At 36.7% G+C, this 144,179-nt stretch overlaps 6 protein-coding genes and 1 pseudogene across 10 annotated transcripts; 1 reads left to right on the top strand and 6 right to left on the bottom strand.

Annotated features, from left to right (window-relative positions):
• Nucleotides 1–22,474: 22,474 nt before the first annotated feature.
• Nucleotides 22,475–35,823, bottom strand: LOC110893026 (annotated as a pseudogene).
• Nucleotides 35,824–49,957: 14,134 nt separating this feature from the next.
• Nucleotides 49,958–55,670, top strand: LOC110895215 (C2 domain-containing protein At1g53590). Its single transcript, XM_022142493.2, has 11 exons — nucleotides 49,958–50,342; nucleotides 50,426–50,500; nucleotides 50,955–51,098; nucleotides 52,605–52,700; nucleotides 52,794–52,925; nucleotides 53,010–53,162; nucleotides 53,261–53,302; nucleotides 53,605–53,653; nucleotides 53,755–53,847; nucleotides 53,924–54,107; nucleotides 54,627–55,670. The coding sequence occupies exons 1-11, from the start codon at nucleotides 50,217–50,219 to the stop codon at nucleotides 55,453–55,455; spliced, it is 1,923 nt and encodes a 640-aa protein (XP_021998185.1). The 5' UTR covers nucleotides 49,958–50,216; the 3' UTR covers nucleotides 55,456–55,670.
• LOC110895214 (putative callose synthase 8) lies at nucleotides 55,633–67,756 on the bottom strand. Of its 2 annotated transcripts, XM_022142492.2 has the most exons (38): nucleotides 67,435–67,756; nucleotides 67,014–67,114; nucleotides 66,758–66,879; nucleotides 66,609–66,690; nucleotides 66,227–66,328; nucleotides 65,855–65,974; nucleotides 65,691–65,783; nucleotides 65,522–65,613; nucleotides 65,302–65,428; nucleotides 64,623–64,760; nucleotides 64,458–64,534; nucleotides 64,203–64,356; nucleotides 63,635–63,778; nucleotides 63,439–63,556; nucleotides 62,988–63,316; nucleotides 62,845–62,897; nucleotides 62,691–62,751; nucleotides 62,529–62,610; nucleotides 62,406–62,455; nucleotides 62,237–62,323; nucleotides 62,023–62,157; nucleotides 61,855–61,952; nucleotides 61,667–61,751; nucleotides 61,434–61,594; nucleotides 61,216–61,339; nucleotides 61,048–61,142; nucleotides 60,826–60,970; nucleotides 60,590–60,741; nucleotides 60,282–60,388; nucleotides 60,088–60,207; nucleotides 59,789–59,857; nucleotides 59,430–59,707; nucleotides 59,206–59,325; nucleotides 59,014–59,126; nucleotides 58,838–58,921; nucleotides 56,858–58,049; nucleotides 56,093–56,278; nucleotides 55,633–56,000 (listed from the first exon to the last, which is right to left on the bottom strand). In XM_022142492.2, exons 1-38 carry the CDS (start codon nucleotides 67,658–67,660, stop codon nucleotides 55,770–55,772), a joined length of 5,853 nt encoding a protein of 1,950 aa, XP_021998184.1. In that variant the 5' UTR covers nucleotides 67,661–67,756; the 3' UTR covers nucleotides 55,633–55,769. The 2 variants fall into 2 exon arrangements, with proteins under 2 accessions (XP_021998184.1, XP_035836986.1); XM_035981093.1 differs by lacking the exons at nucleotides 55,633–56,000; nucleotides 56,093–56,278 and having other exon boundaries at nucleotides 57,166–57,456; nucleotides 57,536–58,049.
• A 21,554-nt stretch (nucleotides 67,757–89,310) lies between these two features.
• LOC110893028 (chorion class high-cysteine HCB protein 13-like) lies at nucleotides 89,311–91,804 on the bottom strand. The gene is made up of 3 exons (XM_022140150.2): nucleotides 91,681–91,804; nucleotides 91,418–91,533; nucleotides 89,311–89,709 (listed from the first exon to the last, which is right to left on the bottom strand). The coding sequence occupies exons 1-3, from the start codon at nucleotides 91,802–91,804 to the stop codon at nucleotides 89,311–89,313; spliced, it is 639 nt and encodes a 212-aa protein (XP_021995842.2).
• Nucleotides 91,805–102,228: 10,424 nt separating this feature from the next.
• Nucleotides 102,229–102,549, bottom strand: LOC110893029 (dachshund homolog 1-like). The gene has a single exon (XM_022140151.1). It carries the CDS (start codon nucleotides 102,547–102,549, stop codon nucleotides 102,229–102,231), a length of 321 nt encoding a protein of 106 aa, XP_021995843.1.
• Nucleotides 102,550–103,904: 1,355 nt separating this feature from the next.
• Nucleotides 103,905–104,267, bottom strand: LOC118485057 (zinc finger protein ZIC 2-like). The gene has a single exon (XM_035981288.1). The coding sequence runs from the start codon at nucleotides 104,265–104,267 to the stop codon at nucleotides 103,905–103,907; it is 363 nt and encodes a 120-aa protein (XP_035837181.1).
• Nucleotides 104,268–105,713: 1,446 nt separating this feature from the next.
• On the bottom strand, nucleotides 105,714–114,845 carry LOC110895217 (ubiquitin carboxyl-terminal hydrolase 15). 4 transcript variants are annotated; one of them, XM_022142496.2, is made up of 14 exons: nucleotides 114,529–114,724; nucleotides 113,675–114,067; nucleotides 112,510–112,894; nucleotides 112,144–112,432; nucleotides 111,920–112,059; nucleotides 111,347–111,435; nucleotides 111,118–111,203; nucleotides 110,876–111,032; nucleotides 110,676–110,799; nucleotides 110,442–110,599; nucleotides 110,255–110,339; nucleotides 109,542–109,754; nucleotides 109,403–109,464; nucleotides 105,714–105,917 (listed from the first exon to the last, which is right to left on the bottom strand). In XM_022142496.2, the coding sequence occupies exons 2-14, from the start codon at nucleotides 113,968–113,970 to the stop codon at nucleotides 105,878–105,880; spliced, it is 2,124 nt and encodes a 707-aa protein (XP_021998188.1). In that variant the 5' UTR covers nucleotides 113,971–114,067; nucleotides 114,529–114,724; the 3' UTR covers nucleotides 105,714–105,877. The 4 variants fall into 4 exon arrangements, with proteins under 4 accessions (XP_021998188.1, XP_021998187.1, XP_021998186.1 ...); XM_022142495.2 differs by lacking the exons at nucleotides 105,714–105,917; nucleotides 114,529–114,724 and adding exons at nucleotides 106,028–106,728; nucleotides 114,738–114,845; XM_022142494.2 differs by lacking the exon at nucleotides 105,714–105,917 and adding an exon at nucleotides 106,028–106,728 and having other exon boundaries at nucleotides 114,529–114,720.
• Between the last annotated feature and the right edge of the window lie 29,334 nt (nucleotides 114,846–144,179).

Here is a 144,179-nt window from a genome sequence, read left to right on the forward strand (position 1 = left end):
ATTACTATTATTATTATTAGATAATAATAACCCGCGACGAGAGAAACGCACTGTTTAACTGGTAGCTCGAACTAGCGTAATTAATGTAACACACACGTATGTATATATTAACCATTATAATTATTCATGATTAAAAACCAAGCGGTTGGGCTTAGTTTGGCACATAAGGAATGCGGAACCTTACACACGGGCCCGAGCCCCAAGCCCACTTGAAAACCTACACTATATAAAGATTTTATCATGCTATCCCTTCAAGTTTTTGAGAAAACTCTTAACACTATATCCAGCCGCACCACACAAACACTCCCTCTGCTCTTCCCTCTCTTCACCGGTCACCGGAGAACATCCGGTTCTGACCGTAAATCCGACCACACACACCTCAAATCCTACCTGCAAACCCTCATCACCCCTGCCTCCTTTCCATTCGGAGCAACTCCAGCGGCATGTTCGGTTACTGGCTCCTCCGACGAGAACAAAGAGAGAGAATGAGATGATGGAGGGAAAGAAGGGGGCCGGTGGCGACAGTAGCTTGGTGATATGGTGGTTCCGTCGACTATGTTTCTCCGACGACGGTACACGGTGGCGGTGCGACAACGGAGGACATGCGACAACGGTCTTTATTCCTTCCCGACAAGTTTTTACGGTTATGAGGATGATGGCGTGACGGCAGTAGCGGTGGTGGTGCTACTGTTTTGGTCTCGGGCCTCAGTTCAAACGACATCAGCGAAGGGGGGGGACCTCATGGAAGTTCAACCCACACAATTGATTCTAAAAAAAAAACACTCGGTTAGTGAATGTTTTCTTAAAACTGTTTTGTACTCCTTTGTGCTACTTGACTCTATATCTGTGATAGATGGAATGAAAGATAGTTGGAATGAACTACAGTGTGTATTGTGCCAACAATCTAAATTGGGAATTAATTCATTTATGGAATAATGGATGGGGTACAAACTGTTATATGGATTTGTGGTTTTGGTCGATGGTTTGTCTGAGATTGTGACTTTTGATTTTAAAAATCAAAGTTTACATATGTTCTGTTTGTTAAAATCTACACATTGGTCTTAACATCGATTTTAGCATTAGACCTTAAATTAGTTTTCTCAACTAGATAATGCATAAACTTAGAATTAGGTAATGTCTGGACTTATTAACAAATGTTAATTAAATACCTTATGGTAAACCAACAGTTAATGCATTTGTTAATGTTGATATGATTACTTATTTAAACGTATTATAGGTTACGTGTATATGGAATATGTAGATACTTTGAAGTAAATTTAAGATACATATTATGGTTGCAATGATATTGATTGGCTTACTTGATTTGGGATTCCAGTATAGATCTCTCGGCCATAAAGATTTATTTGATGGTATGATATTAACATTGGTACTGATTTGGTTAAACCGCACACCCACTTGGGCCGTACCAGATGTTGAGCCACCATCTTATTGGGCCGTACACCCAATGATGGACCGCACACTATGCCCGCACACTCCTATGACTCACAAGCATGACCGCACACTCCTATGACTCACAAGCATGACCGCACACTTGTCAAGTGGTCGCACACTTCTGTGTGGACCGCACACTGACAAGTAGGCCGCACACTCTTAAAAGCCCATGACTTTATATAAACCACACACATATACTATACATTTAAATTATGATAAGCCATGATAATAATTGCAAACATGTATACATGTTAGGATAACGTGCAATAACTACAATTTGAAACAGTATGTGTTAGATACGTGTAATTAATACATGATGTTACTTGCATACGAACCTAATAAATATTAATAACCATAATAGGGTATGGTTGACCTATGTAACACAAGTAAATTATCTGCCGAGCAAAACAAAGGTGAGTTCACTACACTTTTCTAAGCATGCGTCCCGGTGGTTTGGGACATCTGGTAAACGTTTCTAAAGGGAACACTGGGTAAACTGTTTATTTGGGATGTTGGTTATTGAACACAGTATAAATCATGTAAGACCCCATACATCTACCGTGTTGCTGAAGAAGCAACGAGGTATTTAGTTGATAGCGCTATTAGGTTTGGCACCCTCACACCGGGCCGAAAGGACGGGCGTGAACTAATTACCTGGACCTCATGACCAATGCCTAGTTAGAGGCATTGGGGTTGGGCATTCACATCGTGTACATATAAGACCCCTTACATCTATTCAAGGTTGTTTGATACCTTGACATCATGACCAATGCCTAGTTGGAGGCATTGGGGTTGGGCATTCACATCTAGTCGCCGCATACGGTAATCGAGTTAATAACAACATCAAATCTAATCGTTGAACTGTTTTATACACATATTTGGTAACTAAACTCGGTAACAAAACTTTGAACTCACCGGCGTCGTCTGACACACTTGTCTGCATGCTTGCAGGTCGTTAGAATTTGGGACATGGACTTGCTATCTGGGAGTGCTGGAGTGGTCATGGATCGAGGCTCATGGATTAACATATATCTTATACATCGGTTTTGAACATTTATTATGAAACAGTTGTTAAACGATTTACTATATGCTTCCGCTACACAACTCTTTTGATTTAATCTTATGACTGACATTCACTATTGGTAATTAATGACATGTTTTATTTAAATATATATCATTGGTTCAATGTGATTGGTGGCTCGAACTCTGATGCGTCACACATTCCGCGGTGTTCCCGCATTTTGGGGGTTGTGACAATAACACCATTTATATCGTTCGTATCTACACACTTAACCTTTTTTATCCGCAATGTCTCAACGTACACTATATACGCAATATTTATTATTCATATCTACACCTATGTTCATACGTTTATGCTTGTACTTATACACATACTACTTACACGTTTATGTTTATGCTCATACATACATGCGTATTCATACTTAAACTTATGCTCATACTTTCATCTATACTCATGATTCATACATCCGTACCTATACGCGAGGGTAATCCAAGAGATTTGCTTGCGTGGGTCCCCTACATACTTAAGCATGGACTTGCTTACATACTACATTCTTACATGTGCACATTCTAATTTTTTATGTGTACCCGAATTCATACACAACTAGTACAAGCTGTGCAGATCATGCGACGATCAAAATAATCGCGGGTGCACACGGGATTATAGTGATAGGCGTATGAGAACCATAGAGTGTGCTACTGCGTATGGTAAGACACGGAACGTAACATGACACCGAAGACGAAACGGGCGTAACATGGTCAAAACATGGTGGATATGCCGCTGGTACTTCCTATATATAAGTGTTTTCACCATGTTACCAAACTTTCGTAAAACGTGCCATGAGAAATTCAGTGTTTTACAGACCTCTTAGACCTAATACAAACTTTAAATAACTCACAAACGCATTATATCCGATTATCCATGACGAGACTTCATCTTTAACACGCTACTTTCGTCTATCTAATACTTATATCATTCATATACTTGCATTCATTTAGTGTCAATTGTGTCACACCCCGACCACGTTAAAACAACAAACCGTGGCGGAAACGTCGGGGAGTGTTGTAACAGAATTATTGTTTCACAACCATGGTAACCAAATGTTTTGTTTTATTGAATTATTATGCAATGTACATTGTCTTTAAATCAAAACAAACAAACTACATATTGTTATGACTGTTTTTAAGTCACTAAGGCCTCGTCCAGGTCCTATGTGACACAAACTTCCTAGCAAGCATCATCAAGCAATATCACCTGAAACATATGTAAAAAGTAAAGTCAGCAAAGAAATTGCTGGCGAGTACATAGGTTTTGTGGGAGTATTGGATTCATGGCTCGTTTATATGTTGCAGTACCTCGTTAGACTACAAAAGTCAAAAAATACAAACCTCGTTTTGAAAAGTGTATTGCAACATAATTAACCAACTCAAATCAAATTGGTTATAGTTTATAAAATCTCGTAGCCATGAGTCTTAACCCAAAAAAACATTTGTTTTAGTAAAATAATTTGGAAACACCTCGTAAAAGCTCGTTAATAAAACTCGTATGGTTTATATCGTTTCGAAAAACCTCGTTGTGTGATATCGTTTCAAATCGTTTTCCCAAGTGCACTAAATAATGACACGCAATGTAATATGATAGAATCACTTATATATAAGAAGTACCAGCGGCGTATCTACCATGATTCTATCATACTACACCCATCCCATTATTTAATCACTACCCAAAGCCAATCGTTTAATTCGTTTATCTCGTTTCAAATCGTGTATCTCGTTTCAAATCGTTTAACTCGACCCAAAATCGTATTCGTTTTAATAGTGAAAAATACTTTTGGTCGTCTCGTTAACAACATTCAAACCTTCGTGACTCGTTTAACTCGTTTCTCGTTTCGTATTAACAAACCACCAAAGGGTAAGTTAACAATCATCAGGTTCGGTCGTTACCTACATAACCCCCACACATAACCATGGGTGTAGTCTGATAACGGGATTTGTCAGATCCTATGGTACCATAACCTAATACTGGTCGGCTTGATCAGAGCTAATGAATGTCATTTGTTATGTAATAACAACCAACAAGTCTTGTTCACCTTATTGAAATCGTTATTAGTTTTGTATAAACCATCTTAATCGTTTTTGAAATCATCGTTTAAACCTTGAAAATCGTTTTGCACATATGTTTCACCCCAAAACAATTGAAAACAATAAAATAGGGGAACTATGTACTCACTTGAGATTGTAGGGTATCCTTGATTTTGTGAACTATCGATGCACGAGCAATCAAGGGATCAAGTGGTACCTAGTATCGGATTGCTAGAGAAATAAATCGACACCTAAATCGGGAGATAGGATAGAATGAGGTTCTATAAATCAAATGAGTAATTGAACTCATATGGTATGATTTAATAGGCCCTACATTCTGATTGGAAAGCCTACCTAAGTGCTTTTGACCCGTTTCGACACATTATGGTAACATAAGCTACTATAAGGCGTCGTTAGCGCATAACTATGTTCGGACGGTAATCTATGTGCTATGCCAAGTCTTACATGCCCAATTATCCCTAAACATGTTACTAAATCAGATTACAAGTCAAAAATATGTTCACATAGTCAAATTACGAATTTTAGCTTCAAAAGGGCATTTTGGTCATTTCCTATGGGCATACAAGCTAACTAGCAAATGACTAACCGATCCTACGTGATCATAAGGTATAACCTCAGTGGTTATTCCCTATGCAACTATGATCACTAACTAAGCTTGGTCGGATCCAAAGATCGACCAAACGGGTCGGGTTCGGAAGTATAAGCGGTTGTTTAGACCGCTTATCTTACGACCCTAAACAAGCACAAACTAATAGTGTCGAGTTAGACATGTCAAAACATGTCTAACCTACTGATTTGGTATCAAAACAAAGTGTTTTGATACCCTAAAGTAGTTCCGTTGCAAAATGCGTGCTAAAACGCATTTTGACCGAAACTTTGACTCGACACTACAACTAGATAACGTGGTAATCAGCGGTTATAATCGCGAAGGATTATAACTATCGTGATTACAATCACGTGTCAAAGTTCAATTGAACTTTGACTTGACCAATTGATGGTCAAAACCGAAAGTCAAACTGTTGGCCAAACTGTTTGACTTTCTGCACTACATAAGGAAAAAGCAACTAAAAGAATGAAAGAAGGCTCACCCAAGTCCTTGCTATCTTTTCTACAAAGAAGACAAGTCCCAAATGCTTGAGAGAGAGCTCCAAAGCAGATTGAAGAGAAGAGAAATGAGAATGAGCAATGAAATGAGAAGTTTGGATGGCTATTTATACTTGTGGTGAGTTAATAGGATCATCACAAGTGTTTTGCTTGGTCATTAAGCATTAATCCTAGCCTTACATGTGTTACAAGCTGATTAGAAGCCTTGGTGAACACACAAACTTGCCCACCACACAAAGAAATTGCACAAACAGCCCCTGAATTTGCAAACTGTTGCTGAAAATGAACATTCTGTCCAGATGAGGCACTCGCGTAGCGCTAGGGCATAGGCCTTAGGGCTCGCGCTACGCTAGCATGTATCAGGTTCAGCAAAGTTTCAAAATTGACAGAAATGGTCCCTGCACGTGTTTAAAGCCTTTTTCGATGCGTTTAAACCCCGTTAACCTCATTTCAAGGCTCTAAAATGAAGTTAAAGCATAGGGGACCTGAAATATGCTCGAAAACATCTCGGATGTCGGTTCGTTTGGTCGTATGATCGCGTTGTTCGGTTAATTACGACGGAAGTCGTAACGAACGCAAAATCGATCCAAATTAAGCGACGAATGGAATTTTTGCATGGCGATCACTAAAATAAAAATATTTTAGTGTGTACAAAAATTTTGGATGTCCAGATGTGTCCAGAACGTAAGATACGCGCGAAAATGCAAACTTACGCCGTTTTTGACACTTTTAGTCCCTGTAAGATCATATAAGCATGTTTTCGCACACCGAACCTATCAAAGATTATTTCTAAGCCATTTTTAGGTTATATATGGTATGTTTAACTTATGATCAAGTTTTGGACTGTTCGACACCATACGAATCGGTATAGTTTCGCAGTTTGACACAAATAGTCCCTGCGATCGAATAAACTTGATTTCGGCATACCAAACCATCCAAAACTTATTTCTAAGTTATGTAAAGGTTATTTAAGGTATGTTAAGCCTATGTCACTATTCCGGAGTGTTTGTTGCATTAAACTGGTTATATTTACGCATCAGATCGCGTATAACCTTCCAGAAAGCGATTTAGAGCTTGAATTCGAACGAGAATTGATATGTGTAAACGATACACATATTTATACAAATTCCAAGTATGAAATACAATATTTCATTGATTTGGTATTTGTTCGATGGTCTTGTAGGCACAGATGTCACAGTCTCCCCTACTTCAGGAAATTTCGTCCCGAAATTTAATCAGAGGAAACTTGTGAGAGCTCGAAACATGAAGTCGGAAAGATAAGACAATACTGGTTGGGTTCTGAACTTCTAGTAACTTTAATAACATTATGCTTGCTGTGTAAGAGGGACACTTATATACAAGTATATGAAGTGTCATTGGTGCGTCCACCGTACCTCATTACATCGTTCACATTCCGTCATTGTTGCCACTATCAGTTCTTACACATGATAAATCTTACTGTGGTTTCTGTGCACTGAATTTCATAATTATGTACGCGTCCATAATTACGTAATTCCTTGCATAGTCCCCGTAGTGTATTTGATAATGTGTAGGGAAGAACCAAATGAATGACCCTGTGATGAGCGTGACCAGACCATCATTGAGTCCTGTAGATCAATAAATGATCTTTTAAAACAGACTACCTAGAAGTCTTTCCAGCTATATCACATTTCATTCCTGACCAGATGTTGAATCAATCTTTAACTAGACCACTCAAGGGGTCTTTTTCGAAAAATGAAATGGCACTTATATAATCCAAGGGTCTTAACTACCACGTAGAAGCCCATTAAGGATTTAAGGTAGTACCTCTGAATATCCTACTATGAATCCCTCATATAAAGATATGGGAGATTCTATGAGGATTTCAAAAACAAATCGGATCGCACAAAACACAAAGGAGAACACATAAACACATAATCACAAAATCGCAAAATTGATTAATTCGACCTTTAATTTGTTATCTTTGGACCAGGGTATTTAAAGTACGCCAGGAATCCAATCCGTGGATTTCATTTGGCACTTTAAATATTTCCAAAAGTTTAACCATGAAGATAGGAAGATCTTAGTAGGAATTCGGTTCTTGATGGTAAGCTTATCAAGCTTACGATAATAGATACACATACATAAAGATCCATCTTTCATTTTCACAAAGAGGGCAGGAGCTCCCCAAGGTGAAAAAGCTCGGACAGATGAATCCTTTTCTCAAATAACAATGGGTTTTTAAAAGAAATGAGCGTTTAAGGTTCTAGGGGAGATCACAAGTGATCATAGGATCGACAGAACCACACGAGCAGTTTGTCTTTGTGTTGACATCACAAAGTTGCATCAAACATTCACACAATTGCAGTAGTTTAAATAAAACCACAAATTTTATTTATATAACAACCGCATTGTCTTTAAATGTTAAAAGATAACAACCAGAGGGATTCTAAGATACTAATTGTTCATTGCCACATCATCGATTGCCTCATTGATGTTAAACACTCGCCCACGAGCGGGATTTACATTCGCGTTTGCGTTGACATTCGGATTGACATTCGCATTCGCATTCGCGTTTACCAATCTTGGGCAATTGTTGCGGAAATGACCCATTTCTCCGCAATTGAAACACGAACCAGGTGGGAATCTTGCAGCATTCCCTTGAGCTTGTGCTGGAACCTGGGCAGCCTGATTTTGACCAAAATGACAAGTATTGGCCAAATGCCCAAGCCTACCACACGTAGCACACTGTTTACAGGCCTGTTGGGCAACATGGTGACCATTACATCGAGTGCAGTGAGGTGCAGTACCAGCATATGCTTTCTTTGCAGGAGGTTGAGTCGGTGGGTTCTGAGCGTTCTGAGCAGTTTGATTGGTGACAGCGAAGTTTTGGGAAGCCTTGCGCTTCCTTGACTTCTTCGATGCCTCATCCTGCTTCTCACCCTTACCCTTTTCAGAATCGGTTGACTTCTTTTTATCACCCTTGCGGGTGAGTTTACCCTTCCTGACTTGAGATTCAGTCAGGGTAGCAGACAACTCGATCGCTTGACGAACGGTAGTAGGATTAACGCCAGTCAGGATGTCCTGAATGGAGTCGGGTAAACCATCGATATACCTCTCGATTGCCTTATCCAATGGGGTAACCATCGTGGGACACAACAAACTAAGCTCCTCAAATCGATCCGTATAAGCACGGTGTTCTCCCCCGACTTGTTTCAAATCGTCAAATTCTCGTTCCAACACTCGAATCTCGTGTCGGGGACAGAACTCTCTCATCATGAGAGCTCGGAGCTCTTCCCAAGTTTGTGCTAGTGCCACTTCAGCACCCCTATCACGCATTACTCCGTTCCACCATGTAAGAGCTCGCTTCTCAAATACGCTTGAAGCAAACTCAACTTTGCGAGCATTCGGACATTGCACATGTCTGAATGTGCTCTCGATACTCTCAAACCATTGCAGGAGTGCGGTTGCTCCTTGTGACCCAGAAAACTTAAGCGGCTTCGCAGAATTGAAATTCTTGAAATTACACGGTGCATTGTTGTTGTTATTATTGTTATTGTATAGCTCGTGGATTTGGGTCACAATGCCTGGAAGCACAGCAGCCATTTGTTGAGAGACAAGGGCTGCGAGTTCCTCAGCAGTATAAGTTCGAGCATCGGGTTGAGTATTGCATCGTGGAGGCATTGTCTAAAAAGGAAACATGGGAAACGTGTGAGGTTGACAATTGGAGGAACAAAAGAGGTATTGAAAATATCGACACCACACAAGGAAGGCGATCATTTGTTCGTTACCTTGAACAAACAAACGACACGCAGTGACAAATCAAAGTAAATAGGTTAAAATAATGTATCGCGAAGACATGCTCGCCTATAAGTGAACACTCACCCCAAGAGTTCCCAGGTAAGAGTGACTGGTCCGATAATGCGGATTTGTACGAACACTCTAGCCTTAGACAGAAAACTCAGGGTACAGGCATTCACTCTTCCAGTTTGCACGTGTTCACATTATTTAAACCCAAACTTTGACGAGATTTTGAAAACTCGAAAGGCACAAAGCCAAAGATGAATCAGACTGGAAGGGTTCAAAACCTTATAATAGAAGGTTCAAAACCTAGTAATCAATCATCTAAGGATAGATGATTAATTTTCGAAGCGGATTCGTTATTGTGTTCTTGTTGTGGTTATCACCTAAGGATAGGTGACGGTATTGTTTTAAAATTTCTAAACACAAGTAAACTTGTGTTAGGGTCCTAAAGTTATAGTCTAGGTCAAAGCAATGCTAATAACCTAATTCCCTATAACCATTGGCTCTGATACCAACTCTTCTGTCACACCCCGACCACGTTAAAACAACAAACCGTGGCGGAAACGTCGGGGAGTGTTGTAACAGAATTATTGTTTCACAACCATGGTAACCAAATGTTTTGTTTTATTGAATTATTATGCAATGTACATTGTCTTTAAATCAAAACAAACAAACTACATATTGTTATGACTGTTTTTAAGTCACTAAGGCCTCGTCCAGGTCCTATGTGACACAAACTTCCTAGCAAGCATCATCAAGCAATATCACCTGAAACATATGTAAAAAGTAAAGTCAGCAAAGAAATTGCTGGCGAGTACATAGGTTTTGTGGGAGTATTGGATTCATGGCTCGTTTATATGTTGCAGTACCTCGTTAGACTACAAAAGTCAAAAAATACAAACCTCGTTTTGAAAAGTGTATTGCAACATAATTAACCAACTCAAATCAAATTGGTTATAGTTTATAAAATCTCGTAGCCATGAGTCTTAACCCAAAAAACATTTGTTTTAGTAAAATAATTTGGAAACACCTCGTAAAAGCTCGTTAATAAAACTCGTATGGTTTATATCGTTTCGAAAAACCTCGTTGTGTGATATCGTTTCAAATCGTTTTCCCAAGTGCACTAAATAATGACACGCAATGTAATATGATAGAATCACTTATATATAAGAAGTACCAGCGGCGTATCTACCATGATTCTATCATACTACACCCATCCCATTATTTAATCACTACCCAAAGCCAATCGTTTAATTCGTTTATCTCGTTTCAAATCGTGTATCTCGTTTCAAATCGTTTAACTCGACCCAAAATCGTATTCGTTTTAATAGTGAAAAATACTTTTGGTCGTCTCGTTAACAACATTCAAACCTTCGTGACTCGTTTAACTCGTTTCTCGTTTCGTATTAACAAACCACCAAAGGGTAAGTTAACAATCATCAGGTTCGGTCGTTACCTACATAACCCCCACACATAACCATGGGTGTAGTCTGATAACGGGATTTGTCAGATCCTATGGTACCATAACCTAATACTGGTCGGCTTGATCAGAGCTAATGAATGTCATTTGTTATGTAATAACAACCAACAAGTCTTGTTCACCTTATTGAAATCGTTATTAGTTTTGTATAAACCATCTTAATCGTTTTTGAAATCATCGTTTAAACCTTGAAAATCGTTTTGCACATATGTTTCACCCCAAAACAATTGAAAACAATAAAATAGGGGAACTATGTACTCACTTGAGATTGTAGGGTATCCTTGATTTTGTGAACTATCGATGCACGAGCAATCAAGGGATCAAGTGGTACCTAGTATCGGATTGCTAGAGAAATAAATCGACACCTAAATCGGGAGATAGGATAGAATGAGGTTCTATAAATCAAATGAGTAATTGAACTCATATGGTATGATTTAATAGGCCCTACATTCTGATTGGAAAGCCTACCTAAGTGCTTTTGACCCGTTTCGACACATTATGGTAACATAAGCTACTATAAGGCGTCGTTAGCGCATAACTATGTTCGGACGGTAATCTATGTGCTATGCCAAGTCTTACATGCCCAATTATCCCTAAACATGTTACTAAATCAGATTACAAGTCAAAAATATGTTCACATAGTCAAATTACGAATTTTAGCTTCAAAAGGGCATTTTGGTCATTTCCTATGGGCATACAAGCTAACTAGCAAATGACTAACCGATCCTACGTGATCATAAGGTATAACCTCAGTGGTTATTCCCTATGCAACTATGATCACTAACTAAGCTTGGTCGGATCCAAAGATCGACCAAACGGGTCGGGTTCGGAAGTATAAGCGGTTGTTTAGACCGCTTATCTTACGACCCTAAACAAGCACAAACTAATAGTGTCGAGTTAGACATGTCAAAACATGTCTAACCTACTGATTTGGTATCAAAACAAAGTGTTTTGATACCCTAAAGTAGTTCCGTTGCAAAATGCGTGCTAAAACGCATTTTGACCGAAACTTTGACTCGACACTACAACTAGATAACGTGGTAATCAGCGGTTATAATCGCGAAGGATTATAACTATCGTGATTACAATCACGTGTCAAAGTTCAATTGAACTTTGACTTGACCAATTGATGGTCAAAACCGAAAGTCAAACTGTTGGCCAAACTGTTTGACTTTCTGCACTACATAAGGAAAAAGCAACTAAAAGAATGAAAGAAGGCTCACCCAAGTCCTTGCTATCTTTTCTACAAAGAAGACAAGTCCCAAATGCTTGAGAGAGAGCTCCAAAGCAGATTGAAGAGAAGAGAAATGAGAATGAGCAATGAAATGAGAAGTTTGGATGGCTATTTATACTTGTGGTGAGTTAATAGGATCATCACAAGTGTTTTGCTTGGTCATTAAGCATTAATCCTAGCCTTACATGTGTTACAAGCTGATTAGAAGCCTTGGTGAACACACAAACTTGCCCACCACACAAAGAAATTGCACAAACAGCCCCTGAATTTGCAAACTGTTGCTGAAAATGAACATTCTGTCCAGATGAGGCACTCGCGTAGCGCTAGGGCATAGGCCTTAGGGCTCGCGCTACGCTAGCATGTATCAGGTTCAGCAAAGTTTCAAAATTGACAGAAATGGTCCCTGCACGTGTTTAAAGCCTTTTTCGATGCGTTTAAACCCCGTTAACCTCATTTCAAGGCTCTAAAATGAAGTTAAAGCATAGGGGACCTGAAATATGCTCGAAAACATCTCGGATTTCGGTTCGTTTGGTCGTATGATCGCGTTGTTCGGTTAATTACGACGGAAGTCGTAACGAACGCAAAATCGATCCAAATTAAGCGACGAATGGAATTTTTGCATGGCGATCACTAAAATAAAAATATTTTAGTGTGTACAAAAATTTTGGATGTCCAGATGTGTCCAGAACGTAAGATACGCGCGAAAATGCAAACTTACGCCGTTTTTGACACTTTTAGTCCCTGTAAGATCATATAAGCATGTTTTCGCACACCGAACCTATCAAAGATTATTTCTAAGCCATTTTTAGGTTATATATGGTATGTTTAACTTATGATCAAGTTCTGGACTGTTCGACACCATACGAATCGGTATAGTTTCGCAGTTTGACACAAATAGTCCCTGCGATCGAATAAACTTGATTTCGGCATACCAAACCATCCAAAACTTATTTCTAAGTTATGTAAAGGTTATTTAAGGTATGTTAAGCCTATGTCACTATTCCGGAGTGTTTGTTGCATTAAACTGGTTATATTTACGCATCAGATCGCGTATAACCTTCCAGAAAGCGATTTAGAGCTTGAATTCGAACGAGAATTGATATGTGTAAACGATACACATATTTATACAAATTCCAAGTATGAAATACAATATTTCATTGATTTGGTATTTGTTCGATGGTCTTGTAGGCACAGATGTCACAAATTGTTCACCCCATACTCCTATTATTCTCCTATTTCCTTCCTTTCATACGAACCTCGTTCACAATCAAGCTCGTTTAAGCATTCAAATCCTAACTTATCTTACTACCCTTAGAACTTTCTAATTTTTTTAGCCATTTTAAATCGTTTTACCTATACCTGTTTACCCCTGCTTAAGCCTCAAACCCATTTCGGCTCGACAAATCATTTTACAAACTTATCTTTATCTTCCCAAAATCTCGTACTTTTCAAAACGTTTCAAAATCTCAAGTCTCGAACTGTTACCAAAACTCTTTAAATCTACCTCTTAAATAAATTTCGGGACGAAATTTCCTAAAGGAGGGGAGACTGTAACGCCCTGCTTTTTCATACTTTTCATAATTAGAAAGCTCGCCTTGTAATGCTATTTTCGGAAATCTTGTATTATTGTAGTCGTCTTTTCGTTGTAAAATCCGAGACTTGGATCATAAATAAAATTCGTATTTCTTTAAATTCACCATCTACATATTCATACATGTTCATACGTTCGAATTCATTGTACATCGAATCCTTATTTGTAATTCATACTTATACGATACTTATTCACGATGCATGTCCATGTCTGTCCTTAAATTGTTGATACCTAAAAACCCCTAATAATATGCTTATTTATACAACGGTTAATCATCTAATATGTGACATATACTTGTCACTTACAAACATGCTACATACTTGTACATTACACTTTTTACCTAGTTAAATCATGTTTTATTTCATATTTCACCTTGTTACAAGTTAGGGGAAACATTGTTGCATATTATTACACAACTTAATTAACAAAATTACTCATTATAATGTTTTAAAAAAATAAAGAAATATGGCAGCCCCAATTCAGCAAAATTCAGCCCTATATAGTTGGGTTTTGTGGGCTAGTTTCAAGGTGTAACCCCTTCTAAACACTTCCAAAGCCCAACCCATTGAAACCCTAATCCTTCCCCCTATAAATAACACTTATAACCAGCCTCCCTACCACTTTTGCAACACTAAAAACTCTCAAAACATCCTCCAAACCGTAGCTGAAAGCAAGGGTTCGAGCAGATTGACACCCCTTCACGAAAATGAGCATAACTCACTCAATTCTTATCCGACTCACACGATTCTTTTTCCTACTACTTTGTATTGACCTTATCTACGTTTCCATGGGTTTTTCACAGTAAATAAGTCCCTGGAATGTCCCCAAATAGGCTCCAAAGTGGGCTGTTCATTTATGTTTTTATCTAAACTTTGTTAAACTCATCCAACTTGTGTCTAACACATCTCACACCTATGTCCTAATGCTTACAACCTCACTTATGGTTGGTTAAGCTTAAAAACAAGGTTGAGACACTATAAATCAGAGGTTAAAACCTCAAATACTTTCTGTTTTGTTAGGGTATTTAACCCACAAATCATGTCAAGCTTAGATCTTGATGAATGAGTGATTATGGAACAACTTGGGTTGTCCTACATACAATCCTCACATGATTTGATGATTTCTCTATAGTTAGGTTGTTTATGTTATTGTGCTAAACCTAGTTCGTGACCCTCCTTGGTTGTTTTTACATCAAGTGAAGTGGTGAACATTCAAGGGGTTCCTAAATGGAAGCATGTTCTTCCTACTCCATACATGACATCTATGATAACACGAGGTGCCTAAATGAATATCCTAATCTTCTACCTCCTACTTGAATTATTGGACTAAATAATATGTAGTACTTAACCTAGATATATATATACACTCATTCGAACCTTTGATGTTGAACTTATGTTTATATGTTAAAGTAGTAGAACATCACCTAAGACCTAAACCTTGTTGTGATTCTTATGGGTGTTCAACTCATGAAAACATTATCATAACCCTTGTGGTTACCAAGTGTCATACAAGTGTTAAGTGTTGAAGATGATTATTTTCACATGCTATTCTCATATCTTACTTTTATGTTGTTTTAAATACCGAATCTCGACTCTAAGCATACTTGAACTTTAACCCTACACATTCAATCTTCTAACCTCATCAACTCGTCAATAATTGGATAATTGGAAAGCATATGCAAACTTTGTGAGTATACTCGTATTCCCCCTTTTTACTTTTATCACTTTTGGGGTGTAACATGTTTTATCTATCAACAAACTTACACATGAACATTTTGCTTAAACACATGAACATTCCTATAACATGCTTGTATACGTGATGGCTTGATGCTTTAAACTTGGATTTATCTAATGTGTTGAATTTATCATTAACTTCGTACGAGCCAAACCGTGACATATGTAGCGCTATAGGATTAACGACCCGCCTCTTTATCTTCGGTAATGTCATGAGCATATTGCGTTTCCTTGGTTTGATATGTTAGACACATACCATATTTAAATGTTCATCTTGAATCACATGCTTGCTATGAGGAATTGTTTAAAACTTACTTTTGCTATGTATGTATCAAACTTGTATACTCGCCTTTGCTTTTGCATTGAATTATTTTAAACATGTTACAGGTTGATGAGGATGATGCTAAGAAAAGAAGTAGCGTTGATGCCTAGATACACATATAATAGATTGAAATGGTTACGAAAATGAAACCACAGGGACTGAAATTGTTACGAAAGTGAAACCACTGGGACTGAAATCGCAATTTTTAAACTAATGGACTGAAATAGTGATTTTTGACAAACCACAGGGACGAAAACAGTAATTAACTCTTTTTATTCTTCTTCAATTCTTCAGTGCCTTGTCCTTCAATAGCCGGGATGAACATTTCCTAAAAATCGAAATACCAACAACTGGTAAACAGTAAACGCCACGAATACACCTCAACGCACAATTTATTGTAATTGGAATAATACAGTTTAAGAAGAGATATAGAAATTACCCAGTGAAGATCAGTATAAGCAGGTTCATCAATATACAGTCACAACCATTTACCCTCTTCTTCTGAGATAAACAAAAAGTGCATACTCAAGTTAAACATGATGAAACCATTTTTGTTTACTTAAACTTGGTATCTTAATGCCGTTTTGCAGGTTAAAAGTGAAGATTACCGGTCAGACGAAGATCAACAATCAGCTTCCATCCATGAGCAGCTTTTCTAAGAGTAATCTTGAGCAACTCTTTTCTACCCATCATAGGCCTTGTTGTAAACTTTTCGAAGGCCTGCAAACTGTGACAACCCTCACAAATCCAGGTATCCGTACAAATTTAATTAATGCTTAATTACTGTGCTTGATTTCAATTATGAATAAACTGCTTTCTGTTTTATGACACATACATACTCATGCATCATACTTTATTACTGTCACTTCATTTATTACACACAAACAATAGTGACAAACTTGATGCACAAAGCACAGTTAGCACAGTGAGCGGATAACCCAGTAAACATGCTGACATTGCCAGCACTAGACAGACATTGTCTCTGAGGCCAGTATGAGCCGGGAATAGATTACTACACTAGTAAGGAGTGTAGGGAGGTGAGGACCATAGAACTGTGTCACTAGGTGATAGTTATAGTGACCGGAAGTGCCTAAAATACACTTTAATTACAAAATTCTGCACTACATACAAAAATTCAGCTTTTAACATAACTAGTAAAGTGCAAAAACTTGGTAAAATAGTCCTAGACACTTTCCAAAGTGTCGGGAATTTAATGTGTCACTAAAAATAATATAAACGACACTTTACAGCTTTACTTAACACTTTAACGGATCAATGTCTAACCGAACAACCGGACTTTACCCGGAACATAAAAATAATGCCAAATACATTGTTTTTACGTATCCGAGCTAGTTAGGGTCCCCGAACACCCTAACACCCCTTATATTGCACTACACACTTAACACTAAACCATTGGATTTCAACTAATTAGTAACTTAACCATTACACCACCCAACCCTTACCCCCCCCCCTCTAGTCGACGGTCACCTTAGGGTGACCCACACTTCTCGTTGTTTGATTATTTTATTGTTTCATGTTGGATATCTAGTTAACATATTATATGTTGGACAATATGAAGGAATGGATTATAAATATATACCATAGTCCATCATTCTCTTTCATCTAAACAACATCAACCAACTCCTTCCTCTCCTCCTACCACCACTCACGGCCGCCCCCTCTCCACCACACCACCACCACTTCCAAACCTTGTTCACTCATTTTTCATACATCCATAGAAGCAAGGAGTCCCACAAACAAGCCCGGTGCTTTCAAAAGTGCAAGAACCGCTCTAGATTTCTTTTATCCACCACATTTACATCTTGTTTCTTCCCTAGCCTTGAGCTAGTAGTAAGTGTTTCTAAACATCATTTTGATCTTGTTTATGGTGGTTAATAGGTGATTTAATGGTTAAAAATTAAGAACACTAAAGAACATAACTTAAAGTCTTGAACATAAGATGAATAAGTCGGATAAAGAGAAGTTATGTGTGTAAATCTTGTAGATCTTGTATAGTTGTGAATATTTGATGTTGTTTGTTACTAAAAGTGGGATGGATGATCATCTAGACATACTAGATCATGTTCAAGAACATGAACTAGTAGTATGTTAGTGTTAGAAATGTGAAAGGTGATGAAACCATCCACCATGAACTTGAAGCTTGAATAAACATAATTTTTCTTGTAAAATGAAGTGGTAAACTTGTGGATCTAAAGATCTACAAGTGGTTTTTCGGAAGAACCAAGCGGAAAATACTAGTTTTGGTTGAAACCCGGATATTTTATGAAAGAAGCACCTTTACGGTCACTAAACAAGTGTGTAAACACTTGTGTAACAAGAAATTTAACAAAGAAACATTTTTATAAATCTTGACTAGAAGTTGTGTGACTTCAAATTCTTTAAAAATGAAGTTTACAAGAAACTAAACTTATTTTTAGAAATAACAAAACCTACTACATGTGTTGGTGATTTACTACATATTTTTACAAAACCTTCAAGTTCATGAGTTTATGATTTATTCATATTTTGTCTAGTTTGATGAATAAATATTGTATATTGTTGATTGGTAAATTGTTTGGTTGATTTTAACAAAAGAAAATGATATGCTAAAAGCATGGACACCTCCATTTACAGAGGAAACTCTGGCGAAATTTTTCCAGAAATATAACACTTAGAAATATATTTTCTATCAAATATTTACAAATCTATTTTTAACTTGATTTTCAAAAATAAACTTCGCCATGATTTTTATTACAAAAATTACAAAGTACCGGAGGTGGATTTTCGTAAATAAAACTTGCTAAATATATATTTTGAATATATATTTTATAGTAAAACGCTTGTGTGATTATGTGATTATTATGTGAACTAGATATATATATTCTTTTTAGGGTAAAAATAATATAACTTGAAATATCATGAAAATACGACTTCCAAAATAATATCAACGCGCTCACAAAATAAATATTTAAGTTATACAAGTATCGTAATACAACGCGGACTTTAAAAATGTAACTTATGTATTTTTCGGAAAAATACTCTATTTAAAATATTTTTGGTGAAATATTATTTTGGGAAAAACTTAAGGAATAAAATATAATATTTTTGAGAAAATATATATATTTTGGGATTAAAACATTTTAGACAAAGTAATTAAAAATATATTTTTCAAGTGAGACTTAAAAATATATTTTCGGAATTATAAAGCACACATGTATTAATACCCCCATCCTTGGGAATGAATATACTTATTAAATAATTAAGAAGTGTAAATACGAAATAGTTGTCTAACTATTTCCCAAAAATGTTAAACCTTAAGCCAAGGCACGACCGTCCGTCTAATAGAAGTTAGTACGTGTAGGTCGTCACGCAGCAGGTTGATTTGGGACCGACTATTTCGAGACGCACTTCTGTGAGTTCATGTCCCCCCTTTCTCTTAACTGTTTTCAGTTTTATAACTTCGGGGGTGAAATACATGTTACATTTATTTGGAACATTTTTATACATGGTATGGCTAGCTTAAGGAGGGTTAGGACGTACAGATCATGTGAGTGGTGGGTACAACGCTTAAAGCCATTAATCCTCGTAGTTGGGACCGAGGGACACAAGAGTGATAGATCTATTTGGGTGTAGCGAGCCCACACCCGTGAGGTCGGGGAGGCCCATAGTGGTGACTGTGTCTTACAGCCGAGCCCCGGTACAAATTTGCTAGGTTTGAGTTTTCCTGCATCACTTCACACATACCAGTGGCTTTGCAAACCAGTGGTGATCTCTTTTTCCTTAATTGCTACATACCAGGAACATTTTTGGGACGTACTTTAACGATTTACAAACATACTCACTTTTACATGAACTCGCTCAACTTTTGTTGATTTTTCAAATTACATCTGGCAAGGTATGCTATGTCGTCAAGCTGCGTAGGAGGAATGATGTCATCCGAGTTTAGGGATTGTGACTTTTGCCTGGACGAGTCACAAGTCTTAAACTGTGTTTTTAATTCATGTCTTATGGTTGTCTCGTATGAACAAGATTTTATTATGTCATGTTGTAATTCCGTTGCATGTGTCGACTTTTGAAAACAATGTTGACGTATTTTATTTTTAAAACTTGAATTAATGGATGATCATCATGGTTTTACTTTCATATAGCTTTTTTGTGGTTAAGCTATGGTATTAAGAAGTCACACCAAATAAACCCACGCTTCCGCAAAGCCAGGGTGTGACACAAACAATAAGACAAAATGTAAATACACATATAGAGAAGGTATATATGCAGAACAATATATATATAGCGAGAACACACGGAACAGAATGAATCATTCGTTTTTTGATCATAAATACCCTAAGTATAAGCGATTAGGCTAAGCCGGTCACTCAAAAATCACCAAGTTAGTCCATTAGTTTAAAACTTATGATTTCAGTCCCTGTGGTTTCACTTTTGTAACCATTTTAGTCCACCTCGTAACCATTTTAGTCCACCTCGTAACCATTTCAGTCCCTTTACTTAACAAAATAATAGATTGAAATGGTTACAAAAATGAAACCACAGGGAGTGAAATTGTTACAAAGGTGAAACCACAAGGATTGAAATCGCAATTTTTAAAGCAATGGACTGAAATAGTGATTTTTGACAAACCACATGGACGAAAACAGTAATTAACTCTTTTTATTTTGTTTTGCCTCTTTTTTGTAACATCTTTTTATTAATTCAAGGTTCATATTCTTCATTATCTCATCCCGAGCATCCGTAATCTCATCAGCAGACATATTTTCCAACCGAGCACGATTCTCAGCATCAATCTCATTCCATACTTGTAGAACCCTGTTCTATACCTGCAGCTACATGAACAGGTTTGGAAGTTCTGTTCTTCGACTTGATGGTTGATGTCACATCATTGCCAAAATCACTTTGAACATCAACAACAACAACCACTATTTTATGCTTATGGCTATTCACTACTTTTGACTTTTTGCTATTCAACCCCATTTCAACACCATGTGATTTTGCATTACCATCATATTTATGTTCCTTCTAGTTATGAAGCCGACATTGTCATCATCATTCAGGATCTCTTTTAATGGGATTAGCCTCAGCTGTAGCCTAATCAAAGTACGTAAAATCCTTATCTAAAGCAAGTGATTTGTTAAATTGTTTCAGTTGCCTGCAAAAATTAAGGTTTAAAATAATCAGAAAAAAGTTAATCCTATAAACTGATTGTAATGACTAATCACTTATTTACCTAATCTAGGGTTAGCTTTTAAACAATCTAAGGGGTGTTTCGGCAGCTCTAACATCATAATACTCTCCTCCTTATGATGTCATTTATGCAATGTTTAGTAGGTGATGATACTGAGCCATCTTTGTGGGATCTAATGTTTGGTTTGACCCGACCCTAGCCAATTTGTATCACCCGTAATCCAACCCCCCATTAAAAAAAAATTGTGTGACTTAGGTTCTCCAATCGTGAGAAAAAAACTCATTTAATACTATTCCATTCAATGCATATATCATGGGAGATGACCAATATCCCCATATCCACCAACTCTTGACATCATCAACAGGGAAAAAAAACAAATGCAGATAACAGCTTCAATTGTGTTATCCATAAATTATATAATAATATATCATAAAACAACTTACCTATAGTAATTTTAACATATATGCAGTCTAATATCCTAAAAACGTACTACTTCGTCACAATATTTATCAATCAATTGAAACCCACTCGCTATAAGTTGACCAATACAATGCCATTACGCCATCTGTCAATAACAAACAAATATGTAATAAAAGGAGATCTACCTTATGACACTAAAGTTACCCTGCCCCAAGTCACAATGATGTGTGGCCTGCATTAGACAGTTGAGGTAACATGGTCTGCTTCCACTGCCTATAAATTTTTCCTGCTTCTGCTGCAGTTAATAATTCTTGTCCACGAACCAAGATTTCTAGAATTCTTGACTCTATAAAAAACACAGAAGAAATGTTGTACCTGCTAAATAAGTTATTAAGATTATATATTTTTGGTTAAAAATATTATTCACAAAACATATAAAGATGAAATGTTGGGTTCTAAGAGGAGATTCACCTAAACCTATGTTGAATGTCCACTACGGATGGCGGCTAAGATTGATGCGCCACAATTTATCATATCCGTTTCTCATACGCTTTCTTTCTTGAGCTAACTAATTTATCAACAACCCCATAATCAATAGCTTCTTGGGCCTGAAAATACTAACGCCGCATAATGATAATCGAATAATATCAATATTTGAATCAAGAATAAAAGATATATTTAAAAATAAATAGCATACCTGATGAATCTGGATGTAAGGCACGATATCCTTTAGACCAAAATCAGTTACTGGGAAAAGTAAAGAAAATCAATTTCTTTGGCATAAAAAATTGGGTTTTTCTAACTCTATAAATTTATTAAAACACCCGTATAGAGAAGATTTGAGTATAACATGACATAGAAATATAGAAAAACTAAAATATCATACATGATCTTACAAAATAAAATGATTTTTATTATCATTAAACATGGATAACTTTATTTATCATTCAATCAAGATAATCAAGTTACAAACATCAGAAAACACAATAAAAATTTACTAAGAATTTCAAGCGCACCTAAAGAAGGCCAAATGCATTACAAAACTTGTTTTGATTGAGTTGGAGTCAAAATGGGCAGTGACAGAATATGGTATCTTGATTGTGTTAGAGTAGGACTGTGAACAACAAACTCATCTGTTTGGGGATCAAATATTGCGGTTATTTCTAGACCTTGCACATTGGATACATGACCAAGTTCAATTTGTGCATAACAACAAATAATTTGCATTTTTTGAGCCAATAGCAACCATTTCTTTTTCACTTCTTCAATTCTTCAGTGCCTTGTCCTTCAATAGCCGGGATGAACATTTCCTAAAAATCGAACTACCAACAACCGGTAAACAGTAAACGCCACTAATACACCACAACGCACAATCTATTCTAATTGGAATAATACAGTTTAAGAAGAGATATAGAAATTACCCAGTGAAGATCAGTGTAAGCAGGTTCATCAATATACAGTCACAACCATTTACCCTCTTCTTCTGAGATAAACAAAAAGTGCATACTCAAGTCAAACATGATGAAACCATGTTTGTTTACTTAAATTTGGTATCTTAATGCCGTTTTGCAGGTTAAAAGTGAAGATTACCGGTCAGACGAAGATCAACAATCAGCTTCCATCCATGAGCAGCTTTTCTAAGAGTAATCTTGAGCAACTCTTTTCTACCCATCATAGGCCTTGTTGTAAACCTTTCGAAGGCCTGCAAACAATAAGAAAAATGTAAATACACATATAGAGAAGGTATATATGCAGAACAATATATATATTGAGTCAAGCAGTTAATATCACTGAGTAATCTCTTATATTCTTTTTTCTTTGAGTGAACTTTTTGTATATAGCTATATTATTCTTCTTTGCTTGTCTCATAAGAACTGCAAGAGATTATAACTTATATACATATGATAACTATACGTTATGCACTCAAATTCTAAACTCACTTTCACCTCAAGGTTCCAGTTTCCTTTCGTTCATTCTCTCGTTTTTAAGAGCTACAATCTTATTTTAAGCCGGATAAAAACTATTTCAAAATTTCATATCCATGACACGAACCACTAGATTGTGCGGCGCGTTGATGTATGTCTATAGTTTATTATGCTATCAGGCCATGTTAGTCAATGTTGAGTAACAAAAGATGGTTTATGAACACACATAAATAATACATATTCCATAAAAAGTTAAGTATATACCAAAGGTTAAACAGCAAGTTCAATGGGAGGTTTACACATATGTTCTAGTTCCAAAACTTCAGTCGAACTGTAAACTTGGAATTTTAAACTGTAAACTAAGGTTTGAACTGTATAAACCTCAAGAAGGCTGATTTCAACCAGATGCTCCTTGTTACATTAAAAGTTTACATATTATTAAAAGAGTATGTACATATACTACTTCCATAATCAAATTTGTAACAAATTAGTGAGTGGCTTGTATTTTATGTATCGAATTAGCCTCACATTACAAAAAAGAAGAGTTGCGTGCATCGTGAAAGATAATTTGCATCCAATAAATCAGTAATGATTTTTTACAATAAATAAAAGAAATGGTGTTTTCGATACCGAACCAAACTGAGAACTTAACACATAATCGGTTCAGTTGTTTTTTTGAAGCGCCTTAATTTGAGACAGCTAGCTAGAAGCCGAACTGAATTTCGTTTTTTTTTTCTACATCAGCACGATCCACACGAACCCTTCAACAACATCCCCCACACATTAATTAATCAATCATAATATCTAAAATAAATCAACCAAAATTGTTAGTGCATTACGTCTATTGACTTCGTCTTGTATCATGTATTAGAATAGGATAGAATAGGATATCCAGTGCACGAGGTTCGAGAAACGAAATTGAGAATTTAAGGATGTAGTTTCGCTCATATGGACATGTCCATATAAGCGAAACCATAACAACAGTTTCGCTCATATGGACTGTCCATATAAGCGAAACCCTGTGTAGTATATATAGGTGCTTTGTTGATTCATTTGGCATCGCGACCTTCGGAAGTGTAACGAAGTGCTGCCAAAATCTGTCCAGGTTGTAAACGTTGTTAAATGCAATATAAGTGACAGATATTAGAGTATCAAGCTGTTTACGCGTCTAGTTCTCTGATACCGCCTTTGAACTGGATTTAAAGCTCTTCTAATCGACTCAGTCGGGTCAAACAACGATCCTACAAAAATACAAATACAAATAATTAAAAAACATAAAATCGATCAATAAACATACCTAATTTTTAATAAAAATACGAATAACCAGTCGGAAGAATCGGGGCCTTATTCAAACTTTGTTTTGAACAAACTGGAGTGGTGCTCGGCGTTGAGAAGATGATCGGTTGAGATTTCTTCTTCCGCGACCACATACCAGAAACCTGTAACTGGAGGCGACGATCAATGGAGGACAAAAAAATTGGGATTAGATTAACAAAATACATAGAATAAATGGTGTTCAAACAAAATTAATTATCAATTTATTTTGTTTATGATCCATAAAATGCTTCAAACAAAAAAGACAAAGTATCGTTCTCATTATATATGTAGATCTTGAGGAAGATGACATAAGCACAGATGGGTAAATGTTGATTGATCATAACATGTTTCAATCATAGATCGAACAATAGTAACATCAATAGAAAGTTTAATCACAGAATTTAAAACCCTAATTGGGTATCATTTAGGGGATTTAGAGGATACTACTGGCTGCGATTACACCATAGAACAAAACTTACCAGGTACAGAGATCAGATCTAGGGTTCTTTCAATTGGGAGGCAAAGGATGAAAGGAAAGACTGGATTTAGGGTTTTCGATTGTAACAACCCTCAATCAAATGTGAGAATCAAAAAGTAACTCCGATTCAATAGGGATTGATTGATTTAGCGAGTGAAGACAAAAGAACGAAGTCCGCTTCTATGCTTTTGGCGCTCAAAGGTTTTCATGAGGAAGTATAAGAATGCCACTAGCAAGTAATGGTTTAAACAAATGCCATGTGGCATAAGTTGGTTTTGCTTTATTAGAAGTAGTAGATAACAAGATCAAATGCGGAAGCTTCATTATCATGTGTTCGGTTATTGTTAGACGCTTGATCTTCATCCGGAAAGCCGATATCATTCACCTATAATCAAAACCAATGCAAACGTTAGTTTTGAAAATTTTATAGCAAGTTTTATCAAGTTCGTTGAGTCAAATAAACAAAATAACAAAATCTGCGGATTTTACCCCCGTCGCACGCCGCGACGGTAACACCCCTTGGCTGTCGCGCGACGCCAAGACCCAATTTCGACAGAATGTTGTTTCTTGGTTGCTGCAGATGCCCAGCTATGAGTTTTTAACCAAAACTCAACTTCCAAATGCCATAACTTTTATTCGACTTATCCGATTTGCTTAATTCTTTTTCCTACGCGTCCGTAATTTAAATACGGATCCGTTTACCATCTTAGTTCACATAAAATCCGATTTATAAGTTAATGGCTTATAAATCATTTTTATAATTATTCGACCCGTTTGGTTTTTATGTTACCCTACATGTTTATACCAATAGTCACTACATGTTTTACCCAATCTCGGGCTTGTCAAACCTTAGCGTTTTCTCTCCCATCACAAAGTTTATGTAGGCGTTTACATTCACCGATTCATTTGTATCTATCCAAGCATTTAACCCATAATTTACTTCTTAGTCTATTTTGACCCGTTTAGGGGACTTTTGAGCATTTAAACATTAAACTCGCTCCTTTCACTTTGCACCTTTTATTCCTATACTAAACAACTAATTTTATTCCACCACAACATTTTTGTGGTGGATTTAACATAAGGAACCCATAATCCCAATTTCTACCTTTCGGTTAGTCATCTTACGCATAAGACCCGTTTTTAGACGTTCGACCCATGAATGTCATTACCTATAATTAAATTTTTTTATACATATCAAGGACTACATAATCATAATACAAGTTCCTAAACAACCTCTAAGGGTCGTTTGCCCGATTTACCCACCAAGGGTTTTTTGGTCAATTTTATGTCCTTCATTTTACGGCGAAGGACCATCACTATCTATTTGACCAAAATTATACTTTTAACTATAAATTCATTTAGGCGTACCTGGCTCGGGTCAACGTATATACCCGATTTATACCTTGCTTTTATTTGCCGCTACTTTATAGCGACGCACTTATCCACCTCCGGTTCACTCCTGTGAACATACGACTTGACAAGCAACGTTAGTCAATATTGTCAAATGGTTTTATCATCACCATTTGACCCGTTTGGCCTATATGACCAAACATTCACATTTATAACTAAGCATGGTTTTTAACTACCCATTCACACGTCCGACCCATTTCGGATTTTACTATATTTATTTCTTTTCCTTACATTTTTAACCAATTTTGGCTTACGCCGTGGGTATTCGTTTAATCTCTACTTACATTTAGTCATCATGTGACTAAATTACCCTTTTTATCCCTTTTTCCCTTACTAGTTACACTACAAGGAAATTTTAAGAAAATTTATAAATTCTTAGTCAATTCATGACTAAACTACCATTTTGCCTCTTTTCACCATTAACCTTGGTTTTGATCGTTTTTATTCGTTCCGACTCATTTTGGTTCAAGTCGGAACCCATTTTTCAAACATAATCCATTGTTGTATTCATCGCCTATAAAACAACTACGTATACTACATATGAGTGTAAGCTTTTCTTACCTTGCATCCGATTTTGCTCTCTTTCCGCGCATTCGATCCGTTTGACCTGCTTCTTTACCAAGCCTCCACCTAGCTTGTCGAGCGTCAAACTATTATCATAATCCGTAAGACGATTAGATTACTCATCATTACTTATGACTATTTCATTTTACGGATTTCATGCCGAAACTACTATTCGACTTCATCATTGGTTAGTTTGTGTAACAACTCTCATTAAAATTTATAATTAGAATGATAATTAGTCAATAAGGAAACCCTAATTGAGACACCCAAGTAATTCTGCACTAACCCTAAAAATTTTCAGGACAATCGGAATTAGGATCAGGGCCCCTAAAACTCAGGGGGATAAAACCCTAATTGATAATTATCTTTAAATTGCGTTGTCTAAACTAAGAATTTTCGAAATAGTTGATTCATCAAGCCTATACCACTGACTAGGCTACTCTACAAATTAGACCGAACCCTTACGGACCGTAAGGGTTATGGTTTACGGTCCGTAAGCGAGGCTATTTTCTGGCTATAAATAGCCGACCTTGGGACTTGAATTTGGAAATGAAAACGACGTAAAATTTCTGTCTGTACGTTGAGTTACAGTCGTTATACTACAATTAAACACACACTGCTTTCGAATTGCTGCCACAAAACAGGGTAATCACTCGATCGCTATTACAATTCATTTTCCGAGATCAATATATCCAAAGAATGTTTAAGTGCCGCCCACATTGGGTTATACTTTGTCATTCGTCGTTAAATCGATGAATGTTTAAGTATTGCACTTTGTCGTTCATTGTGAGAATTTGATTTCGTGAGTTATCGTGACTGCTGTATTGATCACTAACCCAGTTTTGTGTGCATTATTATTGAAATTAGGTTAACCAGGCTAAATCATATTCTGTCCGTGTTAAATCTGCAATGTGAGTCATTCTCTTTTTATCAACTGTTTTACAATACTCCAAATTATTTTCAAAGTTATAATTACAGTGATTAAGTTTATGTAATCACCAAATTACAGCCAGTATGTGGGGTATTGTGCACATTACTACAGTTTTAATCACATTAGGTGGGCGAACCTAAAATTAAGTGATATACGTCATTCATTGGGGCAGCCAATGGTGATATGACCACAGTCACAGATCCGGTCGAGTGACAAATACTGTGGGTAGTTGGTAGATAATAAACATATGTAAAAACTCTTAATACTGTGAATTATAACAAATGTGTCGTTTTCAGTAAACTGAATGATTCACTCAGTATTTCCCCGCTGACAAAACCTTTTTCAAACATGTTTCAGGTGATCTACTGTAATTCAGGAAAAGTGCCAGGGAGCATTTCAAGCTTAAGATAGTGGCTCAGTATAAAATAAAGAAATATGTTTTAAAATAAAGATTTATCAGAAAAATCTTATTATTGTAAATTATCGGGGTTTTATCCCGAGTTGTGAAATAAAATAATCGGGAAAAGTTTTTAGCTTTATAACGATCCTAATGTTAAAATTCCGCTGCTAAAATCACATAAATAAATATCACGGGATTTCTGTTCCGCGGCTCCTGAAACGGGTCAAACCGGGTCGGGGCCCGTGACAGAAATAAGGTGGTATCAGAGCCACTGGGTTAAGCTAATTAAGTATTTAAAAGATACTTAATTTTTCCTGATTACTATTATGTGATTATGTGTTTTATTAAACTGACTATTTGTTAGTTACAGTATGGGTAAGCAAAAGTTGCAAGATATCTATCTTAAATTAGATAGGTCAGTTTACGAAGAGGGAAGTTCATCCAAAACTAAATTTTCAAAACTCCCTACAATCCCTGAAGAAGGAATATTTGTGCGAAAAGCACAATATGAGAAACCGCTTTCTCCTAGAAAAAGGAGTATGATTATTAAGAAAAGTAAAGAGCAAATCCGGGAAAAGAGAATTAAAAAGGAAACCCAGGAGTTAATCAATAAATCACCTTGGGAAGACAAGCTAGATGAGAAATGGGCAAATTTGTATATGCTAGCTACAGTAGCAGAACATGCAAATCTTTAAATACCCTAAATCTAGTAATAGCATTTCCCAGTAAATAAATAAATAAATCTAAGTGTGTTCTTTCCTGTTATTTTGTACAAATAGTGTGCAATAAAACTTCGATGTTTATTTGTTAAACTTTGTTCCAAAGTTTTAACTTAGCATTTTGTGCATTTTTGCATATATGCTACACAGCATGAGCGAGATATCTGAAGCTTTTCAGAACCTCAATCTTTACCCGGTGAATATAGAAGTTTCCCAAGAGTTTACTGGATACTTTGCTGATGTGGACCAACCTGTAGAATTCCATGCTCCACCTTTGACAAAGCCAAAACGAAAGAAAAAGAAGAATTACGTGTGGGGACATCGTATACGTAGGAAAAAGCCAGCTCCAAAACTTCCTAAAATAAACAATCCTTTAGAAATAGCAAAAGAAACTGGTAAACAGCCGGAGATGGAAATTGAAGTTAAGAAAGATTCTAGGCAAATGGAGATACAGTTTGAGGAATATTCTCAAGAAATAGAAATGGAAGTAGGGCAAGGTTCTAGACCAACTCAGGTAGAAATCGGAGAGAGCTCCAACCAAAGCCAAAGAATAACTTTTCAGGAAGAGATAGATATCCTATTGGCAAACTGTGAGACTATTCAGCCTGTCAATACGAATATTTTTACCTATCCTATCGAAAATCCAATCCCTATGAATTTTGCACCAGCAAACCCAGAACCAATAGTACACTCCCAACCTGTAGAAATGGAAGAATGGTGGACGAATGATTGGCAATTTCAAAGTATTGTCAACGACCCTTATTCCTTCCTTCCGCAATTCGATCCAGAACCACTACCTAATCCACCAATGAGCACTGAGAATATGGCTGAACTTCGCCATTTCGGTGAAGAGTTGATGGATGCAGGGAATAGAATCAGGGAGATAGGGGGACAGACTGCCTGGAAGTATGACGAAAGGGAACTTCGTTTTTAGGATGACAAGTGACGAGGGATAGGAGGATGGTAAAACTATAGTTGTGTAATAGTAAAAGTAAATATTGAAATTAGTATGTAACATAACGAATAAAACGTTGTAAAATATTGGTGTGTATTGATGCATACTATAATCAATATAAAATGGAATCGAGAAATCGATAGTTTTGACTTTACGTGCATTGTGAATTGTCTGATTGTTTGTGTATAAATTGCTAGTTATCAAATACTAATAAAAATTGTTATATATTATCAGATGGCAAATAGTGGTAATGAACCGGTAAATGAAGTTAATCAGTCGGAACAACATCCAGGGGATCAATATATGACTAGACAAGATATTGAAAATATTGTTGCTCAAGGGATAGCCAATTAGGGCCGTTCAAATCGCTCGCCGCTCGTCGCTCGCTCGACGCTCGTTCGAAAACTGCTCCGAAAATGCTCGTTCGATTTGTCGCTCGGTTGCAAACGAGCCGCTCTGCTTGGTTCGGTTTGTAAACGAGCCAAGCATGAGCAAAGGTCCGCTCGGCTCGGTTCGGCTCGAATTATCATTTTAATTAGTATACATATACATATACCTATACACATACATATATAAACATGTATATACACACACATATATATATATACACAAGTATAAATTAAACATAATACATACACACCTATATATGTATACACACTTAGACATACATATATACTTAAACATAAATTAAATTGATAGTTTTATATGTACCACTCTATTAGATTTTGGTAAACGATATACAAATTTACAACTATATCTATACGTACTAGCCCAACCACGCCAATAAAAAAATTAATATTAAAACTAAAAGTTAAACCCTAAACCGATAAAAGATAGTTTGTTCATCGCCTCAATGTTTCATGTCGTTACCCTAAGTCGATCATTTCCTGCTCTCAACGTAATTGTTTGTGCAATATGATCATCGCCTCGTTGGCCACAACATTGTTATTAATAAGAAAAATAGTGTGCTATTAAATGTGCATATTTTTAAAGACATAAAAACTTGAGACCCAACATTGTCAATTTCTCTCTCAGCAAATTTAAATCGGGCAACACGATTGTCCAAATCGCTCGAATTTCGCTCGGCGCTCGCTCGAAATTTTTATTGCTCGAAAAATGCTCGATTGATTTGAGGCTCGGTTTTAAATGAGCCGCTCTGCTCGGTTCGGTTTGTAAACAAGCCAAGCACGAGCAAAGGTCTGCTCGGTTCGACTCGGCTCGTGAACAGCCCTATAGCCAATGCTATTCCAGCATTCGTTGCTGCTGTAAAAAGTCCAATCGAACCGCAGCAAATCATTCCTAGTAAACATACTATTGAGGATAACTTCAGTAATAGTATAAACGGGGGCAATAATCATACTACTCATGATAATGAATCCCAGCACACGCCCTCCCTAAGAAACAGAAAGCTGCAACACCTGGTTGCACTTTCAAAGAATTCCTTGCTTGTAAACCCACTGAATTTGCAGGCAATGAAGGGGCAACTGCATCACTGCGTTGGTTAGAGAAAACCGAAGCAGTAATTGCAATAAGTAAGTGTGCCAAAGATGATCAAGTCATGTACGCATCAAATCTGTTTAAAGAAGGAGCACTTGAATGGTGGAACACTATGTTACAAGCTAAAGGAAGAAATATGGCTTATGCTATAACTTGGGAAGAATTTAAGAATCTCGTAGAAAGAAAATTCTGTCCTGAGTATGAAAAGGAACAAATGGCAAATAAGTTCCTAACTCGTCGGATGTTAGGTGTGGATTGTCGTGGTTATACTTCGACATTCTACTCAGTGACAAAAATGACAATTTACTCTAGATTATTTATAATAACTTATAAAACTTAATTGTTTTATAAATCTAGAAACATAGACTTGTTTAGTTTTTATGAACATTTGGATATCAATTTTAATAAAAATGATATTTTTAAAAAGTTTTTTTTTAATCTAACGTTATATTATATATTCTATAGACAACGTGTACATCAACTGTTTTCAAATTCAATATCAGCCACTAGATCAATCTTAAGTAAATTTCATCCGTTTAAACTAAAAAAAATAATTGTAAAAGTGAAAGTTTATAGTAGTTTAGCATTCTCTCCTTATTTCTAGCTAATACACAAACGTGTTATCATATGGAACATAAGCATTAATAGGAAGTAATTAAGAAGTTACGTGTTATAGATATATTATACCACAATTAGAAAGTATAACTTTCTTTATCTTCTTGATAAATAATCATACGCACCAACTTTACTTAAAGTGGCAAATATCATAGGTTAATGGAAACGAAAGTTGTAAAGCAAATCCAAAATCTGGAAGTGTTTGCCGACACGTGAAGCTCCAAAGTCCCACTTAGGTACGTCATTAACATCTTGAATTATACATTTGTTGACCTTTGACTTTTTACCGTTGATAAGATATTCTATACATTATTAAATAAATAACATCATGAGTTTACTGTAACTTATGTTAAATCAGAGCTACAGTAACATAACAAGTTTTTTTTTTTTTCCTTTCAATATAGTGAAGGAATTTGACTATAAAAATTTGGAAGAGAATAGAGCCACAAAAGCACATATGAGCATATGTAGAGTAGGGTTTTATTGATATGACTTTCTACAAGTATATTATAGTATATTACATAATATTATATTCTGTTAAAAAAATGTTATTGGCTAGGTTGCTTATTGTTCTCCACGAAATATTGTAACATGTTTTTTTTTTAATTTTCTAAATATTAAATTCATTGAATAGTTACTATTACTAAAAGATAAATATTAAATTCATTGAATACTTACTAAAAGATATTATATGCGAAGGCAGCCGATGAAATATGGAACATGTTTTTTCTTAACTTTTATAAATATTATTAACTGATTAAATTCATTGAATAATTACTTAAGGATATTATATGCAAAGGCAACCGATTAAGTATAGGTAAATTATGGTCTTGAAATTGTTAGTCTATAGCTTATTCAAACAATTTTCTCTGGTCTTGAAATTGTTAGCCGATAGTCTATTCAAACAATATTTTTCTCTGATAAAACTTGATTCGTTAATAAAAAAGTATTATATTGAAAACACAGATTTGATTAGTTTTTGGTTATCCATATTCCGCTATAAATTTTGTTAACAATTGAGTTACACACAAGTGTCCGACTTTATATTTTTGGGTTTATTTATTACTGTAGCGAGTGCTGGTATCGTAACAAAGCAAACAAATACTGACCAAGCTCCCACCGCATAGCGCGGAGGAATCCCACTAGTATTTTATTATTTCAAAAACCAATTTTCAAACACATTGAACATAAGATAAGACAAATTACATTTTACGTCAACTTTCAACAAAATTTCAGGCGTTGTTCTTTAACTAACGAAATTATAACGGATGACCCTTATGTTTTAATTTCTTTACAGATTGTGTCCTTTACGTTTTTATTTCTTTACAGCGGATGTCTTTTATTTTTGTAATCCTTTTAGGGAGAAAGGACAGCGCCTGTAAACAAAATTAGAACATAAAGAGCATCCGCTGTAATTTCGTTAGTTAAAAAACAACACATAAAATTTTACTGAAACTTAAAGGATGTAAAATGCAATTTACCCTTAAAGTTATCCCTATAAAAACTATTATATGTTAGCAGAAATAAAATAAAATATGTATATATGTTAAAAATTTCATTTTTATATGTAAAATTTAGTTTTAACCTAATATTTTTAGAGCTTTTACTTATTATAAACACAAGTAGAAGTTGTTTTATTAAAAAATAAAAAAAATAAAAACAGTCTAAAAATGGTAATTTTTTTATAAATTATTTTTTTATCTGAACAGCTTCTACACAGATTTATATAAAAAAGCTCCAAAGAAAACATGTGAAAATGAGTTTTTTTTTTCTATTTAAAAATGATTTTTACATGTAAAACTACCATTTTCTTTATTCTAATAATATAATATATAACTTATAAAATCCTTAATACATTGTTGTTAACTTATTTATTCTTATCTACATTTTCAATAAAAGTTTATTCAAATTGAGTGGATCAAATATAAATATTCTTTGTTCCCTTCATTGACGAACTGAATTGATACCATCCAAACAACTTTAGTGCTATCAGAATTACAAACGGAGGTATATTTGCAATAATGTATATATATATATATATATATATATATATATATATTTATATCGTAAGCTACATCGAGTGTCGGTGTGTTTACAAGCCGAATTGATATTGTCTCAACAATATGGGTATCACGTCGATTTCAACCAAACAACGTTTGTACCAATAATGGTACTATCAAAACTGTTACCGATATTCATTCTTATGATTATTAACCGACGTAAAACACATGTTGATATCCTTGTTGGCATATTATGACTTTATATGTCAATGCCATATCGATACCATAATTAATTAATCCGATAATAACAAACTTCCATCACCATTTCTTAGGTTTGACCTAATCATCATCTATGCTTATGCTCAAGCAATTAATACCCATACAAGAAAATGCTTTTAAAATCAACATCAAGTATCATCCTTTGTTTCCAGGCTATAGCATCGCTACACTATATTACCTTCTCCATCACAATTTTTTTTTATAATATTTTATTTATTATTATATTTAATTTTTCTCTAATAACTTGTATTTGTTAACTTAAAAAATACAAAGCTATGTTTGATTTTTTTGGTCAACATTCTGATATAAGTTTTACCGAAAATAAAGTTCTATTTAAAATAAAGTATTTTTCGGTACTGTACCGAATCGAACCACTACCGACCGAACAAGATCGATATCGGTATTTGTATTCAATTTTATTGTTGGTGCCGATTTCATCCATATCATAAACAATATTTACACGTGCTTGCATTCATAACTTTGACGGAATATACTTATATAATTCGAGTACTCAACAACAATAAAGACTAGATATTTAACTTTTCTTGTATTTCACATTATGTTTACATATTTTTTTTTATGACCAACTGGTCAAAATTTGTTAATGTTATTTGAATATACAAATTATGAAAATGGTTTGAAAAACTGAGTAGTATTCAAATTAAAAGCTTTTTGTATTAGCGAAATATAATTACGTACTCCGATTACCCGACGACAATGAAAAATGTGTTGGCCCAGACGGTTCAAACAATCATATCAACAAACACGAATATGATCAACAAACACGAACACAAGATAATGGGGGGACAAACCCACGACTCTTTCTTATTCAATCAAACGAACATACGAACTTACAAGGAAAAGGGACAAATAAAAACAATAACCTAGACTCATATTTATAGTACTACTAAACTTGCTCTCCAAGACACTAAACCTTTCCTAAACCAATTACTAAACTTTCTCTCCAAGACATTAAATCTTTCCTAAACCAATTACAATATAATTACCTAAAATAAACCAAACTTTAATAAAAGATAATTATATCAATCTTCACTTTGGCCCTTCAACTTTCAACTCATACGAGTTTTAGGATTAACTTTCAACATTCCCCCTTAATCCAAAAACTCGACTCAAACTTTCTTGACTTTGTACCGCCAAGGTCTTGAATCCCAAATAGCACTCTCAACTCTTCAATTTTTATTATTGTTCCGTCTTTACTCTTTCTTTTTATTTGTTTGTAACAAACCTGTTTAACAGGTTCTTCACGCTCATCATTCAAACCTTCAACATTCATCTTAGTTCCAACTTTATTGAACACTTTCTTTTATTGAACTTTTTATCTTCACATATTAGTTGTATCACTTTTTCAATTGATAAATTCTTTTTCCTCGCTTTTGTTTTCTTTTCTTTCTTTGCTTATCCAAACATTCTTGGTCATGTGATTTTAACCCAAAACTCGTAGTTGGGTTAGCCTTTCTTTCTTTATCAGACCCTGTTGGGCTTTTCTTTCTGACTACTCTTCTGAATTTTTCATTTGGTTCTAATTTTTTTCAACAGATGCTCGACTGTTGACTTTCACATATGGTTCTACATGTGCAGATTTCTTAGCGGCATCCTTCCTGACATACGGTACTAGATCTTTTCTCTCATTATCATGATCAGTAGCAGGTTTCTTGCTTCGCTGCTGCTCACTGATCTTTACAAATTCTTTATCTTCAAGGTTGTTTAAGTTAGGAAAACATACCTGAAGATTCTTCTTCTTCTTCTTCTTCTTCTTTCAAAACAAGTCTTTCATTTTCTTTATTCAATCTTTCCTTTTCTTTTCTTTCCAAAACAGCTTGTAAACGCTTCTTCTTTCTCTGCAGCTTCCTGAGCTTCTTTCTTACAAGCCTGCTCTTCTTGAACAATTGCATTCAATCTTTCTTTCTCAGCGATGTTATCCAATCTTTCTTTCTCAGCGGCTTCTTAAGCTGCTTTTTCCTGTTCGTCTTTTCGTACATGATCGATTCCAAGAAATCGAATCTTCAAGGTACGCCATAGTTCCTTAGCATTCATGAGTATGCCTACCTGTACCAAGATGTCGTCCGGCAGAGTTTGACATATATACCCCAATGTTGTGTACATCTTCCTTTCATCTACAACTATGTCGACTGTAGGTTCAATAACGTCCCAGAAGCCATAGTTTTTCAGAAATTCCTCCATCTTGGTCGACCATACTTTGTAGTTCGATTTTGTTAATACCGGTAGTCCCCCAATCACCATCGTGTCTTTTCTATCTTTCGTTTCTTTTCTCGTTTGTTATTTTCAATTAGAATTGATACCCCGTTCCCGAAACCAATCTTTAATAACCAAACACTTTAAAAATTGTTACATTTCTTTCTTTCTTACTTTCTTTCTTTCAATTCATCTTTCTTTCTTTCTTTCTTTCAATTCATCAAGAACAACATTCTTGATTACCTACTCGACCTGAAAAACCGGTTGCTACGTTTTTCTTTTGAACTTACTACTAACTATAATACAACAACCATGGTTGCTGCAATCAAATTTTGCTTTTGATTTTTTTTTCTATACCTAAACCAGATTTGAACTCAAACAAAATACCTTGCAACCAAGGCCACTAAAAAGGATATTTGATTATTTTCCTTGTTCTCTAGCGGCAACAACATAAAAATTCTACTTTCTTTTTTTTCTTTTGGTCTGATATTTTTTCTATACCTAAACCAGATTTGAACTCGAACAAAATACCTTGCAACCAAGGCCACTAAAAAGGATATTTGATTATTTTCCTTGTTCTCTAGCGGCAACAACATAAAAATTCTACTTTCTTTTTTTTTCTTTTGGTCTGATACGAGTTCCAAAGAATGCAACAACCTTTATTTTTTAATAGGGTGTTGCACCCGCGCTTCGCGGCGGGGCGACCTGATTTTTTATCCGAAACAAAAGTATGTCGATACGTGTCTTACAAAAAGTATTTAGAAAACGTAAACATGTATATAAGCAAAGTAAACTAATGGGGAATCAAATTTATTAAGTTGAGGAACTAAATATGTATATTAGGAAAGCTAGAGTAGAAGGACATCAAAGTTAAAGTAGAGGGAATAAACATGTATATTAGCAAAGTTAATTAATGAGGAATAAAGTTTATTAAGTAGAGGGACTAAACATGTATATTATGATAGTTATAATAGAAGGACTAAACACGTAAATTAGGTAGAGGGACTAAACATGTATATTAGCAAAGTTAACTAATGAGGAATAAAGTTTATTAAGTAGAGGGACTAAACATGTATATTATGATAATTATAATAGAAGGACTAAACACGTAAATTAGAAAAGTTAAGGGTTAAAAGCGAAAAATTATTTTGACCACTCATAAGAGGACAAATGGCTATGTCGGAGTGGTCAGCCGACATAACCTTTTAAATGTATATAGAATGTAAATAAAACATGCGATATATCATATGATTTTTTGATATACCTGCCGACTTCCTTAATTGCAGTCGGCGAGACAAAACAAGGATAAAGCTGGGATAATTTTTTCTTCAATCGATGGCCGGGTTATGGATGTGTACGACTAACCTCCAATCGTCTACTTCTTCTCTTTCTATCGTGTTCTTTCGTGCCGTGTAACGAGCCGTAGCTCTGATACCAATTGTTGGCCCAGACGGTTCAAACAGTCGTATCAACAAACACGAATATGATCAACAAACACGAACACGAGATATTGGGGGGACATACCCACGACTCTTTCTTATTCAATCGTACGAACTTACAAGGAAATGGGACACATAAAAACAATAACCTAGACCCCTATTTATAGTACTACTAAACTTGCTCTTCAAGACACTAAACTTTTCCTAAACCAATTACTAAACTTTCTCTCCAGGACATTAAATCTTTCCTAAACCAATTACAATATAATTACCTAAAATAAATCGAACTTTAATAAAAGATAACTATATCAATCTTCACTTTGGCCCTTCAACTTTCAACTCATACGAGTTTTAGGATTAACTTTCAACAAAATGGTTATTCAAAACCGAAGTTGTATTAAAAATAATATAGTTTTTTAGCTTAACTAGGGATAAACATTCTTTTTCAATGAATATCAATACCGTATTGTACCGAATCGTTACCGGACGAATAACATTAGTATTATAGCAGTAATCATTTTTTATGTTTTTCAGTTTAGATACGAATCAGTATCTGTACTTTAACACTATCGGTAAACAAGTAAATTTTATATGTAGTAAACACGAGGGAAAAATATTTAGTTTACTTATTATCGCACGTATTTGTAGTAACTATAATATATTGTATAAAGGTCATCTCTAAGGGTGTGCTTCTAGAAAATGTCTAATCTACACGATCAATATATGTGTAACATAGGGCATGTTTGGCTAAGCTTTTCCAACCAACTTATTGATTTATTGACTTAATCAAAAAGCCAATAAAGAGTTTTAGTGTTTGCAAACATAAAAGTTCTTTTTAAAATGACTTTTTGAAAAGAAAGAAAAGGAGTTTTTGAGAAGTTAACATGTTGTGACTTCTTGATCAACTTATAACTTTTCAAACATCAAATTACCAAATTACCCCTTATTTTAACACCCATATATGAAAGAATGTCCCTTTTAGTCATTTTACATCAATAAGCTAAGCCAAACACTTTTTTAAAAAAAAAAACAACTTATTGACTTATTGGCTTTTCCCACCCCATAAGCTAATCCAAACACATTTTTTAAAAACTCTTTTTCAAAAAGTCATAAGTCAATAAGTCCTTTTCTTAAAAGTCCTTTTTAACTTAAATAACCTTAGCCAAACATGCCCATAATATTACCCTTTCGGAAGGCTAGTCATTTTGAAAAATTATATTGCAGGTACAAATTTACTGATGACGAATAATCGCTTATAGTATAGTATGTTTGTGTACTATATATATCATGTAAAAAAGATACACGTGTAAAAGTTTATACACAAATTTACAGTCAACACAATATAACTATAAAATAAGACTTAAAAGTTAAACAATGTTATCATAGGTTAATGTGAATGAAGGTTAATGTGAATGAAAGTTGTAAAGCAAATTCAAAGGGGTTTGCCGACAGTGAACGTCCAAAGTCCCTTAAATTATGCATTTGTGGAGTTCTGTGGTTAAATAAGAGATTTTGTCACCGTCCGTTATATTTAATTAGCTAAAAAATGTTAACATAATTGAACCTATAATATTGAAATAAGTTTAAAAAATCTAAAAGCAACACGACTAAAAAATTTCAAATAAAAAATTAATGACACGCCAACCCGTCAAATTCAAATAAAAAATTTCAAATGACATGCCAGCCCGTAACCTGTCAACTCAACATGATTACCACCCCTACCTGAGACCATACTTAATTAGATTGTGAAGTTTAAATGTCTTATAACCCAAAATACATCTTATATGTACTTTTAACTAGGGGGTGGCAAAATCAACCCATACATTCAACTTTGGTTAGGATGGGTATTATTTTTGTAGTAGATGGGTTAAGTTGGATTAACAAGAATTGTTAAATGGGTCAAGATGGGTAACTTTAAAAAATAATAAAATAACATGTGGGTCAAGATGAATTTTCTGGGTAAACTAAACCTTAGAAGTCTAAAACTGCGCATTCTTCTTTTTATCATCTCCCACGCCCAAATCACCCACATCACCACCATCCTACAACCTCCATTCCACCGCTTCTGCTCCGACCATCGCCCAAATAAGCAAAACGGGGTTTCAGTATCTGTGGGTTCGATCGAGGTGGATGCGGTGACGGAGGCGGAGCTGAAGGAGAACGGGTTCAGGAGCACGCAGAGGACGAAGCTGGTGTACACGATCGGACCGGCGACATGTGGGTTCGAGCAGCTGGAGGCGTTGGCTGTTGGTACCCGTACGGTTCGGTAATAAGGCAGTTCCAGTTATACTTCTAGCAAATAAAACTAGGGTTCCTGCGAAGCTCTGTTGAACCGATCAAGGCTTGCATGTCTTAGATCTATGTTGAGTAAACATAAATCGATGTTCTATAGAGAAATTGAAGTTCAGCACACCAGGTAGGGTTGTTCAAAAAGCTCGCTCGGATTTAGCTCGGAAAAAGCTCGCTCGATATGGCTCGGTTTGAAAGTGAGCCGAGCTGGCTCGGCTCGGCTCGGTTAGAAAGTGAGCCTAGCTTGGCTCGTGACGAGCCAAATTGGCTCGGTTTGGCTCGTTTGGTAGCTCGGCTCGGATTAGCTCGAATTATTTTATTTATAATATATTTTATTTTTATATACATCTAATATATACAAAAAAGTGATTATTATTTACATGTATTTAGGCTTGTAGTTTGATATCTATGACATATTTAAAGGTTGATTGCCGTGTTAATAAACAAATATTGTATTTACTTGAAATATAAAACTTATTTTGTGTTGTTGAACGTGATTTTGACTTGTAATGTATTAGGTTGAACTTATTTTGAATATGTTTTTTTTTTTGAAATTTTGAATAATATTTTAGAATACTGAATTTTAAGAGCTATGTATTAATTTTTATTTTTAAAATCGAGTCAAACCAAGCCGAGCCGAGCCAGCTCGGTTTAAAACCAAACTCGAGTTTAGATTTTCAGCTCGGTTTCAAATCCGACCCAAACCGAGCCAGCTTGGTTTATAATCAAGTCAAACCCGAGCTTGGCCTAACTCAGCTCGACTCGGCTCATAAATAACCCTAACACCAGGTGTTCACTTTAATGCTCATTTCAGATTTACATTTGAATTGATAACTATGACTCCCTTTTATTGGTATATTCCATCAAATCTGCATTCCAACTTAATGATACTAGTTGCATTCTCATTTGAATTTGTGTGGCATTTAATTTAAAAACTATAAATTAGGAACAATTAGTTGTTTTATATGGTTGTAATATACGGATGAGGAGTTTTTCAAATTTTTTTTTTACATTTTTCACTTTTAACCCCTTCAACTTTTTTAGTTTTAACCATAAGCTTTTCAACAAGTCAATTTAACCTCAACACTTTTTAATTTTCAACTTTGGTCTCCAATACTTTTCATTTTTCACAAGTTTTTCATTTCACACTTTGTTCTAAATTTTGCGAGTCAACACGCAGCAACGTACATGTGAAGTTCAACGTTTTTGTGTCTGTTTTTTCCCGTTTGACAGGCCAATCGCAATGCATCTATTTTAATCCGTTTGACAAGTTTGTCGCAACGCGCGAATCTTAGATCGGCTTAGTTAATCTTTTATTCATTTTACGTTTCTGTCTAATTTCATCGCATTAACACGCCGCAACGGGCGTGCGTGGTTTAACAATTTTACGTATGTTTTTGTTCGGTGTTATTTTTTACCCTTTAATTATTTTATTTTTACAAGCTCTTCTGATGTTGGTGTTCGCTGGCAATGTTTGGCATTAGTGCTACTTGGCACAATTTTACAAACGTTATTGACCTATTAAGTTTTGTACTAATAATTTGTTTTGAGTTTACCGTTATACCTCCTCTACTTAAGAAAAACTATTTTTTTCACATGCATATTATTATGTACGTGCCGGTATAAATTCGATATGCTCTACGCGTCGACATAAACTTTTTCTGGAAACGAGTCAGGTCAAATATAATACGTTTTCGTTTAAAAAAAACATTTTTATGTGCATATTTTTATGTAAGTTTCGGTTTAATTTGAGTTGGTGTATGTTTCGACGTAATTTTTTTGGAAAACGAGTTAGGTGATATTTTGTAAATTTTGTTTGTAACCGAGTGGAGTCAAATTGTGGTTTTCTTTTTTTCCATTTATACTAAAGCTCTAATTCATCTCTTTTGGTTATACGTGTCATCTTTTCCGTTATACCCGCTACATTTTCTATGTATGAATCAGCTCACATATAATACGTTATGATTGTACGATATATTTGATTTACTTTATGTTTGATCCAATTACAATTCTTATATAGGTAATTACAATGCTTATATAGGTTACGTTAAGTTCAATCGGATATATCGAAACGTGTGTTTTCGTACGGTTAACGCATAACATAACGTTTGGACTAATCCATTTGATGTTTACGATGTTCCGCGCCGCAACACGCGCGGATGTTATTCCTAGTTTTGCTTTAATTTGTAAGCACTAACTCACATATTACATCTCAACATAACAACTGGGACTGCCTTATTACACTTTCAAATGAAAGGGGACAATTATTTTGTAATTGCCTTCTTGTTTTTTTTATTGTTTGTGCTTGATGGTATCAGTATGGTTTGGTACCGGTATCTGGTACCAAATGAAGTTCATCGTGACGTACAATCCTTAAAAATGCACTGAAGTTTTTTTTTAATTTTTTGTTTTTTTAATTTTTAATTTTTTTTTGATTTTTTTAACTTGTTTTAGTTTTTTTATTTTTTAAGTTTTTTTATTTTTTTATTTTTTTGATTTTTTATATTTATTTATATTTTTAGGCTATCATGCCCAAATCCATCTTGACAAAAACCCATCCTAACATAAACTCATCCTAACCCATTTTTTAATAAACTCATCCTAATTCATACTCATCTAAACCTATTACCCAAACCTACCTAACCCCCTAGTTTGAAGTTTAGGGCATTTGCAACAACCTCTACAATCACCAAAAAAGGGTGAAAGTGACTCCAATATATTCATCGGGCATTTGCAACAACCTCTACAATCACCAAAAAAGGGTGAAAGTGACTCCAATATATTCATCCTTCCGCCTAAAATATCTTATTGAACAGGTATATATATTTTAACTAATTGTTTTAATTATTTTAACAATTTTTTATTCATTATTTAATTTGATTTTTTATAGATAACTTGCGTACATTATTTAAAAAAAATCTAACTCTGTAATTACGTTATTTTTTCAACATTGCGATATAAATTTTATTGAAAATGAATATCAACTCGTTATCTTATCAAACCAAACCGAAACCGATGATGAATTGTAATTTATTATTTTAAAGTATTTACTTATTGTTTAATAATAATATTCTACGCATAAATTAAGTTAATTTTCTAATAACTTGCGTTCATGTTTATTTTTTTCAACATCGCGAAATAAATTTTATTGAAAACGGATACTATGTCGTTGTCATACCAAACCGAATCGAAACTGACCGTACACCATCTATATTAGTACTGTTACTTATTTTTATTGTTTTTGCTTTCGATAAACGGACAACGTATCGCTACCATACCGTACTGAACCAAACCACACAAAGTAATTTATTATATTTAAGTATTTACTTTTTAATAATAACTAGGAATAAAACCCGCGCGCGTTGCAGTGCGGGCACATCGCAAATATTGAATGGATTAGTCCAAATGTTATGTAATGCGTTAACTATATGAAAACGCACGTTTCGAAGTTTCTGACTGAACACAATGTGACCTATATAAGCATTGCGATTGGATCGAAATGTAAAGTAAATTGAGATTAACAATCATAACGTATTATATGTGACCCAACTCATACATAGAAAACATCAATGGGCATAAAGGAACCGACACGTGTAAGGGGGGTAGGGGCGCATCACTAGTGATGGAATTTTATCACTCACAACATCTAATCAAGTTCCGTCACATCATCGAGCTTCATTCCATCACTAGTGATGGATTTTACTAGGGATGCCCATCACAAGTGATGGTTTTTTTTTTTTTTTTAAATATAAATTAACAATAAAACAATAAAATTATAGATTATTAATTCCATTTAAATAAATCCTATTTTAGCCTCTTAAAATTCCATCACAAGTATTTCTTCTTTTTTCTTTGGATTCAGCCATTTCCACCAATTTAGCCTCTTTAAATTCGGTGATGGACTCCGCCACTGCTTCTTCCTCTACTTGACGAATCACCACTTTTCTTGCAGCGCGGCCTTGTGGGTGTATCATCTTGATCGGGTTCATCATCGGGTTGATCGTTCAAATTCATTTCAGGCATGTTACCGGACTCGGAAGTAGTGTAGTCCCGGACTCGAAAGTTTTCGATCTTTTGGGACCTCCTTTTCTCCTTGGAGCTGTCGGCCCATCCATGTCGACCAACGCAACCGGTACCCACTTCGGATGATGTCTCGTAACCTCCCATGCCGCCATGTGTGGAAAAGTTTTATGCTTGTATGTCCGGCAATAGTCTTCTAAGGCGTTTTTTATGATAGTTGCCTCGTTCACTCCGCTTTATGGATTTTGGGTCTACAAAAAATACAAAAAAAATTATTTTATAAAACAAGATAAAAAACAGTAATCTGTTTTATAAAAATAAAAAAAAAGTTTTATGTTTTAAAGAAATAAAAAAACAGTTTGCTGTTTTTAAAAAATAAAAAAAAAATTGTTTTCTGTTTAAAAAAAATAAAAAAAAACAGTTTTTTGTTTTATAAAATTTAAAAAACAGTTTTTTCTTTTATAAAATAAAAAAACAGTTTTCTGTATTATAAAATAAAAAAACATTTTTCTGTTTTATAAAATAAAAAAAACTGTTTTCTGTTTAAAAAAAAGTTTTCTGTTTTATAAAATTCAAAAAAAACAGTTTTCTGTTTTAAAAAATAAAAATAAAACATCTAGAGATAAGTTAAAAAAAACGTACCAACTGAATGAAGCAAGCGTTAAATTTATTCATTTTTCAGTTCAAATCTCCCCACTTCGAAGTCATTTGATCCATGTTTCGTTCGGTCGAACCAGGAAGTTTGGCAAAATGAGATATAACTCTTCTACAAAACAAGTCTCTTTTTTGTTCATTCGAATGTTTTTTTTTTTTCGGAGATGTGCAAGTATGCCTTGATCAAGGCGACCTCCTCCTCGCTCCTCCAAGCTCTCCGAGCGGATGTTGTGGGACGATTTCAACTTCTTCTTCTTCGTCCTCCTTCTTCTTCGTCCTCCTTCTTCCTCCTTCCTCCTCCTTCCTCTTCCTCCTTCCTCTTCCTCCTCCTCCTCCTCCTCCTCCTCCTCCTCCTCCTCCTCCTTCTTCTTCTTCTTCTTGAACCAGTTCACTATCGTCATCATCATCAAGTTGTTGTTGTGGTTCAAGGTATGCACGGGCGAATTGGTGGATGAGATTGTTATCTTCTAGTCGGTCGAGGTTGTAATGGTGGGTTTTAAACGGTTGTGTTTGAAATTGTTGAGGTTGAAATGCTGGAAAGAAAGGTTGGTTTTGATACGGTTGGGTTTGAAATGGTGGAAATTGTTAGGTTTAAAATGGTTGGTTGAGAAACGGTTGGGTTTGAAATGGTGGGATTTGGTCGGGTTCGTCTTACAACCAAAACTCGCCGGCTCGCCATGATTAGCTCGAACCTTTGGTCGTATGGGTTTTTTCTTCGAACCCGAACCTCGTTTTCTGGAACCTTCCATTTTGGGTTGCATTGAATTTTTTTTTTGTAGTTTGAAAGATTGTATTTTTTTTTTTGTGTTGGAATGATTGTATTATTTGATATTTTAACGAATTGTATTGTGAGTATATATATAGCAAAATCATACAAACGGTCATATACATCAAACCAACGTTCATTTCAACGGTACAAAAATAGAAAATCAACGCGTGATGACGAGCACGCGTCATCTATTCCATGTGTGGAACAAGGCTGGTGGCGGCGGTGTTTAACGATCATCAACGCGTGTATAAGAGGCCATCACGCGGCGCCCCGACCCCCCTCCCCTAATTAAAAGCGATTAATTGAACTTTTGAAAAAAGGGGGATAGGGACAATTTGACATCACTCGATTCGAAACAAAATTTATGGAACATACATAAAAAGACGAAAACATATTATATTTGACCCGACTCGTTTTCCAAAAAAGTTTACGTTTTACGTAGACCAACTCGTTTTTATACCATAACGTAGATAAAACATGCACTTCAAAATGGTTTTTTAAACGAAAACATATTACAACTACATATTATATCTGACCTGACTCGTTTCCAGAAAAGGTTTACGTCAAAACGTAGAGGAAATCGAATTTATACTGACATGCACATAATAATATGCATGTTAAATTTAGTCTTTTAATTAAAGGATATATATAGGCAAACTCAAAAATATTATTAGTAAAACACTAAATAGATTAAAAACGTTCGTAAAACCGTGCCAAGTAGCACCAATGTCACATCATTGTCAGCGACTACCAACAACGGAAAAACTCGTAAAAGTAAAATAAATAAAAAGGACAAAATAACACCAGACGAAAAGCAGACGTAAGATCGTTGAACTACGCACGCCCATTGCGGCATGTTAATGCGATGAAATTAGAGCGAAACGTAAAAACGTAGAAAAGAATATATAAGTCGATCTAGGACCAGCGCGTTGTGACGAATCTGTCAAACGATGAAAGATATATGTTTTGCGATGAGCCTATCAAAATCAAAAGGGGAAAACATAGACAAAAAAACGTTGAACCCCACACGCATGTTGTTGTGTGTTAACTCGCAAAACTTAGAACGAAATGTAAAACGAAAAAACTTGCGAAAGATGAAAAGTATGGGGGACCACAGTTGAAAATAAAAAAATGTTGGGGTTAAATTGTAAAAACTGAAAAACTTTAAGTTAAAAGTTAAAAATCAAAGGGGTTAAAATGCAAAAAATGAAATTCTTTGATTAGAAATGAATTTCTTTTTTTTTTTTTTTTGAAAATTTCCCAATGATACAACACCATTAAGCAACAACTTGTTGCTAATTTATAATATGGAAATATATATTATTCATTGATCAGTTGGATTTTTTCCTAATAACTTGTGTTCTATGTTTTTTTCAACATTGCGATATAAATCTTATTGAAAACGACTATTTAGTGTCGCTTTTGTACCAAACCGAAATCGACCAAACAACATATATATTGGTACCGATATTTATTTTTATTGTTTTTGTTTTCGATAAACTGACACCATATTGCTAACATACCATACCGAACGAAACGAACAACATCGGTACATATACCTATATTGACTTTTATGGTTTCCTGTTTGATGGTGGATACCGTGCCGTTATTGTAGTGAATCGAACCGAAACCGACTGAACAACATCTGTATTGATACTGCTCTTTATTTTTATTGTTTTTGCTTTTAATAAACTGACACCGTATCGCTATTGTACCATACCAAACAACATCAGTACCGATACTTGTATTCATTTTTTTGGTTTCGGTTTCCATAAATTTTCATTTATATAACTTTGTCAGCGATGATAAATGAATATCAGTATCAATAGCGTGACGATCTAAACCTATCCATGCCCATGGAACGACATCAACACCAGTACCATGTTCGTTTTTATTGGTTTTGCTATGTGTAAAAAACACGTTGATTTTTATACCGAGTGCATATTTCGTACTGACACTGTAACTAACCGATCCGATATCGAATGCTTGTGGTAACGTACCGGCCCAACGTACAGGTAAATACCCTATATTTTATTATATTATATTATATTATATTATATTATATTTAATTATTTATTTATTATACATTATTTTATTATTATTATTATTATACATATGATTTTAAAGCTATGATGAATAGTAAATTCACTTAAATTCATTTTTTAGAGTATTTAGTTATTTTAAAATAATATTAATTATGGTTGTTGTCTTTATTAATGCCATCAAATTGGTTTTTTTTAAAGGAAAATTTCATTCAAACAAACTCAAAAGGTCCTCAAAACAAGGACCTACGAGCAAACAAACGAAACAACATCAATCCAAGGGATACAAACACCAATTTTTCCAATCTACATATTTGTTAATGTCTGAGATTTATTTAAACGAACTAATAACATAAAAGTAAATATACATATGATTTTAAAGCTACGATGAATAGTGAATTCACTTAAATTTATTTTCTAGAGTATTTAATTATTTTAAAATAATATTAGTTATTGTTGTTGTCTCTAATTAATGCCATCAAATTGCTTAATGTCTGATGTATTTAATTAAAATATACATATTTGTTGAATTGAGATTTATTTAAACGAACTAATAGCATAAAATTAAATAAGTGTAGAGTGTTTTTTAGTCGTAACCTAATGAGTGTTGATATCGTATCGGTATCGTGACTAATTGATCTAATTCAAACAAAACATTGGCACCGTTATTGGTATTATTCAAACCGGTATATGTATCAGTTATATACACTTTATCCGATTTAATTTCTATTTAATTTGATTTTTCTCTAATAACATGCATTTGTTAACTTTTTTAACTTGTATACGCAATTTTGTTTACTTTTTTTTTTCTCGACATTTCGATATAGTTTTGTATTCAAAATAGAGTGTTTTTGTTGCATCGTAAACTATACACGTCCAGGTATCGTATGGTACCGTGATGAACCGAACCGATTCCAATCGAACAACATCGGAACCAGTATCGGCACTGAAATGATCGAAAGTGGTACCCGTAATTGTTTTTATGGTTTTCAATCAAAATTTATAATCAAAATAAAGTTTCTTTTCTTTTTTGTATCGTAAGTTATACAAATGTAGGTATTGTAGAGTACCGTGTTGAACCGCGTTGATTCCACGCGAACAACATGAGTACCGACATCGATATTGAAATAATCATAAGTGATACCTATAATTGTTTTTATGGTTTTCAATCGATGTAAAACACGTGTCAAAGTCCTTTTGGGCATATTAAGACCCTTATATTTTGTTTTCTTTTTTCGATTGCTACAGTAAGGGCAAATAGTGTAACGAACCAAATCGATACTCACCGAATTCCCGCCGCATATCGCGGGGGAATTCCATTATTATTATTATTATTATTAGTTTATATAAAAAGAGAGAAGAAATGAATAGGGAAAAATGAATTTTAAAAATATTATATATAGTATCTAAGCTTTAATTTCAACCCTTGTTGTATTTTAAAATAACATATGTCAATAACTCTTTTAGTAAACTTTAATATAAAAAAATTGAATACGCTATTCTGCATAACTTGTCTTTTTTGATATTCTGGCTTACAATTTGTTGACAACCAGATTGCATTCAAAACGGAGTGTTTATTTGATAATGTAGATTATACGAGTGTGGGTACCTTGACGAACTTGGCTAATTACGAGTGAACAACGTTGGTACCCATATTAATAGTGGTATTCATGTATATTAATTTTGATCGATGTAAAACACATGTCAATATTTTTTTAGACATATCGGTATCATAACAAACCGAATCGACGCCGGTGAAATCTTCGCTGTGTAACACGAAGAAATCCCACTAGTATATATAATATACGTATATGTTTATATTTATATATACAAACACGGCAATACCAAAGGATTAGCTTTTTCGTAACGAGATGAAACATGCAATAATTAAAGTACAAAAATAACACGTGTAACAGCAGCCATTACAAATGGACAGAAAGACAGAAAAGCTGTGAAAAGAATCCACTACGATGCCACCACCTCAATCATGTGGGTATTACACCCGTATAACACGTCTAAGACCCTTAACTGCCACCCTCCGGTCAAAGTCCACCTTACCTCGTATATTATATACATCCAACTCATTTAAATTCAGATGCTCTTGATGGTTCTTTTTTGTTTTTGGAGCTTTAGATGAAGTGGGTCAGCTTCAAGTTCTCAAATTTCTTCATCTTTATGGTGGGATTTGACCAAGATATCTTGTAGTTGTTGGTGATCGAGAACAAGAAAGATCAAAAGTCAACATTTTGATACCTGGTCAATGGATATAACAGAGGTTTCAATCATTCATCATGTGGGCATTGTGTTGTTGGTGATATGGTTGATCTCTTCTTTCAGTTCTTGTCACCCTTTAGTTTACTTCATATCTTTGATCTATCTTTATTTGGTAAGCAAGAGTTTTGTTGATTATACATATACATATCCATGTATGTATATAGCTGTGTTTTTGATTGTGTGTTTTTGTTGAAGGTTCATGAGAATTTTGCAGAAAGATTCAGGAGGAAGGTGAGATTTGAAGAAAGAAGACAAGCCAATCAAAAAAGGGTGAATCTTTTCAACTTGGTCTTGTTAATTTTGCATCAATTTCTTTAATTTAGTGAATTGTTGTTAGATGCTTATAGATTCTTTATCTTTTTGATGTTCTTTTTCATAATCATCATACTCATACAGTAAATCCCACCAATAGCAAAGCTAAGGTAGGGTCTAAGGGTAAGATGTAGACAGCCTTACCTATACCCGTAGGAATAGAGAGGCTGTTTCCAATGAGACTCCGGCTCGATGTTTTGACTTTCTTTTTGATGTTCTTTATTTGTGCTTCAATTCCTAGTTTATTCATTGTGATCAAGTTGAATAATAATTGAATCTCGAAAACTTTTGTTTTGATGTTCTTTATTTGTGCTACGATTGGTAGTTTATTCATTGTGATCAAGTTGAATTATTATCGAATCTTTAGCTCGAAATAATTGAAATTTAATCAACCACTTTTGGTTCTTTTTAGGTGTTATCGGATTCTGAATCGGTACGGTGGTTGAACCATTTGATAGAAAATATTTGGCCTATATGTATGGAAAATATTGTCTCACAGAAAATGCTCCTCCCGATTTTACCTTGGTTCTTAGAGAAGTATAAACCGTGGACCGTGGTATGAATTGCATCTTTTATACTTTCTTTTTTATGTTATTCATAGGCTTTGAATCTCAATTTAGTTGGATGCTGCATCAGATACTTGATATAGATTGGTTATATGAAAATATGCCTTTGGTTGGGTTGGGTTGGGTTGGGTTGGGTTGGGTTGGGTTGTACCATGGTAATAGATGTGTTCTAACTAACTATGATTAAACATCTATTTTATAGAGACACTAGACATATTTAAAGTTACAGGTTAAAAGTCATTTTTGTCTAAAGTAGTATACTTCCCCACCTAATACATAGTGGATTCAAAGAAATTCCTGATTTCACACGACGTTGAAAAGAGACTTAAAAGGATATTGGTGGGCCACCTGTTGGCTGGCTAGTGTAAGTTGCGCTTCACTTGGTCCCACTTGTTAGCAGGGTATTGATGGGCCCCACGAGTTTTCACTTATGGTTTCTCATGGTCACAAAAAAAATACATAAAAGTCCGAAATATTTAGTGTTCTCATAAGCATGGGCGAAGCTTTTAAGGGGCGGCCGACCCCCCGAACTTTTCGTTCTGTAGTGGAGATTATGTAGTTTTCATATAGAAATTTTTGGGTATACGTTTTCGACCCCCCGGTTTTATAGAATTTTTAGGTCCGGTAACACGACGCAACGTTCGTGTGTGGTTCAACGAATTTACGTTTTGTTTTACGCTTCATTCTTAATTTTACGAGTTAAAATGACGCAACGTGTGTGTGTGATTAAACGTTTTTATGTCGTCATTTTTCCTGTTTGATAGGTTTGTCGCCACGCGGGGGTCCTAAATTTACTTAGTTATTATTTTCTATGTTTTATATTTCGATCTAATTTCTTTGCATTAACACGTCGCAACTTCAGTGTTGGTGGTCGTTGGCGGTGTTGTCGCATTGATGCTATTTGTCACGATTTTACTCCCCCATTGCAACGCGAGGAGGGGGCGGGCTTAATACTAGTTATCTTGAACTTGCATTAACTCTCCAACAAAGTCTTACTACAGAGAGGTTATTATGAGAGAGTGTACTTCAAAACTATTAATATTTGGGGAATTGGTCTGTAATAATCTCACCTAAACCTTATTGGCCATTAATAATCTCACCTCAGAATATTCCCCCCACCAGTCCCACCTTTCACCTATTTTCCCTACAATGGTCCCCCGTTAAAAAAACTTAACGGAGTTAAGTTATTTTCCAAATTATAAACAGATTTTTTAGGGCTTTTGATCAGAACGACGATACGAGTCCATTGATGTAAAACTTACTTCGAAATGGTGCTCCAAGTGACTTAATTTTGGTTAATTGAAAATTTAAACACCCGAATTGAAGCGTCGTTTTCATCGTTTGGAGCAACCCGACCCCCCCCCCCCCGGTCGGAAATCTCAAGCTTCGCCACTGCTCATAAGAATTCTTTCCTTGGTTAATCAATGTATGGAGCAATATAGAGATCAAATTGTGAAGTTGCTACTCGTAATCTTTGAATGTAACGATGTATGCAGAAAGAAGCTATGGTTCAGAAATTATATATGGGAAGATCACCGCCTATGATTACGGAAATGAGGGTTTGTCATAAATCCACGGGCGATGATCATTTGGTAAATTAACTTGTCTTGATCATGGGGTTGTCTTGTAGTATACATATATATTATTAGTGATTTCTAATTTTTTTTTTAATATTATATGTTAAGGTTTTGGAACTGGGATTAAATTTTAAAACAGCTGATGACATGAGTGCAATATTAGCTGTGAAACTTACAAAAAGATTGGGTTTCGGTATGTGGGCTAAAATGCATTTGACAGGAATGCATGTTGAAGGAAAGGTCTGTTGTTTTCACCAACCTTTCGTTAATAATTATTATTTGCGAGGTTAATAATATAATTTGTGATATTTCAAATTCGATTAGGTACTGGTAGGAATAAAGTTTCTCCCAAAATGGCCATTTCTCGGACGTTTGAGGGTGTGTTTTGTTGAACCACCCTACTTTCAGATGACCGTAAAACCGATATTTTCTCGTGGTCTTGATGTTACCGAAGTTCCCGGGATTGCAGGATGGTTGGTTAGTACTCGGTTTCTACATCGATTGTAATTACACACACACAAACGTGAACACACTCGATCTAATACATGTTTAATATGAATTTTCCACTTGATTAGGATAAGCTTCTGACAGTTGCGTTGGAGGAGACACTAGTTGAGGTAACGCGTTCGTTCGTTGCAGGTTGAGTAGCGGGTCAAAACGGGTTCAGGATGAAATGGGTCACGTAGCGGGTTGACCTGCCAAATATCTTTTTGTCTTCTTCTTAGTTTATGTATCGTTAATGAAGAAAATACGATTACAGTAACTTTATTACAAGAATCTTAAAAAAACAATTTATGAGACCACTAGCATTAGAATACACTTTGGGCGACTTTCAACCCGTTTGACCCGTTTTTGTCCCGTTAAATCTATATATGACCCGGTTGACGTTTATAGATTGACACATTCACTGTTTTTGCAGCCTAATATGTTGGTGGTGGATGTCGAGAAATTTGTTTCACCAGAACCAGGTATAACATGTTTTTACCACTCGGAAATTACCATTAAATTGTCCATGTTACATATTTTATTGTAGGTTTTGAACTCATATTTTTATGTGTGTTACATTTAGAAACATGGTTTTCGGTTGATGTGAAAGAACCAGTTGGTCACGCCTTAGTGGAAATCGTGGAAGGATCAGATATGAAACCATCCGACATGAACGGTAAGTTTACTTCAAAACGCGCATTAATTTTCCAAACCGTTTAGTGAACATGCGGGCTAACCGAACCGCTTTCCAGGGTTGGCTGATCCTTACATAAAAGGACAGCTTGGTACGTTTCGGTTTAAGACCAAGACACAGAAGAAAACATTATCTCCAAAATGGTATGAAGAGTTCAAGATTCCGATTGCATCATGGGATTCACCTAATCTTCTTGAAATCGGAGTCCGTGATAAAGATCACCTTTACGACGACACCCTTGGGTTTGTTTCTATTCCTTATTCTTAGATCGTTACTGTGTACTCATGATATATACCATGGTTGTAAAAATCCCGACTAGCATCCGATTAGTCGTTGATTAATCGCTGGTCACCGAGTAATTTCATCTAATTGGCCAATTAATCGCTAGACGGTTAACGGCAGCCCTAGGCAGTCTAAGCGGCCAAAAATCGGCGGTTCTGGACAAATTCCGGTCAATTACCGACCAAATTTCGGCCATTTTCCAGTCAAACCTTGTAAATTTCGGTGATTAATCTTGTCTACTTAAAAAATGAGTGGACGAGAGGTTAAAACTTGTCTTACTAAAAAATCACACATAAAAATGCGTGCTAATATATATAAAACTAAAGATTACATATAAAAATCCCAATCCGATTAATCCCTGTTGATCCCGATTAATCGCTAGTCAGTGCCCCACTCGCCGACTAGCGCCTACCGATTATTACAACATTGCTATATACAAACTCATGTTCATTTGAATGAATTATACGAATTTCATGCAGTGATTGCTGCGTAAAGATTAATGATATTAGAGACGGTGAGAGACACGACATGTGGTTGCCTCTTCAGAACATTAAAATGGGAAGACTGCATCTTGCGGTTAAAGTTATCGAAGCCGAAGTAAAGGTATTTGAACAACATTACGATGACAACGCATCAAAGAGTGAGTTCAAGAAAGAAGACGTTGCGGATAAATCGCCTGAAAATTCTAAAAAAGTTTCGGCTGATCATTTTGAACCGATTGACGTCGAAGGGCAAAGAGAAACCGGCATATGGATTCACCACCCAGGTGCGGATGTAGCGCAAGTTTGGGAGCCGAGAAAAGGGAAGAACAGGGTGCGTAAAGATGGTGATTCGGTGACTAGTAGAGTCAGGTCTGAACGACCGCAAAATGATTCAAGCAGCACAGACGAAAGTCTAGAGGGTAGCAAACCGAAATCAAGAAACATGGTTAAGAGGGGGCTCCATAAGGTTGGGTCACTGTTTCATAAAAGCCCGAGACCCGATAACGATAAAGATAAATCAGGAAGTCTTAAGAGAACTGTTGACGGAGATTGCCATTCTCCACATGAAAACGTTACAGCTGTTAACAAGAAGGGGATTGCGGTGAAGTTGGTAATGGAAGATAACCCTCTATCACCGAGTCCAGAGCCTATGGTTCCTGTGAACTTAACCGGTGAAGTCAATGTAAATGATCCAGACAGCTTTAGAATGAACGGTGTGGATTCAAATGCAGTAGATAAAGCCGACGTAGATGATTCCAGAACGGGTCAGGACCCGTCTTTACAGTTCACTGGGGATCAAGTAATATCTTCTCGTTCACCTAAATAACGGGGTCTGTTCTTTAGCCGTGGATGAAAGTTTTATGTCACGTGTGTGTAAATAGGCATGGTTCACCTTTTTATGAAGGTGAATGCGTGTGGAATAGTAAACCGATATCCTTTGTTTTAAATGGACCGAGATATGTAAATGAAAAGAATTTTTGATTGTTTGTTCAATACGAAGTTCGGATTTTGAAATAAAGAGTTTCATTGGTTCCTGTAATATACTTATGACTTAAACCACAAAAAATGGTTTTTATGTGCACTACACTAGTTATATGGAATATGTACACAGAATTTTGAATGCAGGAAAAAGCTATATGCCTATATGTGTTTCTTTTTGGATTTAAGAATCGGTTTAATCTGCAATCTCCTACTGAAAGCTGGGTTGAACAGAAACTGTGTCTGAAAAGTTTCAACAATCGGAAGCCATGCCAAACAAGCGATCGGCGTGAAAAGAATGACGCCCATTCCATAATCATACGCTTGCGCAAAAAGCCGCGTGAACTTCCAGAGAACCGTGCCTTGAATCAACGGCCTGAACGCTTGTCCAACCTGAAATCGAGAAATCTAGTTTGTTTAGATTCGAGAAATCAAATGTACAAGATGTTTGTTTCAGCCGTTAGATCGGAGTCGTGACAGCTTACAAGTATGAGGCCCCAGCCGGTGGGTAGAAAGGCGAGACAGCAGACGATCAAATCGGTTACGGATAATTGACAGATGTATGAAAGAGTGATTATGGTTGCTATTACAGACAGGAAAAGAGAAGCTTTGAATAGCCTGAAGGAAAGCTGATGATTATCACTGAGATAGTTCCTGCCCACATTTACAACCTGCATCAAACCGCTTCGAGGGGTCAAATTAAAACATGTTAAACGGATCAAAAGCCGTCCAAAGCATATCTTTAATGCATTAAACCTCCTAAATCGTTGGTTTTTTACAAGAAAATCATTGTTTTAAAAAAAAAAAACCACTATTTTAGAAATAATATAACTTATTTTAATCATATTTGATTCATTTTTTATAGAAACTAGTGGGTTACCACCCTCGCTCTGCAGCGGGTTCGAAACGTAGATAAAAACAAGCAAAGATCTAAATAGTAACTATAGTAAAGTGTAAGGGTAAATAATGAAATTTAAAACAAAAAAGGAAAACTTTATTAAAGTTGAGAGGCTAAACATGTCATTATTAAAGTTGAGGGGATAAGTATGTCATTACCGAAGTTGAGGGGCCAAAGTTGGTTGATGTTGACAAAACAACATTTTAACTATACATAGAATATTAAAAAAATAGATAATAGATGTGTTTTGGGTCATGCCAACTTGACCCGCATAAAAATTACCCGTGTTGACCCATAACCCAACTTGTTTGACCCGTCCCTTTTGCCGCCTCATTAGAACAACGAAATATACCTTGATCAAAACAAGAATCATGACGATAACAACCCAAGAGAGGACATAAACCGCAACCGTTTTATTTGTGCCAGCAATATCAAGATGATAGACAAGGCCATATTGGTAGATAAAAAACCGCAAAGAAAGAAGTATCTCAATGAGCCGAGAGCCCCAGCCCGAATGACGTAGGTGTTCTTGTTCATCGTACCACCAAGACTGCCAGCTCTTGTCTTGCTGAATCCCGATACCACCCTGTTGTTTTATCCATTTGTTCCAATCTTTCCAGTCATCAACGATCTTACTCCAGTCAAAACCCGAAGGATTAAACAAAAATGGAGCGAACAACCAAGTCAACGATAAGAACCAAATGGCACATGTGATGAGAACATAAGTCATGTGGTTTTTATATGCCCGCCTGATGATATCGTGAACGATTAGAAGCAAAAGTAACTCGAATCCTTTCATGAAATGACTTCGTGAGTATAATCTATAGTTTTCAGTAAAACTCGCGTGGAACACCACAACTTTTCTCCCTGTGGGTCGGTATTTGGCGCCACCATGCAGTATGGTTCGACCGAAATAATGGGTCTTTGTACCCAGTGAGAATGTGAAGAAAACTGCAGCAAAATGTAGCTGCATGAGAACAAAATCTTTTAGCGCGTTGAGAAACCCTTTTTCGAGTGCTATTTCCATTACCATTGGTAGCCCTGTTAATAACCCGAGCTGAATAAACGACTGTGATGCTAATGCTGTCTCTATCGACTGTATGTTGTGCACTTTCGCCTCGAGAAGTAACGCTTTTTCTAAACCACTTAGTACGAGGTAAAGCTGCCCGTATAAAAACACGTAGATTCCCATCACTGATATCAGGCTGCTGAAGTAGAAACCAACTGTTGTGAAGTAACAAGAAAGCATGCGGAAAAAGTCAAAGCGGCGGCCGAGCCTGTAGATGTCACGGCTAAGAATCTGTTCACTGTTTCCGTTTGCTACCTTGGCTTCAAACTTTGAGATCTGATTCAGGCTTACGTCACGACCTTTACCAACTTGTATATACTCGTGGTATGTAATATGTCCTCGTCTCAATGTAGTATTATATCCTGCAAAAATGTCTTCACTTAAGTTAATAGTCTTTGAAGCTTTGCTTATGCCGCCTCTTGTTAGGTGAAAGATTCTGTCGAAAAGATCTGGATGCCCATAATGGAACCGAATCCTGTTTGATGAGGAAATCACAAATGATTCAGCAAGTTTCAAAATGTCCCAGGCTGCTGGCCTAGGGCTGTAAACGAACTGAATGTTCAATCAGAAGACCGTTCCTTTATGCTTGTTCCTTTAATAAACGAACAAACACGAACAAGAAATATTGTTCGATAAGTTAAACAAACGAACATGAACAGAGATGAAGTTCGTCCGTTTATGTCCGTAAACGTTCGATAATGTGTTCATTTATGTTCGTTCGTTTTATTTTCATTTGTGTTTGTTCATTTAAAGGTTTCTTTATGTTATTTTTCTATTTTATTGATTTTAGTTTTTAAAAATTTGAAACTAAAGTTACACTATTACGCCTCCGCTAATATCACTCATCTGACCATTTCAATTTTAGTTTGTGTTGAAGCTTGACAAACTTCTTAATTTTTATGTTATTTATGTTTATGATAAGTATATCAACTATGTTTGGATAGTTATATTAAGTACTTATCTATTTTGGTGGGTTCTTCGTAATCTTTCAATCATTCTGATAAAAAAATGCAGATATAACGTTTGTTTGTGTTTATTTACGTTCATGAACATTTGTTTTTGCGTTCGGTAAGTGTTCATAAACATGATTATTTCCTTAATGAACAAACACGGACAACAAATCTTGTTTGGTAAGCGTTCGTGAACTGTTCATGAACATGTTCATTCCTTAATGAACGAACATGTTCATGTTCGTTCTGTTCGTTTACAAGCCTAGGCGGGCTAGTGCTAAAATGAGCCCGTTGTTATGAGAAAAGGCGAAACCTGAGCGGGTTGGCTAGAAGCCGTTGACCAATGGTGACAAAACTAGACTCCTGGTAAGACATGAACCATGCTAAACAAGAAACACTGGAAAGAATAGTTGAATAAAGATTAAAGACCATACAAGACTTTAAGAATAAAAAGAGCAAAGTTTTGACTTTATGAAAGTCAAAACAAACCTTCCGGTGAATATGTGTTCCCTTAAACCAAGTATTTTAGGACGCTTTCCGAGTCGTGGAAGAAATTCTTGTAGGAGATTTCTCATTTTAATTGCCTCTTCCAGATAGTTATCCTGTAAGCATGTGTTATCAGTTGACTTTCATGAAAGTCAAAGTTGATGATCTAGATTGAAAACTATTAGCATAGCATACTTGATTCATATCAATTGCTTGTAGCGCTTCACCACGAGTAAAGATTATAGCATGATTTTGATTCTCGGGTTTTCCTTCTCCAATATTCGGTGAGCCCGGAAGCTTCACACGATATATCTCCTGTAAACACATTAACAATGACCATTCAAGATTATTTTTTTAGAAAAGATGTTAGTAAATAACTAAATATCCGTTGGTGTTGGAAAATTTTGTTATTCTCGTACCTGGTCGAAACCATTGACTGCTTTGACTAATACAGAAAAATAAATTTTTCTGGTTACATCGTTTGGATCATCCCTTTCTTCAACGTAAGCTACGCGTAACGAAGGATATCTTATCATAAGTTCAAGGATTTCTTGTGCCTGAGGGTCGCCAGACGTTTTCTGTGTCCCAAACATCTGACAAGAGACGACATGTGTGAACTTCAAGTCAGCTAGTGCATCAAGCTGAGCGGATAATGTATCATTCCCCCTCTCAATTGCATCGTAGCCTTGAAGAATATCTGAAAATGACCATGAACACGAAGAGATCAAATGTATGTTTGATAGGTACATTTTAGTGTTTAATCTTGAATTTAACTAACCATCATCTTCAGCCATGTCAAGAAATGCTTGCAGCTTTAAGGCTTTGTGATAGTACATCATTCCACGGACTGTTAAGAAAATAAGATTTTCAAGCTAACGTACATATAACGGTTTGTTTTGGCGCATTTAGATAGCAGCATGTCAAATTGCGTTGTATTTTGTTTTAAACGGTCAAATAAAAAAAGTATATTTTAGAAGAAAAAGATGAAAAAGTGTTTGCAGGTCGACCCAACCCAACTCAACCTAGCCAGGCCCGCTTGCCCACCCATTATAACATCTCTAGTTTCTTGCAACTCACCGGTCCTGCTTAGAGTCTGTGCACGAAACGAAGCCCAATCTCGCAGCTGCTCCTTGCCATGAGGATCTAGATCCTCTAGGTTTTCAACCCCCATTCTTTCCAAGAAGTGTACCAAGTCATCTAAAAAAAGACAAAAATATTGTAAATAGATAGGTAAAATAGCTATATATATATAGATCTTCAACCACGTGTACCTGGAAATATATTCTTCATGTAAAGGTCGATGGAACAATTATCATCGCTTGCATACAGCTCCTTTGTTGAGAATTTAACTTCTTCCATTAGATGTGGAGTTAAAACACTATGATCATAACATTAACTAACGTCTGTTAGTGTCAAGGACCAAAGGTGTTACGAGTAGGCAAATAGTGAGGACCTAACCCGTAATTTCCAAAAACTTGATACCAAAACCATGTAAATTTTTTCCACTTCTTTTTTGGTATTGATTTATCAAATAATATCTAGTCAACATGCTTATGGTAAATTTGTGAAGAATGCAAACCTGAAAGACAACATGTTGCGCACTTTGGGGGCTCGGGGTATATCCATGAATAGGGAAGTTGCAAAAAAGGATAACCGCATACGTGCGTCAAGGTTTGAAGGTATGTCCATTGCTGTATCTTTGACAGTAAGCAGCAAAAGGAAACGCTTTATCTACACAGTCCAAATTCACACTAGTTAGTTTTTTTAAACATTTAGTATCATATGTTGTCTAGAGACAGACATTGAAGAGAAAACCTTCTCATTAATAGAATCACTATCTGGCAACGGGAAATGGATAGAATGCCTTGATGCAAATAGTTGTGGGTCGGGCTCAACGTCATCAAAATATGTCTTTAAACATCCATCGGTTTGTTGGTAACCGTTGACTGCCTCCACAGTTCTGTAATCAAATTTTCAAATCAAATGGATTCTAAATATAAACCGATCAATCAAGAGAGAACAACGCCATATGCAAACCTGGATCCGTTTCTCATCATTTCAGTTGTGACGATTTCAAGAATATCTTGCAGCACTTTCACAACTTTAGTATAATGTTCCTCGTTGCCTTCAACCTAAAGAATACGTAAACTTACAAATGGGCACTCAAGGAAGTAAAAAATATGAGTTACAGGAGTCGAGATTTACCAGAAGTTCAACCAAATCAATGCATTTAGTATGTAGAGCAAGAAGCTCACTTAGATTGAAATCTTTAACAAAGGTTGATCTCCTAATGCTTTCTTCGATCTCATCTACTATCCCGGATATGACTCTGAAGAAGATTGTAATCTTAAGCCACCATTTACTTAATAATATTTTCAATAAGAAAATCAAGAATTAAAGACTCGGGTAAATGGTAATGGTACCTTCTCTCAAGATCTCCGACAACTAGTATATCAAGAATGTATTTCAGTGAATCGTAACACTCTTGTACGGTGATAGACATGTACACATCTCTTCTTATTCTTTTAAAAAGACTTGCATCTTCACCCACAAAGTCCTTTGCAATACTTAAGGCCAATGGCAACTATAAACAGAAAGATGAATAATGAGTTTCAAATGAGGATTTTGTGAACGGTTATTGAAAACCGAAATGTACCTGATGTGCTAGGAGGAAAACAGGCCATCGAACGAGGCCAGAAAGTAATTCGGATGATAACGGCATCTTCATCAACTCAACCTCTCTGTTCATATATTTTTGAAAAAAAAAATGTTTCTTAACATGCATAGTTCTAGTTGAAAAAGAAAAAATTTAAATGAAGACAACTAACAATAAATGTAATTAACCTATTACTTATGAGATCCTCCTCCCGGAAGCTTTTGATAATTTCATTCCATACGACGGTAAACTTAACTAGACCGTTCCTCATTTGCTTCTCAGACACCTAGAAAGAGCGAATTAGACACACGTATGAAGCACTAGAATAATGAGGTAAAGAAAGATATAATATGTACCTTTTGAAACATCTCTTTCAAGAATGATTTCCTGTTTAGATGTTTATCAGTTTTCGTAGGATGTGGGATAAGAGAATTCATGAAGGCCAAAGGTAAATCTTGAAATCTATCCCTCATCATACCTAGTGTGCGAATCTAGACACAAAACGCGTGTTGAATTGTTTCAAAAAATGAAACAGAATCATAGAGTCATCCAACAAGATTTATAACTTACCTCTCCAAGATGATGCAAGATTCCATAGAGTCCTCCAAAGATAGCACAGAAAATAGAATACCAAATCTGGGTGTCCATGAAATAAACCTAAAACAACATATATCGCGTTAAAAACTTAAAACATCATATTATGAGAGATATGCATGATGGTGTTCTTAAAGAAACTCACCATAATGACTGGAGCCCAAATGGCAGCAATTGCACCAGCATTGTTCTTCACTGGTTTAGAATAAAATTTGTAAGATAAATGCAAACCGAACCATATATCGATGTAGAGCAAAAATAAGTTTACCTCTTGGGAAAAGCTCACGCCAGTCATACTTTGAAATCCCAATTCGCATAATTTCTCGTGTTGGTTGTATGAGTGGTTTTATCTAATGGTGACATTTGGTAGTTAGAACTTTATAAGCTAGATTAATACTACAAATATGGTTCAAAAGGGTGAAAGACTCACCTCAAAGGTGTAGCTAAATGCCAATTTGCTTAACAACAACAATACCCAGAATAAACTGTACCTGAAAAAACCGCCATAAAACACATATAAGATCACATTTTTCCTGAAGTATAATATTAAATAAGCTTGTAAAGTTCAAGTGTTTAGAATGTACTTCAAAAGGGAGTATTGTGACTCTTGCATTCCGCGTCCCACGTATAATCTAGGCTAAATATTAAATACCCATGAAGAAGTCAGAACATATTCTAATCTAGAAGACTTGATAGTTCATGTGACACATTTTTAAGTCAATATTACCTGAGTCCACCAAGATAAAAGTGAAGATATCCTGGAATTTGAGGTCTCGATGTATCTTCCAATTGCGGGAACCGAAAAAAGGATCATATTGACGGCATTCGACATCAAGTAGAATGCAACGACAAGCATATACGATGAATAACACCACTCTCCAAACCAGCTTCCATAATTTGGTGAATTACAAGTGTACTTTCTTCTAGTTTTGGAATAAAATATAGGCAACATGATGGTCCATATCATTGCAATGACCACCTTCAACGCATGTTTTCGGGTTCTAGTGTTGTCCATTGTCGATCTAGCCTTCCATGTGAATACAATATCAAGAACAGCTGCAAGTATTAAGAAGGATATGAGTAAAACGAAACGGTCACAACCCTGCGAGCGGAATACCAAAAAGGTGCAAACTTTATCATCTTTATGAGAGAGTACCAAAGTTAAAGTAGCACAAGACCTTGAACTAGTTTAAGAACTGCTGATGTGATGAAGATGCTCATAATATCTTCGAGTATGGGTGTATCAAACATTTGTAATGGCGATTCGAGATCATGACATGCCATAATTATCATTGCCTGAGAAAGAAATGTAGACTTGAAAAAGAAAGTACATTTTTAATCGATGGTAACACGTTTTGGAAGCATTTGATTCACCTGTAAAGATAGAATAAGAAACGCCCACATTCTATCAAAGCTTCTGAAAACATGCCAAAATGAGCGGAATTCTACAAAGTTTGTTTTTCCCAACCATGTTTGCTCCTTTTTTTCTTCCACGTTAGACTCATCGTCTTCTTTGAGCTATCAAAAACACAATCATTGAACGTATTGATGATCTAAAGTGAGATATGTTAAGCTCAAGCATGAAAGGAGGTCTAAGCATCATAACATTATAATTATCATGATAATTACAGGTGGCAAGATGGGTGCGTTGGGTAATGGGTCAAAACAAGTATATTTTAGTATGGGTCGCAACGGTTCCGACTTCCGAGCTGGGTTGTTTTTACCGCAATATAAAAATGCTTGAATTGTGATTACTAAAACAATATCACTACAATAATAATGTAAATTGTGTAAGAAAAATGTTAAGAGGTTGCATGCATTAATAATAGACTTCAGGCGAGTTCCAACCCATTTGACCCATTATAACATTTAACTAGTTTTTATCGGTTTGAGATAAAAACAACGTAAAACGAGCCATTCTAATGCTAAATAATAATGTTACCTGCACTTCTTCATCATTATTTTCTTTTCTTTTGTCTGTCTTAAGTTTATCTGAGCCTTTATTTTTTTTGCTTTTAGTATCCTCAGGGGACTGTACATAAAAGTAGTCATGTTTCGTATCCATAGGCCAGCCTAGTTGGAAACATTCAGGAGACCTAATGATACAAAACAAACAAGTTTCACCGTAATATGTAAACATCGCAACTTCAATCATAACTTTTAGAAAAATACATAAAAAAATTAAAAAAAAAAATACCAGAAGAACTCATTCAAATCGTCGTAGTTTCTCCATGTTGAATAATCAGTCATCCCATTTTGGTTTTTCAAAGCTTCCTTCAGTAACATGATAAAAAAATCAGAAACTAGACTGACAAACGAAAAACAGAAAGTAAAAATAATGAATGTTTTTAGGCTGAAATACCTTCTGAATAACATTATATATTGGGGTGACAACGTCATTAAGAAAAGCTTCGGGACCTCCACCATATGCTGGCATGAAACTTTCACCGGCAGATAGAATGGTAGCTCCCATTAACATGCTATGCAAGTCATGTGCCATCTACGAAACGAAAAATGCAATCATGATGGCATGAAATGAGAGGTTACCGAATTACGGATTGACGTAGAGGTGGCAAAATGGGTGGGTCAGGTAGGTTGGAAACAGGTCTGGGTTGAAAAGAGTCGTTTTTAAGTATGGGTCATGTGAAGTTGACCCATAACTTTTTATGTCCATATCAAGAAAAATACCTAAAAATATTTTAGATGTTGTATGTATCCTAAACCAGACTTTGGGTGACGTTCAACTTGTTCCCCCTTTTAGCAATTTTTGTTATTTGACCACTGGCGAAGCTTTATTGGGGCCGGGGATGCCCCGGCCCCCGCCAATTCTTCGCTCGTAGTGTTAATTTTAGTGTAAAGTATTAGATCTTTAAGAGTGCGGCCCCACCAATTTGGATTTTGGGAGTCCGGCCCCCACTGAGTTTTCGTTCAAGCTCCACCACTGTATTTGACCCGTTTGAGATAAAATACAACCCAGATCTACCCATTCATAAGTAAATGAAGTTGACACTTGTAAATGACATAAATAATGTGGAACCTACATGATGAAAAATATAAGCAAGACATTCTGGCATGAACCGTAAATTAGCAGCCTCGCCCCATATAAGAAGATAGAGTCCTATATACAAAAGTTTATATTGTTGTGCTTCTGGTTCTGAAAATGGCAACCTGCATTAATTATCAAACAATAACCACCATTAAATAAATTTTGTAATATTCAAGAAAAAAAAAATATATATACATGAGTAGAATCTCTATGACCTTATGCTGTTTTTCTTCTCTAAGAATTTGCACCATTCCGTATAATTCTTGAAGAATTTCTTCATCAGGTCGTCTAAAGCGCCGTCTGCTAACTGCGATTTCAAAAAGTTAACAAATGCATATAAAAAAAATAAACAAGACGATTAAGCTTATTATAACTTTCGTGCACCTTAGATGTATTAGTTGGTTTATTACTCCTTCTAATATGGACATTTGCAAGAAGTAGAATCAAATGCTCCCTCTGGTTAGCAACATTTCCTTGCTGAAATTAAAAGGTATTATTTATTAACAATATTTGAGAGTGATGAATTTTATGAAATGATGAAAACCTACCTGAAACCGAAAACAATGCTGGAGCCAGTCAAACAGGTCAAAATGAGGCGCGTGTTTGGTGAATTCTTCAATGAAAGGTATACCCTCAACGTTACGAACAGCAGCAATTGCAGCTTTAATCTGTAGCAGTTAATCAGGTGGTTGGATTGATTGATTTAACAACAAAAGAGTTGGCTAAAAAGGAAGCGAGTCAAACGGGTCAAATGTTACCGAAATGTATACTTTTTAATGCGTTGAACCTCCTTAATCAGTTTTTTTAATCAATTTGACCCACTAACTATTTATAGATAACCAAAATATTTTTAGGTCAATCCAACCCGACCCGTTTGACTTGTAACAAAATCATAGAAGTTGAATCTTTTAACATCAGACCTCTGGTAGTTGCATTATTGCATGATGAACGCCTCCTTGATAAAGGGGAAGAATGTTATAATCATAGAATTCAGATCTTTTAACATCATTATCAGCATGGGCCTATCACATAACACAATCCAAATCATGAATTAATAATTGCAGGGGCGGAACCAGAGGGGGGTCAAGAGGGTCCCTCGGACAAAGAAATTTTTAAGATTTTTATATGTACAATATGAGATTTTTCTCGGAAAAAACATGTATTAGACTCTCTAGTTGTAGCAGGTAGAAAAGAGAGTCTTATGATGACCCCCTGACAAAGAAGTTCTGGTTCCGCCACTGAATAATTGAATATATAATACTTTTATTGGAATTCAGACAACATAAAACAAATACAAGTTACCTGTGTACCAGCAGCCTTAGAAAGTGTATTCAACACTTCATATAATACATCAACGATCTGCCGAGCTCTATTCAAAGAGTCCCTGTAAGATATTTATTTGTTAGCATAAAGAACATGAAAAACACATGGTGTTATGCATGATTGATTACCTGTTCCCCAAACCACTTTCTCCACCATGTTTCAATATATATTCTTTGTATTTACGATAAACACGCCTGACTTCACGTACATCACTTTTTTCCTTCCTTTTTCTGTAAGTAACTTCTTCATCCTATCGTTCTCAGGTGCCAAAAGACGATTAGAAACTTAACGTCCAAGAAAGCTATGAACTTACGATGAAATACGAAATATTTTTTTTTTTTTTTACTATGACATATTTTGTTTTTATTCGGGTTTCGGATTCACCTGTTCAAGTCTCTGAAGAAGAGCAGTCTTGAATTGTCGAACTCCACGCCCACTCGAATTACGATCCAAGTCATGTGCAACTACAAAAGCATGAAACCGGCCTGCAGCTCCAAGAACCCGATAAGGAAGTTATTTTAAACACAAATCACAAATTTGGGACTCAAGATCAAGAAAACACATCACAACTTCATTTACTCAAAAGAAATCTATAAAAAAATACAATATTCATGCTAACTAATCCAATAATTGAGAATATTCATAGAGGTATGTTTTCAAGAATCATCAAACTCCACCAACTTATTCTTTTTTTAAAGAAACAGAATCTTGGGCAAGTGAACACACAAGAATCATTAATTAGTTGGTATCGACAAAACATACAAGAATCTTGGTCAACTTATTAGAAGCAGAAAAGAAGGCTTACATAAACAAGCAACACGAGGCTCTTGGGCATCGATCAGATTGGCGACACGAAGGAACCTTTGAATTTCTGATTTCAAAGTGACAGGCAGTTTCTCAGAATCAAATGGCTCAGGAACATAATCACGCCCAGAAGTAATCGTGTAAAACGGTTTCGTCTCATTGTTATTATTTTGATTAGTATTGCTGGTGCTTGCAATGCTGGGCTCTACCACCACAATTTCTGCCATTGTTGAACATGAACCAAGCTTGTAGAACAAGAAAAATAAATGTGTGTGTGTGTGTGTAAGGGGGGGGGGGGGGTTGGGACAGAGAGGAGAGTAGAATATGAAGAGGATCTTGTATGCAGTATATACATGATTTGTTAATGTGATGTACACTTTATGGAGAAAGATGGTGGCTTACTTTTTGATTAATTAGTGGTTAGTGGTGGTGTGATCTTTTTTGCTTTTGCTTTCTTTGATGTTTGTGTGGGTTTGCTTTTGTGAGGATTATGCAGTGAAAAAGAAGCATGGGAAGAAAGGTTTCCATTATTGTTCATTGTTGCTGTAAAACAAATAAATTGAGTGTGTGTGTGTTAGTGTGTAAACAGTGTGTGTTTAGATGTTGTGTCCTTTGATGTTTCCAAGATGTGTTTATGTTGTTATTGTCTGCAAAAGTGTTTAAGGGAATAAGGGTCATCATTGGAGTTCATATCATATAAATCCTTGAACAAGGACAGTTTCTTTATACTTTTGTTACAAAAGTTATTAAATTTATAACAATATATCATAGTGTTTCACAAATTAGATGGTAAAAAGTTTAAGCTTTTAACCCCTCTCTTGAGTTTAGGCCCGGTTACTTTTGTGCGCATTTCATACATACATTAACACATCATATGGTCATACGAGTTTGTTTCTTGAGGCTCGTGACGCCTTCTAACATATTTCTCTAGGTGTTACAGCTCGAGTCCAAGATCAAGAATGCTAGATAAGGTGCGACTCAACTATGCATAACCCGTAGAAATTTATAGTAACATGTTCCATTTGACATCTTTTATTTTTGCTTTTCTTAGTTTAACAAGTAAAATGGTTCATTTAAAAAACTTACAAGTGACAATATATTTACAACAAAGATAAACATAAATAAGTAGATCAATCTTTTAAATTATTCAATGACATGATTTTTTTATGATAAAAAAAAGTTTGGCTCAGATCTTTTCATATATATAACTTTTATTATGTTATAATATAGTGATTATTACAAGATTAACAACTTCGTTAATTTTGAGTATGATAAGATTAGGTAAGTGCTCAAAAGCAATGCAGTCATGAAACATGAAGGTTTCTGCTTTTGAAGTTTTTAGGTGTTTGCTTTAAACAAAGAAACAAATAATTGCAACTTAGTCCTTTATTTTCGCAGCAATTTCTTTCTATATTAAATAAATAAAAACTCAAAAAACATGAAAACTACGAGGCTAAGTAATGCAAAAAAGATGAAATGCCAAATGGTCAATCTCACATGTATTTTAACTTTGTCAAAAGCCTTCTTCCTTACCTTTTTCTCCCTTTCCTTTACTTAATGTGGTCTTGTTTCCAATAGACGTGTATTTATCACTAATCACATTATTTCATTTTTTAAACATGGAAAGTAAAGTCAAATTTAATTAATTATTAATGGATTTCTTATACAGGTGAGTTGATCACAAAACACTTTGCAAAAACAGAAAAGAATAAACCTAAAATCTTGTTTAATTTTTGTTAATGATTCATATTAGAAAAGAAAATTAATGAATATGTTATGTACATAAAAAAAACCATTAAACTAATATATGTACATATTTTCTTTTTTAACTTGAAAATTTTAACTATACATGTGTAGCTGATATCACTTACACGTATTTTGCACATATATAAGTTCTATAAAAAAAAAAAAAAAAAATCATTGTTTTCGTGTATCAAGAGAGATGTAATTTTGTATTTCTATCAATTTTTATATTTTAATTTTTTTAAGATCAAAAAGTAATGATTTGTTTTATTTTTCTTGTTCATTAAAAAAAATCGTATTATGTCTGTGACACTCCCCTATTTATGCATACCAATGCAACTTAAACAAATATGACATGTTATAAATAAGGCACATATATTAGAGGTGATAGTTCCAACTAGTTTATCTAAAAAATAGTTAATAACTTGTATTTGTTTTGGATTGAAAGTGTGTTTAAAGTCTATTTAAATATTATGAGGCGTTTGGTTCACACTTCACAGTTTCTTTTTAGATTGAAAAGGGATCTAAGGAAGTAGTTGGAATGGGATCTAGAATTAATTTAAAAAAAAAATTGAAATCCATCAAAGAAATTAGAATTTGTGATATTTGGGCTTGGTTAATAAAATAATTATGTTAGGTTCCTATAGTTGTGAAAAGTTGAAATATGGTTGTTGTGGTGTGTGTGGGGGGAGGGGGTAATGACGGAATTCGGGTTTCATGGATGTGGTCATGGCGGTGATAGTAGTGGCATCGTTAGTGTTGGGTGGCAATGGAAGGAGCGAATGCAGGGTGGTAGGGGTCATTTAACAATATGGAGGGAGTGGAAGATTTAACTGCCTTCAGTTGAATTTCTTTCTTACATTTCAATTTCTTCGATTTCTATAAAATAAGGAATGAAGTTCATATTCTAAGGCTATTGAACTCCCATGAATCATATGCCCTCTTAAGAGTTTCCTAATTCATGTTATGATAGATTGATTATTATTGTTAAGGTTAACGTAACATATGAAAAATACAGTAGAAAGAGATTGCAACAGGTACGAAAGTAAAAATAATTCAAACACTAAACCGAGGTAAAAGAGTAAAACGATGAGGTTAATGTAAAAAACGGAAAATTAGTAACAAGGGTGTGAATTTATGACATGGCACGAATCTAACACGAAACTTTCGAGCTTGAGTTAAGGTTAAACGAATTCATGCTAGTTGCAATTCAAACTTGCAAACCATTTAGCTATTCAGGTATTGTTTGTGATTAGTAGTTTTTTAATAAATTCTCTTTAGCGTAAATTATGGCGATATTTAAAATGTTTTGGCACTCAATAGTTTTATCTGTTTCTATTTGTTATGTCATCATTTATCTATTATTTTGTTAAAATTATAAATGTGTGTTTGGTTCACATAAATGGAATTAAAACACAAATTTTAATTTTTTATGTGTTTGGCTTGTGAAACTTGTTGGAATTGAAACCTAAATTTTAGCTTCCCACAAAATCCTTTCAAAATGTAAAGGAGTTCAACTAAGTTTATTGGAATCGTCGACCACTCACCTCACACCTTACCACCTCAACCACCCACCCCGACAACCAGCCAACAATCCACCCAACCACCCCTACCTCTGCTACCCACCCCATCTATTGTCACTACCCTACCTACCCCAACCCTTGAGGTCATGCAAAAAACCAAACAACGTGGATAGCTTTGGTAAGTAAATTATTGTATCCGTAAGGAGCATGTGGTTAGAAGTGACATATTTTATTTGATTACAAAAATAAGAATTCAAAGATTCTATTGATGATGAATTGCATCTAAACTAAGAAACCAGAAGCACAACTAGCACAAAAACAAGATATTAGAAACATACAATCACTACCGGGGTTTCAAGGTTTAATCAATCGCGTAAGCTTGTAATTTCACTTTTACATAGACATAATTTATACACCTTTCGTATTAACCAAGAAAATTAAGATCAATCAACAAAAATAAACATTTACTAGATCAAGAGTATGTGCATATTAAATTTCAAACAAGCAATAAAATACAATCTTAGAAGTGATGATTAAAACCCTAACCCGGTTGTGATTACAAGGAAAAAAAGGGAATAGGGAACCATAAACAAGAGAAATAAACAATTGTATATAAAGTAATTGATATTTAGAGTTAATTCTCCCTTTTTAGTTGTGGTCCGTACTCCGTCCCTGTCTATCTCGATCTGCGCCATGCGCCCATGCTACTTGTTTCTCCCTACAATCGGCAGTGCATTTTCCTTTCAATTCCTTTGGTTCTTTTGTGGCTCATTGGATTTGGAAGTGCATAGTGGGCTAAGTGCCAAAATAAAATTAAAAAATGGATAATCAGCCCATTTTAAATTATTTAAAACCAAGCCCATATAAGTTTATAATTTGTTGACCCAAACAAAGAGCTGATCTCTGATATCATCTTTATATTTGAGTATTAGACCACCCATAGTGGGGTTTTTGGGCGTTTTTCCCCAAAAAAGCGCCCCTTAACGCCGCCTCAGAAAATTGTGGGGGGGGGGGGGGGGAGGGGAGGGGGGAGGCGTGGTTTAAAGAAGGGCATTATTTGCTTGTCCAATAAGAAGCTTCCAAATATTATTAGTTTGTTTTATTTTTTTAAAAGATAATAATTGGGTAATCATTGATGGGGCATTATCCCACTACACCCATATATGAAAAACGCCTTATAATGCCTCTTTGCTGACTGGGATAACACGTGTCGCACAACGCCCATAAATAGAGGCATTATTCATGTGTACCACTACACATGGTCTTATTGTTGAGTATATGAATATCATTGGTATATGTTGCTTTGCTTGTTTTAGTTCATTTTTAACCTATAAGGCAAATTGGAAAATAATAATCCCATCTTTCAGAAATTGGCCGATAATAATCCCAAGTCAGTTATTAGCCAATAATAATCCGACCTCGTCCAACTTTTTTGTAAAATAGTCCGCCGTTAAAATAAGCTTAACGGAGTTAAGTGTTTTTCCGAATTACAAACCGATGTTTTAGGGCTTTTGATCAGAACGAGGATACGAGTCGATTGATGTAAAACTTACCTCGAAATACTGCCCCCAACCCACGAAAACGGTGCTTGAATTCGGGTGTTTAACTTCCAATTAACAAAATTTAAGCCATTTCGAACACAATTTCGAGGTAAGTTTTACATCAATCGACTCATATCCTCGTTCTGATCAAAAGCCCTAAAACATCGGTTTGTGATTCGGAAAAACACTTAACTCCGTTAAGCTTAGTTTAACGGCAGACTATTTTACAAAAAAATTGGACAAGGTCGGATTATTATTGGCTAATAACTGACTTGGGATTATTATCGGCCAATTTCAGAAAGATGGGATTATTGTTTTCCAATTTGCCATAAAATAATATATTTATAAAGGCATTTCTCAAATAATTAACATGCATATGCAAATAAGTATACATAAAATGCACCGATCACCCACCATCCACCCCGCCCGCCCACTCTGCCGCAATCATTGCCACATGTCTGCCATTGTTGTTACCGCTTTCCAACTACCACCACCCGTTAGTTTCTGACCTACTACCCACCCACTCCAACTGTTGTCGTTGACCCACCAGCTCAGCCCAACCCACCCTCCCCCGATCGTCGTTGCGTATCTCTGACGGGGTGCAGGGCACCTTGTGAGGCAGTGTTTGGGGCGGGGTCGACAGTGGTCGAGATTAGTGGCGGCGGTAAGGGTGGGTGTTGGGGCGGTAACTGTAACGACTGGAAGGTAGTTGTGATGACAGTGCTAAGGCGGTCGAGGGTGGGGCAGCGTCTTCGGCGGTGATGGTGACCGATAGGTGGTTGTGGTGACGGAATGAAAAGTTAAAACAAACCATAACATCACCTTATAGAGAGATGGTAGTTAGAAACCTACACGTTTCATTTCCCACACGAACCATACGAAGAAGCTATCGTCACCCTTTAATACTTACCAGTTTTATGAGGTTTGTAGGTTGACTGCGAAGTTGTACGAGGGAATTGTGATTGATACGCAAATGACAGTTAACGAACTTGCAAGTAGGTGTGTAAAGTTGATGGAGTTTACATTATAGAGACCGATTCGAGATAGTCAATCTCTCAATAAACTCGTTGAATGGGATAGGCTCCAAAAACAAGATTTGAGATAGAGAACTTCTGGACTAATTTTTCTGATCTTTTTCATAAGCAAAAATGCCTTGTACAGACTCAATAAAAAGCAAATCAATAAATCAACTACTCACTACTCAAAGTGACCCATTACTTCCTAAATGTAAACAACAAGCTACCAACACTATTTTGACTAGGGCTGTTCATGAGCCGAGCCGAGCCGAGCCAGGCCAAGCTCGGGCTCGGCTCGATTATAAACCGAGCTGGCTCGGCTCGGCTCGGATTTGAAACCGAGCTGAAAATCTAAGCTCGGGCTCGGCTTGGTTTTAAACCGAGCTAGCTCGGCTCGGCTTGGTTTGGCTCGATTTTATAAAAAAAACTAATATATACCTTTTAAAATTTAATAGCCTAAAATATTATTCAATAATTTAAAAGAATATATTCAAAATAAGTTCAACCTAATATAATTCAAACCAAAATCAAGTTTAACAACGCAAAATAAGTTTTAATTTCAATAAAATACAATATTAGTTCATTAGTATGGTAATCAATCTTCAAATATGCCATAAATATCAAATGACAAACCTATATACATGTAAATAATAATCAGTTTTTTGTAATATATTATAATGTATATAAAATTAAAACTTATTATAAGTAAAATAATTCGAGCTAAACCGAGCCGAGATACAAAGCGGGCCGAACCGAGCCAGCTCGGCTCGTTACGAGCCGAGCCGAGCTAGGCTCACTTTCTAACCGAGCCGAGCCGGCTCGGCTCAGTTTTAAACCGAGCCAAATCGAGCGAGCTTTTTCCGAGCTAAATCCGAGCGAGCTTCGAGCGAGCTCCGAGCCGCGAGCTTTTTGAACAGCCCTAATTTTGACCAATACTAAATAAATAACAATACTTAATAATAAAAAGCCCATGTATCACGTCCACATCCCCATCATCGGGTTACAAGTCTCGATACTCTGACCTAGGGCTATTTATGAGCCGAGTTGAGCTCGAGCAGCTTTGTCACACCCCAACCGATGGCAGAATCATCGGGGCATGGCACTGAGCGAAACAGATTGTCTAGAAGTCTACATAACAATTATTATTACTATTCAATTTATATAATACGTCCCATACCGTACCTTAAATAGTAAACAAATTATTACAGATAACATCAAGTCAAATATTCTGTTCCGACAACTCAGATTTAAATATAAAAATTGTTCAAATGCTTCTAGAGACTCGATCTGCAAGATCTACAGACAACTATGCTCTAGACGCTTATTCTAAGCTCGCCTTCCTAACAGATAAGCATCCTAATTGCCTGTCAGATACGCTAAAATAAAGTCAATACATAAAATGTAAAGGTGAGCATACAAGTTTGATAATAGCATATAGAGTTCGAAATAGTTTACGCATAACCAGCACATACACAGAGGAAAACGAAGTATGTTAATTATCGACATGGATCTATCGATACCAATGACTGCGGATTGACTGCCCGAGGCAGTTCGCAATACATGATTACCACCGTAATCCATGCAAGTAATTGTCCTTAACAACCCCCGTGTGAACGGGTGCTGAGTCCAAACTATAGTACTATCATCGTTAAGGCAGGTAGATAGCATTCCACTTGTAAACATAACAACAAGCATTCATTTAGTCAAGTAATACATGCGGTAAAGGTTAGCACTTGAAATAATTGAGTAGTGTGTTCGATTATGATTTAGAATAAGGAACGTATGTAACACCCAAAAGTGCTAAAAGCAAAAAGGGATCGAGTATACTCACACTGATTGATGGATTGAAGGGAGAACTTGAGAGTAGGGTTAGCCTGAATAGTTCGATAGCATAACGATAAGCAACGCGTAAAACGTAAACAAGTGTTGGTGGGTCGGACAGCCTGGTCGATCGAACGGTAGGTCCGATCGGACGGCTTGATCGTTCGGTTAACCAGTCCGTTCGGACAGTCTGTCCGGTCGGTCAGTAGGCCGATCGGATGGATTGTTCGAGTGGCTTGTTTCTTCCTTTGAGAAGGATGTGTTTGTGTACGATGGCTTGACCTTTTGAGGTTTTCGTTGTAGTATTAGAAAACATTGAAGTATCCTTACCTTTCAGGTCGATCGATCGAACGGACCGTTCGATCGGCCGGCTTAACCGATCGGTTAGGTACTTAAACAACAAGTTCTTATCAGGGTGTCACCTGGTCGGACGGCTCGACCGATCGGGTGGCACTCCAACATGTTGAACAAGTTGAAAATCGATTAAGTGTTGAAGCATATTATCTCATGATCCGAAGAGTAATTCAAATCAGACCGTAGTCCGATCGAACAGCACTTCGTTCAATACTAGACTTCATGAATTTGTCAAAGTATGGGGCCATGTGCTACCCGATCGGTCACACCCCAACCGATGGCGGAATCATCGGGGCATGGCACTGAGCGAAACAGATTGTCCAGAAGTTTCCATAACAACTATCATCACTATTTAGTTTAAATAACACGTCCCATACCGTGTCCCAAATAATAAAACAAATTATTACAGATAACAACCAGTCAAATATTACTCCCTCCGTCCCATTTTAAGTGTCCACCTTTTACTTTTCAAGTCTTTGTCTTTCAACTTTGACCGTCGATATTTTTTTGTGTGTTACGTAACACTTGATATAAAATATATGAATGAATTGGATTTTAAATCTACTTTACAATGACATAAATTTTAACAACTACTATATAACATAAACAAAGATATTTACGATCAAAATTGAAAGAAAAAGACTTGAAAAGTCAAAGGTGGACACTTAAAATGGGACGGAGAGAGTATGTTCCGACAACTCAGATTTAAATGAAAACAAATAAATATTGTTTGTTTGTTCTAAAGACCCCTATTCTGTTGACTTCAGACAACTATTTGTTGGGGGGGGGGGGGGGGCTCTAGACCTTTATTCTAGCCTCGCTTTCCTAGCAAGCAAACATCTTAAACACCTGCCACATACGTTAAAATAAAGTCAATACATAAAATGTAAAGGTGAGCATACAAGTTTGATAATAGCATATACAGTTCGAAATAGTTTACGCATAACCAGCACGTACACAGAGGAAAACGAAGCATGTTAATTATCGACATGGATCTATCAATACCAACGACTGCGGGTTGACTGTCCGAGACAGTTCGCAATACATGATTACCACCTAATCCATGCAAGTAATTGTCCTTAACAACCCCCGTGTGAACGGGTGCTGAGTCCAAACTATAGTACTACGTCGTTAAGGCAGGTAGACAGCATTCCACGTGTAAACACAATCAACAGGCATTCATTTAGTCACGTAATACATGCATATTGGTTAGCGTTCAAATAGTTTGAGTAGTGTGATCGATTGTGTGTTGATATGAGTAACGTATGTAACACCCAAAAGTGCTAAAAGCAAAAAGGGATCGAGTATACTCATAGCGATTGATTGATGGATTGAAGGGAGCGCTTGAGAGTAGGGTTAGCCTGAACAGTTCGGACTTTCACGATAGGGATGCGCGAGTGCCTGAGTTGCTTGGTTTGGCGATCCATGATTTCGACAGGATTTTCCACGAAGTGTAGCGTTTCGTTGACCTGAAGATCGTCAAGAGGTACAATCAGAGCATGATCAGCTAGGCATTTTCGGAGGTTTGACACATGGAAAGTCGGGTGGACGTTACTAAGTTCCTCCGGTAGTTCGAGTTTGTAGGCGACTTTGCCGATCCTTTCCAGAATCTTAAAAGGTCCAACATATCGAGGCGCTAGCTTCCCTTTCTTGCCGAATCTGACCACACCCTTCCAAGGTGATACCTTTAGGAGTACGTAGTCGCCAACGTCAAATTCAAGGGGCTTGTGTCTTCTATCGGCGTAACTTTTCTGTCTATCCCTGGCTTTCGACAAGTTGTCTCGAATCTGGAGGATTTTGTCAGTCGTTTCTTGTAGTAAGTCGGGAGCGGTTAGTTGCGAATGACTTATCTCGTGCCATACAATAGGCGATCGACATCTTCTTCCATATAGAGCCTTGAATGGTGCCATTTGTATGCTGGCATGATAGCTGTTGTTGTACGAGAATTCAACTAACGGTAGGTATTTGTTCCAACTACCACCGAAGTCTATGACACACGCGCGGAGCATGTCTTCAAGAGTACGGATCGTTCTTTCAGTCTGTCCGTCGGTTTGAGGATGGAATGCAGTACTCAGGTTAAACGACGTACCAAGGGCCACTTGAAACGTTTCCCACAATCGCGAAGTAAACCGAGCATCACGGTCTGAAATGATGTCACGAGGCGTACCATGATTACAAATGATCTCGTCGGTGTAGATTCGGGCTAGTCGTTCCACCTTGTAGTCTTCCCGTATTGGCAAAAAGTGGGCTATTTGGTCAGACGACCAACTATAACCCAAATGCTGTCGTGACCTGATGGCGTGGGCGGAAGTTTGGTTATGAAATCCATAGCTATACTCCCCCACTTCCATATGGGGATTGGAGGTTGCTCGAGTAAGCCAGAAGGTCGCTGATGTTCAGCCTTAACTCTCGCACAAGTCAGGCAACTTCCAACATAGAGAGCAATATCCCGTTTCATTCCCGGCCACCAGTACTTGTAACGAAGGTCCTGGTACATTTTATCGGCACCGGTATGAATAGAATAGCGGGATTTGTGGGCTTCATTCATTATAATATTTCGCAAATCGGTCCGCTTAGGGATCCAAATTCGGTCCAGATAATAGAAAATCCCATATGCTTTGCTTACAAGCTGAGCTCCATCGTGATAAATCTTCTCTTTCTTCAAAGTGCGCTCGTTAAAACAAGCATGCTGGGCTTCGCGGATGAGAGCTTCGAGGTTGTGCTGGGCTTGGGTATTGTGAATACTGAGCAAATAACTCCGTCTGCTGAGTGCGTCGGCAACAACATTTGCCTTGCCCAGGTGATAACGAATCTCACAGTCGTAATCGTTAAGAAGTTCTACCCATCGGCGTTGACGCATGTTTAGTTCTTTCTAATTAAAGATGTGTTGTAAACTCCTGTGATCTGTGAAGATCGTACACTTGGTACCATACAGGCAGTGTCGCCAAATCTTCAATGCAAAAACAACTGCGCCTAGCTCGAGATCGTGGGTTGTATAGTTCTTCTCGTGGATTTTGAGCTGACGAGATGCGTAAGCTATAACCTTGTCCCGTTGCATGAGAACACAACCAAGACCAAGGTTGGAAGCATCACAATGGACAATGAATTCGTTGTTTCCGTCCGACAATGTGAGAACATGAGCATTGCAGAGCTTGCGCTTAAGGGTTTGAAAAGCAAATTCTTGTTCAGTTCCCCAAACAAAAGACCTTTCTTTATGGGTAAGAGCGGTAAGCGGGACATCGATCTTAGAGAATCCTTTGATAAATCGTCGATAATAGCCCGCTAGTCCGAGAAAGGAACGAACTTCGGACGGGTTCTTAGGCGTAATCCAGCTTTTAACTGCTTCAATCTTCGCGGGATCGACATGAATACCCTGACTATTCACGATGTGACCCAGAAACTGAACCTCCTCCAACCAGAATTCGTACTTGGAGAAATTGGCGTAGAGTTGGTTCCCCTGGAGTAACTCGAGAACCAAACGTAGATGTTGCGCATGTTCGGCTTTCGACTTTGAATAAATCAAGACATCGTCGATGAACACGATGACGAAACGGTCAAGATAAGGCTTACACACGCGATTCATCAGATCCATAAAAACCGCGGGCGCGTTGGTTAGACCAAAAGGCATGACAACGAACTCATAGTGGCCGTATCGAGTGCGAAAGGCGGTTTTGGGTATATCTTCCTCTTGTATGTGCAACTGATGGTAACCTGAGCGTAGATCGATCTTCGAGAAACACGATGCACCTTGTAGCTGATCAAACAAATCATCGATTCGAGGTAGAGGGTAACGGTTCTTGATGGCTAACTTATTCAACTCCCGATAATCGATGCACATCCTGAACGACCCATCCTTCTTTTTGACGAAAAGGACTGGTGCGCCCCAAGGAGAGGTGCTCGGGCGAATAAAGCCTTTTTCAAGTAACTCCTGGAGTTGGTTTGAGAGTTCCCTCATTTCGGATGGCGCGAGTCGATAAGGGGCTTTGGCAACAGGGTTAGCTTCCAGGAATAAGGTCGATACGAAAGTCGATATCACGACTTGGCGGAAGTCCAGGAAGATCGTTAGGGAACACCTGAGGAAATTCACGGACCACTGGAACGTCTTTGACTTCAACCTTCTTTTTCTTTTCCTTTTCCGCTACTACAATGTTGGCCAAGAGAGCGCTGTATTCCTTGCGGAGATACTTGCTAGCTTGGATACACGACATGAGCTTGAGACCTTTCGAAGCTGTTTCACCGTACACACATAATAGATCACCATTCGCGAGCGAGAATCAAATCATCTTTTCGAAGCACACAACTTCAGCATGGTTTTCGCGAAGAAAGTCCATGCCTACTATGACGTCAAAACTTCCGAGTTGCATCGGGATAAGATTGATAGGGAAGATGTGATTGTTGAGCTCAAGGGTACAATCACGAAGAACAGAGTTAACGGCGACGGTTCTTCCAGTAGCAACTTCAACTTTGAATGACGAGGGGAGATAAGAACGCTTACGACTAAGGAGCTTCTCGAATTCAAACGACACAAAGCAGTTATCGGCTCAAGTATCAAACAAACATGATGCATAAATACCATTCACAAGGAACGTACCATTAACCACGTTGTTGTCAGCCTGAGCTTGACGGGCCTTGATGTTAAAGGTTCTGGCACGGGCTGCTTGTTATTGCTACTGAGGCTGCTGCTGTTGCTGCTGCTGTTGGGGTTCTTGCTTCACAACCCGGTTCGGGCACATGTTTGCAAAGTGGTTAGGATCACCACATGCAAAGCAGACTCGAGCATTGACCGCGGGTGCTTGAGCTGCAGGTTGGCCTTGAGGGGCTGGGAGTAGAGCTTGATGAGCAGCGGCTTGAACTGGGGCTTGACGGGGACCATAGCGACAGTTCGCAGTGAAATGCCCGTATAGGTTGCAGTGGGCGCAAAAACGACAGGCGATTCCCACCGGGTGATGATATGAGCATGTCGGGCAGAGCGGGTGGGGACCTGTGTAAGCGCGCTTGGCTGGTGGCGCATTGATCACTAGAGCTTGTCGGTGGTGAGACTGCTGCTGAGCGTGTACGGCTTCCAGAGGGACAGCAGTCGCTGTCACAACACAGTTCTTGTTGCTGGAGCTGTTGTTGTTGTGCTTCTTCTTTCTTCTTGATGACTTGGAGGGTTGAGCAATGGTGGTGTCGACGGTCGATGTGGCGGTGGCTTGATGCAGAGACTTGGTATGCTTATCCCAGAAACCAGACTTTACCCGCTTGTTATTGATCTCAGCGGCAAGTAGGTAGGTTTCCTCGATAGATGCCGGCATGAACAAAGTCGGAAACACAATCTGGCAGAGCTCGAATATACTTCTTGATGGCCATGTCTGGCGTCTTGACTTGATCGGGACAGATAATGCTAAGCTGCTTAAAGCGAGCAGTTAGAGCAGCGTTGTCTCAATCCTTCTGCTTGATGTTCCAAAACTCGTCCTCCAGCTTTTGGCGTTCATGGGGAGGGCAGAATTCATCCATCATGATGGCCTTCAACTCCTCCCAAGTCAGCTCATAAGCTGCATCATTTCTGCGCTTGTTTCGTTCGGCCGTCCACCAGTCTAGAGCTCGGGACTGGAAGACGCCTGTAGCATTGAGGGTGCGGAGATTTTCAGGACAGCCGCTTTGGCGCAGAGTGACTTCAACTGAATCAAACCAGTGAAACATGGTGGTAGGGCCATCTTCTCCGGTAAACTCTTTAGGTCCGCATGCCTTGAACTGCTTGAAGCTGAAAGCAGCCTTGTTTGCATCCTTAGGAGTGTTTGTTCTCGATTCTTCAGACGATTTGCTGACATTTTCATACACCTCGCTCACGCCTTTAGCCACTTGCTTGGCGATGATAGCAGTGAGACGCTTGTCTCTCTTCTCTTGGCGAGTAAGATGGTGTCGGGATCCAGATGACATTGTCTTCAACAGACATCGTCACAGGACTCAACACAACATGATTGAATCTCACCTCACACGTCTACCACTAACTAAAGCTCAGGAATACGTCGAAACATATATCACATAACACATATGCACATAATCATATATTCACATAATCACAGAAGCACATAAGCACGTAGGCACATAGAGCACAGAGACACCTAAGCACAGAAGCACATACACATTTGATCACAGAAGCAGTTAATGTCACGTAATTCTCCTATTAAGCACATAGAGCATTCTGACTGCCTCAAGATCCTATCATTCAAAACTCGCGTGTCGTTCGAGTAGCATCGTATAATCGTATAGCATGCCGAGTCTTAGTATAGTATAGCGTATATCGTAGCATAATATTGTCTAGAATTGCAGCGACTTGTTAGCGTATTGAGGTAGAATAGCAATGCGAATCGTGTGTGTCGATCGATGTGGAAGAAAAAATCGAATAAACCTCAAAAAGTTTTAAACACATAAACAGTTAAACACATATAACACATAAAAACAACGAGTCATCAGATTCGGCGGCTGCGGCTCAGAATCGAAAACACATAGAAGTCGAGAGATAGATTGTCTGCGGCTACTAGACATTAACTACCCAAAGCGATTCGACTATTCACAATAGACTTGTCGTCACTTTTTAACTTTCGAGCTCGCGTTGCTGCCTCGATTCTTGGGCATTCAACACGTATTCCCTAGGTCATACTTATGAGTTCAGGTCGTTGGAGTCCGTCGAGGCTTTGGTGAGATAAGTAAAATCCGGAACAAGTTGTCAAGGTTATGGTTTCACCCCTAGCTTAGCAACTTCTTCCTTGTTTTAGTAAAATTGAGGAGATTATTCATCAAAATATGGATTTCACTCCTGATTTGGTATAATTCTCCTCGTTCGTTATTGAAAATAGTGAGGAAATCATTAATAAATCGATAAGATCAGTATTGACCAAGCAATTTAGTCGAGAGTTTGCGGTTTTCACACCCAATCCCGACTGAATCGCTTGATTCTTCTTGAAGGATGCAGTGATAGTGTAGAATAGCAGAATTTAGCGTATACGCTTGGTCTGTTGGTTCCTAACTATAGTCTAGGTCTCTAAGACAGCGACCCGGACTAGGTCGTGTCTAGCCTAATTCTCTATAGTTATGGCTCTGATACCAATCTGTCACACCCCAACCGATGGCGGAATCATCGGGGCATGGCACTGAGCGAAACAGATTGTCCAGAAGTTTCCATAACAACTATCATCACTATTTAGTTTAAATAACACGTCCCATACCGTGTCCCAAATAATAAAACAAATTATTACAAATAACAACGAGTCAAATATTCTGTTCCGACAACTCAGATTTAAATGAAAACAAATAAATATTGTTTGTTTGTTCTAAAGACCCCTATTCTGTTGACTTCAGACAACTATTTGTTTGGGGGGGGGGGGGGCTCTAGACCTTTATTCTAGCCTCGCTTTCCTAGCAAGCAAACATCTTAAACACCTGCCACATACGTTAAAATAAAGTCAATACATAAAATGTAAAGGTGAGTATACAAGTTTGATAATAGCATATAGAGTTCGAAATAGTTTACACATAACCAGCACGTACACAGAGGAAAACGAAGCATGTTAATTATCGACATGGATCTATCGATACCAATGACTGCGGGTTGACTGTCCGAGACAGTTCGCAATACATGATTACCACCGTAATCCATGCAAGTAATTGTCCTTAACAACCCCCGTGTGAACGGGTGCTGAGTCCAAACTATAGTACTACGTCGTTAAGGCAGGTAGACAGCATTCCACGTGTAAACACAATCAACAAGCATTCATTTAGTCACGTAATACATGCATATTGGTTAGCGTTCAAATAGTTTGAGTAGTGTGATCGATTGTGTGTTGATATGAGTAACGTATGTAACACCCAAAAGTGCTAAAAGCAAAAAGGGATCGAGTATACTCACAGCGATTGATTGATGGATTGAAGGGAGCGCTTGAGAGTAGGGTTAGCCTAAACAGTTCGATAGCATAACGACGAATACACGTAAAACGGAAACAAGTATTGATGGGTCGAACAGCCTGATCGATCGAACAGTAGGCTCGATCGGACGGGTTGTTCGTTTGGCTGGACAGTCCGTTCGGACAGTCTATTCGATCGGCCGGTAGGCTCGATCGGTTGGACTGTTCGAGTGGATTGTTTCTTCCTTTGAGTAGGATGTGTTTGTGTATGATGGCTTGACCTTTTGAAGTTTTCGGTGTAGTATTTGAGAACACTGAAGTGTTCTTACCTTTCAGGTCGATCGATCGAACGGTCCGTTCGATCGGCCGGCCTAACCGATCGGTTAGACACTTCAATAGTGAGTCCTCAGTTGGATGTCACCTGGTCGATCGAACAGCATGTTCGATCGGGTGGCACTCCGTACTACTACGAGCTGTAAATCGATTAAGTGTTGAAGCATAGTATCTCATGATCCGAAGAGTAATGTTATCAAACAGCTCGTTCGATCGGACATCACTTCGTTCAATACTATACTTCATGAAATTTGTCAAAGTGTGGGGCCATATGCTAGCCGATCGGCTGACCTGGTCGATCGGCTGACCTGGTCTATCGGCTGACATGTTCGATCGGTTAGGTTTGACAACGAGCTGAAACCAGGGAACCTTCGTTCTTACTTGTTTCTACTGCTCGGACAGGAATCACCTAAGTCCGGCCGGTGAACAGTTCGGGACGGCGGTTTAACGTTTAACCCGAAGTTGGTGAACCTCGTAGATAGAATCCAAATCTTGAACCACACAACCATTGGAATGATTAGTGAGTTGGCTCAAGCTCCGTTTCTACCGGTTTGAAGGCATTGAGTGTAAAAGAGTTGAAAGAAAGTTGGAAATCCTTCTTTCAATCCTTCATACCATGTAAATGTTCAGATCTGTGATAGATCTTAGCTTGTTTATGTGGAAATCGGTTAGATCCGAGCTATTCATGGTGGATTGAGGCCAAAACATGATGTTCTTGAAGAACACCATGATGACATCATCCTAGAATGATTAGATCTTGATGATATCACGGTTAGAAATCAAGATTTAAAAGATAGAAAGGTGTAGGAGTGTGTATTGATCAAGAAAGTACAAGATTTATGACGAAAACTTACCAGAATCGGAAGAAATCTGAGAAAAGATGAGGAGCACGAGCTGGTCGGTCAGAGAGTTTCCAAAAGTGGAAAGAATGACAATGACAGCCCTATTTATAGGCTCCAAAAGAGGAAAGGGCTGGCCGATCGGCCAGGCATCCCGATCGGACAGCCTGCTCGATCGGACAGTCCGTCCGATCGGCTGGGCTGTTCGATCGGCTGACAGCCTGATCGATCAACAGTCTGATTCGAGTGTTCGGTGCGACGATTTTCGATATTTCGATTTCGATTGAAGATGTTTCGAATACGATAGAGTTCCCTATTCAAATTACTTTCAGTCCCAACCACTATATCTAACATACAATCATCTATATTTCACACTATCCTTACGTTACCATTCGTCATAATTCGATTTCGATTGCATTCGATTTGAGTTTCGAGTTTCGATTTGAGTTTCGATTGATTCGATTGAATACCACACACAACATAAAGTAAGCACGCACAGGTAACACGTAAGGCACACACACAAGTAATATAACAACCAAAGTTCGCGTAATTCGAGATTCGAGTTCGATTGATGATTCGATTAGCTTGATTATTGATTGATTAACTTTATCGCATTGTTACTTTCTACCATTCACAGTCGTAAGTCGGTTCGCGTCGATTAAACATTCGATTACTTCGATTCTTGATTAACAACACTTACTCCACATAATACAAATAAGACATAAAATAGACTAGTTATAGTCAAAGAAGTCAAAGTTGACTTGGACTTTGACTTTGACATTCGAAAACACGGGGTGTTACACGATCGGTTGGCCTGGTCGATTGGCTGGCTTATCCGATCGGCTGGGCTGTCCGTTCGGACAGCCAGCCCGATCGGTCAGCTTTCTGACCTGGTCGGCCGGTTCGTCTAACACTAGGCTGTTTTGATTGTTTGACGTTATATCGAGGTACTTTGACACGAGTTGAACCACAGAACCCTCGTTCGTACTTGTTTCTCCTGCTCGGACATAAATCACCCAAATCCGGCCGGTGAGCTGTTTGGAACGGATTTTAACGCTTAACCCGAAGTTGGTGAATCTGGTGGATAGAACCCGAATCTTGAACCGCACAACTACTAGGATGATAAGTGAGTCGGTTCAAACTCCGTTTCTACCGGTTTGAGGGCATTGAGTGTAAAAGAGTTGGAAGAAAGTTGGAAAACATTCTCTCAATCCGTTTCACCATGTAAATGTTTAGATCTATGATAGATCTTTGCTTGTTTATGTGGAAATCGGCTAGATCCAAGTTATTCTTGGCGGATTGAAGCCAAAACATGAAGTTCTTTAAGAACACCATGATGACATCATCCTAGAACACTTGAATCTTGATGATTTCACGGTTAAAAAGTAAGATTTGAAAGATAGAAAGGTGTAGGAGTGTGTATAGATCAAGGAAGTACAAGATTTAGGATGAAATCTTACCGGAATCGGAAGGAATCTGAGAAAAGGAGGGGAGCACGAGCTGGTCGGTCAGAGGTTTCCAAAAGTAGAAAGTTTGAAAGTGACAAGGGGTATTTGTAGGCTACCAAAAGAGGAAAGGGGCTGGTCGATCGGTCAGGCACCCCGATCGGACAGCCTGTCCAATCGGACAGTAGTTCGATCGGCTGGGAGCCTGATCGTTCAGCTGCCTGATTCGAGTGTTCGGTGCGACGATTTTCGATATTTCGATTTCGATTGAGGACGATGCGTGTACGATAGAGTTTTCTATTCAAATTACTTTTAATCCCAACCACTATATCTAACATACAATCACCTATGTCTCGCGCTATCTTTTCGCCACCAATTATCATAATTCGATCTTGATTGAGTTCGATTGAGTTTCGAGTTTCGATTGATTACCACACATAACATAAAGTAAACACGCACAACTAACACATAAGACACACACATACATGTATACTAACACCAGAATTCGCGTAATTCGAGTCTCGAGTTCGATGATGATTAGATTAGCTTGATTATCGACTAATTGACTTTATCGCATTGTTACTTCCTATCATTCACAGTCGTTTAGCTTTTCGCATTGATTTGATCATTCGATTAGTTTGATTAATAACACTTACTCCACATAATACAACTAACGTAATCGCAAACATAAAGTAGACTAACTATGGTCAAAGGAGTCAATCTTGACTTTGACTTTGACATTTGGTAACACGGGGTGTTACAAGCTTGATTGTAAACCGAGCTGGCTCCAGTGGCGAAGCTTGAGATTTCCGACCGGAGGGGGGTGGTCGAAAACGTATATACCCAAAAATTTCTATAGAACCAGGGGGTCAAAAAATGTATATACCCAAAAATTTCTATACGAAAACCACATATATTACACTAAAGAGCGAAAAGTTCAGGGGGTCGCCCCCCTCCCCTTCTAACATGCGCCAATGGCTGGCTCGGCTCGGATTTGAAACTGAGCTGAAAATCTAAGCTCGGGTTCGGCTTTGTTTGGCGCGATTTTAAAGAGAAAAATTAATACGTATCTCTCAAAATTCATTAGTCTAAAATATTATTGAGTAGTTCAAAAGAACACATGGAAAATAAGTTCAACCTAATACGTTACAAACAAAAATCAAGCTCAACATAAAATAAGTTTTAAATTTCAATGAAATACAAATTAGGAGGTGTTTGTTTTTTCTTCAAACATCTTCAAGGGAGCTGATGTCTGCAGGCGCGCAGGCATTACCCTTGAAGATTGTTTATTTTTTTTTTTAAACAGATCTGAACTCAGCTTTTTCTCATATTAAAAAATAAGCTATGGATCCCTTCTTAAAACATCTTCACAAAAACCCTAATATACCCCTCCCTCATATACGCTTAAAACATTAGCCCTCTTCTCCTTGTCGTCACTCCTCCTCCTCATCCGACCAGTTTTACGGCGACCTCCCTCTTCTCCTCGCCGTCCGACGACCTTCCTCTTCTTCTCCGACCAGGTACCTCTCCTCCGACCAGTTTTTCGGCGAACTGCCCTTTTTCTCCTTGTCGTCCGACGACCTCCCTCCTCATCAGACCAGTTTTCTGGCGACCTCCCTCTTCTCCTCGCCGTCTGACGACCTCCCTCTTCTCCTCTGACCTCTCTCTTCTCCTTGCAGACAGTAAAAAACAAGCAGTCTTATATTTTCAGCTTGCAGAGCTTCAGACCACATCTTCAGTTGTAGACATGAAAACAGATGAAATCAGCTTGCAGACAATTTATGTTTGTAAAAACAAACAGCACCTTAGTTACTTAGCATGGTAATCAACCTTCAAATCTGCCATAACTATCAAATTGCAATCCAAATTACATGTAAATAATAATAACTTTTTTGTGATATGTTATAATGTATATAAAAATTAAATATATCATAAGTAAAATCATCCGAGCTTAGCCGAGCCGAGCTACCAAGCGAGCCAAACTGAGCCAATCTGGCTCGTTACGAAGTTACAAGCCGAACCGAGTCGGCTCAGTTTTAAACCGAGCTAAATCCGAGCGAGTTTCGAGCGAGCTCCGAACCACGAGCTTTTTGGACAACCATACTTTGACCCGTATTCATTACACCTCAAGCTAGAGGTTTGAAGGTCGACTATCTAAAGTTGTCATGTTTATTTTAGAAAGGTGTGAATTATTCGCGAGTGTCGGGAGGTCTAGCATACGTTGTCTTAACTGGGTCCGCGCTAGAAAGCCCCTTCGCACAATAGATCCCCAATTTAAACCCCTCAATGAGAAACTCCTATCACACAAACTCAAACTTGAGACTTGAAAGGGAAAACTCACTCAGACCCACTATAGGTGGAACTTAAAATATCGGTGGCTAGAGCACTGGTGAGTGGTGATGGTTCATCTAAAGTTGTCTTGTACTTTAGACAAAATTAAATCCGGGTTACACAATGATGCATCCACCTTTCAACGCATTCAGTGAGATCAAATGTGTATAATATCATACGAAACATCAACAACTTTCAATCTATCCTTTAGCTGAGCTTGAATTGATGATGCATATTGTAATATCTTTGGACTTCGTAGTTCAATTGTTGTTACTAACAACTGATCCTTAGCAATGGTGTCGAGAAACCCATTTCGAAGTTGTCCATATGTGTTAATTTCTCGTCTTAGAAACCAATTACATGTAGAGTTTAGTAAGTGATGATAGATCAAGCGAAACCACCGTTCATTGTAACTCCCAGATCAGTAGAATTGGTAATGTTATCGAGGCAGATATCATATTTAATCGCATGCCCAGAAAAAAAATTGTCATATTTTGGACTGCTATGCTAACTGCATATGTAGAAATAGACAGCTTAATTATGCGCGTAAGGTGTTTGATGAAATGCCTGAATGAAATGTTGCATCTCGAAATGCAATAAAGTTGTGGCCCCTGAGATGTGAGAACATAGTACGTCAATTCGGCCATGAATGGTTTTTTTCGGTTGCTTCATATAGATCTCTTCTTAATTACCATTCAACAATGTTTTTTTACATCTGTTTGGTGAATCACTAGATTGTGAATAGCTCAAAAAGGAAAGTAAGAAACTTGTTCATTTGACTTATCATACATGTGCATGTATCTTGAACTTTTTTTTGCTTGCAATTGGGGTTTTTTCATTCCAATCACCAGGGCAAATTACATAAGGATAGCAGGTAGACGAGCAACAAACTGCGCCGTCATCCCCAACAGAAACTTATTGTGTTCTACGAGAAGGACAACATATATATTTACATGTAAAACAATGGAAACAAGATAGGAAATTTTGACACAAGTTTTAAAGACACAATTCTGCACCCTTCATATACAAGAGACTGATCAAACCTTAATCAACCACCACAACCCCCTCCACAGCCACCGCCACCGCAGCCACCACCGCCACATCCCCCACCACCACATCCTCCACTATCCCCACCACCACCACCACATCCACCACCACCACCACCACTAGCACTAACAATTACAGCAGCTGTAGCTACAGAAGCTGCAGCTCCCGCTAGAATAACCATTCCTCCATCTTTTTCTGTTGTTTTGGTGGTTTTCTTACCTATTTCAAGGTCAGGATCGGTTCGGAGTGGTGGATGCTGGCGGATGGTTGGTTGTTTAGTGGTGTTTGGAACTTGGGTTTTCTTCTTTTTGCCATTATTGAAGACACAACACAAAACAATAACCGCTGCAGCGATAGAACCGCAGACTATGAGAACTATAGCATAGGCTTTCATCTTTCTCTATAACAGAATGTTGGGTTGTTATCCTATTTATAACATAAGGTTGCTTTGAGATTATCCTAAGGGTAGTTTTGTCAGTTGACTTATGCTATGTATTGCTAATATATGAGCCTACATGTTCCCCAAATATACCTGATAAAAGTCAATTATGGAAGAAGACTCTGTCAAAGAAGGGAAATGAAGGGGAAATGCATGGAAAATTTATTTGATTTTTGGCAATTGACTATTGTCAGCTCTCATACATTTCAGGGAAATTAAATTGCAAGACACAAGCCATTTAATGAATATATATGCCTTATGACAAAGCATATTATTTTTAATAAGGTTATAAAAAAAACATAAACATGTTAAACGGGTCAACCTGCAAAACTGCATGATCTCGACCTGTTTTTATCTAGAAGTGTTAGCGAGGTTCAACTTGAAACTACACGATCCACCCAAACACAACTAGCATTATTCTGCATTGACAGAAGGAATCAGCAAACAATTGATGTATAATCATTTGGCATATAACCTCAGAAGCTCAGCACAACTATACAATGGCTGCACCACCTGGTGGATTTTAGTTTTAAATTTTTAATTGAAGTTGGTTCTTATTTTAGTTGTGATATAAGCTGATCTATAGTTTTTGAAGGTGGAGATTTAGGGATCTGTTGATGATTATTGAGAGAATTGGTTCGGTGAGTGTTGTGATATAAGCTGATCTATAGAATTGGTTCGGTGAGTGTTGGAATGCGGCAAAGGCGTTTGACGAATATTGAGAGAATTGGTTCGGTTCGATCGTCGGATAATATCCCGGAACCAAGAAATGTGTTCCACCCGGCGCCGGTCCTCGACGCATGGGGGACGGACCCCATACCCACCAGCCTTAGGACTTCTAGATGATATGATCAGACCTTGGAAGAGTAAAGAACTAAACTAAAAACATAATCAGGCCTTAATACTGTTACATTTAAAACACTTTAATATTGTACAGGATAGAGACCAAATAACAAATTTTAATAAAAATTCTTGAAAAGCTAAAACGACTAGACGCCATGGAAGGTAAGTTTACTGACTTGCAGTTTACACACATGAGATACAATATTGATTAGATGTTGTTAAATGATTAAATGAACTCCTCAATCTACATGGAAGGTATGTTTACAGTTTACACAAATCAGCTCATGTTCTATTGATGAATCTTCCCTTTTGTTAGCTTGTTTTCCTCATGTTTATATATACTTTTACAATTAGGATCAAGTCTTATGTAGGACTAAAAGTCCTTTTGCGTCTCTTCAACTTCTCAAGAACATGTGTGTGATGAGGTATGAGTTCAAACTTCAACCCTCCATTCCAAATTTAGTACAATCCAGATTCTAAATACCCAATGTACTTCAACATTTGATATAAGGTTTTGTCGTTTAGGTTAAAGGTCATGACAGTTCTGAGTAACCGCCGGCAAGGGTATAAATACCCAATGTACTTCAACATTTGATGATATACAATTTTGTGTCTTTACTCTTTAGTATAAATTCTCTCTTTAATTGATACAATTGTATCCTGTGTAATTATACGTTCGTGAAGAACAAGACCACATATGCATGCATGCAATTATTTGAAACATTCATTGGCACATAACTTATTTGAATCACTAGATTGTAAATAGCTGCTAGAGCAATCAATAATCTGATACTGTGAAACATGCAACCGAGTTTACGGTTTATACAAGTTTCAAAAACTTCAAAAAGCTAGTAGGAAACTTGTTCATTTGACATATGATACATGTGCATGTAACTTGAACTTCAATCAATAGAAGAAGACTTATCAAGTCTGGTGCCTGTTCTGTAAAAAGGACAATATATCTTTATATTTACATGTAAAACAATGGAAATAAGAAGGGAAAAAAAAAACACATTTCACACAAGTTTTTAAGTCAACCATTCTACACCCTTCATATACAAGAGACTGATCAAATATATCTTAATCAACCTCCACAACCCCCTCCACAACCACCGCCACCGCATCCTCCACCGCCACAGCCGCCAACACCACTAGCGGTAACAATTACAGCAGCTGTAGCTACAGAAGCTGCAGCTCCAGCTAGAATAACCATTCCTCCATCTTTTTCTGTGGTTTTGGTGGTTTTCTTACCTAGTTGAAGGTCAGGATCGGTTCGGAGTGGTGGATGCAGGCGCGCTCTCTCCCTCTAGTTTTATCTCTATGTTTTTCCAAAAGCACGTTTGTGCGCTCTCTCCCTCTAGTTAAATTAATGAAAATTATCATGCCTAATCAAAGAGATATTATATACCGATTGCTTAACCGATTCTAAAATAGATAATCTGCCAATTGAAGTTTGTTCTTGTTTTAATTGTGATTTAGGGGCTGTTGGGTAGCCTCTTAATGACCATTCAGATGCTACCTTTTAGGGGGTGTTTGTTTTTCTTCAAACATCTTCAAGGGAGCTGATGTCTGCAGGCGCGCAGACATTACCCGTGAAGACTGTTTGTTTTTTTCTTTTAAACAGATCTGAAAATGGCTTTTTTCAGCTTAAAAAAAAAAAGCTATCCCCCCCTTTCTTCAAACATCTTCTGAACTCATAAACCCTCCTATTCATCATCATATTCACCATGTTTCCCTCAAATCAAAATCTCCATTCAAGAACAACAATAATAACCAACACCACTGCCGTAAGAACAACTCCTGTTCATCATCATCTTCACCTCAGTCGGCCACCACCACCGTCGTGGCTGCCATCAACCTTCAACATCATCGTCGATCATCCTCATCTGCGATCTCTCTCTCTCTCTCTTTCTCTCTATTCGATCTCTCCCTTTGTTTTGAATCATCGATTCTTCTCAAATGAGTTTCTCTAAATTCCCTTTCTTTCTCATCTAATTCCTCTAAAAATCTAATCTTGACTTCAATTTCATCATACCCACCAATCCTTTGAGCTTCTTCACTGCCATAAATGCAATAAAACTTCACCCTCCATTATAGGTTCCTTTCCTTTCATTTGTCTTACTCACTAGAAATGTAGTAACAATTAACCCTCTTGTTAGTTTCAATTTCTCTTCATTTTTCACTACTCATTTTGCTCCAAAAAGCCCTAATTTTTATGGGTTTTTTTTACAGGTGGTAGTTGTTGCTTGAATAGATATGTAGCTTTGCTCTTCAAAACCCATAATTTTGTTGTGTTTGGTTTCATTGAGTTGACCCAGAATGTTTCATTGGGTATGTGTGTATAGTGATTGTTTATGGATAGTTTGATCCTGAAAACAAAAATGTTGTGAGATCATACAGGCCAAGATAGAATTAAAACACCAGAGGTTAGAGTTTTCTAGTTAAATTATTATTCATTTAAATGTGTGTATTTGTGTACAAAATTGTATTATGATTTATGTTTATGTAATGGGTATGTGTATATGGTGATTGTGTATAGATCGTTTGATCCTGAAAACCATAATGTTGTGAGATCATATAGCCCAAAATAGAATTAGAAGTTAGAAGTTATCAATTTATAAAAACAAAGTTCATGTAGTATGTACAGACGGTATCAATTTATAAAAACAAACAGTCTTATATTTTCAGCTTGAAGAGCTTCAGACCACATCTTCAGTTGCAGACATGAAAACAGATGAAATCAGCTTGCAGACAATTTATGTCTGCAAAAACAAACAGCACCTTAATGGTTTAAAACCTCTGAATGAATAAGAGGTAACCTCAAGTCTGAATGGTTAAGAGGTAACCTCTGAATGGTAAATCATCACATGTCACATTCTTCTACCTTCTCATTGGCAGAATTCTTAACGGTTCCATTAAGAGGTAGCCTCTTAATGACCATTCAGAGGCTACCAAACAGCCCCTTAAGCTGATTTATAGTCTTTGAAGGTGGAGATTAACGGATTTGTTGATAATTAGGACTTCTAGATGATATGATCAGACCTTATCACTGCAATTAGTAGGGTGCATTTAGTTTGTAGGAATTCAACGGAATTTAAGGGAATTGAAATCTGAATGTCAATTTATGATGTTTGGTTCACAAAATTAGTTAGAATTGGACTCTCAATTCCAAACTTCATGCATTTTCCTTACATTGGAATTGGAATTGGAATTGAAATTTGGCATGAATTCCTTCAAATTCCTTTAAATAAAGGAATTCAAAATTCTTCCTATATGTGATGGAATTCAAGTAAATTCAATGGAATCTCTAAGCGTTTCGACCCGCACCGTTTCGACCCATATCGTTTTGACCTGCATCGTCGAAAATCGCATTGTTTCGACCCCACACTGTTTCTACCCATAACGTTTCGACCCTGCACTGTTTCGACCTGTACCGTTTCGACCCATACCGTTTCGACCCGAACCGTCTAGAACCACACTGTTTTGACTAGAACCGGGGGTGGTGGGGGTCGGGTGATGGATTCCTATTCATTCGACAATCAAACAAATCAACAATGGAATTGAGAATCCAATTCCAACAATTTCCAATTCATATTGGAATGTTTAAATTCCAAATCCAATTCTTTCAAATTTCAATTCTTATACAAATTCCAATTCCACAACATTCCGCGGACCAAACGCACCCTTATATTTACATACAAAACACTTAATATTGTACAGGATAGAGACCAAATAACACATTTTACACAAGTTTAGAACTCATGAGTTAAATTCACGTACAAAGTGTCTTATCGTACAAAACGTAAGAAAGGCATGAAAAAACCAAAAAAATGCGGTGGCATTTTCGTAATTATTTACTCGTAGAGTAATCATCAAAATTACTCTACAAATGATCTTGTAGGGTAATTTTGATTTTGTAGAGTAATTTTGTAAGATGTTCTTGTAGCGTAATTTTGATCTTGTAGAGTAATTTTGTAGAGTGTCAGAATTACTCTACAAATGATCTTATATGTTAATTTTGATCTTATAAGGTAATTTTGTAGAGTATCATAATTACTCTACAAATAATTTTGTAGAGTAATTTTGAATTGTGTGTTGTTTGATAAACTTAAAAAATCAACTTTTCAAAAATCTTAAAGAATTATGCATATATAAAATATAAATATTTTTTTAACAATTTTACGGGCCCTAAGGTTTTTAGCCCTGAGCCGTACTCCACCTGGCCCTTGCTCAGAGCCGACACTGTACCAAAGTACGGTAAAAAATGAACTTTAGCCCTAAAATTTTGGTATAGATCTGCCACTGGCCACGACATCCCTACAGCCATCACCATCCCATCCCCCGTTTCCGCCTCCACTATTCGCACTGCCACCACTAGTGTTAAGAGCATCCACAACGCCGAACCAAGTCCAGATTCCAAACTTACCACATCATTCCAAACTCACTTTTACCTCCAACACTAAACCACTTCAAACCTCTATCTCATCATCTATTTTTCCTTTTATGTAAACTATATCTAATATATATAGTCTACTTATAATTTTTTTAATTAATAATCTTATTTATCTTTTGTTTTAAAATCTTAAAAAATACGGAAAATAAAACTAATAAGATAATAATTTATTTTATCTTATTTTTAATATTTTGTTATCTAGTATATTTATTTAATAAATAATTCGAATAAAATACTAAAATATTATTTATTTTTTACAACGGCTACTTTTGCAACGCTTATTTTTTTAACGCCTAACGGCTATTCCTTTAATGGCTGTAAATGCAATTCCCATTTCAACCAACATGTGCACTTTTTAACTCACAATTCACTGTAACGGTTCAGGGGTTCATGATTTGTTTAATTATCGAGTTTGTTTAGGTTCGATTATCTAGTTTTTGGTTAAATTATCTAATTTGTGTAATGTTTTTAATTTTAATAAATCTGTTTTTTAGTTTACATTATTTTTATATTATATATTTGTTTTTTTTTATTTATGTTATATTAATTTATATATTTCTGTTATTAATTTAGATGAATTTAAGGTTTCTTTTTATTCAATGCAAAAAGCTTTTTTTTTAAAATTGTTTTAAATTACATGGGGTCCAAATGTAAGAGGTTTGGACTAGTCCAGTGCACCAAATCGGACCAGTCCTAGTCATTAGCTCTAATGGGGGTTGTCCGAAATTGTTGGTTTGCTTTTGAACCACCATTCCAACCTAATTATAGATGCTCTAACAAGTGCAGCAATTGTAGCTACAGAAGCTAAAGCTCCTGCTAGAATAATTATCCCTCTATTTTTTTTTTTTTTTTTTTTTTGTGGTTTTGGTGGTTTTACCGAGTTCAAGGTGAAGATCAGTCCGGATTGGTGACTAATGGCGGATGGTTGGCGGCCTAGTAGTGCAGGGCCGTCCCCGAGAACTTTCAAAAAAAAATCAGGCCCTCACTACATAAAAAATTGGGCCCAAACTGTGGTTAAGAGGAAATGAATTTAAAAAGGGGTTTTCTAATGGCACACCCCCTGTCTATCCGCACACTTTTTCAATTCAATACGCATCGTATAGGCCTATACGATGCGTATTAAAATAAAGTAAAAGACATGGCAGGCTGACAGGTGCAGGTTATGTATGACGGCGGGCTTGATACGCATCGTATAGGCCTATACGATGCGTATCAAGGCACATGATTTTTGCAGTTTATTTTTTGTTGTGTTGTGTCGAATGAGAACCCGAGAAACGAAAGGGATTTCGAGCAGTTGGAAACAAGATTGTAGGAAACAGATGTGATTATCAAATGACAACTTGAGGGGTCTAGTCCTAGCTAGTTTCTCACACGTGATACGCATCTAATATGTCACATGATAAAAGCGCTTCTTTAGACAATCTGGGATTATGTTCCGCAAATTGGGAACCAAATATTCGTGTGTAAAAGCTTGGAAAGATGACCGAATAGAGATCTGTATACACCCTTGGTTTCTCGAAATCCCTTTCGTTTCGCGTCAAGATCTTTATCTATCATGTCATCGACCAACTGCTTGAACCAAGAATATGAAGATCACTGTCCAGGATAAAATATATTAAAACCATTCAAGCCCACCAGTCTACAATGTGTTATGGTCAGATTTTTCAAGTTTGCACAGTGGGAGAAAAGATCAGCACCCCTGTCAGTATTGTCCTTTAAATTCGCATAAAACAAATATTCGTTTCATAACCTCCTCCTATAAATCAACCACAACTCACCCGAGACCGACCTCTGGATCACACGTGGCCACGTGGGAGAAAAGACCAACACCCTTGTCGTTCCGTATTTTCTCCTTTTCTAATTCTCGAAGAATCTCGTAACGTATTCTCTATTTCTCTAAATCGTATGTAAAATTATAAAAAAACAAACAAACTAGTGGTTTATCACCCTGTGTGAGCATTGGAAGCCTGACAAACAGTCTTGCAATTACATCTTCAATTAAGACCGCATTATTAATTATAATGAAGTAATGAAGATTGAATGTGCAAACCGCAACCGTTTTTTACTACAGAAACGGTGGCTATGGGAAATACAAACCCAACACTCTTCTATGATGTTTCGAAACATTCACGAACCACAAATGGACTCAGACTCATACTACTCTAATATGACACATGATAAAAGCGCTTCTTTAGACAACCTGGGATTATGTTCCGTTTTATGACACATGACACGGCACGCTTACCTTAATCACATCTTCCATGGAGTCACAGATCCGACAATAGGGCCCACGGATCTTATGCCCACCCGAGACCGACCTCTGGATCACACATGATAAAAGCGCTTCTTTAGACAATCTGGGATTATGTTCCGTTTTATGACACATGACACGGCACGCTTACCTTAATCACATCTTCCATGGAGTCACAGATCCGACAATAGGGCCCACGGATCTTATGCCTACCCGAGACCAACCTCTGGATCACACATGATAAAAGCGCTTCTTTAGACAATATGGGATTATGTTCCGTTTTATGACACATGACACATGCCACATGATACGGCATGGTCAAACCTTTCTAAAAGTAGAAAAAAATAAAACAGAAGAAAGTGTTCCTCTTTGTTACCAAGCATGTCATCTGAAACAATTAACATGATATTGTTAGCAGGGGGAATCTATTGGAACACCTGATCGAGAGAAACTTCTTCGAGCTAACTGCCGATATCTCATCCTTCTTATCTTGCTATTAAACGAGGTATAATAGCTAATAGAATATGTTTAACTTTTGAAGGTTCTTTATATGCTTCTTTCCTGATGCCCATTCGACGGGCCACTTTTGTGCGTTTTGACCCTCTAGATTGTCTCTTCAAAGTCTCTATCTCCGTTGGGTTTGAAAGACGGATATGGAAACGATGCTATCTCCGTTGAGTTTGAAGCAAACGAATAGTACTTCCGAGACGATTCAAGTGAGTCCTATGAAGCAAGTGTATGTCTATTAAATTGAGAGGAATCATTATATGTTTCTTTCCTGATGCATGTCTGTGTTGAACAGTTTCTCCGTCGCTAATTTCTCCACTCACCGTGAAATCGAACAGTTTCTTTACAGATTCCGTCCGGTTTCAAAGCCGGTTAAGGATTACGAGTGTTCTAGACTCGTTCAAGGCATGCCTGTTTGTGCGATTTACAAAAATAAGGATGCATTCCACGGTAAACGATGCAGCTGATGAAATCGAAGGTGTTACTTCGGTTGTTCAGTACTTCCGAGATGATTCAAGTGAGTCCTATGAAGCAAGTGTCTGTCTATTAAATTGAGAGGAATCATTGTATTACATCCCCATTGAAAACAAGTGGTTGTAATGATGGAACCCTTGATTTGAAAAACATTTTTGAGAAATTTATAGTTCAATACGCATCGTATAGGCCTATACGATGCGTATTAATCGATGAATTTACTGAAATACCACTGTTCTTCTGATAAATTCAGGGGTATTTTTGAGAAAATTGAAAGTTTAATACGCATCGTATAGGCCTATACGATGCGTATTAAGCTTACATACGATACAACATAGGCCTATACGATCGTATATGGCATTATTTCAAATTTAGTTTTATCGTGTTTCCCTCGGTTCGACGCGTATACATCTCCTTTTTTGCCCATCTTTCGTATATTTTGTCGTTTTATGACGTATACCTTCAACATAAGTCGTTTCGGTGTCGTTCGGTTGCGTGTGAATATCATATTCTATGATTACGTACAGTTTTGTTTGAAATCCACTTGTACTCCATAGTGCCTGTTATATGTATACGTGTGTGTAAATATCGTTAGTCGCGTATTTTGACGTATTTTTGCGTATTTTGACGTATTTTAGCGTATTATAACGTATTTTGGCATATTTTAGCGTATTTAACGTTTTTTAGCGTATGTTAACATATGTAACGCATTTTAGCGTATTTTAATGTATTTTAGCGTATTTTAGCATATTTTAACGTATTTTGGCGTATTTAGCGTATTTTGACCTATTTTAGCGTATTTTTGCGTATTTTATCGTGTGTTAACGTATTTTAGCGTATTTTAGCTTATGTTGAAGGATAACACAAACAAGGTCTCCACAGTTTGTTATTCAGATGTCTATTCGATCATCTTTCCAAACTACAACACATGATAAGTTTAAACTTTATAGTGTGTGATTTGACCAGGAAAGGATTGGAGGTGATTTATACTTTTAATAAGCTATCACAGTTGTCAAATTCGTTATGTGCATTCATATTGTTTAGACAATAACAAATAATAAACGGATTGTTGGACTTCTTGTTCCAAATGCACGCCTCAATTCATCTTTTTTACTCTTTTCTTCGATTTCAACAAATCTTTTCCTTTTCCTTCAATTTCGAGAACATACTCCGTAACATGAAGACGTGTCGGGTTATTCTACTAGTGGTATTTTAATGAATTATTGAAGATTGAAAGTGCAAACCATAACCGTTTTTTACGACGGAAACGGTGGCTATGCGAAATACAAACCGCAATCGTTTGTGACTATGGGAAACACAAGTTTTCTTTTTGAGCTTGATGGATGTCTGTTATCTCAGTTGAGGCGTGCATTGTTTAAATCTGAATCAGTTGGTATGTGTTCGTATCAGCGTTGTTTATCACCCTGTGTGAGCATTGGAAGCCCGACAAACAGTCTTGCAATTATATCGTGTCAAGATGTTTCAGTTTGCACATTCAATATTCACAGTTGCATCTGGAACAAGAAGTCCAACAATCCGTTTATTATCTGTTGTTGTCTAAACAATATGAATGCACGCAACGAATTTGACAACTGTGACAGCTTATCTATTTGTGTGTGTCACATCCATCCTGTTTTTGACTATGGGAACGGTGGCTATGGGAAATACAAACCGCAATCGTTTGTGACTATGGGAAACACAAGTTTTCTTTTTGAGCTTGATGGATGTCCGTTATCTCAACGCTTCTCCTTACATTACTAATCTAGAATTGGAGAACCGTTGTGTATTTGCTTGCTGATCTGGAATTGGAGAACCGTTGTGTATCTGAATCAGGTTCTCAAACAAACACTACTAAAGATGAGTTGGTATTGAACCAAGAATATGAATATCACGGTGCAGACACGCGAGGAAGAAAGTCAGTGGACTGCCGAAGATGAAGTCAAATATGATCAAACATGGACATCAGATGTAAATCTTGAAGCAAATACGTGCTTCCCAATTTGCGGAACATAATCCCGGATTGTCTATAGAAGCGTTTTTTATCATGTGTCATATGGTAACAAGAGTATGTTGTTCCAAGATCAATTCCAATTGCAGTTTTTCAACTCTCCTGTTCCAAATGCAGCTGATGAAACCGGAGCTGTTATCTCGGTTGTTCAGACTGCCGCAGATGAAGTCAAATGTGATCAAACATGGACATCAGACATAAATCTTGAAGCAAATATGTGCTTCCCAATTTGCGAAACATAATCCCAGACTGTCTAGAGAAGCGCTTTTATCATGTGTCATATGGTAACAAGAGTATGTTGTTCCAAGATCAATTCCAATTGCAGTTTTTTCAACTCTCCTGTTCCAAATGCAGCTGATGAAACCGGAGCTGTTATCTCGGCTGTTCAGTACTTTCGTGATAAATACAATGTTCATCTTCGTTATCCTTTGCTTTCTGCAATTCAAGCAGGCACGGATGCTAAACGTACTGTTATTACATCCGAGACGATTCAAGTGCGTCCTATGAAGCAAGTGTCAGTCTATTCAATTGAGAGGAATCATTGCATTACATCCCTGTTGAAAAACAGAATCGATAAATTTAGGGAAAATGGGGTTGAAAGATGATAACCCAACAGTGGAGGATCTCATTCTACAGCTTCGATAAATTCAGGGGTATTCTCAAATAATGTTTCCTAGATGTTTGAAGACCGACAAATGTCCAAAGTGCTGCTTCTTCGTTCGTGTGACGGAAAGCTACCGCGTGACAGGAAGGTACCTTGCAAAAAATTAAAAAATTAAATCGACACCTTCAATACGCATCGTATAGCCCTATACGATGCGTATTACTTTTTGGTAAGGGGACAATGGCAGCCTTTGGCAGACATAGAAGTTTGAACTCACCTCAATACGCATCGTATAGGCCTATACGATGCGTATTGAGGGTGTCGATTTAATCCCCTTGGTGTGCCAATAATACAACCCTTTAAAAAAATAAAATCATGGTGGTATAGTTAACCCTTGAACTTAGGACTTCTAAATTATCTTGAGATGCTTTTTCCACTCCACTACCAATATTTTTACATATAAAAAATAAACGCATATACTAAATATATAATTTAGTATATATATAAAAGCTTATAAAAAACTTTTCGGGCCTATTGAAAATTTGGGTCTCGGACGACAGCAGAGGTTGGCCAACCCAATAGCGTGGGGGTTGGAACTTTGTTTTTCCTTTTCCTGCCATTATTAAAGAGAGCACAAAACAATCTATAGCATAAGTTTTCATCTTTTTTTCCAAATACATGACAGACAGAATGTTCGGTTGTTATCCCATCTATAGTCATTATTACGTTATTGGTAGTTAGTTACACATTCCCTCCATTCCCAAAACAGGACATGGGTTTGTGCTTTTGTTTGTTAATTCTTGTTGTTTTGTGGCCTAAATTTTGCGAATAAAATGAAAATATTGTAATTAATCAAATATACTTTAAACATACATCAAAAAGCCATCAAGTCAATATAAACTTTCCATTATAAATTCTTAGTAAAGTTGAAGTCTTGAACAAAAATCCTTAGTACCCCTACTGCTACTATTGTTTCCCAATAAACTCGAATACATCCATGGAATATAGCTTTACTCGAAGCTATAACGATAATCAGTCATCAACTGATGCATAATCATTTGGCATATAAACCTCAGAAGCTTCGCACAACTACAATCAACTGCAGTGTGTGTGTGCGCGCGCACTTAGCTCTAATATTTTCTTTTTGGAAACATATGGTATATATAAATTTTTAAGAAGCTCAACAAGGAAACGTTTTTCATTTAACTTATGATACATGTACATATAACTTTAACTTATATTTAAAACACTGAAATATAGAAAAAATAGACACATTTCACACATGCTTAGAAGTCAACCATTCTGCACCCTTCACATACAATATAGTGATCAAACCTTAATCATCCTCCACAGCCGCCACCACAGCCACCACCACCGCATCCCCCACCACCACATCCCCCACCGCCGCCTCCACTATCCCCACCAGCGCTAACGATTACAGCAGCAGTAGCTGCAGCTCCCACTAGAATAACCTTCCTTTCATCTCTTTCTGTGGTTTTTTTACCTAGTTCAAGGTCAGGATCGGCTCTGAGTGGTGGGTGCGGGCCAGTGGTTGGAACTTTGGTTTTCTTCTTCTTGCCAGTATTAAAGAGACAACACAAAAGAAACACTGCTGCAGCTACAGAACCGCAGACGATAAGAACGATAGCATACGCTTTCATCTTTCTCTAAATGCATGACAATAGAATATTGGGTTGTTATCATATTTATAGCATAAGGTTTGCATGGAGATTATGTTAAGGGTAGTTTTGTCAGTTGACTTATGTTATATACTGCTAACTTGAGCCTACATGAAAAAAAGACTTTAAGAGCAGGGAAATGAAGGGGAATTGCTAGGAAAAGTTATGTGATTTGGGCAATTGACTTTAACGAACTCTCATACATTTCAGGGAAATTTAATCACAGGATATTACTAGACGATCCGAGTGAAACGTCAAGTATTGAACTTTTGGTGGTGAGAGCGTTAAATGGTTCATGTATGCAGGTTGACACGAACAAGACCAACACTTAAATTGTGTATAAAACAATTACGTTCAAACTATAAATTTTGTGTTTATTTCTCTTTATCAAAACAGTTCTCATGACATGAAGCACAATTTTTCAAAAAAAAAAAAAAAGTCCATAAAATAAACGGGATATCCCATAAACCAACTAGGTTGGCACAAACTTGGCCCGTTCGTCTAAACATGTTTGCAGATACAACTACATGAACCCATTTAGACTAAACGTAAACCCGCAAATCTAATATAGACTCCGGTAGAATGAGAGTCTTTGACACATAATTCTCACAGCTACCAATCTCAAGTAGCTCATGAGCGGCTCGGCTCGTTTACATCACCTACTTTGCACTTGTGGGGGGGCCGATTCATGATGTTAGCTAGGCTTTAAGCCTGGCCACATGACTTTCGGAATACGTCCTCTCTTCTATTGAGCGTTAAGTATAGAAATTAGAGACATCAACTCCAAACATAGCGAAAGTTATGCTTGTACATACAAAACACGACGTAAACCCAAAAAATCGTTTCAGACATTACCCAAACATAAAAAAGTTATATTTACTTGGTATATTGATACTCTCAAAACTAAAAATTTACACCTAAAAAATGCTTGTATATAAAACAATTTCGCGTCTTTTTTAACTGCATAGATTACCTGAACGTTACTGAAACACATTTTTTTGAAGTTCATATAGACAGGTCAACTATCAAACCCATCAAGTTGACCCGAACCCATTTAGACTAAACCCAAACACCGCTAGCCTTATGCTACATTGACTGAAAAAATCAGCAAGCAATTGATGTATAATCATTTGGCATATAGCCTTGGAAGCTCGGCACAACTACAATGACTGCGCCGGTAATAATTTGGGCCCCGAAGAAGGTGAAAAATCGCATGCAAGATCTGAAAATCATGAATAAAAGTTTACAGATAACTACTTGCAAAGAGAAGTGGCAAAGATCCACATTACAAGACACAAACCGGCATCTACAAGTATGAAAATGATTCAAAACTTAAATCAATCTCCACAGCCACCACCACAGCCCCCGCCGCCACACCCCCCACCATCACCACCGCATCCGCCACCATCACCTCCACTATCAACACCACCTCCACATCCACCACCACCACCTCCACATCCACCACTGCCACTAATGATCACAGCCGCTGTAGCTGCAGACGCTGCAGCTCCTGTTAGGATAACCATTCCTCCATCTTTTCTTGTGGTTATGGTGCTTTTACCTAGTTCAAGGTCCGGATTGGTTCGGAGTGGTGGAACTTTGGTTTTGTTTTTCCTGCCATTATGAAAGATACAGCACACAACAAACACTGTTGCGGCAATAGAACCGCAGACTATGAGAACGTTAGCAAGCGGTTTCATCTCTCTCTTAATACATGATAACAGAACACAGGTTGGTTATCCTGTTTATAGCATAAGGTTGGTTGCTTGAAGATTTATCTCAAGGGTAGGTTTGTCAGTTGACTTTTGAAAGTCAAAAAACTTGAAGACTGTGTAATTGTCAAAGCAGGGAAATGAAGAAGAAATGCTAGGATAAGTTATTTAATTTTGGGCAATTGTTTACAGTCAACTCTACAACATTTCTGAGAAATTTAATTACTAGAAACGTCGTTTAGCCGAATGTAACATCTTCAAAAATCATGTTGTTACAAGAAAACCGCACGCAGGTCATGAACAAGTACATTGTGCATACATTCAAAACCGAAAGACAAAAGATACCAACATGAACATTTGATATCAACGTCACGGATTTTAAAGTTAAAATTTATTTTTGATGGTATAAAGTTTGTGATGAAGGGTGTTAAACGAGTCGTGTTTGTAGGTTGGTGGGCTAAACCTGTTGTGAACCCGAAACTTTATGCGAACCCAAACACGACATGAACCAAAAAAAATCCTCTCAGACATATAAACTATATTTACTTGGCATACCAATACTCTAAAATTACAAATATATCCCTAGCTAGGCTTATGGTAGATTGACAGAAGGAATCAGCAAGTAATTGAGATATAATCAGTTGGCATACAACCTCAGAAGCTCGGCACAACTACAATGGCTGGCTGCACCAGGAAAACATCTAAGGCTGTAATGCCTCGTAAGTACCTGCTATGTTTCATCATCTTCCATTCTGTCAGATTACAAGGAATTAAGAATTCAAAATATGTATATAAATCTCTTACTTAATATAAGCTACAATCTGCGTCTACGAGTATGAAATCGTTCGTTTTAGGGTTTATGATCGCCGACAGCCTTCAACTCCTTTATAACTTCTTAATATACCGAATAAGTTCCATCAACAACCCTTCATCTTTTATCTTTGTTTCAGAATCCATCCATTAGTTATATCCTGACTACTATTTATACAGGTCAAAGATTTCAAATTAAGTTACAATTTGTGGTAAGAGAGAGACTTGGTGTTCTAAGTGACACAAGTTCAATTCCTGACCTTCCCATTATTTTCTGCGGCACCTGGTGATGATGGAAGACTAGGCGAAAAGGTGGAGATCGCTAGTTCGATCTTTGAACTAAGCGGGTTTTCCTTCACCGCATTGTCGTGCCTTCGGGCGAGTATGGCTTCGGCCCTAGGTGAGGGTTTTCCCCGGTTCGGAGGCGAGTGTATCCCGATATGGTGACTTTCGCCAGTAGCCTATTTGGTGGATTCGTTGTCCGTTCAAAAAAAATTTGTGACTCAAACACCACCAGAGTGGCCTATTATCTAAAAAGGTTAAATGGGTTGATAGGTTGTAATCGATGGGTTAACCTTATAAAATAATTATATTTTTTATCAGATTGCAAGCATGAACTAAATGAGTTAAATAAGTCATATTTATTAAACGAGTTAGATACACACTTAACACGATTATGGATTACACATGACAAATTTCACACTGAACACATGGGCCGGTACAGACCCAACCCGATTAAACGACGGCCCAGGATGAAGAATCTAAGTACGTATAGCAAGAATGCAAGATCACCCCCTCAAATGTGTAGGAAAAATGGTCGTCTTCAATCTGTTTAAGCCATCAATAAACAAGTGTATGTATTGTTATGTGTGATTTAGGATATGTAAATTGGACAATATTATAACTTAATTTAGTAGAGGTACATTATCAAATAAAAATGATATGTTGGTGCTCACCATATACCAACTTTAATCCAAAAGAAAATAACTCTATAAATTCAAGGGGGCCTCATTTACATAACAATTGGAAAATTTGAGGCACCAATTCCTACCCCTATTCCAAAAATCTTTCAACCACTTTTACATACCATCTATGTTATGTATATAAACCACAATGGTTGTTACTACTACCACTACAAGAAGAAAAAGCTTCACTTGAAGAACAACAACAATAAGCCTTTTCTGTGTTACGTAATCTGTAAGGCGGGTTACCCGTTTCATAACATTTCAAAACGCAACTTTTCTCCTCAACGAATCTCGTGTGGGCCCTACTTCTTGAAAACCTGTTACGCGAGACCGTCGCATGATTGAGGTAATCATGAGGAGTGTAAAGGGTGTTGAAGATTGACGAAATCGGATCAGTGTTGTTGTCGCTATAATCGACAGTGCTAAATGAGTCGCGTGTGCTTTCGGTGGTGAAAGATGCGTCATCTGAGCTTGTGAATATTGACCAGTCACTAGATGTCGCATCTGAAAAGTCAACGTTTGACGGTCTTGTGTGAAGATGGTTTCCGTTCAAAGCTCCTTGAAAACAAGTTGACTCTTGATGGTGGTAAAAGGTTGACTTTGGCGGTTTTGACTTTGTAAAGCTGGAAGTTTGGTGTTTGGAGTGTTTCCGGCTTGGGGGCCGAGGGGATGATCTACAAGAAAGATGAAAGCTTTTACGTAAAGGTGGGAAAATGACAGGTTCGGGTCAAACTGGTACTTTTTGCACTTGCCCAAACAAGTCAGGTTCAGTTGACCCGAAACACTTTGTAGCCACAATTGTAAGTGTCAAATAATATTATTTATCAAGATTGTATTGTTTCCATAACAATCTTAACTTTTTGAATCATATAATTTGTAAGGTGGGTCAAGTTATTCTACAAAGTCTTCTAATTGTAAGAAGTGTAAGAAAGATTTATAGAGTGACAAGTGTCTAATAACCTAAAACTAAACCCACTACATCACCACCAAAAACCTAAACACCCACCCCCACCACCACCCAAAAACCTAACCCCCCCCCCCCAACCAAAAAACCTAAACCCCCCCCCCCCCCCCCCCGGCAAAAAAAAAAGCAAAAAAAAAACTATACCTCACAAAAAAACCCCCAAAAAACCTAAACCCCCACCCCCACCCCCCAAAAACCTAAAAAAAACCTAATCCCCCCCCCCACCCCCCAAAAACCTAAAAAAGCTAAACACCCACCCCCCACCCCTCGGCAAAAAAAAAAAAAAAAAAATTTTTTTTTTTTTAGGGTGGGTGATGTGTGTGTGTGTGGGGGGGGGGGGGGGGTTAGGTTTTTGGTGGTGGTGGATGTTTAAGGTTTTTTTTTTTTTTTTTTTTTTTTGTAGTGGGTTTTTTTGTGTAGTGGGTTTTTTTAGGTTATCGGACACTTGTCACTCTATAAATCCTTCTTACACTTCTTACAATTAGGATCCTTTGTATTTGATCCTAATCCTTTGTAAGGTTTTATGCATTAAATATACACTATCAGCAAACTTTTGACCCGATTCCTTTTAAGCTACTAGCCGTTTTCTAGAGGGGGCAATCTTGACCCAAAGCCTTTCAAGTGGGTTGGTTTGGGTTGCTTTTAAAATTATATGGGTTGGTTTGGGTAAGATATTTTAACTAAATGGGTCACTTGAAATTACATCTTGCTATTTTCGAGTCAAAGCGGGTCGACAACATTAAAGAAATGGGTCGATGTGGGTTAGTGTCTTAAAGAGACGGGGCCGGTTTCGGATCGGAATGGGTTTCGAGCCGGCACAAGTATCCGCACGAGACGGGTTACGACACGACACGAAACGGGTTTTGGATCGGAACGGGTTCAGTTCAAATTGAGTTTCGGGCCGAGACGAGTTCGGCACGACACAAGTTTTGGATCGGAACGGGGTCGGTTCGGGTCGAGTTTCGGGCCGACACGACTTTTTGCACGGGACAGGTTTCGAATCGCAACGGGTTTTGGGCCGACACGAGTTTCCGCACGAGACGAGTTTCGGGTCGGGACGGGTTTCGTACCGTTTCGACGCGAACCGTTTTGACGCGTACCGTTTCGACCAGTACCGTTTCGAATCGAACCGTTTCGACGCGTACCGTTTCAACCCGTACCGTTTCGAATCGAACCGTTTCGACACGAACCGTTTCGACGCATACCGCTTCGACGCGAACCGTTTCGACTAGTACCGTTTCCACCCATACCGTTTTGACCCGTGCCGTTTCGAACCGACGCGATCCGTTTCGAAGCTTACCGTTTCGACCCGTCGATTGATGCACGGGTGTTTTGTATTTTACAACCAAAAGTTAACGTAGGTACACTCGTGGGAAATATCGTAGAAATGTACATTACTTTACATGCTTGAATATTTAATTTCCCAAGAGATTTATTGTTTAATATTGATGATGCAGCAATATATTAATTCTGCCAAACAACATCTACTCCAGAAACTTTTATATGAATTCAGTTTTCAAAAATTACTAGTTTCCTTCCATGTCTACAAAATCTTTCGTTTGATTATCACAAGTCGTTTCAATAAATAATTGATCATTTAGGCATCTCTACGTGGTTTGTTACCGTTTCGACGCGAACCGTTTCGACGCGTACCGTTTCGACCCGAACCGTTTCGACCAGTACCGTTTTGAACCGAACAAAATTGCCCCTTGATGTACAATCTCTTTAAAAAAACATTTTTAACCAATCCGACCCGAAACCCGTTCTGACCCGAACCCGTTTCGACAAACAACCCATTTTTTAATTGACCCGAACCTGTTTTGACCCATGACCCGACCCGACCCGTTTGCCAGGTCTACCGTTTTCGTCCCTGAGGTTTGACCAGTTTTGCGACTTCAAAGGTTTGTTTTTTTCGCATTTGGATCCAAAAGGTTTGAAATCTTGCCATTTTCATCCGGCTCGTTAACCCCATCAATTTTTCTCCGTTAAGTGAGGGGTATTTTCGTCTTTTTTGTTAACTTACATAGCAATTCAGTCTTTGTCACTTTATGTACATTATGCTAAATGCTTGTACATAAAGTGAAAAAGCCCAAATTGCCCTTTTAGTTAACAAAAAACAAATAGAAATACCCCCGACTTAACGGAGAAAAATGGAGCTGGATGAAAATGGTTTTGGATCCAGATGCGAAAAACAAACCTTTGGACAAAAGTCGCAATACTCAGGAACGAAGATGGCATTTTTCTGTTTTTTTAATTAACTTTACCCGTTAAAGGACTAAAAAATAACCGGAAGCGACCCACTCATAAGTAAATGGATCAAAATTTCAGCTTCTAATTTCAAGCTGGTGATAAATGAAGAAGCAAACTGCAAATAAATCGCCTACCTCATGTAAAACAATATGTATGCACCTTCTGACATCACCTGATTCAAAGGCACTCTGAGAACCTGCAACTCGACGGTTATCGTGACTTGATTTTACATTTATCTAAATAATCAGAGTTAATTACGAGGAGGTTAATTACCTGAGAATCATCTATTTTTGACCAATTGCCTTGAAAATCTTTCACATATGATATATAGTGACCAGAAAACGATGCATTCATTGTGTCCAAGTGCACAACGACACCATAAAGCAAGTATAACGGAGGAATGTCGTCTTTTCCCGTCATAAATGGGATCATGTCCAACATTTCCGGATACTCAATACACTTATTTAACTTCCCGTAACTCCCCTCCTGATAATAACCAAAGCAGAATATGTAACCTTTTTAAAGTCATATAACCATTTACAGAAACAATAGTTACTCTAAAAATGTTAGCTTTCCAAATTAGAAAGAGAGTAAAATGCCATTTTCGTCGGCCAGTTTTGCGACTTAAGTCCAAAGGTTTGTTTTTCCGCATCTGAATCCAAAAGGTTTGAAATCTTGCCATTTTCATCTGGCTCGTTAGCTCCATCCATTTTTCTCTGTTACGTCAGGGGTATTTCCGTCTTTTTTGCTAACTTAAAGGGCAATTCGGTCTTTTTCATTTTGTGTGCCGAATACCCCTAAAAAAGACCGAATTGCCCTTTAAGTTGACAAAAATTACCCCACTTAACGAGCCAGATGAAAATGGCAAGATTTCATACCTTTTGCATTTAGATGCGGAAAAACAAACCTTTGGACGAAAGTCGCAAAACTGGCGAAACCTCAGGGACGAAAATGGCATTTTACTCTTAGAAAAAGTAGTTGAATACCTGAAATCTCTTCAATACAATTGTCAATATATTCGGAGCCTCGTGTATAGCCAATTGCTTCCGTGCCCGAACATAAGCAGCACACCTTCAAAATTAAATAATTTAGTAGACCGTTACTTTCCAATTATATACACATAACGCATGACCGATAAATATATAGATATTTCAATATAAAAAAGGAACAAACCTTCCACATCTATACATGTTTTCTCCATCCAAATCTTCCGGCCTTGTGAATTGGGCTAATGCGTCTTCTAGCGTGTCGACCCGCCCAAATATCTCTAGGGTAAGGTCCATAAAGTTTTCATATTTATCCGATTCATGGTGACATTTCAAGCATTCAACCTACACACACACAAAGACGTATATCTAGTATCTTTTTGGATTTTTAACCCATAAAAATGCAAGAAAGACGTTTCACCTTTGACCGGAGTTGACCCCCAAAAGTGTGTTGAATAAAGGTTGTTTCTTGCAATTTAGGATCAACTACATTTTCCCCACCCAAACGCTCCAAACATATAGATTGCATAGTCGTGATCAAAAGCCTAGAAACAAAACACGACAGATTAGAATATGTAACATGTTTCAAAGTTAACAACTTTATATTCCAAGATTACAAACCTTAAAAATTCGTGAGCGTCTTCTTGACTTCCGTCACCGATTTGGCAATTAACGCTTCGCATATGCAAAAGAATGTTGCTAAGAGACAATGGCTCGCAACTTAACATCGTTACATAGTGTTCAAGTTCACACATTAGGCACCAACTTTTTGCACAACCTAATGTAAAAACAAGATAAACAATAAAAAAGATATCGATGTCCAAATATTGATTTATAAAGAGAGAATGAGAAGTTTTAATTACAGGTTCTTGAATGTGATCTATGAAGCAAAAAGATCGTCAACGGCTTTGTAGACATCAAGCACTGCATCACAGCATTTGCATAACAGCTGCAAATGATAATGTGAATTTGATGATTATTGAGATAAATGTAAAATTACCTATCTACCCATAACTTTAAGCACGTGATAATATGAATTTGACGATTGAATTCTACAAGAATAATTTGAAAACATGCGTTACGGTGAAGTACCTGTTTCCGCAATTCACAAGTCCCCTTGGAGAGAAGTCAAAAGCTTCATACCCGAAGTACTTCAAAAACTCGTCATACGGAAATAGCATCTAAAATTGTGAGAAAAAAAAAATTCACTTTAGCAAGATTCAATATAAATGAGGCTTCTTAACCTTCAAGGGGGTGGCACAGTGGTGAGCATCTGATAATATATATATATGGGGGGGGGGGGGGGGGGTAACGTACAAGACCACCTTATCATGCAATGTGTACACGAGCATCTCAACCACACATCGGATCTAATCTAGACCTTCAATTGAACACGGTGGCGCAATAGTAATTAACTTGGCATAATTACGCATGGGTTGGGTTAAACCCTAATTACGCACGTTATATTGGCGGTCGCGTACCGTCGCACGTTAAGAACCTTTTGTATTTTAAACGCACTCTCCATCCCTCTCTCTCTCTCTCTCTCTATATATATATATATAGTGAGGTACCAAAAGTAACTTAATTTGGTTGTATTAGTTTCTTTACGCTACCCGCTTCTATATAACGTATTTTAATGAATCGATATTTGGTTCTGATAATTACTTTTATTTTCTTATGCTTGTCACCGTTGACTTCCGAAGTTTCCACTCTGCCATGCTTCGTTGACTTCTTTAGACCAATCATCTTCATAAAACCCTTGCTAATACCGCCACTGCCTTTCACATCACTCGTTTGCAAAGCATCTGTGCATCATGTCATAAAAAACGGTAAAAGTTTAGTCGATTAAAATAATGAAAATCAAAATGAATGAATATCCTGAAACCTACCCAACTCATCATCAATTTGGCCTGTATTTTCCGTTCTTGAACACATTTGATCTTTCGAGAATTCCACCGTTGACTTTCCTAATTTCTGTGATTTGCTCCCAGAAGAATACGATCGTGAACTCTTCTTTGGTGGGCATCTCTCAGTTTCCATATCTAACGCTTTTGCACTGTTTTGAGCCGGTGATACTGAGTCATGTTGACCGTTTGACTTTAGATCCTCGTGTTTCGAACCAACAATATCAGCATTGTTTCTTTCTGGAATAACTTCCTTCGAATGACTCCGCTTGGACTGCATTTAGCATTTTTCCCATAAAGATATACAAAAATAAAATAAAAAACTCACGGAAGATACAGTAAGATATTAACCTTATGTCTGATATAAGTTTCCTTAAACGTTGTATTATCATACGAAGTAGAACACGTGTCCAGGAATGAATCTACTGCGTCGGTATCTTCTCGGGTTGAAACTTCCCTATTAGTTTTGCAACGATTTCGTTTATCTGAAGATTTTAATTCGGAAAGGGGCCCGGAAGATGATTCGGGTGGATCATCTGAAGCAGATATTTCATGCCCAATATTGGATTCAGAGCAGTGAGAATTCGAGTTTTCATGTATCGATACTTGTTCATGAACAGATAATAATTCTTCATTTGATGCGGATTTAGGAGACGAACAACTACTGTTGACCTCTAATCGTTGGCACTCGTGTTTATGAACTTGCCTCCAATGAAGTATTTGACACTTGCCAGAACTGCATGAATGTAATGAAGTATAAGTAGACAAATAATTCAACGATATCTACATCCCGAAAGTTACAAACATACAACCAGTCGATTAACGGTATGTTTGGATGTGCTTCATAAGATTATAAAAATCAACCACTTTAAAAATGCACATCTACGGATCTACCCCACCCTCCCCCCCCCCCCCCAAACCCTCTTCTTAAAAGCTATAATAGGTACTAGGTAGATGAGTTTACATGTATCTCGATCATACTTGTTAATAACGAATAACAGACGATAGCGACAAGCAACCTATAAGCTACATAGCGATAGCGATGAAATAGCAGGCGCTATTTTATGTTTAGCGATACAGTAGAAGAAAATATTAGAAAGATTTTATATCCAAATACGGCGTTTCTATACGTATATTTAACAAAAAAAACCTACAATCCAGCTATTGTATACGTATATTTTATCGCAATTTATATTAAAACAAAAAAAAACCTGAAATCCCGCTATTTACTCGCTATGGAGGCGCCAAAATCAGATAGCGATGAATGAGCGCCTCGCTATGCTATCCGCTATAGCGCTCGCTATGAGCCCTATTAACAACCATGATCTCGATAATCAAGTTAAACAAAATAACTTCTTACAAGATTCTCCAAATCTTGAATATTATTACCCTAAAAAATCATAACGACTTTTATCCAAACACTCAAAAACTGATCATTACCAGTTCAGTATGCATCATTGAAAACTCAAATCAAAGCAAAAGTAAAAACCAAACCAACGAACTAAACATAACATACCAATATCGCACAGTTTTGCAGCGTGAGCAACGCGTAGTGGCGGGACTAAAGCAATTAGCACACTCATGAAAACCATTGACGACCTTCGATACCGATACAACAGGTACATCAACAACAGCAGCAAGCATGGCCTCAGCCCTAAACGATTCTTGTGCAGCAATCTGAGCAAGAACCCTAATTTTATCTTTCTTTTTCGCCACCTCACTCCATTTTCCCAACAAAATGTAGGCGATAATCGGCAACACAACAAACACTAAAAATAGACCAGGTAAATCGGTTTCCTTTGTATGGAGCATGTCCCCACCAGCATACTCATGACCAGTTTTCACCGCAAACTATTTTCGTCGAATCACCAATCGGGTTTTCTCAAAATTCCCATAACAAATAAAGTCCCTGCAAATAAACCACAAAGAACTAATTGCTAATAAATACAAACCCTAAATTTAATTTGGGTAAAAAAAATCAAAGATAAGTGAAACGGTCGTGATTCTTGAAGTACGAAAATGGCAAAATACATATCTACTTGACCTAATTTTTTATTTAAGTTACCCTTTTTAGGAAACCACAACAGAAATAGGTAACTTCAGTTGGGGGAAATTGAAACCTAAAGAAACAAGCAACAAACATATAACAATATTTAACTAAAATTAACAAGTATTATTCTTTATACCCTAAAGAACCAATGGCATTTGATGTCACTCATCTAGGCTTACAAATTTGGGGAAAACGTATAAAGATTGAAACTTTATGTCGAAATTGAAGAAAATACACAAAACCCAGATCAAGATTACGAAACCCAGATGAAATCAGGCAACTTTAGTTCAAATCTAAAGAGGGTTTTGATGAATCCGTACCTATTTTGCTGAAGAACAAGAAAATCTGAAAAAAAAAAAAAAAGATTCTTTTTTTTCCCTCAAGTTTAGAGTGAATACATACAAATTTTGTAACTATAATTAATAATAATAATTTACTATCCTCTCTTTCTGTTTTTCTCTCTCTCTATGTGTGTGTGTGTGTTTTGAGGGAATAAATACAAAATTTGTTTACTATAATTTACACTCACACAGAGTCTTTGAATAGATACAAATGTTGTTGCTTCTCGTATGATCTTTTTGGTCTTCAAGATTCGGGTGGTTTTTGTAATTTTGTAAGAGGTAGAAAAAATTTAGGTGCTTTGCAGAGCTGGCACACAACTAGTGGATAATTTACTTGACATGGTGGTGGGGTATGTGGTATTGTTACAAACTTTGTAATAATTTGTGCATCATTTTCTTGTAATTACGATGTGGATGTGACTTGTGGAGAATGATTTTCATGCCCAAATCAAGATTTCATTTTTTGCTATGTATTTAAGCCACTTGTGTTGTGTTGTTTTGATATTTTTCTCAAGTGGTGTTTGTTAAATCATACAACTCGCTTGATATATTTAACTAACAACGAAATGGCTAATGTGACCACTAACAAAGTCATATGTCACGTATGACCACTTTCATCATGTTGTACGAATTGATTCGGGCCGCACATTGAACCAACCGCTTTGCTTGTCGGACCGCTTTTCGTCTTTTAAGGAGAAGATCGGTGTTCAACTTCTGGCATGGAATGGGTTAAAATTAGTTTGGTGTAATTAAGGAGTAGAGTAGGGTAACATTCGTCGTTAAAAAAATATAATAAACACTTAACATATATATTTAACTTTTCATAGTTAGTGTTCCGTGTTTTTCGTAGTTTTAATAGTTGGTGTTTCAACGTTTTTCAACTTGTATTGTAGAGGACCTATTTAAGATCCCAACTTGTATTGTTGGTAAACCTCGCATTACATTATAGGTTATGGGTTCTAGTTTGGTAACTCTCCTTTTAACTTTTCAAATCTAATCTTAATTTTCTTAGATTATATGTTGTGAATGGACTCTAAAGGAGTTTTTACATGGAAAAATGTTGGCACGTGATGCCACGTAGGCAATTTTTTTTTTACCCTCGTGGGGCTTTAAGGGGCATTGTACGGCTTTACGTGAAATGTGGTATTGGGATTGAGCTGGATAGATATGATTGGATGCAAACTTTAAATGATACACACACATGGTGCCCAAGCCTAGGGTTGTTCACAAGCTGAGCCGAACCAAACCAAGTGGATCTTCGCTCGTGCTCGGCTCGACAATAATCGAACGAGCATTTTCCATCGAGCGGCAAGCGAGTAGTCGATGATAAGGCAGATTACGATATTTAAACATAATACTTAAATTGAAGTTTAAACATCATTTTTTTACGTATTAATGTTGAATGGTTCGTAGAACATTCGTCATTCAAAAAGTGTAATAAACACTAACATATTAATAGTGGGGTATGTGGTATTGGTTACAAACTTGTAATAATGTGTGCATCATTTTCTTGTAATTACGATGTGGATGTGACTTGTGGGGAATGATTTCATGCTCAAACCAAGATTTAATTTGTTACCATATATTTAAGCCGCGCATTTTGTAAACACCAATGACACGTTATCTAAGTCTTGAGTCGTATGAGAGTCCGTGTCAGATGGTTTTTGCAAATGATACAACTCATTTTGTGTTTAGCTAACACAAAAATGACTAATATGACCATTGACAAAATAATATGTTTTGTATGACCATTTTGATCATGTGTATGAAATTGAAATGATTTGGACTGGACATCAAACCAGTCATTTTAGTCGTCCATCGATTGGACCGCTCAGGCCAAACTTAGGAACCGGATATAGGGGTGTTGTGGGAGTTTATATGAAATATTGTATTAGGGTTGAGGTGATTGGATATGATTTGTTGTAAATTAAAAACACACACACATGTTGCAGGGGTGCTAAAGGTGATGATGTGGCAAGAGGCGTCAACTCCTCCAATCCCACAACACAGCCTTATCCACGTCGACCCCCCAAAGGGTGCAAACCAAAACGTTAGAACAAGCGCTTCACGGTCCAACCGGTAGACTGGCCGGTCCGGTCCCTTTTAAAAATTGACTCAACCCATATGATGACGTCATTTGGTATCTCTATAACATTACTCCATCTATATTTAAGTTCTGTTTGGTTCAAATATTTCAAATAAATTGTAATAGAAGGAATTGAAATGGATATTTTTCATGCATTCGTTTGGCAAAATGAAATAGCTTTTTTCTTACATAATCGTTTTTGGTTTGTAAAACTGTAAGAATATTTACAACATAAAATTATAATACACGTGGGCTTAAAAAAGGTTGAGAAAAATGATTTAATAACAAAGAAAGATTAAAAGGCTTCTGGCCGATGTATAAAGATGATGTCCGACCCATGAAGTTGAGGGTTTGTGATACGATACCCGACCCGGGTTAGAATTCGTCGAGTTAAATTCAAAGGCAGCAGGGCGAAAAATTGGAGACAATGGCACCAAAATTAAATTCATTTAAAGGGAAAATTCAGTGAGAAAATTGGATAAGGAAATAGTGGGTAAGTGGGGCTAAAAAAAGGAAGTAACTAGTGGAGTCTTACGTTTATTATCGTGTGTTCCTGCTTCATTTTGTTTTTGTCTATATTTTTGTTTACCTAAATTAGCAAACTCTTGTTTGTAGGTGGAGATTAGCCTATCTCGAATCAGGCCAACTATCTTGTTCATTTTATTTCAATCAATAGAATTTCTAGTTCTTATCAATGGTTCCATTGCCGGGAAATCGAATGGCGCCTACAACCTGGAATTTGGTTATCGCTGCCCATTTATCAGTCATTGTTGCACGATTAGATGCCATCCTAGCACCCCTGAAGGATGATATGTTGGTGCATGTTTGTGACAACAGCTTAGATTTGGTCTTTGGATATCTTGTAATTAGTTAAACGATAAACGGTTAGCGGGTTTAGCTTTGTATTAGTGAAATAATAGAGTTTGGGCTAAACTAAACCCATTTGGGTCAAGGGGGAACGAATTGGGCTTTTCCCATGTAGGAAACCCTAGCCCAGTTGTAAACCTTGTGTTATATAAACAAGGTTAGGCTTTAGGGTTTAGGTTGATCAGAAAATCAGTAAATCAGCCAAAACAGTTTGTGAGAGAGTATTTTCGTGAGAGCAATTAGGCTTGGACGAAAATTAGGGTTAGGGTTTGATTGATTGTAATTCGTTTGTTTGATAATCAATAGAAACCCGGTTGAAAGTGATTTGCTGTTCTACACGTTTTCTGCTACAATCTGATCTAGAGGATTCCGCACTCTAGGTTAGATAGACGATTCTGTGACGATCCATAGACTCAAGGGGACCTACAATTGGTATCAGAGCTTTAGGCTCTTGTTGCGCGGTTCAGAATTGTTTGCTGCAGAAACAGGGAGTGATTTCGAAATTTTTGATAAACCTGAAAATTAGGGTTTAAAAATTTTTTCGAAATTTTTCTTGGTTTGATACAGATTTTCGAAATTTGTTTGGCTGTTTGATCTTGTGGTTTGTCTGATTGCTGTTTTGCAGGTTTTAGGGTTTGCAGGATTGTTTTTGGTTGATAGCTTTGAAGAATTTTGGCTGAATTTCTTGAAGATTCGAAGACTGTTCTTCGTGTTCTTCATAAATTTCATAAAAATTTTTATCAAAAGTTGACTGATTTGCTTGTTTGATTTTGCAGATTTGTGTTGGAGAGGAGATAAGATCTTTAAAATTTCGGAAAGATTGGATTTCCATAACTGATTGGCGAAATTAGCTGCTTGTTGAACAAGATTGTTAAATTTGCTGAGAAACCAGAGAATTTAACTGACCAGCGAAATACTCTGGCGAATTTAACTGTTGCGTTGATCTGTCCCAGCGAAATTAACTGATTGGCGAATTTAAAATCCAAAGGCGACTTTGGTAATCGTGTGAATTTTCCACAGCGAAATTACCACGGTTTCAGCGAAATTAAGCAGTGATTTTGACCAGTGAAAGTGAACCAGCGAAATTAGCCGTTTCAGCGAAATAACCAGCAAACTTAAACTGACCAGCGAATTTAACTCAATACCAGCGAAATTAAGTGAAAACCAGCGAAATTAATAGAGGAATTAAGTGGTGGAATTTCAGTTGGCAAGCGTCGAAATTTTTTCAGTGTTTTGCAAATAGAAATTGATCTGCACCTCGTTTGACAGAACCGTTTACGCCGTTAGATTCGTGTGATTTTTATGACAAAAAAAAAAAAAAAAAAAAAAACTCTGGAAAATCCCGAATTCAGTTTTTGACATTATATATCATTGGATTCGTCTTTTCGAGACGATTCTAACGGTATAATTTGGTAACCACTGTTTTCGGACAACTTTTGTACGGTAAAACGTGTTTAAAGATGATTAAAGTGGACAATGTCGAGAAGTGGCCAAAGCTTACAAATGTTAACGAATATGCTGTCTGGAAAGAGGAGTTTGAATTGGCTGTGAAGAGCGAAGATACCAGAATGTGGTGAAAGAAGGGAATCAGGTTGGGTCAAGCAATAATGTAAAATCAAGTTGTCAGACAAAGAAACCTGAATTTCAATCTAAACCTTCAACTTCGAAAAGATTTGATAGACCAAGAAGTATTTCTCCACAATTTAGTCATTATAATGGTAAATCAAATCGAATTCAAAGTCAAGATAAAAATTTCGGATATAAAAATCGATACCAGACTTCTTGTAATCAAAATTTTCAAAGAAGAAATGAACATAGGAGTTTTTGTAACTCAAATGTTCAACAACATCCAAAATTTTTCAAGAATTCATGGTATGATAATGGTGGAAGTAGGTTTCAAAATCAAAATTTACAAAGGTCAAATTGTCCAAATGTATATAGAAACCCTCAGGACCAAAGGCCTAGTGGAAATCAAAATCAAATTCCAACAGGTCTACGATCCAAGACTCCAGTTAGGAGTAATGGATATTGGATAGATGTTCCGGTGGTTGGTGAATTTGGACGACCCAAGACCTTTAAGGCTTGGGTCCCCCAATCTAACTAATTTCTTAAGTTAGTGTGTGCAGGAGCTGCTAAGGAGGATTATTAACTTATGTTGATAATGGCTGCTTCAGGCACAGGTCGGGGGATGTGAGATTGTTGATATATTTTTTAAATGATTTAAACTGAAGTTCAAAGTGCTTAGTCGACACAGAGGATAACCTGGCAGATCTTTATACTAAAGCATTTGACAGGGCTCGCTTTGAACATTTAGTCGAACTCAACGGGATGAGGAATCCTGAATAACTGGTTTTTCATAAGATTTTTTTGTAAATAGTTTACTGTTTTCTTAAAAATCAAAAACACAAAAAAAAATTGAAAAATCAAAAACATAAAAAAAATTATAAAATCAAAAATGAGATTTCACTGTGTGAAAAAGAAGAAATGATAGTACATCAGCAAGTTAGACTGTCACACTGAACTTGAACCTAAATTGCTTAAGTGTGATAGCAGCTTCATCATACGATGTACCAGTAGGCAAAAAGCATGAAATAATCAACTTACCAATGTGATATAAACATAAATGAACTGAATATGAGTGGGGAACACATTAGTGGTGTATGGTTTAATGACCTTAATTCTTGCGTTGATAGATTGCCAAAATCTGAAGTTTTGGGTCTTTATACTGTTGTTTCAACTAGGGATATCTTGGCTGTCTGTCTGTTAGAACAAAAATTGTACATGACCCCAGGAAAGATAATCACTTGGAATTAGCTCATTTCTATTTGAATGTCTGTATATTTCCCGATACACACAATTTTGATCTGATTCTGAAATCTTCTCTGAAAAAAGTCGTGTACCTCCTCTGCTGCATCCAGATATATGCTGACCTGGAGGTGCTAGGCAACGACAGCTTCTGCTGCATCCAGATACATGCTGACCTAGCTGTACGTTGTCGCGCTATAGATCTAATACACCCGAAAGAGGCCCTCAAGTGCCCAAAAGAAACCCAAGAAACCTATATCAAACTGAGAAAATCTCATTTGATCTGTATATTATACCATCTCTACTAAAGATCTATTCTGTTCTCTTCTCAACCTATTCCCAGTTAAGATTTCAGAACTCTGGATTGGACTTGTGAAATATGTGGTAGGGAAGATACTTGCATGATAGAGTGTGCTGTTTTATTTCCAGGATTTGATTAATATTTATTTGGGTGTTCATAGTTAAGCAATTAAAACATGATAAAACAGATTTTATGCAGATCTAGACACAGTCATGATATCTTGAAGGAGGATATCAGTATACTCACCTACTACGATGAATCTTTGTGCATACCTTGATCGTGGGGTATATCCTGTTGTGGGACACGCTCGTATCTCAGAAAATAAAATTACCTTAACGTATCATATGGTAATGGTACTTGAAATGTTCATGCATTTTGTTTAAGTGGACAAACATACTGGTAATCGTCTTGAACTGCTTTTCACGAAAAATTAAATAAAGAATTATATGACTGTGTGAAACAGTTTGATTGTGCTGATATGATCTTCTTACCAGTGATTCTCACAAAAATAGAGTGTTTATTGTTTTTGTTATTTACTTGCTTTCAGAAAAATATAAAAATCCAAAAATAGTGTCATTTTCTGTTTAAAATTCTTAACGTACGGAAAACTGTTATTCGTGGAGGAATTGTTACTGATAGGGGGAGACGGTGTTAGAAAGTGAGTTCAAAATTTTACATCAGACAGGTTCTTGTGTGTTGAACAAAAGGTTTTGCGTGTTGATGATTTTGAAAAAGCTTAATCTGTTACACAGTTTAACTAATCTCTTGAAAAATAATAATTTATTTAACTTATGTTGAAAATTTCTTATGGTTTCTCGAGATGTTGGTTTTATAGTGTTCAGATTGAAGCGGTTTGTTGCTGAGAAGTAGCTGTGACGTGTGAAGATGAGAGTTATGATTGGCTGCATGGTAGAACCTCCTTTCTATATTGCAGACAAGATTGAAGAGTTTGAAGATTGTTGTGCAAATGCTGAACTGGAGTTTACTCAAATGCTAACGTGTTGAAGATTTGGTGATTGGATGCATCAGCTTAGGGGGAGTCTGTTGCTGACAGTCTGTTGCTGACAGAAGCTATTGAAGCTGAAGCTATCCAAAGACCAAAGACAGTGCGAGACTACATGAAGATTGCAAGAAGACCGAAGACAAAGTTTTGACTCAAGACAAAGTTTTTATGAAGCTATTGTCAAGGGGGAGTTTGTTGGTGCATGTTTGTGACAACAGCTTAGATTTGGTCTTTGGATATCTTGTAATTAGTTAAACGATAAACGGTTAGCGGGTTTAGCTTTGTATTAGTGAAATAATAGAGTTTGGGCTAAACTAAACCCATTTGGGTCAAGGGGGAACGAATTGGGCTTTTCCCATGTAGGAAACCCTAGCCCAGTTGTAAACCTTGTGTTATATAAACAAGGTTAGGCTTTAGGGTTTAGGTTGATCAGAAAATCAGTAAATCAGCCAAAACAGTTTGTGAGAGAGTATTTTCGTGAGAGCAATTAGGCTTGGACGAAAATTAGGGTTAGGGTTTGATTGATTGTAATTCGTTTGTTTGATAATCAATAGAAACCCGGTTGAAAGTGATTTGCTGTTCTACACGTTTTCTGCTACAATCTGATCTAGAGGATTCCGCACTCTAGGTTAGATAGACGATTCTGTGACGATCCATAGACTCAAGGGGACCTACATGATATTGCAGCAATCAAGATTCAGATGATCGGAGATGGCAGTTACTGTGAAAAAGCAGATGAGGATCGGAAGAACATGGTGGCCGAGGACAATATAATGGCCAACGGTTTCGTGTCTGAAGTTGTAAGAATTCCCGAGAGCTATGATTTTGAAGAAAGTGATGAGAAACAGGCAGGAGAAAATCAAGGAAAAAATGACGAGCAAGAAGATCTGTATAAGGAAAAATTGATGTGGATCAGTTCTACTTATAACGACATTGGATCCGAGACAATTTTGAGTGTCCGACCCATGAAGTTGAGGGTTTGTGATACGATACCCGACCCGGGTTAGAATTCGTCGAGTTAAATTCAAAGGCAGCAGGGCGAAAAATTAGAGACAATGGCACCAAAATTAAATTCATTTAAAGGGAAAATTCAGTGAGAAAATTGGATAAGGAAATAGTGGGTAAGTGGGGCTAAAAAAAGGAAGTAACTAGTGGAGTCTTACGTTTATTATCGTGTGTTCCTGCTTCATTTTGTTTTTGTCTATATTTTTGTTTACCTAAATTAGCAAACTCTTGTTTGTAGGTGGAGATTAGCCTATCTCGAATCAGGCCAACTATCTTGTTCATTTTATTTCAATCAATAGAATTTCTAGTTCTTATCAATGGTTCCATTGCCGGGAAATCGAATGGCGCCTACAACCTGGAATTTGGTTATCGCTGCCCATTTATCAGTCATTGTTGCACGATTAGATGCCATCCTAGCACCCCTGAAGGATGATATGTTGGTGCATGTTTGTGACAACAGCTTAGATTTGGTCTTTGGATATCTTGTAATTAGTTAAACGATAAACGGTTAGCGGGTTTAGCTTTGTATTAGTGAAATAATAGAGTTTGGGCTAAACTAAACCCATTTGGGTCAAGGGGGAACGAATTGGGCTTTTCCCATGTAGGAAACCCTAGCCCAGTTGTAAACCTTGTGTTATATAAACAAGGTTAGGCTTTAGGGTTTAGGTTGATCAGAAAATCAGTAAATCAGCCAAAACAGTTTGTGAGAGAGTATTTTCGTGAGAGCAATTAGGCTTGGACGAAAATTAGGGTTAGGGTTTGATTGATTGTAATTCGTTTGTTTGATAATCAATAGAAACCCGGTTGAAAGTGATTTGCTGTTCTACACGTTTTCTGCTACAATCTGATCTAGAGGATTCCGCACTCTAGGTTAGATAGACGATTCTGTGACGATCCATAGACTCAAGGGGACCTACAATTGGTATCAGAGCTTTAGGCTCTTGTTGCGCGGTTCAGAATTGTTTGCTGCAGAAACAGGGAGTGATTTCGAAATTTTTGATAAACCTGAAAATTAGGGTTTAAAAATTTTTTCGAAATTTTTCTTGGTTTGATACAGATTTTCGAAATTTGTTTGGCTGTTTGATCTTCTGGTTTGTCTGATTGCTGTTTTGCAGGTTTTAGGGTTTGCAGGATTGTTTTTGGTTGATAGCTTTGAAGAATTTTGGCTGAATTTCTTGAAGATTCGAAGACTGTTCTTCGTGTTCTTCATAAATTTCATAAAAATTTTTATCAAAAGTTGACTGATTTGCTTGTTTGATTTTGCAGATTTGTGTTGGAGAGGACATAAGATCTTTAAAATTTCGGAAAGATTGGATTTCCATAACTGATTGGCGAAATTAGCTGCTTGTTGAACAAGATTGTTAAATTTGCTGAGAAACCAGAGAATTTAACTGACCAGCGAAATACTCTGGCGAATTTAACTGTTGCGTTGATCTGTCCCAGCGAAATTAACTGATTGGCGAATTTAAAATCCAAAGGCGACTTTGGTAATCGTGTGAATTTTCCACAGCGAAATTACCACGGTTTCAGCGAAATTAAGCAGTGATTTTGACCAGTGAAAGTGAACCAGCGAAATTAGCCGTTTCAGCGAAATAACCAGCAAACTTAAACTGACCAGCGAATTTAACTCAATACCAGCGAAATTAAGTGAAAACCAGCGAAATTAATAGAGGAATTAAGTGGTGGAATTTCAGTTGGCAAGCGTCGAAATTTTTTCAGTGTTTTGCAAATAGAAATTGATCTGCACCTCGTTTGACAGAACCGTTTACGCCGTTAGATTCGTGTGATTTTTAGGACAAAAAAAAAAAAAAAAACTCTGGAAAATCCCGAATTCAGTTTTTGACATTATATATCATTGGATTCGTCTTTTCGAGACGATTCTAACGGTATAATTTGGTAACCACTGTTTTCGGACAACTTTTGTACGGTAAAACGTGTTTAAAGATGATTAAAGTGGACAATGTCGAGAAGTGGCCAAAGCTTACAAATGTTAACGAATATGCTGTCTGGAAAGAGGAGTTTGAATTGGCTGTGAAGAGCGAAGATACCAGAATGTGGTATTGTATTATAGATGGATACATGGCTCCTACACGTCGTGTTGAAGGAAGGACAAAAGTGATTTCTTATGACAAGATGGATGAATCTGAGAAACTGATGGTTGATGCTGAGAAGAAAGCTTTAGCAGTGATAAAGATGTCCCTGCCTGAGGGAATTAAACATACCATCAAGCACTATGGGAATTCTTATGATCTGTGGGAAGCTTTACGAAAACGTTATCAGAATTCATCAAGACAGAGTGTAGGAGATCGTGCGTTAGATGAAGAAGCAGTTGCTGTGAAAGAAGAGACGAAGAAAGCTCTTGAACAGAAGGTTGAGAAGAAGGCTGCAGAAGTTTCAAAGTGCATGGATGGTGTGAATGAACTTACAACAGAGGTGAAGGTAACACCAGAACCTGTAAGTCATACGTGTCATAATTGCACTGAACTACAGGGTGAAGTTGACAGACTATCGGAACAAAACAAAATTTTGTTGGCTGATTTGGAAAACCGAAAAGAGTTAAATGTTCTTTTGATTAAACGAGAGTCAAACTGTTTGGAAAAACTCAAATCAAATGAACAGGAAATTAGCAGTTTAACAAGCAAAGTCAATGAACTGTTACAGGTCATTGATTTGGCTCGTGAAACTGTGAAAGAAACGAATAACGAGCTTTCAGAAAAGTGCACAGAAGTGGCTGATGCACAAGCCAAAATTGTAGAACTTCAGGGGAAGTTACATAATTTTGGGAATTCTTCGTTAGTCAGAACTCAAATTCAAAAAGGTTTAAAAAGAAGTAATGATAAAACAGGGGTGGGGTTTACTAAAGCTTCATCTTCTGACTACTCATTTTTACCAACTGAAGATGAGCTAACTGATTTTGTAACCACTGCACATGTAGTGGATCCGATAGCTGTGGACTTGCCAAGTAGTCCAGTTTCTTTGAAAGAATCTGTTGGGTCTAACAGTACACCTCATAAAGTGGATGAGGATACTAAAGACAAAAAGGCCAACACATTTAAAAAGGGATCAAACAAAAAGAAAAATTACAAGAAAAGATCCTGTTTTAAATGTCACAACAAAGGGCACGTGGCGAGTTGTTGTCCTTTGAAGAAAGGTAAGCAAAAAGTTGATGTGGTGAAAGAAGGGAATCAGGTTGGGTCAAGCAATAATGTAAAATCAAGTTGTCAGACAAAGAAACCTGAATTTCAATCTAAACCTTCAACTTCGAAAAGATTTGATAGACCAAGAAGTATTTCTCCACAATTTAGTCATTATAATGGTAAATCAAATCGAATTCAAAGTCAAGATAAAAATTTCGGATATAAAAATCGATACCAGACTTCTTGTAATCAAAATTTTCAAAGAAGAAATGAACATAGGAGTTTTTGTAACTCAAATGTTCAACAACATCCAAAATTTTTCAAGAATTCATGGTATGATAATGGTGGAAGTAGGTTTCAAAATCAAAATTTCCAAAGGTCAAATTGTCCAAATGTATATAGAAACCCTCAGGACCAAAGGCCTAGTGGAAATCAAAATCAAATTCCAACAGGTCTACGATCCAAGACTCCAGTTAGGAGTAATGGATATTGGATAGATGTTCCGGTGGTTGGTGAATTTGGACGACCCAAGACCTTTAAGGCTTGGGTCCCCCAATCTAACTAATTTCTTAAGTTAGTGTGTGCAGGAGCTGCTAAGGAGGATTATTAACTTATGTTGATAATGGCTGCTTCAGGCACAGGTCGGGGGATGTGAGATTGTTGATATATTTTTTAAATGATTTAAACTGAAGTTCAAAGTGCTTAGTCGACACAGAGGATAACCTGGCAGATCTTTATACTAAAGCATTTGACAGGGCTCGCTTTGAACATTTAGTCGAACTCAACGGGATGAGGAATCCTGAATAACTGGTTTTTCATAAGATTTTTTTGTAAATAGTTTACTGTTTTCTTAAAAATCAAAAACACAAAAAAAAAATTGAAAAATCAAAAACATAAAAAAAATTATAAAATCAAAAATGAGATTTCACTGTGTGAAAAAGAAGAAATGATAGTACATCAGCAAGTTAGACTGTCACACTGAACTTGAACCTAAATTGCTTAAGTGTGATAGCAGCTTCATCATACGATGTACCAGTAGGCAAAAAGCATGAAATAATCAACTTACCAATGTGATATAAACATAAATGAACTGAATATGAGTGGGGAACACATTAGTGGTGTATGGTTTAATGACCTTAATTCTTGCGTTGATAGATTGCCAAAATCTGAAGTTTTGGGTCTTGATACTGTTGTTTCAACTAGGGATATCTTGGCTGTCTGTCTGTTAGAACAAAAATTGTACATGACCCCAGGAAAGATAATCACTTGGAATTAGCTCATTTCTATTTGAATGTCTGTATATTTCCCGATACACACAATTTTGATCTGATTCTGAAATCTTCTCTGAAAAAAGTCGTGTACCTCCTCTGCTGCATCCAGATATATGCTGACCTGGAGGTGCTAGGCAACGACAGCTTCTGCTGCATCCAGATACATGCTGACCTAGCTGTACGTTGTCGCGCTATAGATCTAATACACCCGAAAGAGGCCCTCAAGTGCCCAAAAGAAACCCAAGAAACCTATATCAAACTGAGAAAATCTCATTTGATCTGTATATTATACCATCTCTACTAAAGATCTATTCTGTTCTCTTCTCAACCTATTCCCAGTTAAGATTTCAGAACTCTGGATTGGACTTGTGAAATATGTGGTAGGGAAGATACTTGCATGATAGAGTGTGCTGTTTTATTTCCAGGATTTGATTAATATTTATTTGGGTGTTCATAGTTAAGCAATTAAAACATGATAAAACAGATTTTATGCAGATCTAGACACAGTCATGATATCTTGAAGGAGGATATCAGTATACTCACCTACTACGATGAATCTTTGTGCATACCTTGATCGTGGGGTATATCCTGTTGTGGGACACGCTCGTATTTCAGAAAATAAAATTACCTTAACGTATCATATGGTAATGGTACTTGAAATGTTCATGCATTTTGTTTAAGTGGACAAACATACTGGTAATCGTCTTGAACTGCTTTTCACGAAAAATTAAATAAAGAATTATATGACTGTGTGAAACAGTTTGATTGTGCTGATATGATCTTCTTACCAGTGATTCTCACAAAAATAGAGTGTTTATTGTTTTTGTTATTTACTTGCTTTCAGAAAAATATAAAAATCCAAAAATAGTGTCATTCTGTTTAAAATTCTTAACGTACGGAAAACTGTTATTCGTGGAGGAATTGTTACTGATAGGGGGAGACGGTGTTAGAAAGTGAGTTCAAAATTTTACATCAGACAGGTTCTTGTGTGTTGAACAAAAGGTTTTGCGTGTTGATGATTTTGAAAAAGCTTAATCTGTTACACAGTTTAACTAATCTCTTGAAAAATAATAATTTATTTAACTTATGTTGAAAAATTCTTATGGTTTCTCGAGATGTTGGTTTTATAGTGTTCAGATTGAAGCGGTTTGTTGCTGAGAAGTAGCTGTGACGTGTGAAGATGAGAGTTATGATTGGCTGCATGGTAGAACCTCCTTTCTATATTGCAGACAAGATTGAAGAGTTTGAAGATTGCTGTGCAAATGCTGAACTGGAGTTTACTCAAATGCTAACGTGTTGAAGATTTGGTGATTGGATGCATCAGCTTAGGGGGAGTCTGTTGCTGACAGTCTGTTGCTGACAGAAGCTATTGAAGCTGAAGCTATCCAAAGACCAAAGACAGTGCGAGACTACATGAAGATTGCAAGAAGACCGAAGACAAAGTTTTGACTCAAGACAAAGTTTTTATGAAGCTATTGTCAAGGGGGAGTTTGTTGGTGCATGTTTATGACAACAGCTTAGATTTGGTCTTTGGATATCTTGTAATTAGTTAAACGATAAACGGTTAGCGGGTTTAGCTTTGTATTAGTGAAATAATAGAGTTTGGGCTAAACTAAACCCATTTGGGTCAAGGGGGAACGAATTGGGCTTTTCCCATGTAGGAAACCCTAGCCCAGTTGTAAACCTTGTGTTATATAAACAAGGTTAGGCTTTAGGGTTTAGGTTGATCAGAAAATCAGTAAATCAGCCAAAACAGTTTGTGAGAGAGTATTTTCGTGAGAGCAATTAGGCTTGGACGAAAATTAGGGTTAGGGTTTGATTGATTGTAATTCGTTTGTTTGATAATCAATAGAAACCCGGTTGAAAGTGATTTGCTGTTCTACACGTTTTCTGCTACAATCTGATCTAGAGGATTCCGCACTCTAGGTTAGATAGACGATTCTGTGACGATCCATAGACTCAAGGGGACCTACATGATATTGCAGCAATCAAGATTCAGATGATCGGAGATGGCAGTTACTGTGAAAAAGCAGATGAGGATCGGAAGAACATGGTGGCCGAGGACAATATAATGGCCAACGGTTTCGTGTCTGAAGTTGTAAGAATTCCCGAGAGCTATGATTTTGAAGAAAGTGATGAGAAACAGGCAGGAGAAAATCAAGGAAAAAATGACGAGCAAGAAGATCTGTATAAGGAAAAATTGATGTGGATCAGTTCTACTTATAACGACATTGGATCCGAGACAATTTTGAGTGTTCAATCGGTTGTGACAGTATATCCCATGAACAAGGAGACCGAAGATATGGACCTGATCATTGCGTTTTTAGGTAATCACTCAAGTGAAACTATAGATGTTCGTGATTTTAATCTCCAAACCGAACGTCAAATCGTGTTTTGCAAGGGGTACCAGCAGAGCCTTCAGTATCTGTTGTGTTGCAATAATTCACAGCAACCCCTAATAACAATCTTAAGAACCCTCAACATAGCTCCTGTTACATCAAATGTACCAATGTTCCTGTTTGCTACAGTCTCACCAACACACGCTTCATATTGCTCCTACAACACTTCACATCAGCTCGGTACCACCACATGTCTCACTATCAACTTTAAAAAGGAGTCACCTTCATGCGCCACCACAGCCAATGGAGCCGTAACATCGGGTTTTCGATACGGGTCCACAAGGGTTACCACGAGCTGTTTTGACTCGACTTGAGGACAAGTCGGTTCTCCAGGCATGTAGTATTGATACGATACCCGACCTGGGTTAGAATTGGGCTGGTCAAATTCAAAGGCAGTGGGGTGAAAAATTAGAGACAATGGTGCCAAAGTTAAATGCATTCAGAGGGAAAATTCAGTGAGGAAATTGGATAAGGAAATAGTGGGTGAGTGGTAGGGATGGGCTTTTTTCCCAAATACCCGTACTCGTACCCGTACCCATACCGATTTTAGGTATCTGGTACATGTATCGGTACCCAGTTTTATTGATTTTGGTATTCGGTACTTTTGGTATTATATATATCTATGGTTCCCATTAAGTGTAACCAACTTTGAAATCAATAATGACCATTGGATTTGGCTGAGATTAAATCTCAGCCACATAAACTCCCAAAATTAACCGCTATGATGACGGTTCTCGACAGTTACTTGCAGTTTTAGCAGGTTAACAAATAACTCCCCACTCTCCCCTCTTTGTTCGTATTTCAGGGTTATCAATCATGCAGTTTAAGTAGGTTATAAATGGTATCTTGCTTCCATCCCACGTCCTACCTCTCTCCTCTAAATTAGGTGCTCCATGTATTTCTGCCCCATTATCTACCTGCAGTTTTTTTTAAAATAATAAACCACCTGATAAATGTGGATTAGAGGGTTTAACCAACCCAGTTCCTAAAAAAAAGGATAGTGGTACCTGCAGTTTATTTTGCTTTTATATAACGAGTAGCAACACTGAATCATTTATTATTTTTTTCTGAAAACTGCAACCATTAATCAATCACCTCCAAAGCCATCAATTATGAATAAAGAACAACCTGTCGGAAACTGTGACATGCAAATGAAGCAGGTTAAAATAGTTATTTTATTTGACCTTAATTTATTTTTTGTAATTACTAAATTTATGCGAAGTGCAGAAGCTTCAAAATGGTGCTGAAATAATCGACGACGACCAATTCAGATTTGACAAGGTACTTTCTAATCCATATTAATATGCAATTAAAACATACCTTACTTTCTAATTCATGCGTTTCTTTATGTAGTTACCGTTGTGGTCGAAAATGCACAAAATGATGGAACGTCTGACCTGCAAGTGAAGGTTAAAGTGATTAATTTACATTAGTTATTAATTTAGTTTATTGTTAACATGTAATATGTTTGCAATGTACAGTTTCCTGAAGATACCGTTCACATTATTGTTCCTGGCCCACACAACTCTGAAATGGTATACTTAATACCTCACTTTTTTAAATTGTTACAGATGTTTTTTATTAGTTTATTATTTTTAACTTACTAAGAAAACTACAAAACATTAATGCAAGAAAACTACAAAACATTAATGCAATTTAGTTTGGAAGGGCATGTATGCGAGCTAAAAGGTTTGGGTAATAATGGTTTATCTTGATGTTATTGTTATTATTTGTCATGTTCTCATATGAAGAGCCTGCTGGAAACTTTGACATGCAAATGAAGCAGGTTAGAATATTATTTTCATTAGACTTTGTTTTTTTTTTTGTAAAAACTAAATTTATACAAACTGCAGAAGCTTCAAAAAATTGTTGAAATAATCAACGACAACCGGTTCAGATATGAAAAGGTACTCTCTAATCCATAACAATCCACAATTAACACATACCTTACTTTCTAACGCATATATCTCTTTGTGTAGTCACCATCTATGATCGAAAAGGCACAAAAAGATGGAATACCTGACCAGCAAGTGAAGGTTTAAAGTGATTATTTTATATCCGTGAAGAGGTAATAATGTAATATGTTGTTTGGGCATACATTTACACACATATTTATGAGTACATTATTTTTATTTCTTATATATTCACGTAATATCGAATCTATTTCTTACATTCACGTAACGTAGAATATATTTCTTATACTCACGTAATATCGAATTTGTTTTCATATATTATTGTAATTATATTTAAATGACCTTTTGTAGCAAAAAATCAGACTATTAATTAAGAGAGGGGCGATGGGCTATGATCAACCATTATATTGAGTACAATAAATACAACTTGTGTTTCATATTAAAATCTTTACATTTGTGTTCTCAGATCAGACAAGGTACTAACACTTCTTTTGTTTATTGTGTTTGAAATTGTTTTAAATACGTTGGAAAAATTACACGAATTTAAAGATTTGTAGGATTCTCTCTACCTATTCTCTTTCAAGTTTTAAAGTCCTATTCCTTTTTCGTTGATTATTGTTTTATCCTTCATAGAGCATTATTATATTTGCAAGCTGTTATTAGGTATCTTAATACTTATTTGAATATTTTATAAAAATAAATGATATTTCTTAAAAGCTCAAATATTATCTTAAATAATCCTAATCGTTAAACATGTCTATGAAAAATCCTACTTTGTTTAATAACACTTCACCACAAGACTCTAATCACAAAATGGATTTTCGGTTTAATTTTAAAAACTATTTTCGGTTCATTCCAACCTTTTAGATCCTAAACAAAATACAACACAAATTATACATAAATAATAGATGAAAGGTTCATACCTGGCTTAGTAGACCAAACCTTGTATAGGGTCAAATCCAGCCCATTCGCTTATCAGTAGCCCACTAAAATATATGAAAGGTTCATACCTGGCTTAGTAGCCCAAACCTTGTATAGGGTCAAATTCAACACATTCGCTTATCGCTTGTACATGGTCAAACCCTAAAATATATGAAAAATTACTTCCATTAAAATGAAGTAGAATAGTTTAAACAAAGATCTAAAAAATAAAAATAATGATTTTTTTAAATATTGATATCTTTACTTTTTAGAAAACCATAAAAGCACACATACCAATAAACACAAGTTCGTATATTAAAACATAGTAGCACACTTAAAACACGTACACATACCATGCCATAAGATTTCAGTGAACTTGCACTATCCCATTAAAAGATAAGTTTAAGCACCACGAAAGTAAACATAAATAAAAATGCGGTTTAATAAGTACCTTAAAGTTCACAACTTAATTCAATATTTTATCCAATAGCACCTCAAAGTTATATTAAATAGGCAAAAGAATATCATATTAGACTTATAAGATATTATTGTTTATACATGAACTGATAAATAGATGTTTATACATGAACTGATAAATAGATAAATATATAATATTAAAAAAAGAATCAGGAAACCCTTTTAATAAAATAGCATATAAATACTTAGAAACAAAACTTAACTCATTATAAGAAACTCGTCAACAACTAATTACTAATCATAGGATCAAATATTTGCTTCAACTTCTTCAAGAAATGACAAAAACCATCACAAAATCGAACTCAAGATTCTAGGCTAATCTTAGTATCTTTATAAACCACCAGCAATTTATACGTTATAAGATCCAAAGTACCCATATTTATCAACAACAAGAATATGAGAAAATGCATATCAAACTCTCAGAAAGCCAATACCAGATTTATAATCATAACAACGTACAGACGAGGTATCTAGAACATCAAACCTTGATCTGACATGAACAAAGTGTAGGATCGTGAATCGACCTGTTGAGTCAATCAGAAGAGCGCTCAGACCGAATCAGAGGCGGAATTCATTGATTTGGTCTTCGTTCAGCTTGTATTCACTATTAATTGTCTTGTTTATTGATCTTTAACAGAATTCCAGTACAGAGACACTTCGACGGAGCTTCGCCGTCGGAAAACAGAACTGTTATTACAACTAAACCGTTTGAAGCCTATATATAGTTATCCCTGACCGTTTGAAACATGCTTCAAACGGTCACCCTTCAAACGATCATGCCTCTTCAAACGGTCATGACATTCAAACGGACAACATCATCTAAAACGGACAACAATCTTCAAACGGCTAGACTTCAATATTTCTTAATTTCATGCCTGATCAGATCTGTAACGAACCCGAGACTCGACATAAGACGAAGACGACAGATGACTGCACCAACAGACTCCCCCTCAGATGTTGACGAGTCTTAAAGGTCGAGTCTTTATAATCTTCAGTCTTAATCTGTCTCTAGGCTTCACTATCCGTCTTTTCTTTCAAAAACTTCAGACTCCCCCTTGCGATATGCTGGTATTTCTTCAGATCATCAGCATCATCAGCTTTAGGATCGTTGTCTGTCTTTTCATTTTATCCATGATCTTCTTCTCTTTGGCTCTAGCTTCGTCAGACTTCCCCTTTCATCATGATGGGATCGCTATCTGGAAATCGCTATCACCTTGAGATCAAATCCTAGCTTTATCTCTGTTAAGTTCATTTCCTGCACACTTCTCATCGAAACATAAGTTTTTACTTAAATCAATAAGTAAAACTTACTAGAAATAGTTACACCAAGTTCAAATTAATGACCCTGAATAACTAATCAAACTTTTCTTTCTCAAAACAAATTTCTTTTGTTAAACTCACACTCCCAAACCTGTTCATCATGTTCAGCACCTGAAATTTTGAATATCAGCTCTTCATCATCAGTTGTCGAAAATCTTTTTGGATTTTCAAAATATGAAACATAAATGCAAAAATTAAATGCAGAAATGAAATATGTACAAACATATTTTTGTGAGTTTGCGAAAGAGGATCATATCAGTTTTTAGACACATCACATGCACCGTTAAGCTTTTAATCGTTTTAAGCTCTAAACGATTCACATAAATTGACGATATTGTTGTCCACTTAAACTCAATCTAAAAATTTTCAAAATGCTTACCGATACGTTAAGATATATTAATTTTGCACTCAATTCTTATGGACCCCACGATCTCAGCATATCCCCTCATCATGTAATACACTGACTCAAGTAATGCCTTTAAACTTTCATCAACTGTGAATTGTGCGAAAACAAAGCAGAATGTTTAAACATTAACAATCAGGTCGATACTTCCGTATACGCAGAGAAAGTCCAATGTTTAAACAAAATAAGAAAATAAAAACAAGTTGAAGATGTTTAGACTTTAATCACCAGGTCGATACTCCCGTATACGCAGAGGTGATCCAAAGCTTAAACGAAACACCAAGAAAATAAAGCAGAACGTTTAGGCAACAACATCCAGGTCGATACTCACGTATACGCAGAGGATGTCTGATGCTTAAACAAAATAAAGAAATAAGACAAGTTTAAATCTTTGCAAAATGAAATGCACAATCACAACGACTTTTTAGCAAAATTGTGAAAGTTCACAAACTTAACCAGTTTTATGTCTTTTGACAATCAGCGATTACTGAGTAGGCACACAATCAAGAAGGACAAAAACTAAGTACTATGCTTTCAATCATGTTTCCCACTAGAACTAGGCTTTTTCATTTAAGTTTGTATCGTTATCGCAAATCTACTAGTCTAGCTGAGCCTATCGTCACATCTTTAGTGAGATCGTTTATCACATTTGACATTTCATATCTTTAGCATGCTGTGATAGTCCACTGATTTACTATCATTTCCTCTTGTTTCAGCAAAACTCATTTTGAAATTTTTCAATGTTTTTGACATTTTCAAATTTTCTAATTTTTTAAAATTTTACTCCCCCTAAAATCAAAATATGTTTCAATTTTGATTTTCTGGGAAAATTTGAAGCAAACTGTACAAACTTGACAACTTGATGAGAATCGCATCAATTCTCCATCCACCTGGCATAAACAATCAGAACTCCCCCTCACAACAAACTATTTTCCCATTATGATTTCAAAACACTTAAGTTTGTTTTAATCAGAATGGTTTTTCCGAAAAAAATTAGTTTGTTTACCAATCATTTATAGGTTCGGGGTTACTTCATCACCTTGTTTTCTTCATACACATGACAGGTTTTACAAATTCAGTTTTAGATCTCAAACACCACTTGTAGAAAATCAAGTACAACTTAATGTCCTTGATTTACCACATGTAAAGCGGAAAATCACCAAAGTGAAATTTCTCAAGAAAGATGCCGATACATGTTCCACGCTTACCAACCTAGGAACTCCGGCAAGTCAGGTTTTTCTATTTAAACAGATTCACCCAAGCCTGACGGTCCTTGGGTGATTTCGAATTCTTGTTCAACAATGGTGGAAAATTTGCATCATCCATTGTTAAACCCGAATTCTCCTTTTTTACCTCAACACCAGGCTCTTCTGGCTTTAACGAACCAGAATCATTGCCTGCACGTGGCTTGTCTGACTTTGATCTGTCAGATTCATCGCCTGAAGGTGGCTTGTCTGACTTCGACACGTCAGATTCATCGTCGACCATTTTATTCTTCTTCTTTTCTTCTTTCGTCCTCAGATTTGTATCTGATGAATTCGTCTTGCTTGACTTTGCATTTGCGGAAGTTAATTCATCAGAACTCTTATTCAATCTATTCGGTGAACCCGAGGACAAGATCTTCTCCAAATACTCTCTTGCTTTCTTTCTTTTCTTCCTCAGTCTGTCTTTCTGCCCCTGTGAAAGCTTGACTTTCTTTTCTTGAATTTTCTGTTCTTGAACTTTAGGTTTTAGAACCTTCTGTTCCTGGGGCTTGACTTTGACTGGAATCTTTGCCAATTTCTGAGAATTAACCCTCAATCTGTCATTCGATTTGCTTGGGCATTCTCTGGCAATGTGACCTTTGATTTGGCAATTGTAGCATCTTCTGGTCTCATAACTCCAATTCCGGCAGTTAACAGCAATATGTCCTTGATAACCGCATCGGTAACATACTCTGTTATCATACCGTATACCACCTTCACACCAAACACTCAGATCATAGCATTGTCTGGCTTGGTGATATTCTTTCCTCAAATTTGCTGATTTTGGCTTTTGAGCACTGTGGTCCGACCTGCACCACTTATTACCAACATTTTTTGAGTTTTCGTTTTTTACTTTTTGTGGTTTTTTCTTTTGATTGGATGAACGATCTGATGAACTTTTATTATCTTTTTGTTTCTGTTCGACTTTCTTCTTCAAAAGTTTCTGCTTAGAGCATTCACCTTTTTCAGTCGATTGTAGAACAGTTTTCTGAAATTTTTCTTTTAAATTTAAAAACAATTTTTGTTTTTCAATTTTAACGTTTTCATCATCAGATTTTTCATCACAATCTTCAACTTTGACATTATCAAAGTTTGTGACATTGTCACTTATTGGAACAGAACTGATTGGTTTTGGACAGGGAAATTTCAAACTATCTGAAGCAGTCACAAAACCTATCAATTTCTTCTCAAGTTCATCAATCTTGCTTCTGGAATTCTCAGCTTCTTTTTCAAACTTTGAGACTTGATTGAATTTTCATTCTCATTTTTCAAGTTTTCAAGAACAGATTTTTCATTTTCCAGAACGTTATCTGTTCTTGAAATTTTGTCTCATTAGCTTTCAGATTTTTGTTCTCTAATTTTATCCAGAAATCTTCATTTTCTGATGATTTCTGTTTGCTTTCAAAAACCTTTACATTTTCTTTCAACTTCTTGTTTTCAAATGTCAAACTGTTCAAATTACTTAACAGTTTATCATTTTCAGCTTTTATTTTCTCACAATTTTCTTGCAACATAAGAATCTGTTTAATATCAGCTTGCTTCTCGTCTTCCAACTTCTTGACTTTCGATGTCAAACTTTCTGCATCCTTCAAGAGTTTGTCATTATCAGTCTTGAAGTTGTCACATTCGAAGCATACTGTTTCAGAACATGAAGTTTCATTCTTCACAGATTCTTCAACCTTCGGCACATGTTCTTTCTCTATCTGATATGTACCTGCACCAAAGATTGTAACAAGATCAAGAGGATTTCTATTATCATCAATATAACAACCTCTTTTCATATCATATACCAAATTTCTTTTTGCTGCCCAACAAACATTGATTCTTTTATTTATTTCAATTATCACATCTAAATTCAAATCATCCAAATTCATTTTTATCTTATCCAATATTTCTCTCTTCTTTTGATAATTCTCATTATCGTGATTTTTAAGTTCGCTGATGAATTTATTCAGAGGTAATTTTGAAAAATTAGAATTTTCTTTCAAATTTTTCAAAAAATCATCCCATTCAGCTGATAAACCATTAGCAAACTTTGATATCTTATCAGCTTCTGTTATCACTATTTGATTTTCCTTCAAGTAGTCAATCAAACGATCAAAACGTTTCTCCAGATCATCCAATTTTTCATCTTTCTTACTCAGAAAACATTTGAAACGTTCATACCAAATTTCTTTTGGTATTTTCTGATAAGAACTATTGAAATATCCTCGATACCAATCATTCAACCTTTTTAGATCATTGTTTTCCTGTTCATCAAATACCATTGTCATTTTTCAACACAAACTGTTCAAACAAACTAATCAACTTCAAACGGACAGGTTTAATTTCAAACTGCTAGATTAGTTTCAAACGAGCAACTTTCAAGCGGAAGTCTTCCTTCAAACGACCGGATCACGTTTCAAACGGTTTGAAACCAAATTCAAACGATATTTCAAACGATTGATCAATTTCAAACGGAAGGTCCTGTTTCAAACGATTAGATGGCAGTTTCAAACGATGGGACCCAAATTTCAAACGGTCACGTAATTTTCAAACGATCAATTCAAACGATGGGGCAGTTTCAAACGACCGATTCAAACGATAGACCTAGTTTCAAACGGAAGGTCTCATGACGTCATCATTTTTCAAACGGTCATCCAATTTTCCAACCGTTTTACTTCGATTTTCAATCTGAAACTTTCAAGGCTTTGTCAGTTGTTAATTCCGAACCTAATGTGACGTTTTGAGCTGATTTTGACCGTGAAAAGTATCGGTAATTAACAGAAAGTGTAGAAATCAGAATTTTGAGCGAATAACGAGCTAAACGGTAAGAACTCTTCCTCCTAAGCTCTGATACCAATTGTAGGATCGTGAATCGACCTGTTGAGTCAATCAGAAGAGCGCTCAGACCGAATCAGAGGCGGAATTCATTGATTTGGTCTTCGTTCAACTTGTATTCACTATTAATTGTCTTGTTTATTGATCTTTAATAGAATTCCAGTACAGAGACACTTCGACGGAGCTTCGCCGTCGGAAAACAGAACTGTTATTACAACTAAACCGTTTGAAGCCTATATATAGTTATCCCTGACCGTTTGAAACATGCTTCAAACGGTCACCCTTCAAACGATCATGCCTCTTCAAACGATCATGACATTCAAACGGACAACATCATCTCAAACGGACAGCAATCTTCAAACGGCCAGACTTCAATATTTCTTGATTTTATGCCTGATCAGATCTGTAACGAACCCGAGACTCGACATAAGATGAAGACGACAGATGACTGCACCAACACAAAGAACAAATCTTATCGGACTAGATGAGCAATCATACCTTGATCTGATCAAAGTGTCTGAAAACGGGATCATCTGGACCAAAATATCTAGGATATCTAACCATGATCAGACAACAACAAAGAACGAATCGGATCGAACTAGATGAACAATCTTGCTTTCATCAAACAAAAATGAGAGAGAAAGGAGAAAGGGGCGAAATATCTAGAAGACGTGCAAGTGTGCTAGGGTTAGGTTTTAGAAGTGCTTATATATTATCCATTTGTTAATTTGGGTGGCCCATATACGATCCGAACATTTCTTACCCATTTTGTATATTAAACACTTAGCTTTTATTCAAAAAAAATCTTTAATTGTTCTTATAATGAGGAACGATTATTTATATACATGAAAGACTAATATACTTTAGTGACTCTCATTGCAAGATAGATGAGATTGCAAATATGTGGCTTTTGATTTTGGTTGTTATTGGACTATAATAAATTAATATTAGTTTTAGAATGTTTGTCTTTAGAATGAAAAAAAAACTTATGTCATTGTCATATGGATAAATATCCGTCCACCAAACAAGTAGATTCATCCAAAAATGGGACAGGGAATCAGAAAAAAATGGATGTAAATTAATGTTTCTTGTGTATTATGATTTTATAGGTTCATACAAGTCGAAAAGAGGCCATCTTTAAGGTTAAAGAGGACGATCCAAAAGTCGAAAAATTGAGGCCATCTTTGATTGTTATAACACTTTCCCTCAGTGTTGCCTACCGTTTACTTTTGCATTAAAATGACACCATTTCATTTTTTTTATCACTCTATCACTTTTATTTTATATTGCTTTGTGGTTGTACATTGTTCACGTTCGTTTTCCTTTTATAAATTAAAAATTGTGCTTTTGTTAATAATATTGTTTAGACTTGTGTCCACTTAATGTGGGTGTTTAGGATTGCTTACTTTGAGCTCCTTTTAAGTTTTTGACTTATTAGAAGTTAATAGGTCATTTTTGTAGTGTTTGGATAATGTGTTAAGAATGAGTTTTTATGGTTTGAAAAGAAGAAAAGGAAAAGTTAGATGGTTGTAACTTTTTCAAATAGGAGATGGAAAAGAAGAAAAGGATAAGCAAACCGAAACGCCATCAATATACATTATCTTTGTTTGTTACGTTGTTTGAGTAACCCGTCCATCGGACGGGTATTAAACTAGTTGGTATCGGTATGGGTACGGGTAAAAACGGGTACTGGTACCGAATTTTATATAGACCTTTTAAAGTTTTTTTTTTTGTATTATGTTTTATTTCTTATTATGGTATTTATAGTACTCGTATTGATTTTACCTATATGGTACCCGTATCGTATTGGTACTCGTGCCAGTTTTACCCATTTGGTACTCGTACTATATTGGTACTCGTGTCAATTTTACCTATTTAGTACTCGTACAAGTGCTCAAAAACTAAATAAAAACAAAATGGTACCAAAGCGGGTACCGTACCGAAAACACCTGTACCAGTACCCGTACCTATATATTTGGTACCCAGTTTTGTTCAAATTCGGTACCAGTATTTTCGGTACTGGTACGGGTACGGGTATGGGTACGGGTACTGTACCAATCCCATTCCTAGTGAGTGGGGCTAAAAGAAGGAAGTAACTGCTGGAGTCTTACGTTTATTGTGTTGTGTTCCTGTTTCATTTTGTTTTTGTCTATGTTTTTGTTTACCTAAATTGGCAAACTCTTGTTTGTAATCGGAGATTAGCATATCTTGAATCAGGCCAACTATCTTGTTCATTTTATTTCAGTCAATAGAATTTCTAGTTCTTATCAGTTTGAATTTCATGGTGAACATTGGTGCGATGTTAAGAGGTAAATTAGAAGGTGTGTTAGCATTTCTAGAAAATAAGAAAATAAATTTGCTGTATAAATGAGTGGGCTATGTTCGTGCGTTTTGGCGGTCCAATTTTAAATAAAATTTATAACGACATGTAGATAAAAGATAAGTGTCATACAACATTAAACACGAAATTTTATAAAATATTATACTTAATAGAAAACAATGTATGTTTTGGCGATCGAAAACCACAAAAAGAAATATTGATATCGAACACGTGTAGATGTTGTTCGATCGGTATAAGTTCCATTCGTCACAGTACCAACGCTCGATATAGCCTAGGATACAAAAAGAAAGTACTTTATCTTGAAAATAACCTCGTTTAAAAAAAATTATACTGTATTATACTGACACTCTTACCCCATAAAACAAACGAAAATCTTGTTGTCCTACCCCGGGACATTTCCAAATGTAATCAACCTTGGCCCCTCTGTCATCCCAACGTTAACTTTTCCGTTTCTTTTTGGTGAAATTACCAATTTACCCTTCTTCATTATTTACTCTATATAGTTTTTACTTTAATAAATGCACTTTCAAACCTAAATAACTCTTCAATCAAACGAAAACCTAATCAACAATCAGTTGAAACATGAATTCAATCGATCTCAGAACAGAAAAGGCCAACACGGTCTTTAAGGCACCAAATTTTTCATACAATCACAACTCTGTTTCGGTTCATAGAGATATGCATATTTCTTATTGTAATTCCAACGTTTCTTCTCAATTTCCATTCTCCATACGAATTTCCGCCAATTATTTTAAACAAATCTCGTTTTGCGGTATAAGCCTGATAGGCGGAAAATGCAACATATAAATTATATCAAATAAGGTATAAAATCAACCCTTTTATGTACTAATGTTGGAAAAAGTACGTTTCTTCGTATACTTTTGGTTTTCTGGATTAAAAAGAGCTTAAATGTACAAAAGAAACAAATTAATGACGAAAACCAACATAAATGCAAAGGAAGATAACTTACCAACCCTCTGAGCTTCACCTCAAGACCAAAAACAACAATTCAGAAGATAAGCACCAGGTCGTACCACCAAGGCATGGGGTCGTGCCCTACTCAAGAGTCCATGAAGAAAAGACAAATAGACGCAGACAAGAGACATGGGGCCGTGTCCCATGGACACGGGCCGTGGTCAACTCTAAGATTTGAAAAATCTCTAATAGTACAACAAGTACAAGGCCACGGGGCCGTGCCTCCGACACACGGGGCCGTGTGAGTATACGGACTGACACAACTCATTAAATGAAGATAGAGAAGAAGGAGACACGGGGCCGTGTGAAGAGTCTGTTACCAGCTATAAATGGGGGTGCTTGGTTCAATTGCAATACATCCCTTGGCAAACCACTTCTCTCACACCTGCCACCATTCCACCACCAAAATACCACCATCAGCCACCACATTCCTCCAACATCCATTTTTAGAGTGTGTGTAGTAGTCTCAGGATCCAAGATTGATCGTAAGAGTTTTTGTCAAATAAAGGCCATGCTTGGCTAATCTCTTACATCACTTGGTGAAGACAAGTCTTTTATGTATTACTTTTGATTTCCAAGCTTTGGTTAACCTTTTAATTGGGTATGTATTAATTACTTTAATAACTAGTTTTTTATATTGAAAGTGAACTTTATTCTATCATCTCTTCATGTTTTATTGATTCACTCATTCGTGCCTTTACAGTCTATGTAAAGCGCGTTAGCTGCCTGGAAGGGGGTTAGAAGGGTGGTTTGGGTAAAATTCTTGCCTCGTTCAGTGTATAGATCCTGTGAGGACTTGATTCAAGGTTATTAGGACTTCCTTTGAGGCAGATAGCCTCAAATAGGGGGAAATAAGAACGGCTTAAATCCCTTATAAATAAACTACTATTAAAACTTTAAGCCGACATTGTGAGATTGTATCCCTGCTAACTCAGACCAAGATGGCCGAGGGTAGCATTGCCTCTAAAAGAGGGACATGCCACATTTTGCATTAATAACTTACTTAATTATCTTTCAATATTCCGGCCTTGCGGGACTGTATCCCTGCTGACTCAGACCAATATGGCTGAGGGTAGCGTTGCCTAAGTCGGAACCAAGCGATTCTGTCTTGTCTATTTGTTTCTTTATTATTTTAGTTTCTTTCTATATTGAATTTATTTACTAAAAGTCTTTTCTCAAAATTTGGTTAGATTAGACGTTGACGATATTCTGGTATTAAAAGCTCTTGTATCCTAGGACGAACTCGGTATCTTACCATCACTATACTACGCCAACGATGGGTGCATGATAAACAGGTAAAAATGCTTAAAAATATATATTAAAATTATATCACGCACGCATACACATCAAAGCCCTAGGTTTGTGTTCGTGATCGGAAACGTGATTGTTCTAGTTCATGATAATAATAATAATAATAAGAAGAAGAAGAAGATTTACAGAAGTTAATCAGAGAAGATGTGACACCCTTCTAGTTATTATTCGAATTTAATAAAATATGCATATTTTTATACCAAAGTGCTTCACTTCATTAAAAAGTACAAAATAGAAGTTTCATAATAATCACTTACTAGTTATCTACAAACTAGTTTAAACATCCCAAAAACGATTCGTTAATTAACATTGTCTAATGCAAAGTTAATTAAACGCGGAAGCTCCAAAATGTTGTGTTCGGTTCTTGAAAACGTGCTTGATCGCCATCCGGTTTAAGTTCCACTTCACCTAGGGTCAAAACCACTTAAAATGTTAGTTTTGAGTTTTGACATTGTTAAAATATACATAAACAAGTTCAAGTATCAAATCATCAAAAATAAAATAAAAATTTTGTTTTGAGTCAGTCGCGTGTCGCGCCAGACCTCGTTCATTCCGTCGCGTATCGCGAGGGCTCTCGCATGTCGCGCCTGATCCAGCGGATCCTGTCGCGTGGCGCTGGGGAGTCGGTTTTCCAGCAAGTGCAGGTTTTTGACCTGCATTTCCTGCCCAGCTCCGAATTTCACAATTCTAACTTCAAATGCTCGTAACTTTTGATCCGAAGGTCCGTTTTAGGTGATTCGTTTTCCTACACGTCTGTAATTTAATTACCGACGTGCGTATTACATTTATTATACCAAAAATTAAAGTTACGGACCAAATGTCTGAAATCACTATGCAATTATTCAACCCATCAAGTTATACCAATTTTTGCTACCAATGAGTTAGTAACCTTAAGGCGCTTTTACCCAACATCCGGGCTTATTAGCACCGACATTTCATTACCAATCCTATGGCTTCATGCTCTTGTGATTGTCAACGCCAAATGCTAACTATCAAAACACTAACACTACCTACTACTCAATTATTCGACC

This window comes from Helianthus annuus, chromosome 12, assembly GCF_002127325.2.
Source record: "Helianthus annuus cultivar XRQ/B chromosome 12, HanXRQr2.0-SUNRISE, whole genome shotgun sequence".
Lineage (NCBI taxonomy): Eukaryota > Viridiplantae > Streptophyta > Magnoliopsida > Asterales > Asteraceae > Helianthus > Helianthus annuus.

Bases quoted from the DNA above. Each gene is read 5' to 3' on its own strand.
- LOC110895215 (XM_022142493.2), top strand. From the start codon at position 50,217: ATGGATATAACAGAGGTTTCAATCATTCATCATGTGGGCATTGTGTTG. The intron at 52,701-52,793 runs GTAAATTAACTT...TTATATGTTAAG, and splicing joins CCACGGGCGATGATCATTTG to GTTTTGGAACTGGGATTAAA. The intron at 53,163-53,260 runs GTTAGTACTCGG...CCACTTGATTAG, and splicing joins CCGGGATTGCAGGATGGTTG to GATAAGCTTCTGACAGTTGC.
- LOC110895214 (XM_022142492.2), bottom strand. From the start codon at position 67,660: ATGGCAGAAATTGTGGTGGTAGAGCCCAGCATTGCAAGCACCAGCAAT. The intron at 65,975-66,226 runs GTCTGATGTTAA...TAACTGCTACAG, and splicing joins CAATAATGCAACTACCAGAG to ATTAAAGCTGCAATTGCTGC. The intron at 59,326-59,429 runs GTACGAGAATAA...ATGTGTTTACAG, and splicing joins CAGTCAATGGTTTCGACCAG to GAGATATATCGTGTGAAGCT.
- LOC110893028 (XM_022140150.2), bottom strand. From the start codon at position 91,804: ATGGTTATTCTAGCTGGAGCTGCAGCTTCTGTAGCTACAGCTGCTGTA. The intron at 91,534-91,680 runs GTTGATTAAGAT...TCCTTTTTACAG, and splicing joins TTGTGGAGGGGGTTGTGGAG to AACAGGCACCAGACTTGATA. The intron at 89,710-91,417 runs GTATAAACCGTA...ATTCTGTTATAG, and splicing joins TTTTGAAGTTTTTGAAACTT to AGAAAGATGAAAGCCTATGC.
- LOC110893029 (XM_022140151.1), bottom strand. From the start codon at position 102,549: ATGAAAGCGTATGCTATCGTTCTTATCGTCTGCGGTTCTGTAGCTGCA.
- LOC118485057 (XM_035981288.1), bottom strand. From the start codon at position 104,267: ATGAAACCGCTTGCTAACGTTCTCATAGTCTGCGGTTCTATTGCCGCA.
- LOC110895217 (XM_022142495.2), bottom strand. From the start codon at position 113,970: ATGCTCCATACAAAGGAAACCGATTTACCTGGTCTATTTTTAGTGTTT. The intron at 110,800-110,875 runs GTTTGTAATCTT...TTTTGTTTCTAG, and splicing joins GACGCTCACGAATTTTTAAG to GCTTTTGATCACGACTATGC. The intron at 109,465-109,541 runs GTAATTAACCTC...GTCGAGTTGCAG, and splicing joins CAAAAATAGATGATTCTCAG to GTTCTCAGAGTGCCTTTGAA.